Raw genomic sequence first — 144179 nt, 5'->3', positions numbered from 1 at the left:
GGTTTCGAGAAAAACGCATTTCCTCGTGCATTCCACGTTATCATCACTCTCAACAAACATCTTATGTCAATAGAACATTGTTATATAGCAAATCTGCTGTGTCCGACACACCGTTGTGTTGAGACCACACTGTTTTCTGAACATCTGTACAGGTTCAAGGTTAGGTGTGTTCGTCCGGAATGACCAATGCTTCGTTCACTACGCCACGTGCCACCTCATGAACAAAATTTTTCTACCTCTGTTCCTGAGTGCTCGAGTAACAAAAAATTAGCAGTTTTAGTCAAATCCTCCTATTTTCTTTTGCTTATATCTCTGGAAATATTAGGTTTAGGAAGACAATAGTGTCCTGTTTCGAAAGGAAATTGCCCAAAGAATTCGAATTATTTTTCCTAACCGTGGACACCATTTATGACGAGGTGATTCCCTTGGTGATTCCGTTTAGTTGACGCAAATCAGTTTGCTTACAAGCTTGCATGCAAACTGACCAATGAAGTAAACCAAAGGGATGTTCTCTCTGGCGCAATAGACACATTCCAGCGTTACGGGACACCATCTCTTACTCTGCAGATCGGTTCCTGTTTCATTAAATCCCTGGCATTCTAGTGGAAGATAAAGTACTTTTTAAACAGCTTTTTACAAGATATTTGCAAAAAAAAAAATTGCGAAACAAGAGGCGATTCACACGGTAAAAATGGGTGCTAATTGTGTCCCGTAACGCTGGAACGTGTCAATAGTAGTATGTGGCAGAATTTTTCAGTAGATATTACCATTAATCAATACCATTTAATAGGGTAACCAACGTATTTTGGACCCCCATCAGCAGCTGTACATCATTTGGACACTTACACAATAAAATTAAATTGAAGTGTCCAAATTATGTACAGCTGCTGATGGGGTCTAAATTAGGTTGGTTGCCCTAGGTGTGTCATTTTTGATTTCACATAGAACAGTTTTTAGAAAAATTTCTAGGCAAAATATGGAAAAACTCTCGTATTGTAATCTTCAAAATTATACTACACACAACATTACACAGTGTCTATTAAAATGTTTAGGTATAAAAATTTTTTCGATTAATTGAAATGCCTTCTAGTAACAGTTTCAGAATTGAAATTCAAATCAGAAAATCAGTTATGTTGACTTTGCGAATGGAATCGGGGTTTCTGAAATAAACTATTCTCAAACTGCTTTTAACCTGGAAGTTAAATAAAAAGAAAACTTATCCAATTTAATTCTACTATGTATCATACATAGTAGAATTAAATTGAATAAGTTTTCTTTTTATTTAATTTCCAGGTTTCGTATTCCACTAAGACGCTCCAAAAACTTCAGTGCTCTTAAGCTGCAAGTGCAAAGTTAGCAGAACATAAGTTGTACAATACGGTTTAATGATGCTCAATTGGTGCTAATAAATACCGACGAATTTAATGCTCCATTGTTTCATAAGAAAAAACAATGTTCTACTAGCTTAAGATAAAGTTATAAGCGCAATGTCCGGAAATGGTACTTCCGATGCATAAAAAGCTTATGACCAGATTATGAAAATAATTGAATGTTCTATAAATTGTCTACAGAAAACATAGCTTTGATATCTAAAATGGACTTTTCCACGAGAATTTTGAAGAACGACGATTCAAAATGATATCATGATAGACTTGCTAATTTTTAAGAAAGATTTCGATGTCAAAATTATTATGTTGTTGTAAGGCTTCCCCGAATATGCTGAAATGTCATCCTTAACATATCAGAGTTAATTTTGTTTAATTTTAGTAGCATGTTGACCAGAGTACGTAGAATTTATTATAATGTATGTTCTATTGATTCAGTGTCATCGACTTGCAGTCTCGGGTGCATTTTTCAGTGCTTTCCTGTGAATTAAACATATTAGAATATAGACCAAAGCAAAAAATCAAACCGTCACTTACCATGTACTCTGACTGACATATACTTCAACTCTTGGCAGCGGAAATCCATTGAACTGCGAAGCAATAACAATTGAGTATGCACCTGCATTTTCAAACAGGATGAAATCTCCGATGTCTAGCTCTGGCAGTGGAATATCCTTGCAGAACACGTCAAGTCCATCGCACGACGGGCCCCATATCCAGGACTGGAGCTTAGTGCTAGGATTAGGTTTCCAAATAACAGGATAAACCGGTTGCGCTTCGTGACCAGCCGAGTAAAAGGAACCAAAAATACCATCATTAATATAATAGTACATCAATTCTTTTCCTTCTTCATCGCTCAACATTCTTTTTGCCAGTACATGGGTAATGATTGTAACGGCTGAAGCTGCATAGTATCGTCCAGGTTCTGCGATGAACGTCACATGTTCGTCTTGGGAGAAATGTTTGTCGATAGCTCGATTGATGTGTTCTGCGTACGGATCGATCGGCAAATGCTTTGCTCCGGGGAAACCTCCTCCAATGTCTAGCAAGGTAAAATCATACCCAATACACTTGGCTGAATCAAATATTTTCTTTGCAACTTCTATTGCTGCTTCAAAGCAGCAATAGTCCTTGGTACCGGATCCGATATGAAAGCTTAATCCTATCACATTCAATTCAAGCTCTTTTGCGTACCTTAACAAATCCAACGCCTCCGAACCAGGGTCACAACCAAATTTCTTTCCCAACTGCGCGAAGACTTGATCAGAATCATACCGGAAACGTAATACTAGATGCGCCTCCGGATAGTGACTTTTTATTTTGTCCAGCTCATGCTTACCATCGAACGTCATAAGTTTGATTCCATGCTTTTTCGCATGTAGAAGCGCCGCAATCGGTTTCGCCGGTTGCGCGAAGATGATCCTATCTGGACTGACTCCAGCCGCGAGCACCTTATCGATTTCTCCCTTACTGGCGCAGTCAAAGCCAGTTCCAAGCGTTGCCAGTGTTTGAACAAGCGCCGGGTTATCGTTACTTTTGATAGCGTAGAACGGTTTCACCTGAGGAAGCTGCTGCATCCAGTGTCGGTGTTTTTCCACGACATCATCCAAGTATAGCACGTGTATCGGTTCCTCGGTGGGGCCTTCTTCCACGATTCGACCGATGGCATCCTGCAGCGAGATGTTGTCGGCGAGTATGCTGATCTCGGCACTTTCCATCTGGTACAAACGAGTAACTGTTAGTAACAGCACGAGTCGATCTGACGGGCTATTTAAAATGCAGCGTGAGCGGTTATCGACTGTGGAGTGTATTGTGTAGAGGAATATGTGAATGCCCGATGAGTTGGAACGGTGTATTCGAGTGTGTCTGTACCTGTACATTAGGGCACTAGCAAAAATAAGTATTTGGACTTGAAAAAATCCGTAGAAAAAAAGCACATAAAAATTATTTCGCGTGGAAGTTGGGTTTTGTTTTGTGCTCGAAATTGAGCTATCAGGTCTTCAACCATCATAAACTAAATTTCGATTTTTTCAAGGAAGCTACTCACTTTTCAAAACTTAAAAGAAACTTTTTGCATTATACAGTCATTGGCACCCTAGCTACCGTTCAGATTCCGATAGTAATTCGCAATCAATTTCTTTTGCGAGCTGTGACATATTCAAGGCCTAGCGCCTTGTATTTTAAGACGATAAAGAGTTTGTAAGTCCCAAAAAATGTTTTGTCAAATCCTTACTGATTGTCTGTTTTAAAATTAAAACAGATTGCCATTGAAAGCTGCGCTTCATTATTGATTGAAATCTATTTTGGTTTTAATCAGTAACAATAGTCGGCAGTTGACATCTCAAAAAAAAAGTTTGACCTCAATTATTTATGTTCATTAGTTCGCAAACGGTATTATACTGCAGGTCAAGACAGTAATATAGATAGGTTATCTAGCAAAATTATTGTTATCGTTATATACTGCGTGTCAGTTGCACTGTTATCTACGTTGCAATTGTGAATGATTCACAGAGACATTAACTGTGCATGTACTGATCTAACGTCGAGTCGAAATTCGCGAAACTTAAGATAGGCTCTAAAACACGTTTCTCTTTTACTGTACCTACGTCATGTTCAGTAGCCATTATTACTTACAATTGGCCATATCTTGGTTGTTTTGCAACGATTTTCCGTCTATTTTCACCAATCGACTAGAAACGAATTCAGAGCGCGAAAGAAAACGGGACTAAAACTAGACAAACGGTATAGAAACAAGGAAAAACACGAGAGGGAAAAAGAATAAAACCTGGCATGAAAGATGGAAAAACGTGACAGAATGGGAGGAAAAACGGGACATAAAAAAAGAAATAAAAGTGAAAAATAAGAAAACAAAAGGTCAACAATGCAAAAAACGAAGAGGCTTAATAGGCAAAAAAGAGGAACGGAAGAGAAAACTAATAAAAATGAGAAAAAAGAAGCAAAACATAAAGAAAACGAAGAGAATAAAAGGAAATATGAGGATAAACCGGGCATGAAATGAGAAAATAGGGATAGAAAACGATGCAAACAAAAAGAGAAAATACGGGAGCAGGATAACGAAGAAACGAGAAGAGAAAGGAAGTGTTTCACAGTGGACTGTGGGAATCGACAAAAAATTAAATTGTATTATTCTTTTATACACCTTACAGTAAGTACATGTCTTCTCTATTTTTAACTATTAAAACTTACCTTCACTGAATTTAACTTTTCTTACTTTCGTTAACTGATATAAACCTGGGGTAGGCAATTTAATAGTGAATAGAATCTTACTGAACTGTCTCTCCTTTTATACTTTTATGCGTTGTCCCTACTTGCGTATGGAAGATTCCACTCGCATCACGTGATCGATCGCCCACACCAATTCCGTGGGTCTGCTATTTGCTACCTGCGATTGTCGATATTGTTCCTGTTCTCTTTGTCATTGTCGCTGTCAGCTCGAGTAGGAAGAAAGTGCTATAAAAAATGAAAACGGAAAACAAAAAGGATAAAATTACAAAGAAAGCAGAGTATTACCCAATGGAAGAAAAGCAGGACATATTAAGAGGGAGGATGGAGCAGACGAAAACGATAAATGGGATAGATAAGGTAAAAAGCAAAAAAAACTAAAACCGGGATCGAAAAAAAGAATGTATTCGGAACAGGTCACTAAAAGACGAAAAACGAGACAGATGAATAGGGTGAAACAGGGCGCAAGAAAATAAAATAAAAAAGACTGAGAAACAGAAAACAGTGGGCAGAAAAAGGAAAACGAGAGAGAAAGAAACAAGAACAGCAAATGAACAAACACCAAGAGAAACCAAAAGGTAATAGAATAGTCAACCGAAGGAGGCTACGAAGAAAACGGGAGAAAGAGATTAAACGGGATATTAAAGGAAAAATAGTGGAACGGTGAAAGAAAAGAAAACCAGGACAAAAATGGACCAAAGAAAAAGGTAAAATGGAAGAGGAAGAGACTTGAAACGGGAAAACTGAATGGTAAAGGGACAAGTAAGCTAAAAAATGAGAAAACGTGGCAGAAAAGATTGAAAGACAAGGTATCCGAAGATGAAAAACGAGAAGGAGACAAAAGAGTTGGAAAGAGACGAAAAGTGGGAAGCAAAAAAGAGAAAAACAGAAGAAATAGGACGGAAAACGGGGAAGAAAACAACAAAAAACAAATGAAATGTGAAGAAAAACAGGACTGAAAATAAGAAAAAACGGAACAAAAAACGAAGAAACACACAATGAAACAGAGAACACTGAACAGAAAAAAGGAAAACGAGAGAAACAAAGGAAAAATTGAAGCAAAATTAGAAACAAGAGAACGGTACAGCAAAAGCGAATAAACGGAACAAAAAGTAAAGAAATGAGACTGGAAAAGAGAAAAAATGGAACAGAAAAGAAATAAAACTTGTGAGAGAATAAGATGAAAAATGCAAATTTAATTTCCAGTTAATCTTTTTGTTTAATTTCTAGTCCAATTTCAATTTTGATTTCAAATCCAATTGAACCCGAAAGTCTGGTCTGGAATTTTCAACTTTATCGGCCGATATTTTCGTGATAAATAATAAGGCCTATACAAATTTGAAAAAACGTTTATGTCCTGGTCTCAAAATATTGTTGAAGGGGGGTCAAGGAAAAAATAGTAACTCAAAGCTCCAATAGCTATACAAAAGAGAAGAATATTTTTCCATATTATAAATAATCTAATACAAAACTTTTGTTCAGTACTTGAATTTTAGTTCAAAGTAGCACATAAAGTAGGCATTCTGGTAGAAATGAACCAGCTTGAAAATAGTGGAGTGCCGCAGATCACCTGAGAAAGCTACAAACGTATAACTTGACCTTCATTTAAATTTTGCTTTCAACACGCGTGTCACTCGGTTACTTACCTTGTATTTTAAAATAATCCAAATCCGTGGTTTTCATGGCTATTCTAGATTTATATAAGAAAAAAGGCTTTTCTTTTCAGGGGGCTAAAGGAGAAGACCGATAAGAGGGGAGGGACGTCCAAGCAAGGAAAAAATGTTTTATTTGAGTGAGATCGGGTACTCAGCTAGTTTGAACATAATTTCAAAAATTAATAGAATTTTCTCTGAAGTGGTTTTTAGTTAAATTAAAAGTTGTTAAACCTTATCGTATTATCAAAATACTGCGCACGGCATTATGGGAGACCTAAACTTGCTAGACTCTAGGTAGAGAAATATTAACTTAGGAACCGCAATATTTATGGCTGACCTGTGCGTCAAACAGTTCTAGACACAGTATTCTGGGGGGATTTTTATTGTTGCTAACCTAGGAAGTTCCCGCTTTCCTAATTGGCAATACAAGGCGTATGCTTTTTTCGAGGCTTTCAAATTAATTATTTCTATCTAATCTATAAATATTAAGCACCCTAAAAACCCCTGCTGTTATATGCTTTCGATTTACATTTTATTGGAATATGGATGGTTCTGTTGAAACATTGCATCTGAACTGAAATCTGTGTTTTCTCTATACTTGGCTTTGATCATTGGTTTGTCATTTAATTAGGGTAACGACACCAGAAATCGCTACTTTTGCAGACAGCAAACAAGAAAACCGATATTCATTCCCATATAGCTCCATATCGATGAAAATTGTTTAGCCTATATTAATGATTGGTTATTAGATACCCTGATGGAAGCTCAAATGACGTGATGCAAGAAAATTGACCCAACCAGCAATTTGGTAAGTCGAATGTGACGAATGTGAAAGTGACTATAAAATGATTCCGGAATGCGCAGCAAGTACTCAGTCATTCTTCATGGTGCAAATCCGTAAACTCGACCGTCAAGTCGTCACGTCCGATCAGTCACGCGTCCCGAATACCCATGGTCACCTCTGTTCGTCGCTTTACCCTTTTACCACCGCCTCACCGTGGGATTAAATCCAAATCTAGGTGGACAAAAGTAACTACGCTAAAACCGTTAGTCCTAGGTCGATAGTATCTTCGAAGTAATTTTTTTATTTTAACTTCCGCATTTCTTGGTGTACCGTGAATGTACCATATTCTGCGCAGTTAAGACATTTTTATAATTCTTCCACTATTCTAAGTATTCTAGATTTAAATTAACATCGTGGATAGCGCCAACGTGTAGTGCTACGGTCTATAATATTTTGTAAAAAATATTGATATTAAAAGGCGACCAACAATTGAGTATATTTTTGGTTTTGTAAACTTATCCACGGTGCCTAATTCTGCGCACATTCATGCCCATGTTCCTAATTCTGCGCATGTTTGCTCCTAATTCTGCGCACCCAAAAAGTGAAAATAAATACTTCTGCCGTGCTGTTTATGTCTTTATACGCTGAATGGCATGAATATTGTGGCAAATGAATATTGTTATCATTTTGATTGCCTCATCTATACCTATAAAGAAGGATTTCTGTCTGTCTGTCCGTATGTTCCTTATAGAATCGAAAACTACTGAACCAATCGGCATGAAAATATGCATGTAGAGGTTTTTTGGGGCCAGGAAAGGTTTTAGTGATGGTTAGAAACCCCTCCCCCCACTAAGAGGGGGGCTCCCATACAAATGAAACACAAATTTCTGCATAACTCGACAACTAATCAAGCAAATAGAACAAAATTTGGCATGTGGGTGTTTTCGGTGACAAGAATTTATTCCATGGTAAATTGAGACCCCTCCCCTCTTTATAAGGGGAATTATAACTCCTCTCCTCTTTAAAAGGGGGGGCTTCCATACAAATTTCCTCATAACTCGAGAACTAATCAAGCAAATGGAACCAAATTTGGCATGTGAAGGTTTTCGAGGGCAAGAATATTTTCTATAGTAAATTAGCCTCCCCAGTTTAAGAGGGGGGGCTCCTGTAGCAAAGAAACACAATTTTCCTCATAACTCGAGAAGTAATTAAGCAAATGGAACCAAATTTGGCACGTGGGTGTTTTTGGAGACAAAATTTTTATGATGAATTGGGACCCCTCCCCGTTTTAGGAGGGGGGGATCCTATACACATAAAATACAAATTTCCTCATAACTGAAGAACTAATCAAGCAAATGGAACAAAATTTGGCATATGAAAGTTTTCGAGGGCAAGAATATTTTCTATGGTGAATAAGGACCCCTCCCCACTTTAAGAGGGGGGGCTCCTATACAAACGAAATACAAATTTCCTCATAACTCGAGAACTAATCAAGCAAATGGAACAAAATTTGGCACGTGGGTGTTTTTGGAGACAAAATTTTTTTCTATGATGAATTGGGACCCCTCCCCACTTTAGGAAGGGGGGCTCCTATACAAATGAAATGCAAATTTCCTCATAACTCGAGAATTAATCAAGCAAATGGAACCAAATTTGGCATGTGAAAGTTTTCTAGGGCATGAATATTTTCTATGGTGAATTAGAACCCCTCCCCACTCTAAGAGGGGGGGCACCTATACAAACGAAATACAAATTTCCTCATAACTCGAGAATTAATCAAGCAAATGGAACCAAATTTGGCATATGAAAGTTTTCGAGGGCAAGAATATTTTCTATGGTGAATAAGGACCCCTCCTCACTTTAAGAGGGGGGGCTCCTATACAAATGAAATACAAATTTCCTCATAACTCGAGAGCTAATCAAGCAAATGAAACCAAGTTTGGCATGTGAAAGTTTTCGAGGGCAAGAATATTTTCTATGGTGAATTAGAACCCCTCCCAACTTTAAGAGGGGGGGCTCCTATACAAACGAAATACAAATTTCCTCATAACTCGAGAACTAATCAAGCAAATGGAACCAAATTTGGCACGTGGGTGTTTTTGGAGACAAAAATTTTTTCTATGATGAATTGGGACCCCTACCCACTTTAGGAGGGGGGGCTCCTATACAAATGAAATTCAAATTTCCTCATAACTGAAGAACTAATCAAGCAAATGGAACAAAATTTGGCATATGAGAGTTTTCAAGGGCAAGAATATTTTCTATGGTGAATAAGGACCCCTCCCCACTTTAAGAGGGGGGGCTCCTATACAAACGAAATACAAATTTCCTCATAACTCGAGAACTAATCAAGCAAATGGAACAAAATTTGGCACGTGGGTGTTTTTGGAGACAAAATTTTTTTCTATGATGCATTGGGACCCCTCCCCACTTTAGGAAGGGGGGCTCCTATACAAATGAAATGCAAATTTCCTCATAACTCGAGAATTAATCAAGCAAATGGAACCAAATTTGGCATGTGAAAGTTTTCTAGGGCATGAATATTTTCTATGGTGAATTAGAACCCCTCCCCACTTTAAGAGGGGGGGCACCTATACAAACGAAATACAAATTTCCTCATAACTCGAGAACTAATCAAGCAAATGGAACCAAATTTGACACGTGGGTGTTTTTGGAGACAAAAATTTTTTCTATGATGAACTGGGACCCCTCCTCACTTTAAGAGGGGGGGCTCCTATACAAATGAAATACAAATTTCCTCATAACTCGAGAGCTTATCAAGCAAATGAAACCAAATTTGGCATGTGAAAGTTTTCGAGGGCAAGAATATTTTCTATGGTGAATTAGAACCCCTCCCAACTTTAAGAGGGGGGGCTCCTATACAAACGAAATACAAATTTCCTCATAACTCGAGAACTAATCAAGCAAATGGAACCAAATTTGGCACGTGGGTGTTTTTGGAGACAAAAATTTTTTCTATGATGAATTGGGACCCCTACCCACTTTAGGAGGGGGGGGGCTCCTATACAAATGAAATTCAAATTTTCTCATAACTCGAGAACTAATCAAGCAAATAGTACCAAATTTGGCATGTGGGGGTTTTTGGAGGCAACCATTTTTTCTATGATGAATTAGGACCCCTTACCTTTTTAAGAGGGGGGCTCTCATACAAACGAAATACAAATTTCTCCATAACTCTAAAACTAATCAAGCAAATAGAACCAAATTTATCATGTGGGTGTTTTTGTAGGCAAGAATATTTTCTATGGTATATTTTCTATGGATTTCCCCACTTTAAGAGGGGGGGGCTCCTATACAAATGAAAAACAAATTTCTTCATAACTCGAGAACTAATCAAGCAAATGGAACCAAATTTGACATGTAAGTGGTTTTGGACGCAAGATTTTTTTCTATGGTGAATTGAGACTCCTACCCACTTTAGGAGGGGGGGCTCCTATACAAATGAAATTCAAATTTTCTCATAACTCGAGAACTAATCAAGCAAATGGAACCAAATTTTCATGGGTGTTTTTGTAGGCAAGAATATTTTCTATGGTATATTTTCTATGGATTTCCCCACTTTAAGAGGGGGGGGGGGGCTCCTATACAAATGAAAAACAAATTTCTTCATAACTCGAGAACTAATCAAGCAAATGGAACCAAATTTGACATGTAAGTGGTTTTGGACGCAAGATTTTTTTCTATGGTGAATTGAGACTCCTACCCACTTTAGGAGGGGGGGCTCCTATACAAATGAAATTCAAATTTTCTCATAACTCGAGAACTAATCAAGCAAATAGAACCAAATTTGGCATGTGGGGGTTTTTGGAGGCAACCATTTTTTCTATAATGAATTAGGACCCCTTACCTTTTTAAGAGGGGGGGCTCTCATACAAACGAAATTCAAATTTTCTCATAACTCGAGAACTAATCAAGCAAATGGAACCAAATTTATCATGGGTGTTTTTGTAGGCAAGAATATTTTCTATGGTATATTTTCTATGGATTTCCTCACTTTAAGAGGGGGGGGGGCTCCTATACAAATGAAAAACAAATTTCTTCATAACTCGAGAACTAATCAAGCAAATGGAACCAAATTTGACATGTAAGTGGTTTTGGACGCAAGATTTTTTTCTATGGTGAATTGAGACCCCTCTCTTCTTTAGAAACCGAGTTATGGCCCATCTCCCCTTTAAGAGGATGGGCTTCCATACAAATGAAATGCAAATTTCCTCTTATCTCGAAAACTAATCAATCAAATGGAACCAAATTTGGCATGTGGGAGATTTTGGAGTCTTGAATTTATTTTACGATAGTTAGAGACCTCTCACCCCTGTGGTAGGGGGATATGGACTCTCATACAAATCAAACAGAAATTTTTGCGAAACCCAAAAACTAATCGAACTCGAGAAATTCGAGACTCTTCCATAAAACATTAGTCAATACAAGACCACAAAAACTATCTATAGTAACACTAGATCATTCAGGACGAGACGGTCGCGAGTGTTGCCGGTGACCCGCCGTCGGAAGCGCCGCGCACTGGGGGGCTTGCAAAACTCGAGATTGTGACAAAGATCATCCGAGATTCATGATTTATGAACAACACAGGTTAATTTGTGGCAATACGAAGTTGGTCGGGTCAGCTAGTACTTATATAAAGAAAAATGCGCAGAATTAGTAGCGGTCACGGTATATGACATTAAGGTGGCCATCATAGTAAGCGAGTGAAAAATATAAACTCTTTTATGGCTGAAGTTAGCTGAATAAAATGTTCAGCAAAGTTAAAGAACATGTAATTTTAAGTAACTTTGCTAAAGAAATGAAAGTTCTATCTCTTATGGTTGATGGGCTGGAGCTATTTAAAGTTTTTTGGTCGGGGTGGACCTAAAAAATCCGTTTTTTATTTATATCTTTTTTGGTTTTTATTTCTGACAAATCATGCCTTCTGAGCACTTTCACACGCATGGAAAACGCACATTTTGTTTAAAGGAATCAAGTTGCAATCTCCTTCGGTTCCGAAGCTACAGGCATTTTTTCTAAAGAAATATGTTTTTTTCACATGTCAATAACGTAAAAACTGCTCAAAAGCAGCAAATAAAATTTTGTATAGATGTTTAGTAATATATTGGCCTCCGAAATTAATTGAGATCACATCGGTCCAGGTCGGCCCTTTTTTGCTAGACCGTATTAAATAATGAAGTAAAAATTACCGGTTTACTCACCAAAATCACACTTTTTACGTACCGTCATCCGGGGCGAGATTGTGCCAAAAAAGCATATGTTTTTGTTCTTTAGCTCAGCATACACACAATTTATGAACTAAGTTGATTTCAAACCTGTCAATATATACTAAATTGTTCAATTAACAACTACCGTAGAGATAGTTCAGTTAAAATGAAACCTAGTTTTACTAGAAGTGCATGAGCTTTGGCACAATCTCACCCCTTCTAGGAGGTGACATTGTGCCAAAAACATAAAAAATGCAAAAAACCTAAACAGTGAACATTAGCATGTTTATAAACAATACACATAAATATCAGTATAAAGTAGTTCATATGGGGCCGTCCATGACCTAAGTGGACTATTAGGGGCAGGGGATCGGCCAAAAACAACGCATCATACAAAAAGTGTGAACGAAAATAACCCGGGGAGGTCTGAAATTACTAAAAATGAGTTCGTAGTCAATGAACAGCCTTTATATAGCCAGTAGCGTTTCTAGGGTTAACAATGGGGAGATATATGAAGGGGTGTATCCTAAGGGGGCATACCTATTTGATTATTTAACAAAAGTTAAGTAACCATTACTTCGTTAGAGAACCTGCGGCCGCAGAACATGTGGCCTATCCCACCCGCCTCCCTCCTCCTTATAACTGGCAGTTTATGCACGGTATAATATATTCGTCTTATTTTAGAGTGTTTATTCAAAGTATTTGAAATTTCTTGAGAAAAAGTAAAAATTAGTTTAAATTATTTAGCAGACCTATGATGCCGTTTGCTCCAAAATGGATGATGCAATCTAATCTGTCAAAATATTGTGCTCAATAGTATAGAATGTGAGTGTACTGGTGTATACTGACGTATTTTTGTTGTGTATGTGAAATCCACAAATTGGATCGATCAGTATGGCTTGGCACAATCTCATCCCCGTGAAGCTCGAAAAGTACAAAGTTTTGAAAAATATTATTTTCGTAATCAAAACTTATCCAACGCATAATAACCGTTCAATACATTGTAAATGATTAGTTTATATACCTTCAAAATAGCAAGTTGATGCGATTTCTTATTTGGGTTGGTATATGCGGGACATTTTTTACGAGCGTTATTTCCGAGTATATTTGATCGCGAACTTTGAAACCCTGTTTAGGCTAAATAGTTTGCTAATATTATCTGTGTTCCATTCTAAGTTATGAATAAATATGTTATGTTCATCATCATTTTGAATTTGGGTCACAAGTTTCTATAATTTCTATCTATAATAATTTTATGATGGTTTGAGACCCCTCACACCTGTGGTATGGGGATAAGGACTCTCAAACAAATAAAACAGAAATTTTTGCGTAACTCGAAAACTAATTGAACTTGAGAAATTTTAGAATCTTCCATGAAACATTGGTCAATAACAAGACCACCAAAAACTATCTATAGTAACACTAGATGATGCTGGGCGAGACGGCCTCAGGCCGCGAATGTCGACTGGCGATCCGCAGCCCCCTCTGTTTCGGCGAAATCACCTCTGTTTAGCTTTATTTGTTTTCCTATAGGGCTACTGACCTCTATTACTTTCTTTTAGTTGGGTCCGATCGAGCGACAGCGGGTAAAATGGTACATTCCGCGTAAGGAGTTTCACGGAATGGAATTGTATTCGGCGAAATGTTATACAATCATGGCGAATATTTAAATGCTATCCGCTTTATTTTATCTGGCTAGGCAATGGACGGAGTTGTTGCTTACTTTGCTGTGAGGAAAAATTGAATTGAATTGAAAAATTTGTGTATTAAACTATTTATGCTTTCGTGAATCATCTAAGGTTGAACTCCTCAGAAACTTGCAAAACTCAAGATTGTGACAAAGGTCATCCGAGATACACGATTTATGTACAACATAGTTTAATTGATGGCAATACGAAGTTTGTCGGGTCAGCTAGTATTTAATAAATTAGAAGGTTAGTTTAAATAGCATCGTTTGCCGATAACAGCTTGATGAAATAAAATCAAAAAGAAGAATGATATGCTGGTATCTCTCACTTAGTTTACCCCTTCGCTTATAATAAGGTAAAGCAATCAATGATCAGCTTACTTACTTACTTACTTACTTATGTGTCCATGTCCGCCGGTCCGGCAGAACAAAGGGATGAAATCAGAGATCTCCACTGCTGACGGTTACCCGCCATGGCTTTTACCTGTCGCCAGGACAGGTTCTCGTCTACAGCCCGGATGTCGTTGGCTAAGCTCCGTCTCCATGAGCCTCTGGGTCTGCCTCTTCTACGCTGTCCTTGTGGATTCCAGTCGAGTGCTGCTCTGCAAACCTCGTTCGCTCCTTTCCTCAAGGTGTGTCCGATCCACTTCCACCTACGCTCACGAATTTCTGTGGCTATCGGCCGTTGATGACACCGACGATGGAGTTCCTCATTGGATATCCAATTATCAGGCCACCAGGCACGAATAATATATCGCAGGCACCGGTTAATGAATACCTGCAGTTTTTGCGTTGCCTCCGCTGAGACGCACCACGTTTCGCAGGCAAACAGCAGTACGGATTTAACGTTTGAATTAAAGATTCGGGTTTTCGTACGTAGAGTGATCTGGTTTGAGCGCCAAATGTTTCGCAGACCTGCAAAGGCACCCCTGGCCTTCCTGATCCGTGTGGCTATATCAGTCTTGGTACCACCATCGGGCGTTGTTTGGCTACCAAGATATTGAAAGACGGCTACCTGCTCAACTTGTTGTCCCGCTACTGTAAAGTTGGTGGAATTGTCAGTGTTCACTACCATAGACTTAGTTTTCGCTACATTGACTGTGAGACCTGCTGCCTGGGAGCTCTCGGAGAGGTCGTCTAACTTGCTCTGCATATCGTTTCGGCGTTGTGCGAACAAGACAATGTCGTCGGCTAGGTCGAGGTCATTTAGCTGCTCCATCGTTAGAGGATTCCAAGGCAATCCTCGATTTGGTCTACTGTCAATTGCTCCAACTAATATCTCATCCATAACGATGAGAAACAGAAGCGGTGATAAAATGCAGCCCTGTCTCACGCCAGCAGTAACCCTTATGGGGTCGGACAAGACGCCGTCGTGCAAAACCTTGCACGAGAACGCCTCGTACTGAGCCTCGATGAGATGGACTAGCTTATCTGGAACTCCTCTACGCCTAAGTGCGCCCCAGATGTTTTCGTGATTGAGTCGGTCGAACGCCTTTTCGAAGTCAACGAACACCAGCAGAAGAGAGTCCTGGAATTCGTTGATCTGCTCCAATATAATGCGGAGCGTTGTGATATGGTCTACACATGGTCGGCCAGCACGGAATCTAGCTTGGTGATCAATGATCAGCTTAGACTGCTTAAAATAGGTTCCCTACCATAATATTTGTTGTAGGTAATAGATTTTTCGACACGTAAATTTATTTGATGTGAACTGTGTGCGCGTGGTAAACTAATAATTATGTAGGCATTTGAGCTTTTGTATTTTTCAGTTGTAATTCCTGCATTGATATCAGAGAATCGTGAGCGGCGGCGTATCGAAAGGCGTAAATTTTAAAACGTTTATTGCAAGCGACAGCCTCAAAATCTATTGTTTAGCGTGCTTCATCACCTAACAGATCTTTGCGAAATCTTTCAAACATAATCGCTGTATGTTTCAAATGCTCAGTCGCGCTTCGCTACGGCATCACAATTTAGTGATAAGATAAAGAAAGTGATAAGTTACATTCAATCAGCTTCTACTTGCACAGTTTCTGATGAAATCATTCGGATCATTTCAACAACTTTGTCCTAAAAAAGATTGAACATTAAAGATTGAAATATGTATTTCCTTAAATCTACTAGTTTTATTTATCACCATGAAACCACACCTTCACCGTGGATTGGGGATTTTATTCGAAACATTTCCGACCAGCAGACTTACATACCTTCATCCAATCTATTTTTAATGGAAAAATGTGGTTTTACGCGTGACTTCTCTCCATCCATCGTTAACGAATAGAAATATTTAAGTGCAATTGTAATTCACCAATTAGTGCATGTTTATGAAAACGTTAATTGTTGTTCCTCATCATGTGTTGCTGTCCGGTACAAATCTGTAGTCTGCTTCATAATTGCTTAATTACCTGTGCGCTCAATCTGACGATCATGCGTTCAGCTGATTGCCCGTAGAACATATTCTATGAGCAAAAATCACTGTATGCGAAAGGGAGAGTTTGCGGTAGCGTGGGAATTCCTGGACCGTCACTTTTTTACTTCATTTTACCGGTAATGCAGTAGATGCTGTCTATGGATAAGCTGTCAACAAGCTGCTCGGATATTTTCCGAGTGTTATGAAAGCTGTTAACACGGGACGATCATTTCGCAAAGTGTGCATCGTTCATTCATAAGTAGATCGGATTTTTCCCTTAATGGAAAAAATGTGGAGCTGTTTGTTATATAAAGATCTCCGCCTAAGTTCAAGGGCTTAGTTGTTTTGATCGGTTCATCCGCTGTAGAACTCGGTATGCGTAAGATTCGGTACAATTTACTTGAGGACGGTTGGTCTGTGCAGGACGTGATCGATACGGTAGTTGCACGTGGTCCATTCGATGAACCAGTGCACATACTTGATCTTGATGATGTGGTTAGAAAACATCGCAAGTGGCGTCAGCAGTTGCCACGTGTGGAACCATTCTATGCGGTTAAGTGTAACGATGATCCGGCTATTCTCAGGACACTGGAGGCATTGGGTGCAGGTTTCGATTGTGCCTCAAAGGGGGAGATCGAGAAAGTTTTGAAACTAGGAGCTGATCCTGGCAAGATCATCTTTGCTCATACGGCGAAATCGATGGATTCTCTCGCATATGCCAAGCATTGTAATGTGAATCTAATGACGTTTGATGGGGAGATTGAGCTGGAGAAGATCAAACAAATGCATGCAGAATCTTTGTTAGTTTTGCGAATTCGATATGATTCTCCGGATGCTCAAATATCGCTGGGAAAGAAATTCGGTTGTGATCCAGAAAGAGAAGCACCGGAATTGTTGAGATACGCAAAATCGCTTGGATTATATGTAGTTGGCATCAGTTTTCATATTGGCTCCGGAAACAACGATAGTGACTGCTTCTATGGTGCTATAAAGTGTGCTCGAAAACTATTCGATTTCGCTAACAGCATTGGTCAAGAACTTCGTTTGCTGGATATTGGAGGAGGCTTCCCTGGGGAACACGATAAACCCATTGACACATATGCGAAAACAATCAACTTAGCCCTTCAACGCTTTTTTCCTGTTAAGTCAAATGTTCGAGTGATTGCAGAACCGGGCCGATATTACGTAGCATCAGCTGTTACATTGGTTACTAATGTTCAATCGAAAAGGATCATCCGAAACTCTCAGGGCACTATCACGAATTTTATGTATTACCTGAACGATGGAGTATTTGGATCGTTCGATTGGCTGAACCCACGACAGACACCGCCGGTGATCATTCCTGGGAATAAACAGCTTGTCAGGTCACAAATCGATCGCTTTTCTTCGACCCTCTGGGGTCCAACGTGCGATTCGACAGATATTATCTGTTCGGGAATGATGTTGGAGGAACTACAAATAGGAGATTTCCTTGTTTTTGATGACATGGGAGCTTACGGCATGACGCTGGCGACCAACTTCAATGGTTTTGCCAAGCCTCGAGTTTTTGTGTATATCAGCAGGACAACCTGGAAACAGCTGAAACTGGAGAAGCAAACCAGCGGATTGAAACGATGTGCACAATAGCTTTAGCGTAATATTTTTTTATGGATACTAGTTAATGAGTACTCGCGTCCAGTAACTGGAGCGATCGATTGTTCTCGTGTGAAGCTTTTGTTGGTGCAACAGTTAAATATCTGGAGTAACATGTGAAAAGAGCCAATAAACCAAATGCAAACAAAACAAGCGAAAGTTCGTTTTCCTTTGCTAGTCCAGTAAAACAAATACATTTTACTTCGTTTGATTAAATTTGGTTTATTAGCCCTTTTAAAATGTTGATCGACATGTACAGTAGGAACGTTAGGATAAATGTAAATTCATCTTAAATTGAAGCAACCGAGTGATAATTGGCTAATGTGTTCTGTATTACGTAAACAAATAACGTTGCAAACCGACAGTTAAGTGATGATGAATTAAACGAAGATTTTAAACTCAAAAATCAAAATGTTTACTATTTTTGATAGGTTTTCGTGCGCGATGACATGCTAGCCTAGGGTTTATTCCTAATTCCCGTCGTAGTAAAGCCATAGTAAAGTAAAGCCATCTTAATTTTCATCGTTTGTTGGATGGATTTAATGAATACTCCAAAAGTTCTTGTACTGATTTGACTCAAACACACTAACCTTCCGATCCGTGAACTTTGAAATCACTGAAAAGCGATTATTAAAGCATATTATTGAAATTACGCAACTGACTTTATTTCTTAAATTCGTCGTACCGTTTTAAAATTCGTCCATCAAAATTTTTCATCGTCCCAACTAAAAATCATAACAATGTTTACGAAGCTGACGCGCATGTATTTGTGTAGGACGGCATGACAAATGTTATTCTGCAATATTTCTGCAGGTCAGGCAAGTTTTCCTGGCTGTAGAATTACGGCAATGCCTTGCGTGAGTTAGTTGCATTTATGAATGACGGAAATTAAAACGTTTAGTCGGCATTTTCTTCTTCATCGCACGAAAAAACGTAGCAAATTTGGCTGGTAGGTCTTCTTTAATGATAAAAAGCATTTAAATAGATCTCAGCTCACTTTGATTGTTCGCGTATGATAGACAACAAACTAAAATATTACGGAATAACTAGTTTTGCATTGTGTGTCATAGAAATGCTGATATTTTTAATAATTTGTGTTGGATAGGACGGGAATAGGCAATTACGACGAAGCAGCAACATACCCTATTTCTTTTCCGCATCGGATGGTAGCGATATACATGAAATCGCGAACCCTTATTTATTGCTATCCAGCTTTTGACGAGCTAGCATGGCAGACATTGAATGCATACAACCAGAGAGTTTCTCAGCGAAGCTTGTATAGGTGGTTTTTGCAAGCTGCAAATGTGATTGAAAATTTGTTTTGTCACCAATGTACGGATTAATTGCTCCTTCCGCTATCGTGGAATAGGGATGGTTAGATTATTTTGATTCATTTGACAATACCGGCTCGGCTAAGACACCACTGTCAAATGAATCGAGATGATTGAACCATCTCTGATCGTGACTATCAGCACATTCTTAAAGTATCCATTTGACCTGTCCGCTTGGGGTTATAATAATTCTCGGATACTTTTTCAGAAGCACGTATGTAAACAAACCAAGTGATCTCTTCAAGTTAATCTCCTTATTACCACTCGGTTTGTTTACGTTTGCAGATAGGGTAAGGAATGAGTTAAGCAGTGTCACCTGTTTTATTCAGTTGAAAATAAATGAGCCAAAAATGCACTTATTTATTCATATTTTCAAAATCTTTTGATAAGGACATCATCATGAATCACTTAACCATAATTTTAATTTTCACAAACACAATTTATTATGTTGCCGACAGCAAATATGATGAATTAAAAATGGTTGTCCAAAAACGTACATTTTTCAGCTGCTGAATAATAGTTCAGCTCAATAATAGTGTCTTCCAGTAGTAACAGCTTGAAGAACTAAAAGTAGCAAGAAGATTGGTATGCTGATATCCCCCACTTAGTCGATCCATCGCTTGTAATAAGGTAAAACAATCAGTGACCAAACTGCTTAAAACCGGTTCTTTACCCTACGTCCTTTTGAAATAATCGTTCGCAGTTGCAAACTGTTTTTGACCAGATTTTAGCTCTTCTTCAACTTATAATTTGTAAGAATAAGGTATCCAATTTTTTGAAAATAACCAAGGAGTTGATGATTTTATAGTGCTTAGGTATATGGCACTCGGTGCCAAACGGTAAGTCATTGGATTGTTAGATTATGACTTATTATAGTAATTATAGCAATACTATATTATATTAATATTAATTTGAATCTGCACCCCATGAGAGGAGCAACGGGAATGCTTTGTCGCAGATTCACAAAAGAAGGCATTAACGGGGCTTTCGAGCCATGGGCGTTATTCCTAGTACTGGCACTGGTAAGTTCCTATTTGATGACTCGGTGGCTACACAGCGCACAGCTTTTCTGACATAGACTTGGTTTTACTCATCTTAAGCCTGACCAGACGTCCCGGATTGTGCGGGACTGTCCCGGATTTGGATGGCTTGTCCCTGATTACCAAGCGTCCCGCATTGATAATTTTTTTAATCGTGCCAGTTGAATGTTGAAACGATCAGAGGAATGGTTTCCTACTTATGAATTATTGTTGAAACAAGTGCATTCAACTGAAAAATTTATGCATATTTTGTATTAATTTACCTCAAAATAACTTTGTTATACCGTGGACCGCCGTTTATTTGAACGATTGCTCAGCAAACTAACGGAGTTTGTTTTTAATTTGAATAAATGGCGACCTTAAATATGCTGCACTTATATGTATTGCCGGCCCTGTTATCTGATTAACTGTTATTTGATTTGATTGGATAAGTCATTCAATATGTCCTGCCGTCGGTCGTCGTCCTCAGCATAACGTCGAGGTGGTTCGTGCTGTTTTAATATACAATTTGATCTTGAGTCTCTCGTCGCCAGTTTCCCAGGCGTCTTAAAAGTCTCAAACTGCTTTCGACCTGGTCGAGCCTTCTGGCACGTATGTCCACCTGTCGATGTCCCCACGTATGGCATGCTCGTAGAAGACGTGTCCGGCTAATCGTAGCCTACCGACTTTCGTCAAATGTACGAACAATCCTTATCCTTAAGCAATAACTCATCATTTAAAGGCATCCGCCACTCTCCGCTTTCACTTTGTACTCCACCAAATATTGTCCGCAGCACATGCCTCAAACACGGTAAGGGTGCGTATGCGTATGTCCTCCATGAGCAGCATCACAGTTTTAAGTTCATGAAGAACTACTGGTCTAATAAAGGTTTTGTACATTGTCAGCTTCGTACGGCGGCATATGCTTCTTGATCGTAGCTTTTTGCAAAGAGCAAAATAAGCCGGCTTTTCCGCGTGCATGTGGTGCTGGATCTTTTGAATAGTGTTGTTGTCCGCGGTCACAAGTTATCCCAACTATAGGGCTTTTGCTACACACACTCCGAAACTATTCTGAAACTATTTATCCATTCAAAACAATTAATGTTTAAATCAACCAAGAAATGTATCCTGATATACATATTAACATTTAGCAACTAATATTTTAGCGAGTTAGTCTTAAATCGGCGACCCAAAAATACGGCTTTCGGACGCAGGATGCCGCATAGCCCAAGTTCAAAATAACTGAATGTAGCATTGATTTTAGTATAATTTATTGTTTTCTTGTCCGAATGTAATCGCTGGCTATTGATATTTGTTCAGTTTTAACCGGCTAACATAGTTAATAGTTACATTTTTGATCATTTCTACCGCGTTTTAGCTTGTTTGTTGAAAATAGATTTGTTATTTAGTAAACAGATATATTACCTTGCTATACATATAACGCAAACAGTAATTTCTGTTTTAAATTAAGAAATTAAATTATATAAAAAATCTCGCCCTTCCCAGCCCGTATAGTTTATATGGAGCTGTCACTTTTGCCTGCCCAACAGCTCTCCAATACATATGCACTCTGCAAACACCCTATGCGAACTCACTAACTCACTACCACTTCTAGTTCGACGCCATACCGGGCTACCGTCCATGGGAGTCGCGAACTTGTCAGTTTGAGCCTTATCTTTTCATGTATTTGCCCTTCGATGCATTTATTTTTAACCTAAAATCCTTGTTTTCAGTCCAGGGTAGATTGCCTTTGCCGTCCCGCGTTCGTCCAAAAAAAATCTGGTCACTTACTTAAGGTGAAATTAGTCGTCATCGATTCTGCCAATTTCAAAAGTAGTTTTTTTTTTGTTTTAAACAAAAGTTCTGTTCATGAAAATATATTCGCTATGTTCAGATTGGCAAGAAGAATGCAGTATTAACATTTTTATAAACAGAGCCCCGTTTTTGGGACCAAAAACTGCTCCGAAATTGCATACAGAGCATACAGAGATACATACATACAGAGCATACAGAGATAGAACAATCTGCTTCTCACAACGACCAAGACCTTTCGTTTTCTGTTCAAACGTTTGCTCTCCCTCCGAATGATGCTTTATAAAAAATCTCACTGGCAGCCTTCCATGATACAGAGAGAGCTTTTGACAACGCTTCTCGTAGATCAATGCAAGATGCTATGAGAAAACAAGGGATTGATATCAGTACAACAAATTGGATAAAGGAAACGCTGGTAAATCGCGAAATCACTTCCTCGTTAGGAAATACAACTTAATCGATGAAAACAACCATAGGCGGTACTCAAAAAGGAGTTTTTTCTCCGCTATTATGGCCTCTCTCCATCAAGTGATACAGTTAGAAGCAAGAAAACTGCATTTCCATTAAGCAGCAGCGAATCCATGCTGGAGGGGAATTCAACAGGACATCTTTCGATCTCGAACGAACCGCCCAATTAACGAACCGTCCATTAGCGAATCATTGCTGTAGAAGATTGGGTGAGAATGACGCCAAATTTCGATATTCCCTACAAAATCATCAAACCAAAATACAAAATCACGTGGGAGCAGTTGGTTTTATTGGGTCCAGTACTTTTTTGCGTCCCAGCAAGGGTCCTGAAAATGGAATACAAAAAGTGGTAAATCAATGCTACAAAGGAAAATTTGCTTGCCGTACCTGGACTACGTCAATCAAAGAAATTTATTATACCTAGTTCATCAATGCTGATGGTAAGAAAAGTCTGGAGCTGCTTAGCTTAACCCATTAAGTCCCACACTTTTTCTAGCAGAGATAAAAAGCTGAAGCTTTCAGGACAGTTTTGTTTTAGATCAACTAAGAAAAAACCGCAGAGATGTATTTTTAGGTACTTTTGTCCCTATGTCTCACAGCGGTAGGCTAAAAAATGCAAACGCAGTGACTTACAGGGGGTGGGCGGGTGCTATGCAGCTTTTACATGTAGCTTTATCATTCCGGCGAGGTTAGAACATTTGATTAGAGTCCAGAAATACTGTCATTGACGGTTCCGCCTTCACTGATTTTGCCTTTGACATCCGAGGACTAAATTACTAGTTTGAGCTGACTGCAAATTAGCAAGACCTGTTATGTTTACACGGCTGTAATTCTGTTACGTGTAGCATCTAAACTTTGAGGAAAAACAGATCGATTAGATTTTTTCCCAATCTTTCTTTATTTCTTAGGGCTCAAGTTGATATCTTAAGCCTAGTCTTCTGTCCTTCTCTACAACCGAAGAAGAAAATGGGAGAAAATTGGTTAAGCAAAAAAGAACTAAGCATAATGACACGATTACACAGGACGACAAGGGGCGCAGTCACCAAGATGGTTAGACCAGGTGTAGCGAGATCTGGAGAAGAGCACGTGGTGTCCAAAGAATTGGACAGCGGTTGCCCATAACCGAGTAAATTGGAGACACTAGGTTCAGGCTTTGACTTAGGACGGCAAGCTAACTAAGCAAGTAAGTAAACTTACAGGACACTGCCCGAGCAAATCTCGCCTAATTTTTGTATAGGTCATAACTGCAAATGAGATTTTCTTCATGTCTTCTCTCTTACGTTTATCACAGCTGCATACAAGCATTTCAATCCAATTTTTCTTAACGGTTAGCTAGTTTATGACGCCAGCTACCATTTCATGCGAAAAAGATGCGTTCAAATATTTTTGCATCGTAGTGATAGGTATATAAGAGAGGAGTCACAAAGTTATTCGACATAAAACAACTTTCACCTCAAGAAGACAGTTGTTCATGAAAAAAAAATCATTAGAAAAAGGCTTCAACATGACTGATTCGATCTTTGAAGCTGTCTTTAATGCTAATTGGATAGTATAACAAAACACTTCAAGTCTCCATGCGTTTTGAAGCAATCTACAACCGCAATTGAAATTAATGTATGAAAAACGTGAAAAATGTACAACCCTGAGATAGGACAGCTCTGTGGGCTTTGTGCTTATGCCTTTGCCGCCTTCTGCTATCGTTCGATCTTCACGCCCTTTACGCCTGAGGACTCTGCATCGTGGTGGCTGCGTACTGCTACATACAATCTATTACCACATTCAAATACTTTCTCAACCTGCTTGAGATGTCAGATTTCACAGCACGTTTCAGGGGTACCAAACGCGCTGAATTGTTAGCAAAGTGCAGATTTTTAAAATTACTGCTTTGCAATTATCCAGATTTGCTGCACTTATAAATTACGGTAACGGTTTGTTAATTTTGTTCAGATATGCTTTGTTCAAATGTGTGTAAAATTTTACCAGTTGTTTCCCAAGAACGAGACATTACATCTCTTTCGCCACAATAATTTTCGGAGTTGGTTAATAACAGTTCGATAATTTCTGGCATCCCTGGCTCTGTTACCTTCAGTGAAAGTGAGTTGTAAAGGTTGTAAATAAAGTTGCGACATTCTTTTGCGTTTCAGAGAACACTGTAATATATATTAATTTATTTTGTTTTAGAAAAGGCTCGACAATTTGATTACCATGAACATATTGGGAAGGTTTGTTCGCAATGCTGTACAGATCCGACCAACGCTTGTTGGCTCCATAAGTTCCTCCCATTTGCCGGCAAATTATACGCAGTATTCAACTAAGCCACCTCCGACTGGAGCACCAGCTGGAACTACGGGGAAAGCTAAAAAGCCAACATCACCAAAAGTTACCCTTGTCGGTACTGATCAATCTGTGTCGATAGTGTCCCTAGAGGAGGCTGAGAAGCTTTCCAAAAGAAGGGACCTCAAGCTGGTAAAGATGGTGGATTTGGAGCTGAAGACACAGAGACCAGTTTATAAGTATGTTTCGAAATGATTGAACTTGAAGAGGTTTATCATGCTCTTCTTTTAGGCTGATGACTAGTGCAGAATATTTGACAGAGGATCTAAAGCGTCGGGAGGAGAAAAAGCGCAACAAACAAGAAGCGACTATCAAAGGCGATAAATTGCTTTCAATCAGTGGACGTATTTCGGATCACGACTTAAACTCAAAGATTCAGAATGTAATTAAATGGCTCAAAAAAAGTTACGAGGTTCGAATAGTCATCTCGGCGGATGGTGAAAAAGCCAAACAAGAAACGATCGCTGCTCGCATAGAACAGAGTACCAAGGAGGTGGGAAATGTTGCCCAAAAACGTGTAAGGGATAATAGTTTGAGATTTCAAATTCTACCTGCTAGTGTTGCAAACAGCAAAAGCAACGCTGGTAACAGTGACAACAGTGGTAACAACCCTAGCAGCAGTGGCGATAATGCGAGTGAAAAAGATCCTAAAATAAAGCCCGTAAAGTCTTCCCAGAAGCAGGACATGTTGGATGCTACGCAAAATACGCAGTCTGTTAGAGCGTTCCACACGGAGCGGATGTTGGCGTGACAATTAAAACCCCAGAACGATGAACTGCCACATGCGAGCCGCGAGCGGACGAAAGCGTTGAAGCCGGTAGCTTTTATTGGGACTCTTCTGCTGATTAAATATGCTATTTGGTCGTACATTTTGCGGGACTCGTCGCGTAAGAGATGACCGCTTAGGGCTAGTATACCTATTTTGCTTTAAAATGGCTTTGTTGAAATTTTCGTGAGTTTAAAAATGCAAGTCGAATTTTAGTTGATTTATTGATGCAAATAGATATAAACCAATAGTGAATTTATTCCAGTGGTGTATAAGCGTTTCCGTGGTGTAGTGGTTATCACATCCGCCTAACACGCGGAAGGCCCCCGGTTCGATCCCGGGCGGAAACAGCTAGATTTTTTGCTTTTTTTTAAATTCTTGACACGAATTGTTTCGTTGCTCAAGTGTTTTTTAAATAAATTGTAATTAAATTGCTTCGTTTTACAGATTTTACAGTATTGCAATTTAAAATTGCATAAAGATTTTGCTAAAGGTTAAAATTCGAGCAGTTTCAACAATTGGCTGCGTTCTTGACAAAAAATATGGAAAAAGGCTTGTTCCATAAAACAAGCTATTCTCATCACTTTGAAAAACATATATTTTTAGCTAGTTATGTCGTTCATTCGGTCATTAGTTCTGCGACTGTAAATCGAGCGAAATAAAAGTGTCTTTCTACAGTACTAATGACACTAATTCTTAAAATTCAAAAGATTTAGCTTTGTTTCAACTGGGAGTTTTCGCTATTATTGCAAGCAGAAGAGCGGCAGTAGACACGTGATACGGGATGTGACGATGGAGAACTCCAGGAAGATTAATTGCAACTTTATCAAGAGGAAAGAAGATTGAGAGCGGAAATTAAAAGTTTGTTTCTTTCTTCTGATTTGTTTTCGTTCAATGGTCTTTTTGTAAGTTAGGGTGGCTTATTAGAATGAGATACTTTTATTTAACCTGCGAAAAAAAGAGGAAAGTGGTGGAATTTGGCAAATACTGGCGTTTTATTATATGTAGGACTGGTAAATGGAAATCATCAATCGATGTATAGTTAGATGAGTAAAATGCCTAGTTATATTGTGATATGACAGCTGTAAACTTTACAAACTGTTAAAGACCAAAACTTGATGTTAAAATTTTGTAAGATGTAAGCTACAAATCCCAGTGTAGTGAGATTTCGTTTCTCTCTGCTTCAGTCGACTGATTTTTGCTTCAAAAAATGTGAGTTATGTGGGGTTGTGCTATCTGAAAATTGTTCACAATATCGTACTTCAAGCGAAATTTTCGAAATACCTACTATACCGGGTTGAAACTGTCGGTTCTGATTGTTGTGGGTGCATAAAATCATCAAACCCTTACTTGAACCCCGAACAAAAAGCTGCTGCATGCCGAGGCAGTTGTGCTTGTGTTACTTGCACTTTTTTTTATTGTGAATGGGCTCGTACCCGGTACGACGATGAGACGCATTAAAATTCCATGCATGGCAGATTTTTTTCATATATTTTCAACAACCAATTATTCTGTTTGCATAGTCAAATTTTAATGGCAACATACTGCCATAATTGCACGATATCCCATCAGAATATTAAATTAAATATTAAACTATTTCCAGCATTAGGGATGGAAACGTGTGCGTGCATGCAAAACTTTTAATGTTGAAGCATTTATTCATTTTGTATAATATCAATCGAAGTGAATCGAATCGAATGTGGTTGCGAATGCTATTTGTAGCGAGCTTTCAAGCATATTTGATGTGCGTACATTTATCTGGCATCACACAAGCTTGTCGATTGTAATTTTGCGCCAAGTTCTATCCGCAAATAATTGGGGTAAAAAGTTTGCGAGGTATTTTAATATACGATCACGCTCTTGTCCGCGAGAATAGGGAGTTGAGAAAATAACACCACAATTGCTGCGATGCTTGAATGAGCAAATTTTATTATTTTTGCAAATGCAAACACACGTTGTGGAGCAGGCAGTTTGATATCCGCCGTTATTGGTTCGAAAATTATTGCTTTACTACGCTTAATCGGCTGCGAAGCATTTTGTTGTCGTCAGCAGTATAGATATTTATTTTATACGAACCAAACAATTGCAAATTGTGTTGCAAAATTGTTGTTCTAGTAACCAGGAGTTGTTGGAGTGTCAATCAATTCCCAAATCAAACGAGCAATTAGCGTTAGAAATGTATGAAAAAATGAGGAAGTTTTATGATAAAATAAGTTTAATTGCTGGACATAGCGAACAATACTAACGATGCTTATTGCAGTTTTTCAAAGCTTTATAAGTTGAACCATTTTTAAGGAGTTCCGTCTCTAATTCCACCAGTGGGTAAGGTTGATATTGTTCAATGGTATCGCGCCTAAGCCCGTTTAAATGAGTGCAAATTCACGTAAACGTTTACAAGGAAAGTGCGATAGATGACAATTACACGCGTTCGCACGCAAATGAAACGTGTAGATCGAAGTCACGATCATTCCGCTAATAATCCGCTAATTTGATTCCGCTGTCGTAATATAATTATTCAGTTCATACCTACTACAGTACTACTGCATTTCTCCCACACTTCGGATACCTTTCAGTCATCCTCCTTTCACTAAGGATATTAGTTTAGTCAGCTGATGCTAATATAGCTGGTAAATTCCATATTCCATACAGGCTTGCGGCTTGTGCCCAAATTATTCGTGACTAATTTGCACGCATTTGTCATCGTCACTATTGTCACAGCAGAGCGTGCAGCCATATAATCTAAATGTCAACCCGAATCGAGCCTTGCTTTTGTCTCTAGCTACTGTGGTGGACATCTGCAAGCTATCTTCAATATTATATGATAGGATTAAAGCTTAGTTGCTTTGCACTGTGATGCTAGTGAACATTCATATATTAGGCATGTACAAACATGTATTGCAATATCCTTTCCACCTTTCGAACATTACTCTAATAGTTCTAAGTTATGTTGAAAATTACGTTACAAGTGTTCTTCAAACGGTTGTTTGTGGTACGGTATTTGTGTAATTTTGAAGGATTTTTTTGCGATTTTTCTCCAATTCAGTTAACGTCATTGAATGTACGACAAAAAGCAAATCATTCTACCGACTAGGCATGTGGTTAAAATGTAAAACATTAACCTCAAGCTAACTGATCTATCCATTCTTAATGAAAACCAAATCTTCATGGAACTGAACTGAACTGAAGTTACTGAAAAAAGCCGGAATTCCTAGTGGTTGAGATAATTGTAAAGCTATCCGCATGATAAATGTCCTTGTTGTTTCAGCTTGTCCGCACACGCCATTGTTTGCTGGGTGCTTTACCGGACGAAACTAATTAATTGCGTCAATGGAGATGGCTAGAAAGATTAATGAGAAGATTTAACCTGTTTCTCTAGTTTTAAACAGGGGTTGACTATTACGGCAGACAGTTCAAAGTCTTTGCAAAAGGATGTTATATGGATGGGCTCCGTACTAGTTGCGCACCGAGTTAGGAACATAAAAAATATCACCATATATTTGCTTTACTCAAATAAAAAATGATCGTTGATTATTATAGAATAAATTTTGTAATAACCAAAATAAACAACACTAATTTTAAATTTTGCACTTCTTAATTCTTATTTAAAGCTAGTTTATGACCGTACATTAATGCAACTATGCAGAGCATTAACTAGTTTCATACCGTATTCCATGAATGGTAATATAACTTACAGAGACACAATTTGTCCTCTATTAGAATATATTCCCACCACTAGACAAAGCCTGGATTCGGCTTGACATTTCGATTATGTATGCGCACGCTGGTGCGACAATAATGGTTGCCATTGATAAATGCGTGCAAATGAGTCACGAATAATTTGGGGCTCCGGCCACAAGTCTGCGTGGAATATTTCAGCGCAATTTTACCACCCATATTAGCAGCGGCTGATTGGACTAAGATCTCGCTGGTGAAAGGATGATAATTATTCAAACGGCTCCCAGGAGGCAGCTGCTCAGCAGCTGAGAAATGCGGTAGAAAACTGTTGTATGAATTGAATTATAATTCGCTACGAACTATTTGAACTAATTAGTACGGAAGGAAATAATTACAGCTTATGCTACGTAAAGTTTGCTATACCTGATAGCAAAAGTAAACGCGGAATATATTCGCGAGCGTGAATTTCATATCTAGTGTAAACAACACGGTCGTTGAAACCATTTTCTGCTTAAACTATATTCATTAAAAGCCTGATTGGCAGTGCTGTAAATGTATATCGCGAGGACTGCCATTTCCATCCACTTGAGTATGAGCCATTATCCCTGTTCTCTCATGGTATTAGCCGGTATACGAGCAACCACAAATCCAGACGTTTAATCTAGAAGACTTTTTTACTAAAAAACTTGAGTAAATCACCACTCAGTATACTTTGAAGATCGTAGATCACTACCGCCATCTATTGAGTTAGCTTCATTTCGGGAATTTTAGTTATTCTTCAGCATAAAACATAAGCAACTATAATTAACGCGCCGATAGGAACTTGCCTCTCATCGGTTGATTATCAACCTTTATCGATAATTGTTGTTAATTGGTGATAATTGTCGATAATTATCGGTATCATTTTTTATCGTCATTGCCTTCAGTAATTCCAGCTGGAGACTAGTAATTGATGCATCATCTACAATTTATTGCTTATTACTCGCAGAAAAATGGCGCGTATTTATAGACGTAAATCATGCACGTTTGAACGTCTGTAACTGTGGAGCAACCTTAGGGGGCACTTACACCCCCGCGTCCAATGCGTCCAGTATTTTGAATTATTGTGGTATGCCCCGTTTATTTCTTTTACTGTACGCTTCAAGCTTACCTATCACTTATTGAGGAAGTGATAGGTTGGTAGCTGGAGCGAAACAGGTGCCAATCAGGGATGACTTGGTTTATGAACCTTGTTACCCTGATCGGCGATGCAAACCAGATCTCCCTAGGCTCTAGTAGGCCCTTTTTAAGATACTCATCTTTGAAATATCATCTTGTACGAAACCGAGATTCCGAAGATGATACCTACTCGGACAATTCCCTGTCCCAAGACCGGTAAGCGTGCTGAATTCTTTCTTATTGAAACTTTTGAGTAACCCTAATACTCCACGTTATAAATTTTTGCTTCGGTTGTTTGAGCAATGTACGACCATTTAATTGGCCATGACGGTTCGGCTCTCCCATAGTTTCAGCTCACCCTTCAGCACACAGTCAGAGATTCGGCAGAGTGAATCTGGACCCGTGAATGGAGTGTTAGTGCCACATCCTCGTCTGTCGACTCACAACGAGTCGACGTGTTGGGGATAGACGATGAACAGGACTGAACCTCTGTTAGCGCATCGTTCAGGTCCTGTTCCTCCCTTACACTCATCTCCACCTCCTTCGTTTCCTTGTTTTTCGACAGAGAAAGGCTGCTCGGTAAGAAATGGTCCACTGCATTAGTCTGACCGGTTTAATACAGCAAGGCCAAATTACTGTGGAGGGCGCCCTGGTACTCCACAGGCTCCGTTGTGGCTGAGTATTTATAGAACCCCCTCCACCATTCATTCCTCGGCACGGGTCGCGTCACACCTTGGATTAGGGGTTTATCCATTCAGGTCTTTACGTAATAGCCATGGATAACAGCTATTAAAACCATCCTCTTTTTAGGGGTTTTGGACCCTCTGCTTTGGTTCTTAGTAGCCATACCTCCTACATGAACCGTCTTGCAGGCGGAGAGCTTACACTCAGCTTTCACCTGAGTGCCCCCTTCTCTGTCCGCATACGACCCTAGTTTCCACTGGTTGTCCGATTTCCACTAATGAACGTAGCCCGGATGGTACCACGAGGAGGTAGAGATAGGAGTTGCTGATTAAGAGGCTGTGGAACTTCCTGGTAGTTCTGGAGCATATTATTGAACCATTCACCATCCATTGTTCTGTGATACTTTATTAACAGTTGTTTAATTTCTCTATTTCTTTAGTCTAATTAAGTGCTAGTGGAGAAACAGTGCTTTTAATGTTTATCTAATAAAAATCCGCTAAATTTGTGGAATTTTGTGAAAATAGTTATAACATACAGTGGACCCCCGTTCGTTTGAACGATTCCTCATGCAAACTAACGGGGTTAGTTTTTAATTTGAACAACTGGTAACCCTAAATATGTCGGAGCTTGTGTGAACTGGCTGCCCTGCTCTTTGTTATTGTTTTGGTGGTTTGAATCAGTTGGCAGTTGCAAGCAGCGAATATTTCATTTTCCGATCGGATTTCTACCATAATCGTTGGGAAAACGCAATGTGAAACAGATTAAATATGCTAAATTAGTACAAACAAATCGTGTTTATGTGCATTGTCTGCATAAGCAAATGATGTCATATTGAGAATGACATTTGAACCATTTTTAATTTGCACGTCGAGCAAACCAACGGGGTTCAAATTAAAAAGTGTTCAGATTAAAAACGGTCAAACGAACGGGGGTCCACGGTACTAGTTGAGCCCGAATCTCACGATCCGGAAATACAATTCGGACTCGATTATCCGGGGATTCGGTTAACCTGGGATTCGATTATCCGGGTTTTCAGACTCGATTATCCGGATGAAAAAAAAAACTTATTTTTTAATAATTTATTTTGAACAGAAATGTCATAGTTTTCACGTTGGATAATGATTCTAGCATGACGATTCACTTCCCTAAAGGTATAAAATTCATTTTCTATTTATTTTTATCAGCGAGTAATGCATCAGATATGTAATGGTATCAATTTTTAGTTGTTAAATTGTAGAGTGGTATGATTTATAATTCATCATCATCATCACTAGGGTTGCCAAGTGGCCGGTTTTTGGCCGGCCCGACCGGTTTTTCACTTGCAAAGCCGGTGGCCGGTCAATCCGGTTTTCCGACGTATGAAGCTGGATTTGTACTTTTTGCCTGGTTTGTTAAATTTTCTGATAAATTTATTAGCAATCCTGAACATTGACCTAGCTATCGTCAATTATTTTGCATTATTTTGCATTATTTTGCATTTTGGTATTATTTTGCAGTGATAATACCTTGCTTCTGGCGGTAATATACATTAAATTGTCCACCAGCACCAGAAGCAGCTAGTTGTCACTCAAAAACTAGCTATCTTCAATAATTTACACGGGAAACTGTCAACCGACTCCCACTTTCTCTCTATTCCGGTTACATGCTACCGGCGACTGTAAGGCACATTACACATTACAGACAAATCCTCTAAAATGCTGCCACAACCCCCCCCCCATCGCATTTTTTGATGGCAGGACCGACCGGCCGGTTTTTGTAATTTTCAGACCATCATCATTATCAAAAGAATCATCATCATCAACCAAACCATCATCATCATCATCATCATCATCATCAGTGAAAGTTATCAAAAAAATTTCTAACTTTAGGGTAAATTATTCAATAATAGAAAACATTTGTGATACCTAAAAGTAAAAAAAACATGACATCCAAAAAAAATTATAGGGGAACTGTGGCTAAGACGAATAGGGTGGGTAAGACGGACAGGTGGTTGATTCTACCAGTTAAACATTAAAATTCGTAAATATTTTGATGGGCATCCAACCATCTTGCTATCTCATGATGTCTGAACGTTCCCATCATCATTTAGAACTTTTAAATTTTGATAAAGTACAGAAAAACTGAAAATTGGAAGTGATTCTGCATTTGGATGTAATTTTTTTGCCATCGAAAATAAGCTTTTTGAGTGGTTTAATTCTAAAATGTTAACTAATGTTTATTTGAGCGTCTTAGTAGAATACCTAACACGATAAAAAAGAAGAAAAGCAAAAGTTATTTATATTCTTTAATATTATTAAAGCCCGTTTCTAAAATGTTACCCATAACATGAAGTGTCTGCCACTGGTGGGAGGGGGGGGGGGGTACTGCCCCCTTCACTTTTGCACGCTACATCACCATATTTTACGTATTCAGTTTGTTAATGGTCAAAAATAATAATACGTTCTCAGTTGGGGCGATTTAGAATAGCTGTCCATCTTTCCCCCACACATTGTCCGTTTCACCCGTAGCAATAAAAAAGTTCACTTTTTCGGATACTCAAAATACACATTGAAAAACATTTTTTGGGAAATATTACACTAGCCGCTTTTGAAAACAATATATTGAACTGAAGAAAACTGTATTTAGGTTTTATAAAACATAAGCTCTCATCTGTATTATATTAGATGTTCTTTTTAACCTGTTCGTCTTACCCACAGCTCCCCTACCAAAAATAAAATTCATCAGAGAAAAAAATCGTAAGAAAGGAATTGTCTAACTTTAGGGGAGATTAATCAGTACTAGAAATAGATTTAGGACACCTACAAGTCAAAAAACATGACACAAAACCGATTAACCGGGCTGAAAATAAAAGTGAACACTCGGATAATCGAGTCCGAGCTGTATTTGTTTATTTAAAATTTTTCCGTCTGACAATAATGTCTTAATTACCGCTATCCGGGGTGACATTGTGCCACGGGGGTGAGATTGTGCCAAAAACCAAAAATGTTTATTTATGAAAATTCATTATATCTATGGAAACTGGTAACCTAAATTCAAAATGATGATGAACATAACATATTTATTCATAATTTAGAATGGAACACAGATAATATTAGCAAACTATTTAGCCTAAACAGGGTTTCAAATTTCGCGATAAAAAATACTCGGAAATAACGCTTGTAAAAAATATCCCGTATAAAGCAACTCAAACAAGAAATCGCATCAACTTGCTAATTTGAAGGTATATAAAGTAATCATTTACAATGTATTGAAAGGTTATTATGCGTTTGATAAGTTTTGATTACGAAAATCATATTTTTCCAAACTTTGTATTTTTCGAGGTTCACGGGAGAGAGCCAAGCTATAATGATCGATCCAATTTGTGGATTTTACATACACAACAAAAATACGTCGGTATACACCAGTACACTCACATTCTTTACTATTGAGCACAATATTTTGACAGATTAGATTGCATCATCCATTTTGGAGCAAACAGCGTTATAGGTTTGCTAAATTCAAACTAATTTTTATTTTTTCTTTGGAAATTTCAGATGCTTTGAATAATCACTCTAATATAAGACGAATATATTATACCGTGTATAAACTGCCAGTTTTTAGGCGGGGGGAGGGGGCGGGGTAGACCACATGTTCTGCGGCCGCGGGTTCTCGAACGAAGTAATGGTTACTTTTGTTAAATGATCAAATAGGTATGCCCCCTTAGGATACACCCCTTCATATATCTCCCACTTGTTAACCATAGAATCGCTACTGGCTATATAAAGGTTGTTCATCGACTACGAACTTATTTTTAGTTATTTCAGACCTCCCCGGGTTATTTTCGTTCATACTTTTTGTATGATGCGTTGTTTTGGGCCGACCCCCTGCCTGCCTCCAATAGTCCACTTAGTTCATGGACGGCCCCATATGAACTACTTTATACTGATATTTACGTGTATTGTTTATAAACATGCTAAAGTTCACTGTTTAGGTATTTACCTTAACTTTACGTTTTTGGCACAATGTCACCCCCTAGAAGGGGTGAGATTGTGTCAAAGTTCATGCACTTCCAGTAAAATTAGGTTTCATTGTAACTAAACCATCTTTACGGTAGTTGTTAATTGAACAATTTAGTATATATTGATAGGTTTTAAATCAACTTAGTTCCTAAATTGGGTGTATACTGAGTTAAAGAACAAAAACATATGCTTTTTTGGCACAATCTCGCCCCAGATGACGGTAATAAAATTAGCTATTATCACAGAGATCAGACATCCAAGCTAGAACAAATTTATCACGATTTTCTGTGTTTGTGTGTATTTTTTTTTGTTTTGTTTTTTTGTTTTGCGTAAAATTCGAGCAATTTTCAGCGCCGCCTAGCCCATGAATCGCCACACTAAAATGGATAAACTGGCAACCGCATATTCTCGTTGACATTGCTGCTGATACTTACGCCGGCTTTGTGCTAGGAAAAGAGAAAGAGAGCAATGTTTTCGGTTGTGTTTCACCCGTATTTTGATAAGTCATAATGGGATTTCCTGTAAATGCGAGAAGACTTGGAGAAATCTTTTTTTACACCCATCAACACAAATGTGAATACTAGTGGCGCCGCTGGCTAACGAATCGCCAAAACTGCCGAAATCGAGCAGCTATTTGAACGTGAACGAGAAACGGCCATTACAAAAATTTACACAGGTTCAGCACCCTAGCTTGGATGTCAGTTCGTCAGTGCTATTATCTATGACTAATTCCCTATTACTAGCAACCAAATTCTTTTCAAAAAATGCCTAGTCGGGTCATCAAACTCAAAGTATTTTTCAACAGCCGTGAATGCGCGAATGCATGCTGAAATCAGTTCATTGTATCTGGTCGAGCAGTTGAATCAAGCTGTTCAGTCAAGCAGTCCAAATGAGTCTAGCTGTCAAGTCGAGCAGTTAAATCGAGTAGTCTAATCGAGCAGTCGAGTCGAGCATCCGATACGAATAGTCGAATCGAGCAGTTGAGTCGAGTACTCCAGTCGAGCAATTGAATCAACTAGTCTGGTCGAGCAGTTTAGTAAAGTATTCAAGTCAAGAAGCTGAATACACTCAACCCCCGCTAATATGAAAAACACCTCATTCAGATCAGGCGAATTCATTTAATCTGAATATTTGGTAACTCTATTCACTTTCACATACGCGGAAGGCGTGCACCCTATGACCTTGTTGTTTTGATTTGACGAAACCAAACATTTTGAAAACATGTCGAATATGCTCGAATTCCGAACATCCATGGCTCGACAGTATCAACTAAAATAGTCTATTTTGAGTGCTGGAGAGAAATAAGTTGCATATGAACTATATGGCCAAAGCTGCAGAGCAAGAGAAAACGTATTAAGTTTTTCTGCTTTTTTTCAATTTGCCCGGTCAATTTAACCGTCGATTGTGTATGACGCTTAATTAGTTTTTAATGTGAACGCATTCATACCAACGGGGTTCAGATTAAAAATGTTCAGATTAAGGAAGGTCATTCCAGCGAGGATATCACTTACCACTTAATCAGCTCCAGGCCGTGGTTTCCTCTGCTGTACGAAGAAGTCGTCTCCATTCCACTTGGTCCATGGCCGCAATTCGCCAGCCACGTAGTCTACGTAGGGTCCGCAGGTCGCCTTCCACTTGATCGATCCGTCTTGCTCGCTGCGCGCCCCGCCGTCTCGTTCCAGTCGGATCGTTATTGAGAAAGTTTTTAACCGGGCAGTCGTCCGACATCGTCACGACATGCCCAGCCCATCGCAGGCGACCGATTTTTGTGGTGTGAGCGATGGGTGGTTCCCTAAGCAGCTGATGCAATTCATGGTTCATTCGCCTCCTCCACGTTCCGTCTTCCATCAGCACTCCGCCGTAGTTGGTGCGCAACACCTTCCGTTCGAAAACACTAAGGACGCGTTGGTCCTTCACGAGCATAGTACATGTCTCATGGCCGTAAAGGACTACCGGTCTAATCAGCGTCTTGTAGATTGTTAACTTCGTGCGGTGACGAATTTTGTTCCATCGCAGCGTCCTACGGAGTCCAAAGTAGGCACGATTTCCTGCCATAATACGTCTTTGTATTTCTCTGCTGGTGTCGTTGTCTGCGGTAATCAGTGAGCCCAGATACACGAACTCTTCTACCACCTCGATTTCATCACCGTCTAAATGACTCCGGGGAGGGAGGTCAGCATTCACTTCTCTAGAACCTCTTCCTTTCATGTATTTTGTTTTCGATACATTAATGACAAGTCCAATCCGTTTGGCTTCAGCTTTCAGGCCGATATACGTTTCCGCCATCCTCTCAAAGGTAGCGGGGGTACACGGTAGTCGAATCGAGTTTAGTCGGGTAGTTAAGTCTAGTAGTTCAGTCAATTTGTTCGAGCAATCAAGTCGAGCAGTTGAATCTAACAGTTGAGTCGAATAGTCCTGTCGAGCAGTTGAATCGAGTAGTCTAGTCAAGTAGTTGAATCGAGCTGTCCAGTCGAGCAGTCGGGTCGAGTAGTAAATCGAGTAGCTTAATCGAGTTATCTAGTCCAAAAGTTGTATCGAGCAGTAGGGCAGTGCAGTCGAGTCGAGCAGTCAAATCAAGCAGTTGAATCAAACCGTCCAGTTAAGCAGTTGAGTCGATCTGTCAAGTCGAGCAGTCTAACAAAACAGTCCAGTTCAATCGGGCAGTCGGGTGGAGTAGCAAGTCGAGTAGTCGGATCAAGCAGTTAAGTCGAGTAGTCCAGTCAATCGAGCTGTTCAGTCAACCAGTCAAGTCGATCAGTATAATCGAGCAGTCGAATCGAACGCCCAGTCGATCAGTTCAGTTGAGCAATCAAACCGGGTAGTCTAGTCGACCAGTCCACTCGAGCAGTCTAATCGACAATTTGAACAATCGAGCAGTCCAGCAGTCGATTAGTGAGGTGATTGAAAATAGAACCCATTGCTACGAAAGCATGACGTCCTGTCAGGGGCCTGTTTTTAGTTAGCGATAAGCCTCTTACGACATCCTGTCAGAGACCAGATTTTGGCTACAGACAAGCTTCTTATATACAAACTAGTTGAGCCCGAATCTTACGATCCGGAAAATATAAATGTTTGTTCAGAATTCAGAAAACTGCGGATACACTCCATTGGCCAGTGTTTGCGAAGATGTTTGATCTTTGTATTAGTTCTTTGAGTTCTTATATTGCATAATATAGCTCTAAGATGTACATAAAAGAGTCAAAGCTGGAAACTAAAACAAATAGTTTCTATGGTCGTATTGGATTTTATTACTGAATAAAAACTTCTGGTTGTTTGCAACGTTCATGTAGTCTGATTAGAGTAAAATGCTGTTTAGCAAATTCTTGATCCTTTGCTATCATTAATTCATTTTTTAAAATTTTGCTATTTGGTCCGGTCTGATTTAACACCAACTATATGATATCGCGACAAGCAATCGAGTTGACCAGGCGAGTCGAGCAGTCGAATCAAGCAATCGAGTCAAGCACTTGGGTCGAGCAGTCGCATCGAACAGTCAAGTCGAGCAGTCAAAACGAGCAGTCTAGTCGAGCAGTTAAATCAAGCTGTTCAGTCAAGCATTCCGGTCGAGCAGTTGAGGCAAGCAGTCGAGTCGAGCAGTTGAATCGAGTGATTGAATTGAGCAGTCAAGTCGAGCAGGTAAATCGAGCAGTCCAGTCGAGCAGTCCAGTCGAGCAGTTAAGTCGAGTAGCCCAGTCGAGCAGTTGAATCGAGTAGTCTAGTCGTGCACTTGAGTCGAGCAGTCCAATCGAATGGTTAAGTCAATCAGTCGGGTCTAGCGGTTAAGTCAAACAGTTGAGTCGATCAGTTCATTCTAGCAGTCGAGTCGAGCATTCGAGTCGAATAATCCAGTCGAGCAGTTGAGTCGAGCAGTTTAATCGAGCAGTTAGGGCAAGCTGTCGAATCAAACAGAAGTCAAGCAGTTGAGTCGCGCAGTTAAATCAAGCTGTTCAGTCAGTTGCAGTTGCAGAGCAGTTGAGTCGAGCAGTCGAGTTGGGCTATTTAATCAAGCAGTCCACTCTAGCAGTTTAATCGAGCTGTTAAGTCGAGTAGTCCGGTCGAGCAGTTGAATCGAGTAGTCTAGTCGGGCAGTCGGGTCAAGCAGTTAAGTCGAACAGTTGAGTCGAGCAGTTAAGTCGAGTAGTTCAGTCGAGCAGTTGAATTGAGCAGTTAAGACGAGCTGTCGAATCGAACAGTTAAGTCAAGCAGTTGAGTCGAGCAGTGGGGTTGAGTGGCTAAGTCGAGCAGTTAAGTCGAAAAGTCTAATCGAGCAGTTGAATCAAGCTGTCAGTTGAGTCGTGCAATTAAATCGAGTAGTCTAGTCGAGCAGTTGAATCGAGCAATCGAGTTGAGCAGTTAAGTCGAGCAGCCGATTCGAATAGTCCAATCGAGTAGTTGAGTCAAGCAGTTCATTCGAGCAGTCGAGTCAAGCAGTTGAGTCGAGTAGTCCAGCCGAGCAGTTTTGTCGAGCAGTCGTATCGAACAGTTCAGTCGAGCAGTTCAGTCCAGTCGAGCAATCAAATCGAGCAGTCTAATCGACCAGTCCAGTCAAGCAGTTTAGTCAACCAGTTGTGCAATCGAGCAGTCCAGCAGTCAACCAGTGAGGTGACTGAGAATACAACCCATTGCTACGAAAGCATGACGTCCTGTCAGGTATCTGTTTTAGTTACCGATGACGTCGTGTCAGACACCTGGTTTTCGGTACAGACATAAGCCTCTTATATAAATAGATTGTTATTGCTTGATTTTAACTCAATTTTTCAACTCACTCTGTGCACTGCAATCTAAATACTGCTCAAGACAGTCTTGTAGGAAAATAATTCAACTTTACAGAGAAAATCTACGCATAAAAGTCTGCGGGTATGAAAATATGCAAAAAAGTTTCTACTGAATTATCTCGTAACCGAGAATTTTTGCGAGATTTAATGTAACTAAGATGCTTAAAAATAAAATTTCTTAAAATATGTTCTTCTTGTTCCCCAATATTTATCTTTTAGTGGGTAATAATTCACGATAGTATTATTTTTCGTTCCGAGTTATGACCGTAGTAACGAGCAATAACGTAATAGGAGCGATAGTTAGATTTTTGGTCATAACCGAAAACATCGGAAAATTTCCATTTGAGCTAGCCAGGAAAAAATTGTAAAAAGTTTCCAGCGTAACCTGTACGACAATTTAGAAAAATCCCCAAAACTGTCTTTCATCTTTAACATTGTCGGTATGCTTTATGCTATAGGGTCTACAAATTATAATAGCTTATCGCAAAAACACCGAATGATTAAGTTAAAAATCCCGGACATCTGCAGTCACCATGAGATGTTTTGCATTCAATATTTATAGAGAAAGTAAATCCCGTGGCCCGATGTGCCTCACTGTACTTTTGCCGATCGGTGGTTATGATACGATAATTGACGTCGTCGAGCCGAGGAATTTTTTTGAAGACAAGAAGAGAAAGTACTTCCATTGTTTGTCGAACTCAATATTGTCTATTTAGCAGCAATTAATTCCTTTCATCCTATAAGATACGGTGCAGCAGAAGCAGCGATTAAATGCATGCTTCAATAATTGTAATCAATCAACAGACGCTTCCAACATAATCGCATCAACGTGTTCTAACGTAAAGAAATCATGTCTTCGTCTCGATACGAACGGTCTGAAAGCTACTAAATTACGTTTAATCAGCCTATAATGTTCCGCCACTCGTTGTGAATCACGGAAGTGTCGCTTCCGTTAAGAAACGATGGCAGACGGCGGGGGAAAAGTGAGCGGTAATGCTCCGTTGAGATTAGCAGCATTCACCATTCAAGCTGCTTATTCGCGCGCCTCTTTCCATTCCATCTGCCGGGTTGGACTGCACTGCAGTACAAATTGATGTTTTAATTTTCTATGAGCCCCGGCTGGAAACAATATTTTTCCTTTTGTTTTCCGGTCGGTCGACTTTTAGCGCAAGGACATGGACCGGATACGGCACTACGGGCAGAAGCATCTGTTGTCAGTCACTGGCGTTGCATTTTTGCGGACCAGTAGTGGATTGATTGTTTGCTTTCCAGAAGGGACGTTTGCTGAGCTTTTGGGTATTGGGGGATTTATGACGATATCGTGAGTTATTTTATTAACACATTGTTGGGACGATGATTCGGCTTAAATAAAAAACAGACATTTCAACGCTGCGGGCTTATGTTATCTCCGGCAGTTTTATTCAGTGTGAATCAGCTGCCAGCCGCCACGTCAGGTGGGTTAAAAAGACATAAAATCACACGCATTTCAAATTGCTAGTAGAGAAATTGGGCATGCACTAATTGACTTATCATACAACACAATACAACACAAGTATAGATTTGCATTTAAACAATTTGCACTCGCTCCTCGTTAGTGGTACAGTTCTCGCAGAAGACTTCACTATTTAGGAAATATGCCAACCTTATTCTTGTTGCAATCAATAGAGACGCGAGATGTCCACTTGTCGGTCACAGCTTCACTGGAAGATAAGACAAAAAATATCAGTATGTTCCTTGCCCTACCGCTTAGTTCCCGAACTGATTTCGATTTAAAAAACAAAACCCAATTATGATCATCCATCGAGACGAGTGCCACTCTCAGCTTGTTTTGTTCTACAATTGTTAACGGACAGCCGCGGGCGGCCGGTCGGTAAGACGCGCCCTGTCAATCTCTGAATAATGTTATCGAGGTATATAAGTATATAATCAGTTTCTTGTGCCAGTTCAGACCAATTTCATGATCAGTCTACAACAAGCCGTTCAATTACTAACAACATGTGCTCCAATGGTGTGTCAGAGTCGGAGGTGCGTACGCGTACGTTCACTTTACTGGAGGAAACCAGTTCAATAGAGGAGGTAATTGAGGGAATCTTAGCAACACCGGCTGCGGAAAACCCGTTTCACGTGCTCTTTTTGGATGACATTGTGCGGAAACATCTGAATTGGTTGCGACAGCTGCCGCGAGTCAGACCGTTCTACGCGGTGAAGTGCAATGATGATCGAGCAATTTTGGAAACGCTGGCTGCATTGGGGACTGGATTCGATTGTGCCTCCAAGGGGGAAATTGACCGTGTAATGGAAATGGGTGTGAATCCTCGCTCAAGGATTATCTACGCGCATCCGATTAAATCAAAGGAATCTCTTCGGTATGCTAAAGCCAAAGCAGTAAGCATGATGACATTCGACAACGAGTTGGAACTGGTGAAGATTGCGGAGGTCTATCCGGACGCTCGACTGGTTTTGCGAATTCGACACGACTCGGATAAAGCGTTGGTCCCGTTGGGTAAGAAGTTTGGTTGCGATGCCCATTTGGACGGCCCTAAATTGCTTCGGAAAGCAAAAGCATTGAATCTCACGGTGGTTGGAATAAGTTTTCATGTGGGCTGTGGCAGTTTGGATGCAGATAGCTTTTTCAGGGCAATCAGTGCAGCTAAAGTTCTGTTTGATTATGCCAAGACGATTGGGTTCGAATTTACGTTATTGGATCTTGGAGGAGGATTTCCTGGCGACGCAGAAAAACCAATCGATGAGTTTGCCTTAGCAGTGAACAACGCTCTGGATGAGTTTTTCCCAAATTTAGATGAGATCCAAGTGATTGCTGAACCGGGAAGGTATTACGTGGCGTCCGCAGTTCGATTGCTTACGGTTATTCAGGGAATGAAGATAATCAGAGATCCTACGGATGATGACAGGATCTGCCATGTGATGTACTATCTGAATGATGGTGTTTATGGCACGCTTTTCGATTGGGTTAGTTTGCGAGCGATTAATGACCTGCAACGTGTTATGCCTGTTATAACTAAGCAGAAGCGCGATAAGCAATGTTTAAAATCAACGGTTTGGGGGCCGACTTGTGATGCCACCGATATTATCTGTGAGAATGTAGATTTTCCTGAGCATAGCATTGGGGAGTATGTGCTGTTCGAGAATATCGGAGCTTATGGTATGACTTTTGCAACTAATTTTAACGGTTTTCCGACACCTGTTATGAGAGTGTATGCTGGACGGAATATATGGTAAAGAAAGTGTTCCATTATCTTATGTTTTATTACTAAAAACTTATTGTGTCATTTTAGGAATTCTTTGGAAACCATCAAAAGCATCGATTGGAAACAGAAAAACCTAGACTTTTTGCAGAAGTATCTACGATTAATTAAGTAACTTCTTAACGTCGCGAAAAACAGTAACCCACCAATTTAGTCTATGCGCTATATCGCATCCGTATCTATTCGAATTCGGTTTGGTTGTTTATTATGTAATAACTTCAATTACTTCAGCATTTATTCATATATGTAGGAGAAGGGATTAGCAGAAAACATTAAATTATAACATTATGAGCTATGGGTAATACTGTAAAATAAATAATTAGAATGCGTCTGAAGCGAAACAGTTCAGCCTGCGAACCTGTGTCTTAGTCATTAAAAATAAAAGTCAGGTTCAATATGTTTACGATGGTGAATATCTCAAAATCAACTGCCGCGAAAGAAGACTATTAAACCGTCCCAGTGGCTCTTTTAATTTAATTCAAGGTCTTAAACGTTATATTTAGTTATATTTATCTTCTCATATCGGTTCAAGGACTGATAAAAAAATTTACCACTGATGCTGAGTTTCTATAGAGTGACTATATACAGAGTGGCGATAATGTCAAAATTGGAATGATAATTATCTGTCAGTGTCATTCCAATCGAGCAGACGACCTATCCAACGCGTATGCAGGAAAGAGAAAGAAAAACCTTGGATAAACCGCATTGCATACATTTGGGATGACTTGTCGCCACTCTGTATATAGTCACTCTAAGTTTCTAGTGTTTTTTTGGCGATATGTTCTTTATTGGAAAGTTTGTTTCTCTTGGAGAGGTTTATTTTGAAATATATTTTAATTAATATCTCTTTTCTTTTTATTGACTCTATTCTATAGCAGTAAGGTTCAGTTTTCTTTCTTTAAAGAGTAGATTCTTGATGAGAAAAATAAAAAATTGGATAAACTGAAAAATTCTAATATTAGGCTAGAAATTAAGTTAGCGAAAATGGGACTCGAACCCACAACTCTCAATTTCCAGTCATGTGTGTTGTCTATTATTAATTATTTTTGATAGGCTTATAGATTTTATGAACGTTATTCGACCAAACCAGTATAATTATATTTAAAGTCACATTCTATGACTTTTCACTTTTTTTTCTTTAAATAATATTGACTTTTGTAGGAATTTCATTTAAATTGTGTTTGTTTCGTTTATTACTTCAATTTTGTTTTAATTTAGTTTGAGTGTTACTCAATCTTGTTCCATTATTGGCGGTTTTGTTCTAGTTTAAATATAAAATTGTGCAATTAGGGTTTATTTCTAATTCCCGTCGTAGTAAGTAAAGCCACACTAATTTTCATCATTTGTTGGATGGATATAACGAATACTCTAAAAGTTCTTGTGCTGATTTGACTCAAACACTCTTATTCTTCCGATTCACTAAATCACTAACAATTAAATTAAATTATTATTATTATTAAATCGCGATTATTAAATCATTCTATTAAAATTACGCAACTGACTTTATTTCTTAAATTCGTCGTACCGTTTCAAAATCCGTTCATCAAAAATTTTCATCGTCTGAACTAAAAATTTCAACAATGTTTACGAAATTAGCCTGCATGTATTTGTGTACGCCAGCATGACAAACGTTAATCTGTAAAAATTTCTGCTGGTCATGCAAGTTGTCCTGGCTGCAGAACAAGGACAATGTGTTGCGTGAGTTATTTTTATTATATGAATGACGGAAACTGAAACGATCAGTCGACATTTTTTTCTTCGTGCACGAAAAAAACATAAGAAATTCGGCTGCTAGGATTTCTTTAACAAAAAAAATCATTTTAAATCGATCTCAGCTCACTTTGATTGATCGCGTATGATTGTGAACAAACTAAAATATTAGGAAACAACTAATTTGGCATTGGGTGTTACGGGTGGCAACTAAAATTTTGGAATTTTTTTCTCAAGCTGTCAAAAAAGACAAAGATACATAAAGAAGAGGCTCTCCAGTTATTTTTGTACACCAAGGAACTCAAAATCCCGAAGAAATCTTTGATTGGGCGCACTGAGACAGATTTTTCGGGTCGTGGTTTTTGGGCAGACTACTCAGGAACGATTGTGTTTTTTTGGCGTAATGCGATGATGTTCTATCTGGCCAAAACACCATCTGTATGATGTTTTTGTAGAAACGGGATCAAAATTTTCTTTAAACATTCGTCTGGTGCATCTTAGTTGATAGCCAAATCAGAGGGCTTGTTGAAGAAACGGGAAAGAGACTGTCCTTCTGCGTCCATAATTTTGGCTGGTCTTCCACTGCCTTGCTTGCGAATAGTTGTTGTGCAACAGTCGAAGCCGCAACATATTTGCTTTTTAAATGTTGTACCGTATACTTTTTGCCGAGATTTCTGTTGCAGTTCGTAGAAGTATACAACGCGCTCCCGAAATGCTTCTTGTTGCGACACCATTTTTAGCAAAACTGGGCAAGCATAAACAAAACAAAATATATTAACAAAAAGAGGAGAGAGAGAGAACTAACACATTCATACTCTCATTTCTCTCTGAGTTCGTTTGTTGTCGAGCATAAGGGCCGCGAAAAAATTTTAAAATTTTAGTTGCCACCCGTTAGGCAATTACGAAGAAGTAGCAACATACCCTAGATTTCTTTCTGTTAAGTGTGGAGAAGTGTGTTTTCTGTCAAGTTTTGGGTGGAAATCCATTTTTTCTTCATATCTTTCGCCGATTTTACTTCCTTACAATGGTTCCGAAGTATTTGCTTCGGGATGGTCCTGTAATTTTCAATTGGTTGCAGTACCGATGCGTTCCGGGGATTGAGATTCAGTCACAAATGGAGTCCTCCGCTTTCTACACGATCAAATTGCTTGCCAGATCAGTTTTTTTGGCAAAATTGCCTAGCAGTGTTATCAAAAATCATGAATCTGTTGTTGTTGTCAGCACTACTGAGTGCGCTTTTTGTGTTTTTTCATATGTGCAAATCAGTCCAATTCGTCCAATCAGCGGCTGGTCTAAAATGGTCTAAAAGTCTGGTACGAATTGTCACTCCTCGTCTCAAAAAATACCCAAACGATAAATAGTTACAGCCCTTTCAAAATTGTGCATTTTGATTCTGGACACCCTTTATTTTCTAATTTCATTTATACCAAACGTTGTATGCTTTAATATTCTTCTTTAGCCACCTAGTTTTACCTATTACTTCAATGTAAATTAGATTTCTGATCAGGCTGTAACGTTGTGCCGGAAAAAATAAGTTTTTTTTGTTTGATAATTTATTTAAAATTTAAAATATGAGATCGATAGTATTTAGCTATAAACCTAACGGTTCATGTCTTGGCTGAGCATGAGAATGCCACCCAAATGGTTTGAGTCCCGGCTACTCCTAGAGGCGGAAAATATATTCCTATGAGTACTAAAAAATACGTTAAAATCTCGCGATTTAGATCGGTAGATTTAAGTAGCCATATTTAAATTAAAACCCGAAATTCAATTGAGAACAATTGAACGGGAAGTCGTTTAAAAGAAAGGGAGCGAGATGGAAGCGGACATTTTCGCAACGGATCTAACTGCGTAGAGACGCACATTTAAGTTCAATTTTATAGTGAATAGATTCAAAGGAATCGAGCTAGTGCTATTCAATTTTTTTTAAAAAGTTTGGTGGTGCGTAAGCAGAATTTTGACTGGCGTCCGTATTCTTAATACGGTTTATAGCAGAATAAGCGCTCGTCCAACGGGCGTTTTATTCTGGGTTTCTACGTTCGGCCATTTCTTCGTTTGAGTTCGTGTGCTAATAAAAGGTCCGCCCTGAGGGGTAGCCAAACGGAGGCGTTGGTAAGTTCGCTCAATCCGTTGCGAAATTTTCACGGCGGTCGTCAATTGCCGCTCGTGGTTTCCGACCCAACCATTTACGTTACAACCTTTCGTGGGTCGAAGTCCGAGAGTCGGTCCTCGTTTCGTGCGTCGCCAATTGCGCACCGAGGTACCGAGTCCGAAGCAAGGGTTCATTTCATTCGCGGCGGTCGGCAGCGGAATCTTAGTACGCGAGGGCCGTCAGCGAGTACGTTCAGCCCTTGCGGAAGACTGCCCGGGAATCACGCGACAATTGCGTCGTCGTGAACACTCTCGTTGATACAAGTCGATAGCTATCTGTCCAACCACGCCACCCTCCGCAACTTTAGTTCGACCATTTAGCACACGAACAGACCACACGCCCACCGTCTCAAGCAGCGCCGACTGGCAACGTCAAACGCCACTGAAGGTTCGGTGGTCTACCCGGATCGCACCAGGCCGCCGTCGTCGACTACTACAAAACCCTGCGCGCAGGTAGGTGGAAACCCTCCCTGAATAGTGTTGCCTGTGCAAGAGTAATGTGCAATTCGAACGAACAATAAAGCTAGGCTAAAGTTAACTTGAGTTGAAAGTTGTGCACACGAAAATTTGTCTTTTGCTGGTATACCGCCATAATTCCGTTTAGCGGCCATACGAACTATAAATCGCATTCGATAAGTTAACTCTAAACGATAGAATAAACTCACACACCGAAGCTACGTTTTTTTAAATTCAAATAGCGATAAATTCCCTTTGTGCGTTTCCGTTCAGAAATTCGTCCGTTGAGTCTGCAGTTGAGCCGTGCGAGTCGTCCCTGGAGAGTTCTCAAAATAATAGTCGGGCAAACACACGACCGGTGGAGTGGCGCAAAAGCCACCGAGTTAACCATAAAACTTTCTCCCGATCTCGTCTCGTGAAGTGAAACTTCACCATTCAGCACGGCAAGGTTGGGAACTGAGTAGATTGCGTGCCAATTGAAAAAAGTTACGAGCTTCTACAAACAGGTTCCCTAAGCTGATTTTCAAGGGGAATCTGACGTTAGTCTTCAGAACGAATCGTGCGGTGGCGTGCATGCATGTAGTAGAGGACGGGATTTATCGCTTAGGCCCTTGGAGGACCTGAATATCTTGATGAAAATAAATCTTGCTGAATTGGCATCGTAGTGTATTTGCTCTTATCTTGAAAAGGCGCAACATCCTATACGGGGACTGCTAAAGCTCAGTTCGTGTTGCAAAAGGTCCAAAATAACAAATGGTATAGTAAATCTTATGGAATCGAAAATGACCGAAACGCAAATGCCTGAATTAAAAAGGGCCGAAGATAGTTTTCCGCGAGATCCAGCCAAGATTAGGCCTTTCGTGTTTCGGGCTCCTGTGACATTTGTTGAAATTCGGTCATTTGGAGCCACAAAATATTTTTTACGAAATTATGCCAAATGCTTTCCTTCCAGATGGTCCGTTATCCCAAGTAACAATTTGTGTTTTGTTACACTCTTATGATGGATTTAAGACCAAAATTGGTCTTGAAGACCACAATAAGAGCACAATAAAACTCACTTTGCTGCTTGGGATGTTTATGCCAATGTTTTACGGCATAATGCTGCCAAACAGCATTATGCGTAATGTATTTATATTAAATTCGTGGCCCCGGTTCTTATTGTATTGTGAAGTAGCGATGATTGGCTCAAGTGTGGATTCATAGAAAAGCGATGTTTTGTAAATTATGCCTAACGTCCGTGTGCCTAAATTCTGTATGCCTAACGTTCGTGTGTCGATCGCCCGTAGCTGGTTTGCTACAGTTGAGTTCTACAACTACAATTTCTATCAATTTTTATTCTATCGGATGGTCTGCGACGTTGGTCTATTATTGAGACACTGGTGCTTTTCTTGGTGGGAACGACATTAACTGCCTTGGTGACGTCTGCTGTCGTCGCGTTTGTTCAGTTACGTTGTTTCGGCTGGCCGCTGAAACAACAAAGGACAAACGTTCATTTTAGCGTTGCCAAGCCATTTGCTTTGTCCAATTTAACCCAAGAGAAAGCCGTTCTTCCTGAGGCATACTCTTTACACGACCGACTTCCTGGCGCCACTTTCAGATCGAAATGACAAATGTCGATCGTATTCACCACCTCCTGTAATCCGTTTTAAAGTTATCTGTACATAATTAGACGCTGGTCACAAAAATAAGACGCTTGCATAAATTTTAATTTTAAGTGTATTTCGTGTAAAGTATATCCATAACATCTATCTTAAATTAGTCTGATATAAATCTTTTTCTCTTTGCTTTAATTACCAGTTGCAATCGTTGTTGAAAAGCGTAACAGCTGGCTCGAACAATATCCTAAGGCATTTAATCCCAAATCTTCTCCAAACGTTGCTTGAAAGTATCCACAGTCAATCCGTTGGTGCTCCTTAGTTCCATGCATAAAGGTCAAGATGGGTCAAATCAGGCGAAGAGCCAGACACAGTTTCGAAGAAATAAAACCCGGAAAATTGTCCTCACACCAAGTATGTGTAGCTTTCGCCTGGTGAGATGGTGCAGAATCTTGTTGGAAGCAGTATGGTGCATTCTTGTAATATTTTTTGATGATGTGACGCAAATAGTTCTTTAATATATTATAGATGTAATATTTAATGTTGGTTTTAGCATAAGGTTGATCGGGTTCCTCGGTACCTCATAGATCAATTGCTGAAGGTTGGAAAAAAATTGATGCCAGATAGTCAATAGTCGTTTGACCGTCTTGCCTAGTCTCTATTCTAAATGCCTTGGACATAACCGTCTTTTAAGACATTACTCTTCTTTATCGACCGACTTCGCAGTCGGTTAATAGAGTATAGGACAATTATGGGGCTAGTGTAACGATCCTACTGACTCAAAGAAGCACCTCACCGGAGGTTTGTTAGACCAGCATCGCACCTCGAAGTTTCAGATATACAGACCTGCTCTCTCACTTTATTAATCCCCATGTTCGTCCGGATGAGCAATGCTTATTGTCGCCAACGTTGAGCGCGAGAGCATCATGTGCAGAATTATAACCCAGTCCCTGGAAGCTCAGCCAGCTTCGTTCAAGACCGTTGATACCAAGAACCGTAAAGATGAGCTCCTACAACAGGCGATTCGTGCGGTAACACCACGTGGTCTATCAACAAAAGACCACACTTAAGAGTTCTTCCAGTGTCGTTAGTCCCTCTCTATCACGGATGGCTGCTTGACGAACAACGAACGTTTAGTTTTACCTAGTTTTACCTTAGTTTTATTCTCGATTAGAAAAGCTGTTGCAAGCGTGTAACGAATGTTCCAGTGTGACGAAGACGGATCGTAAAACGAATCTTGAGCCATCTCCGGAGAAACCCTGGCCACGACTTTATCTCAACAACACCGCGTCGGCCCCATGGACGGATGCTAATCCCAGCTAACATTTTCATATGTATAAAAAAGATAAAATTCAGCATTACGTACAGATATACCATGCTAGTAAATCGTATTTGAAGCTCAAAATTGCCATATCCGTACTATTTTGGAGAGGATATACGTGATTACGAATAATTTTGAGCCTTGCGACTTTATAAGTATTTATATACGATAATATCCGATCAAGTCGCTCCGTACTACTATACGATTTTGTGCTGAAAATCGTATGTACCTCAGTTATTATCATTATATACGATAGGAAATCAACTTGGTCCCACTTTATCCAGCTTTAGTTACAATTTCGAATTTGTTAGGAGATATTTACGATAATTTTCGTACATTGATATACGAGTTGGTGCTAACTGGGATACTGTTTGATCTTCCACCATCATAAAAAATCGCCATTCTTTACCTCAAACTCTCTCCCTTCCATGCACGGTCGAACGGTCTTGCGGGGCGATTCGTCCTTCAAAAGAAATTTACCCTCAGAGGGGGAATACTGCAAGAAGCAATCAACATTTTCCTACATTGCTACAGACCCACATGATGTCGCAACGCGCCAGAAGGAAAGCCTCGGGCCAAAGTGTTCCGGAAAAACAAGTGGCTCTGAGAAGCAGTAGAAGTGGTCTAGTGCATTGGCAAGGTCATGTGCAACGTCTGGTAGACTGGAACATTGTTCTCCGTAGTTAATTATGTGTTAATTATGTTTCCTGTCATTAATTTTTAAATATTAAATGTTTCTGAAAGTCTGACCAACAGCGAATCATCACTCATAACTGCTCAAAGTTGTTTTTCATTATAACTTCCATTGCTCCAAAATAAAATAAAATTATTTTTAAAGAATTCCCACAAAAGAAACCGAGATGTTTATGAAAATTATTTAGCGGTTTCTTCACTCCTCGTATGTATTCACCGTACGCCATCGGCATCGTACATGGCACATCAAACGGAACAAATTTTCATTCGTATCATGATAACCAGTCTCGTCACGATGTGGCGTCTTCGTAATTAGTGCCGGCATGTTCGAACGAAAAACGAAAAAGAACTGGTGAACTGGTGAATTTTTCAGCATTGGGTACGTAAAAAATCCGTTTTTATTATTTATGCAAATTAAAATCGTATCGTAACACATAATCCCTTTTCCGTACGCTCGAAAAACCAATTCGAATGCCACAAGTTGACAAGTAGGAACTTTTTTGATTGATCAGTGCTTTATTAATGAAGGTAACTGGATCGATTAAAAAAATATGATTATAAATAAATAAATTATTGCCAACATTAATATGCTAAAAAAATCGCAAGATATTCCATTAAAGCAGAACCACTCGTTGAAAGCTAGAGGTGGCAAGCAGTGCAACAAAAAGAGTCCTTCTGCGTCAGAGCAACTTCAGCATGCTTCCCATTTTCTGCACCGAAGCTTTTAATTACACACATTAGGTACCACGGAAGTGCATTTTGCTGTATGCTTTTCCAAACCGCATGTGCAGAATGCAAAAAAAAAAAAAAACAATAACGCGTGGGCACTTAATTGAAAAATAATTGCACTAACTTGTAGCTTCCGGTTACCGTGCGGAAAAAGGTAAAAAAGCACCACCTTATCGCATGACTGCGATAGCAACAGAATTCATATTTTTAGCATCACGTAGCGAGAAGGCTGCCTGATAAGTCTAAGTCAGGTTCAAGAAAAAAGAACGAGTGTCTGCCACTCTGGGAGAAGGAAAAAACTGTCCCTCCTTTTTTAGGTCTGTATACCGCTTTGCTCGGGTGGAAATTCACGCTATAGCTCAGTTCGGTTGAGGAAGAAAGCCTGAACCGGGGCTAGGGTCGTTAAAAAGTTTTCCCAGAATTTGTCTGTACAATTTTTTGATGCGCACCGAACATAAAAAATAGAAAATTGACAACATCATCATGCGTCAGGTGTGCGAATAGCCCGTAACAAATGCTTTCACTAGACTCTTTTATCAAGAGGATGCTGATGCAGATGATAAAAGATGTTTTCCTGTCGAAAGAACTTTTTGTTTGTGTATGTTTTCTAGTAGATGCTTAGTGAAATTTTCAAACCACAGCCATCACAGCCGAGGTGATGGTTTCTGTTGCTAATTTGAATAAATCTGTTACATGATGCAGTTTTCATCTCCCGTAATTGTCAGAGCATGTTTATGGTTTGCACATATTTTTGTGAATGGTTAGGTGCGAAAGTGAATTGTTAACTTCCGGAAGTAAGAAGTACCTACTTCTTCCGCATCATAATTGCTACTTAGAAAAGAAGCTTAACCATCCCGTCTGGAATTGGCAAGCTTGTTGTGAAGAAGGATTGCAAAAGGAGAGCCAAAGTGTTACCGCTTGAAGTTGCACTTGGAGCTTCAAATAACGGACCCAATTAAAATTAATGAGAATGTTGCACATTCCGTTATTCAGCAGCACTAATTACTTTAATAAACAAGTATTTTGACGAAATGTGCCACAAAATAACGTGCTAGAACTAGAGTGGTCTAAAATAAATCAGAATGTTTTTGTGGACGTTGCAGTAAAACGGAATTTTCGGCGATGAAGAATTGAGAAAGGTTTTTGTGTATAATTTACCTCCATTGAAGTTTTATGGTAAAAAATAAAAATATTTTTGATTACCGTAAATATTTTGGCAAGTATTGAACTTTAAAATCACTTGATAGTGAATAACTTGAACGTATTTGTGGCAAATTTGGACCTGTCGCTGCAATAATTGAAAAAGCAGAAACCCAACAGTGCATTACTGAAAGCACCAAACATTTTCATTGCATCCACCTGTGTTTTGAGTAGCTTTGTGGTTGCGGTTTAATTCTAATTTGCAATCGTATGGACGACGACGAATCACCCCGGGGCGTTGTGTCTGAGATTTATGCTAATGTATGTATGGTTGGGCGATGCTTTGTACATCGCGTCCTCCCGTTGCCTTCGAGGGCAAGTAAGAAAAGCTGCAAGTGTTTGGTATTCTTTCCACCGCAGCACAACAGTTGGTGGTGGTTGGTAGGAAATAATCCAACATTCCAGCCTGTTCCAGACATATACCAAGTGTTACTTTAGGCACTCATAGGGTAGAACACCAAAACAGCGTTCCGAACTTGTGGTTTTCTCAACAAGTATTGTTAAACCAACGAAATACATATAATCTTAGTTGTGAAACAATTGTAAATTTACCCTATTTTCTTGTTTATGCACTGCTTCCTGTAATGATGGAAAATGATGCTCCCCGTGTGTGTGGTGAAAGTATGGAAGCAAGTTCGCTCTACAATTGTGGCTGTGAGTAGATTATATTATATTGTACAGTTGCAGCATCGTAACTTGATCGGAGAATTTGGAAACGACGTTCCATCGTTCCGCTAGCTGGCGGGGATGCTCAACGAAGTGGTCCTCGAGCGAATGTATGTTCTCGCAAGCGGGAAATTGCTTCCAGGAAGCATTGCATCGGGTAGTGTGAGTGATGCCTTGAGGAATATCAAATATGTACCGTGAAATTAAGGATTAGTTTAATTGAATTGCAACGTTAATGCAATTGATTCATTGCTGGACCTGTTGATGCGTTTGTCGTCGAAGAATGTGTGGAAAGCACTAGTTTAATATCTGGCTAGATACTACTGGTTACTTAACAGCTAATACTGTCACTTCACAAATGTAAAACAACGTTTATTTAAAATTTTGTTTTAGCATTCAATTTCTAACTTCCATGATATTGAATTTTCTGTATCTGTTAATTACACTAGAAAATTAAATATAACGGGAATTACTAATTTATTCTACTAAAAAGAGACTTTTGATCTTTAACTGTGGCTAGTCTGCAACCAAAAACAACCGAAAAATGCTAATATCCGAAACAGGCAAAGCAAAGTTTGGGCACTTTATTCCAATTTCGAAACCGATCAAACATTTCGAGACATGCGACGACTGGCTTGAAAGTGTTGCACCTCAAGACTAATTGGGAGGGTACGGAAAAGGCACGAAAGCAAGGAGGCAGGAAGGCAAAAAAAACGGAAAAAAGAGGGAAAAGGAAACAAAAAAAGTCAAAGAGAGACAAAAAAAGGGCAAAAGGAAGAAAAAGTGTAAGTAAAAAAGAGGTTAAAAAAGGGTATAAAGCAAAAGGGAGGTGAAGAGAGGCAAAAGGAGGCGAAAAAGGCAAAAAGGAGCATAATAGAAGCAAAAGATAGGATAAAAGACGCCAAAAGGGGATGCAAAGGAGGCAAAATCGAGGTAAGAAGGTGGCAAGAAGGCAAACAGGTGGTAACAAATGAGGTAAACAGAAAGTAAAAAGGAGACAAAATGAGGAAAAAGAGAAAACGTTGGCAAACAGAAGACTGAAAAGGGTATTAAGGAGATAAAAAAGATGGTAAAAATGGAGATAAAACGGAGGCGAGAGAGATGCAAATAGGAGGCAAGATGGTGGCAAAAAAGAATTGAAAAGGAAGCAAAAAGAAAGGTAAAAAGGAGGTACAAAAGGCGGCAAACAGGGACAAAAAGAAGGCAAAAGGCGCAAAGGAGGTAATGAAGTGACAGAATGGAAACAACAAAGAGGCAAAAAGAAGGTAAAACTGAGGTAAGAAGGAGGAATATATGAGGTAAAATGCAAAAAATAGGGGTCATCAAAACATGCAGGAAGCAGGAAGCTAAAAGGAGGCAATCATGGATGCTTTACCGGTTTTACCGGTATTACCGGGCTATTTTCCAATACCGAATTGCCGGTTTTTCCACGATCGAAAACCGGTATTTTCGGTATTTTTTGTATGATCAAATAACAACTCAAGAAACTTGAATCGCTGGTAAAACTTTTAAATTATAGGGCGAACTAAATTTCATGATGGTAGGTTCTAACTAAATTATGCAATTCTTCCAAAGGGAAAGGGCAAAGGGCTCCAAAATACCCCACCGCTATCAGCATCAGCATAGAGCCGGAGTGCTTTGCGCTTTTTAAGCAATCGTCTCCATTCAACTCGGTCCACTCCATGGGCCACTCGTCGCCAACTTCCCAGACGTCTAAGAAGTCACAAGTCGCATTTGATCTGATCGAGCCATCTTGCACGTCGATCCCACCGGGTGCCGGAGGGCTTATTGAGAACCGCTGTTGTCGCACTGTCATTCGGCATCTTTACGATATGTCCGACACACCGTAGCCTATTAACTTTAGCCAGCTTACGATAGCAATCTCTCCAAGAAGTGTATGCAGCTCGGGATTCATAAAACTTTTCCGCCACTCTTCGCTTTCAGTTTGTACTCCGCCAAATATCAACCGCAGCATCTTCTGGTCAAACACGACAAGGGCACATATTTCCACTGTGAGCGATATCACATCTTCAACTCCGTAAAGAACTACGGGTTAAATAAGGGTTTTGTACATTGTCAGCTTAGAACGGCGGCGTATGCTTCTTGATCGTAGCGTTTTGCGAAGGGCAAAGTAGGTCGGATTTCATACTTGAATGCGCCAATTAATTAAGAATATTGCGCAATACAAGAAATGTGCGATATACAGTGAAGCTGTTCAGAAAATCTTCAGTGAAAATTAACGGATTACTCTGGAGAAATGTCTGAACACACCACGGAAGAAGAATTTGTTCGGTTGCTAGTACAAAAAATATAAATCCGGAGTGATTGGCGATTGGGGCGCAACTAGTAAAATGTCAACAAATCGTTTAATCGCCTTAAAAAGACTGATAATATCCATAGCAAGAATCCTTTCTTCTGTTTTAATCGATAGAATTATTTAAAACAAGTTTTTGGTGATAGGCAATAGAAGTGTTTAATCTAAACACAGACAATTTGCAGTTTAGCCCCTTTGCTTGTTATGAAGTAACAGGCTTATTTGTAGATCGTTTTGTAAACAGGCGATAGTAAACAGCGAAACTGCGTTGTTTTCAAAACACAGGCGAACGTAAACAGGCGAAATTAAATGAAACAACCAATACAAGGCGAAACAGGGCTGGGCGAATCTCATTGTCAAAATGCTTTGAGGCTCATTTCAAGGGGTTTAAATAAAAAACTTAAATTATCAGCATGAATGCACAGATTTAATGCAGTATAGTTGGGAAACTATAAGATTGCTTTATTCTACATCAATTTATGTCATTAAACCCGATTTTTGTCACTTTCATTTAAATTACACACTTAACAAAAAGCACCGAATTCGGTAAAATTTTACCGAAATCTAAACAGCTGAACGTTCGGTAACAATTGCGATGGTGCCAATCGGTGTTTACAGATCATTAGTAATGTTTGGTGCAATAAAAAATTTTACCGAACGTTCAGCTGTTTAGATTTCGGTAAAATTTTACCGAATCGTTTAAGTGTGTACGACTTGAAAATGTACTTGCAAAGTATCACAGTGGTATTCCTCATTGTTTACATTTTGCTAGTTGCGCCTTAATCGCGAATCACTCCGGAAATACGAATAAAAATTTGCTTAGTTAGAATAGCCTGTTGGCAGGGCTAAGCCAATGATACGGGCTCTAATCATCGCTTCCAACGTCTCTGTTCGATCTAAGAAACAAGCATACGCTTTACTTAAGCGATGCCTGGATTGTCAGTATTAATTTATCATAAGTGTCAGTATCAAAGCCGCTTATTGAAAGTTCTTGAACAAGGGTTTTCCTACGTCACATGTCAAATTTACCGCTGGGAATTGCACTTCCTTTTTCTGTGGACACCGAATTCTCGAATTTGAATTCGATTTTTTCTTTAAAATTTAAGATGACACTTTAATTCTCTTCGCGTTCTTAAATATTATTTTTTTAATGAACTGATCAATTAGTTATGTCAAAAGTAATTGAGTACCATTGATAATAGAGAGATTTTCTTCAAATCATATAATTTGTAAATGTTGTTTTTAAGTATTAACTTTTACCGGTTTTTTACCGGTTTTACCGGTATTACATTTATCAATACCTTTTCTGTTGGGAAGAATAAATGCTTAATGCGAGAAATGAAGATTCAGGCAAACTGAAAATTCTTGATATTAGGCCAAAAATATAGACTTAGCGAAGGTGAGAGTCGAACTCACAGCTCCCAATCTCTAGTTGAGCGTGTTGTTTAACCAATTACACCACTAAGCCGTCTATACTCTGTGGTCTTATATCAAGGTTTTGTTATGACGCTTGCCTGATTCTATCATTCATTCGCACATTTATCCAGCGCGAATATATTTTTGTTGACTGTATGTGTTGTGACCGCACAGATTGATAGACATATAGCTATTCGGTTTGCGCTTAGCAACGATAGTCGATAACCGTTCGAGCCAGCGGTTACATGTAGTGTGAGGATCCACTACGTATTGTTTCTTTTTTCTCTTTTCAACGACGTATAGCAGTCGGCTTTTTACTTTTCTGTTGGGAAGAATAAATGCTTAATGCGAGAAATGAAGATTCAGGCAAACTGAAAATTCTTGATATTAGGCCAAAAATATAGACTTAGCGAAGGTGAGAGTCGAACTCACAGCTCCCAATCTCTAGTTGAGCGTGTTGTTTAACCAATTACACCACTAAGCCGTCTATACTCTGTGGTCTTATATCAAGGTTTTGTTATGACGCTTGCCTGATTCTATCATTCATTCGCACATTTATCCAGCGCGAATATATTTTTACAGTCAATACATACAGTCAACAAAAATATATTCGCGCTGGATAAATGTGCGAATGAATGATAGAATCAGGCAAGCGTCATAACAAAACCTTGATATAAGACCACAGAGTATAGACGGCTTAGTGGTGTAATTGGTTAAACAACACGCTCAACTAGAGATTGGGAGCTGTGAGTTCGACTCTCACCTTCGCTAAGTCTATATTTTTGGCCTAATATCAAGAATTTTCAGTTTGCCTGAATCTTCATTTCTCGCATTAAGCATTTATTCTTCCCAACAGAAAAGTAAAAAGCCGACTGCTATACGTCGTTGAAAAGAGAAAAAAATTTATCAATACCGAAAAACCGGTTTTCGAAATATCCCCGGTATTGGCATCTCTAGAGGCAATAAATTGGCAAAAAAAATCAAAAAGGAAGGTAATAGGAGGCAAACAGTAGGCAAAAGGTAAGAAAACAGGAGGCAAAAAGGGTACTAGACTAAAACAAAAAGAAGTTAAAAGAAAACAAAGAGGAAGCAACAAATAAGGCATACAGAAAATAAAAAGGAAGTAAAATGAGAAGAAAAATAAGGAAAAAGTTTCAAACAGGAGACAAGAAGAGGGCACAAAGAGATAAAAAAGAATGCAAAATAGAGGCAAAAAGAAGGCAAGAGGGATGGAGAGGGAGAGGGAAACAGGAGGCAAAATAGTGACAAAAAGGAAGGTAAAAAGGAGGCAAAAAGGAGGCAAAAAACTGGCACAAAGGTGGCAAAAGAAGGCTAAAAGTAGAGATACAGGAAGTAAAAAAGGGGCCAGAAGAAAATAAAAAGGAGGTCAGAAGAAAGCAAAAAGCAGCCCAAAAGAAAACAAAAAGGTGTCAAAAATAAGCCGAAAAGGCGGTAAACAGGCGACAAAAAGGGGGCAAAATGTGCTAATAAATTTAGTAAAGTGGTGGAATGAAAACAAAAAGAGACAAAAAGAAAGTAAAACTGAGGTAAAAAAGAGAGGCATAAATGAGACAAATTGCAAAAAAATGGAAAGCAGGAGTCAAGAAGAAGGCGTTAAGGAGAAAAAAATGCAATAAAGCAAAAAGACTAAAGATTTTTCGCCCCAGGAAGAAATAATTTTTCTCTTGTTTTCTCTTGAACTATATGAAACGAGGGTTCTGACATCACTGCTTGTATGTTAGGCGGCACATTTGAGCGGTCGTGTAAATATCTTTAAAAAATCGTTTTTTTAGCGTTTTCATAGTGCAAAAAGTGTGCGAAATGTTAATTCTGGTGCCATTTAACTCAGGAGGGTAAAAGTATATACTTCGGATACTGCCCTGGCAGGAAATGGAGAAAAATTAAATCGAATTCGAAAGCCAACGCTAAGTATACTCTTTTTATATTCGGGGGGTACTCAATAATGTTTCATTACAGTGTAATGGTTGCTGTACGTGTACGGCAATGGCTGTTACCGTTTGCATGAACTACATGCAGTGTTATTTGGATGGTTATCTAGCCAATTAAATCAAAAGAATATATTTATAATTACATAATCATTTAAATATAATTTACAATTTATTAGGCTACGCATATTTGGAAACATTTTTCGCCATTGCCGTACAGTTAATTATTCGCTTGTTACAGATGAAGTAATTGCGCATATGTGCACTCCTAGTAGCCAACAAAAGTTTTCGGTCAACTCGCTTCTCCTTCGTGATCTTGTTTGTATGCATCGTATGCATTTGTTGTATTTGATAAACCAGGGATGGCAGTTGTGTAGGTTCGGACGCGTTTAGCAGTTTTTGAATTTAAATTAAATATTAATCGGTGCCATCGCCTGTACCAAAACTGATCTGGATCGATAAAATAATCACTTAATTTAAAATGAGTACCGCGTATTAGCATTCCCAAACTTCACTCAATTGTGGGCAATGACATAATTCGTTTCTTCTTACTATAGACAAGTGCCTTAACACCGCGTGAGAGATTTTCGGATGATGTATCAGGAATCGGAATGGAGTGGCAATGTGTCTGTTGGTTAGATCGGTTTAATATATTTAGAAAAACAGCCTAGACCTCAAGTCACAGCTAAATCACTGAATTATTACGCGTGATTCTCGGATTTATCTCGAACTGTTACGTCTGTCGTTAGGTACGCGATGTAGAATAGTCCGACGGCTTTTGCAGGTTATATCGCGTTGGTTCGACGAATAGTAGTTTTCGAAGAACTGAGCAAAGTTTGTCCTTTGGTCAGCCTGATGCTTAGAGTAGGGCGGGGCATAAGGGCGATGTTTGAAGTTGTCATAAATTTTCGTGAGATATAAAGAAGGACAACAACATAATATATTTTATAGTGATGCAGTAACTCAATGTCTTCACATTCAACTATAAATCATCTGTGGTAATAGTGTTTTGCAAAATAAATTCTTCTTTCTTCTGAATAAGTGCAGATTCGCACTTTTCCCCACTAGCGGGGCAAAAGTGCGAATACCGCGGGGCAAAAGTTCGAAGCTAGAATCCATGAAATTAGCCCAGCAGTAGCTATCAAAACCATATTATCTTCAATCTGCGTTATATTTCGGTAAGGAATATTCTCAATTTGCACCTTTTCTATTTTGCGCTGGTGTATTGCAGCCTCCGTTAGATCGAAACTTTTCCAAACATTTGTTTTTTGTTTCATCAGCGGAAACACATTGTTTTTCTTCGGCCAACATCTGTAGAGCACACAGTTTTCTGGAGATCTTTCATTTCTAGTATCTGTGATATAGTGCCTAAAGCTGTATATAATTAGCTATACATTTTTGCCTCGTCCATGAATCGCACTTTTGCCCCGTCCGTGAATTGAACTTTTACCCCGCTAGGCGCTTGACGGGGTTAGATTAAATTACGGAAAAGCGAAATATATTTTGTAAATTATTTTCGCCGTATTTTCAAAACAGATATGTGAGTGATGTAAAAGGCTGCTATAAATTTCCAACAAGTAATATCCTCCTGTTGATATCGTATTTGCCGTATAACGAAAAATTACATCAAAACCGCCCTAAAAGAACATTTTCACATAACTCAGCAACTATGCTTCGTAAGCAACCAAAGTTTACGTTAGATTGAAGCTGTCAAAGTAGTCACCCATCCATGCCAATGTAGAAAATTTACTCGGAATCTGCACTGATAAATCATTGAATCGCACTTTTACCCGCATCGCACTTTTACCCCTCCTTACTATATATATCAAACGTGTTTCGGTATCAGGCAATTTATCGTGCGCGATTTTGAACCAATCGAATGAATTAAAAATGCCGATGCGTCAGTCTTTCATTAATTGCCTTGCGATGACTAGATGGTCGTTCTCACACCGTACGCATGTTCGTAATGATCGCACCACATACCTCGGTGGATCCAGATCAATACCTCTTCACTAACACAAACTCCTTCCTGTGACACTTGTGGATGATGCAGAGGATTCCTCGGTCTCTAGTAGCAGCAAGTGCCCGACTAATATTCCTTCCTTTCCTTAATTGACCTGCATGGACGTGGCCAGCTTTGCTATTGATCACTATAAAGACTTGGACCATCAGAAGTTGTACACTGAGAATGATTTGCTATACCCGAGCATCATTTTGATGGTTCTTTGTGCAATTTCAGCTGATCTAGATCAATCGCGGGCAACACACGGGCGGTCAAACTATGCTGCTATGCTATGCTATGTTTTCTCTTGAACTATATGAAACGTTTCATATTTTAATAGAATGTCAACCGGACCATTCCGCCAAAACATGTAGGAAGCATGAAGCAAAAAGGAAGGTAGCTAAAAAAGATGCAAAAGAAAGCAAAACAAAGGTAAAAAAGAGACAAAAAGAAGGCAAAATGGAAGCAAAAAGCATGTAGAAAGTGAAAAGGAGGCATAAATAAGGTCATTACAAATATTTTATAAAGTTTTTGTCTTTTCCGTGTTGGGCCACTGAAGGGAGGGGGGAGTCAAAAAAACCAAATCTATTCTTCCTTTTAACATATACGTAATTATTTCTCATTCAAAAATCTACGAAAAACAGACAAAAACGAAAGAAAATTTTTTTTGCCGATTTTCGGAAATTCCATTGTTTGAATTTCCATTTCCGTTTCGTGCTAGAAGCGTTAACTCGACTCGTACACTCATTTTTTGAGATTTTCAGGCTGTAGAGCCCACAGACAATTGATTTTATAAATAAAACTCAACTCATATCATACAAATTATTTTTTTGCCCCCCGATTTTTCAAGCCAATATCCAAGGGGGGGGTGGGATACAAAAGCTTTAAAAATAATTTGCAATGGCCTAAGGTAAATTGCAAAAAAAGCGAAAATAGAGACAAAACCGAGACAAAGAAGAGACAAAAAGGTGGCAAGAGGGCAAAAAAAAGAAAACAAGGAGGAAAACGGTAGCAAAAAGGGAAACAAAAGGGAAAAATTAACAAAATAGTGGCAATTCAATTAACAAATAGTGCCAAAAAGGAGCCGAGACGGATACCAGCAAGAGGTAAAAATGTGGCCAAAAGGAAGCAAAAGGATGTTAACCGTTAACCGTTAACCGTTAACCGGAGGCAAATAGGGGACATAAAGCAGGCCAAGAAGAAAGTATAAAGGAGGCAAAAATAGGATAAAAAGGAGGCAAAAAGGCGGCACACAGGCAGCTAAAAGGAGGCAAAGGCGCAAAAGAAGTAATAAAGTGGCAGAAAAAAGAGGCAAATCTGAGGCAAATTGCGAAAAAGGGAAAACAGGAGTTAATAAGAATAATAAATAAAGGATATAATAATAATATAATATAATAAGTTAATAAAGGAGCAAAAAGGCAAAAACGCTAAAGGACATTTCTCCCAGCAATCTATAATTTATCTCATATTTTTTCATGAACTATGTAAAACGTATCATATTTTCAACATGCAGGAAGAAGGAAACAAAACCGAAGGTAAAAAGGAAGGTAATAATGAGATAAAAAGGAGACTAAAAAGAAGTAAAGAGTAGGCGAAAGAAGGCAAAAGGTAGGAACGCAGGAGACAAATCAGACGTAAATGAAAAAAGTACCAAAAGAAAACAGAAAGGAGGCAATAAATAGAGAAAAAGAAAGCGAAAAAGTGGCAAACAGGTGGCAAAAAGGAGTCACAAGCCGCAAGGAAGTAATGAAGATAGGCAAAAAGATGGTAAACTGAGGTGAAAACGAGGCATATATGAGGTAAATTGCAAAAAGACGAAAACAAGGCACGTTAAAGGCACAAAGGAAGTAATAAAGTGGCACAATGGACACAAAAAAGAGATAAAAAGAAGCTAAAAATGAGGTGAAAATAAGGCAAAAAGGCAAATTGAAAAACAGGAGCCATAAGCCATAGAAAGCATAAAGGAGGAAAAAGCAAAAAGAATTAAGGACATTTTGCTACAGCAACATATAATTTTTCTCGTAATTTCTCTCAAACTATATGAAACGTTTCACATTTTTATCAGAAAGTCGACCGCCCGTTTCTACCATTTCGTTACCCACTGTCGCAAGGAAACATTCGCTTTCGATTGATAGTTGGTCATATCACCGCACCTCCTACCACCACCCACCACTGGCTGGCTGTGTAATCAAAACAGAGAGGATTTAATCTCACTCTGCCTGCTGGTACAGTCGTCTGCTAAAGTTATGCTCTGCTCTCCTGTCGCTGTCGCTCAGCATCCCTAATGATGCTGTGCGGCTGGCCTGGTTGGCAGAGATCTCGTCTTGCGAGCCTGCGGAATTCGGTAGCAGCAAGATTCGCAATATCAAAATTGGCCACTTGCAGTTCGCATCATTCAGTTTATTTTTGACCGTCGGGCCGTTCGGACGTGAAAGAAAATTCAGAAGAAGTAGGAAAAGTGAAATATAGTAAGTGTTTGGGATACTTTTCACTCTTTTTTTTGTATTGAAACTACGTCGTCGGAAATCCTTCGGTGTGGTGGTTTCGCAGCGGAAGGGTGGCACTTTTGGGCGCAAATTGTTGGAACTGCACTTGCTTTGTGCGTCTTTCAGTGCTATGATATTCCTTAGTGGTGTTAATCGTTTGTTTTGGAGTGGCTAGGGTAATCAGATGAGCCTGAAGGCGTTCAGGAAGTAGCTGTTGTGGATTGGGTGGGACGCGTTAGAATGGTGAAAATCAAAATTAGTGATGAAATAAAGAGAAGAAAAAAATGACCGTGATTTTTTTATTATACCACACGATGTGCTGTGAAACCGCGACAGCGGTTGTGCTAGAAGTAATGAAAATAATTTCATTACGATGTTTATGTGTTTTGTAAACAAGTGTAAATCAGATGTGGCACCGAAAAGCAACGAAAATACGTTATAGATTAATACGAACAGATAGCGTGGAACGGAAATAAATGCCAGAAACATTTTAAATTTGTAATTTTTAATACTTATTTGAAATGTTTTGTTGTCAACTATTATCAGTGGTCTAGAGATGCAAACAGTGAGACTGTTTCGTATCAACATTGCTGAATATAGTAACTAGTTTGATCTCGAAAACATCATGTAAGAGACACCCCAATGGAGGGGTCAAAAACAGTTCACTGGTTTGTCTGTTATACTCACCCATATCTGGAACTGTACTATGATGCTTGTTAGTTAGCTTCACTGATAACCGATGTACTGGGACGCGTTCGGTCAGCGTGAATTGATTGCGGCCTTTTGCGAGCGAGAAGTGATTGGCGAGGTCAGCCGCGAGTCGCCAGTTGCCAGTATCTACGTCAAATTCGTTGGATGTGGCACATTGCAAATATTCTGCTGGTTGAGTGAGTGCACAGGCAACTAACCGGAATCGTCTCCACTTGTCGAAACTGGATTGGTTACACGTGATTCGAATTTATTTGCAGCATCTGAATAGGACCATTAAAAGGCAATGGTCCCCCGGAGTGATGATTTCTGATTGTAGCGCCAATTTAAACATTGTTTAGTCATTCGTAGCGATGACCGAGAAATCATGATGCGCGGAAGTTAGTTGTCCATGCAGTGATGGCTACGGTTTTTATTTTTATTTTACTCTAATAACAATTGAAGTTCATGTGCTTCCAGTCATTTGCGTTTACAGAATATATTGAAATCTATATGACAGCGAATTCTCGAAAATTAAGATTTAAAATTTCCGGTAGAGCTCCCACGCGTACATTATCGCATCAACGCGCACTGTTTGATGAACACGTTCCGGAGATTGAAAGTGTGCAATGTTTCGCCGAGCTGCTTCTGTACTTACTTCATGGAAGTAAGTATTAATTAACATCAGCCAGATGACGAGTGCGAGATTACAAAGAAAAATTTCCAACTTCTTCCATCAGCATTAAACACAATCTGGCGAGGCTTAAACTTTTTCCGGCTCGGGAAAAATCCATCTCGCTTTAATTATGTCAGCCATCAGCAAAAGTTGGTCCATCGTTTTCGTCGGTCGGTGAAAAGCTGACAAAAAAGCACCCGAAATGAGGCCACATGTATGCGTTGCAGCGGCAATTTGCGAGCGAGCTCAGAAATTGGATGAACGAGCGTGCCGGTTCATTGACTGAATGGTTGAATTAATGAGGCTGTCGGGATTGAACTTAAAGTGAGAGACGTTCTACTTACAGTTTATCCTAGGGTGGATGAAGTCAGACTGATCATGCTATGCTTTCCACAGTAGGAAGGAAAATTATAGCGTAAAGAACTATTTAAGTTCTAAAACAATGAAAATGCTTATGTGTTCAAATGTTCCTTTGCGGATTACTTCGAATGAGAAAAATTTGCTTTCGTTTATTTTCATTAATTCCACGGAAATGGAAATATTTTCAATATTTTTGCAATCATAAGAAACTTTGAGCTTCGGCTTTACATTTTTAAAATTTTTATTGACATATCCTTCATTTTAAATTAAAATTGTTTAAATCGATTTCGTGGTTGAAGAGTTTTGAAGTTATGAATTTATTCTAATGCTATTCTGTAGCAGATCGCTCATTTGGTATTTGGTAATTGAACTCTGTTGGGATCAACAACGTAATTCCATTTTTCAATAGAAGAGGATAGCACACGGGAAATTTAATACATTTCAGAAATTTTTTGTAATTAAAACCCCTGTAGACACAGTCTGGCTGATAATTGGAATGTTCCTGAATGTGGTGTTTTGATGAACTTTCCTCTGCCGCCGTGCCGAGCGCGAGCTGCTGCATGCTGCCTGTTTGTGTTAGTCACTATCAACGGGGAACGTGATAGGAAACTGGCTGGCGTCTATACGATTCGGAACATAATCGCTTCGGTTGGGATCCTCCGGCGCGGCGCGGCGTACGACTGGACGCCTGTTATTTAGCTCATCACTGGAACCGCGTAGTGAGCAGCTGTAATCCATCGCACACTTCCAGTTTTTTCAATGTCACTGTTAATCGTACTATTTGATACTTTGCTGAGTATTTTTTTAACAAGTCGTTATGATAAGTACATGTGATTCGCGCTAAGTGCAGGAAACATGCGATGCTGGAAAAATAGAAAAGAAAAAAAAGAATTCTCGCGAGTATTGTTTACAACAAGCGGAACAGAGCAATCAATGTGCCTAATAGAAAACAACATTGATAACGATTGGGTGTGACTGTTATTTTTCAAACAAAACATTCATATCAGGAGGGTTAATGTATGGTGCAGATTCCGGTAATGGCGTTTTCTTAACTGAATAACTCATCTAGCAGTTGCAGGTGATATTGAAAATTCCAATAAATCAGCAAAAATCACTGATCAATTCGAATTTCGCACGCCGAAAGTGTCAATAAGTAGATGGCACTCAACTAGAAAATAACTCCGCCGGTGTAATTAAATCAGCGAGAAAATGGTACGTATCGATCTGTTTGTCGGTTTTGCCTAACCAATGCCGTTTGCTGGCTGACCGAACAAAGAAAACCTTCTTCAAACAGATCGGAAGATGGGATGGTGTTGTTGGGGAAGCAATCTCCAAGCTTTCCAAACTTTGGCTGCCAGAAAAAGTTTCGTTTTCTTTCGCCACGGCTCGCATAACCTGATAGATACCAAACGTTCGAGACATTGATTCAAAAGCAGAAATTTGTACCGTCAAGTTTTTTTCCGGTTCATGAAATACGACTTTTCCGGTTTCTTTCTAAGGGAAGAAAAGCGAGACCACGGATTAGCTATTGACAGCAATCGGTGTTGTGTAGCAAGCAGTCAGTGGAATAAAGTTTATTCCGCCCCGTTGCCGTGGGTTGATGTTCGGTGCGAGGGCGAACCCCGAAATGGATGGCAATTGATGTGGGAATAAACAACAAAAATTCACTTTTTGATGTTGTAAATCAGTTTACCTAGCTATGGAGCGTATAAAGTGTAACTTTTAAAAGTATCTAGAAGCGATGTGTAAAAGTATGCTTTTCAAGTCTAAGTATTTTAAAACATTACAGTTATTTGGTAGGGTTTAATTTTAGAATTCGAAATAAGGGATAGTTTTGTATAGAGTTAAATAGCATAGCATAGCATAGCATAGCATAGTTTGACCGCCCGTGAGTTGCCCGCGATTGATCTAGATCAGCTGAGATTGCACAAAGGACCTTCTGAACGATGCTTGGGAGTAGCAGATCATTCTCAGTGTGCATTTTCTGGTGATCTAATTCTTTGTGATGATCAATAGCAAAGCTGGTCACGCCCATGCAGGTCAATATGGGAGGGAAAGGAATGTTAGTCCGACACTTGCTGCTACTAGAGACCGAGGAATCCTCTGCATCATCCCAAGTATCATAGGAAGGAGTTGTTGTTAGTAGAAAGGAATTGATCTGGATCCACCGAGGGAGGTGGTGCGATCACTGTCATTCGAGCTCGCGTACGATTTGAGGACGTTTTTGATGACGTGGCCATTGCGAAACAGGTTGTGGAGATCCGACATACCGATATAGGAAAAAACTATGAGAAATCATCAGTTTACCGCACCGAAAGTTATGTGCTATCAACATATTCGATTCGTTCGAAATCGCGCGCGGTCAGTTATTAAATACCGATCGACATTTGTTGCTATGCACGAAAGCTGTCCCGAGCCAAACGGGTTTATTTTGGCAATTAAATCGAAAACATTGACTGCGCGAGATACCTTTTGGCATCCTTCGATCATAGAACTTGCTTAAAAACTCTGACTACTTAATTAGGGAGCTGTATAAAAGCTATTAAGCTTTTGATATTTGATATTTGATATTCATATGATAGAAATAACGCGCGATGTTCCTAAGTAACCGATTTTACGATTAAAATACACGTTTATAAGATTTCAAAAAAAGTTCCGGTGGGTGAACGCACCATTGCTAAGTGTGCTCAAATGAATTCAAAATGGCGTTCTAAAACAACCGCTGTCGGAAAAATGCAACGAGCGAGACACGAAAGCAAACGATGCTAAACTACCATACGAAAAGATTCTCAGTATGTAAGTACCGGTTGTCTGAGACTAACCTGGATATTCGGAAATTTTCGTGTAAAGCCAGTAGTTAAAAAAATTAAGATAAAAAATACAACTGTTTTATAAATGAAATATAATGGTAATGGTACCACATAATGAACCAAAGTTTGAAAATTTATATCGAGAAATATTATACACATGCGAGATTTACGGTGGCTTGAAAACCTCGTGACAAATTTAAATTTATTATAGCTGAAATTAAAAATCAGGCACAATGAAGTGTACCAATCTAGTCCCTAAGTTGATAAGCATTTTCTCCTATCAACACTAATATGCAGAGATATAGCGCCCTGCACGCGTAGATAGTTTTGTATAGAGTTAAATATAAGAGTTATTCCACACGAAGTATTTGGGACCTGTATAATCGACTCCTGGTCCTCCTGATCGATGTAGCTATTTAAATCTTGGTACTACTGTCTAGCATTGTTTGGCTGAATCCAGAACTGAAGTCCAAGTTTGCGTTTCGATTCGATTCAATTTGAAATTCGATGAACATAACATATCTATACCACAGATCCGTAAAAGTAAACTTGAACTGAATTTTTTAAAATTAATTTGATATATTTACTAGCTTACCCGGAAACTTTGTATTGCCACAAATTAAACTGTGCTATACATAAATCTCGAATGACCTTTGTTATGATATCGAGTTTTACAAGTTTCTGAGGAGTTCCACCTTAGACGATTCATTTTGGCAGTTACGTAACTATGAAACCAAGTCCAGCTTGATATATAAATTTTCAATTTTTCCTCACAGTAAAGTAGGAAACAATTCCCATCATTAATACGCCAGATAAAATAAAGCTAGTATAGTTTTTAAATATTCGCCGTGATTAGGTAAATAACATTTCGCTGAATTCGCGGAAAATCAATTCTCAGTTGACTGTAACACGGAATATAGTGTTTCGCGAAAAGTACTATTTCGCGGGTGTGATCCTCTCATTACTCGCTGTCGCTAAAGGAAAGACATAGAGGTCAGTAGACTTAGGAAAACAAATAAACCTAGACAGAGGTGATTTCTGCTGGGAGGCCTCCGCAGTGGCCGACGCTACCGACGGCGGGTTGCCGGCAACACTTGCGACCTGCGGCCGTCTCGCCCTGAATTATCTGGTCTTACTATAGGTAGTTTTTGGAGGTCTTGTCTAATGTTTTATGGAAGAGTCTAAAATTTGTCGAGTTTGATTAGTTTTTGAGTTATGCATGGTGACCATCATAGTAAGCGAGTGCAAAATATATACTTTTTTAAGGCTTAAGTTAGCTGAATAAAATGTTCAGCAAAGTTAAAGAACATTAAATTTTAAGTAACTTTGCTAAAGAAATGAAAGCTCTATCTCTTATAGTTGATGGGCTGGAGCTACTTAAAGTTGTTTGGTCGGGGTGGACCTAAAAAATCCGTTTTTTCTTTATATCTTCTTTCGTGTTTATTTCTCACAAATCATGCCTTCTGAGCACTTTCACACGCATGGAAAACCCACATTTGGTTTGAAGGAAGTTGCTATCTCCTTCTGTTCCGAAGCGTTTTTTCTAAAAAATATGATTTTTTTAAATGTCAATAACGTAAAAACTGCTCAAAAGCAGCAAATCAAATTTTGTATAGATGTTTAGTAATATATTGACCTCCGAAATTAATTGAGATCACATCGGTCCAGGTCGGTCCTTTTTTGCTAGATCGTATGGAATGTTGAAGTAAAAATTACCGTTTTACTTACCAATATCAAAATTTTTACAATTTAATCACAATTTTAAATAGAATGGATTAAAAAAGCGAAATTAATAATTAATAATGGTATAACTTGTCAGGGCGATTTGAGTTTCTTGAAAACTGGAATACCTCTAATGTTTGCTATTAACAAATCTAAATACTGTAGCATCATACTCACTAAATCAATAGTTGTTATCTCTCGAAAACTTTCGTGTATGTCTTTCTCTAACTTGCCTATATATCTCGGTAATTGCTTCCTGTGCCTCTTCCCAATCGGTAATATCAGAGAATCAGCCTTGGAATCAGCTCCAGTGGTGCCATGCATCAAAATTTTGAGTCTTGACGACCGAAGGGTCCACTGTTTCGAGGTACTTAAAGTGTAATTCTCATTTTTTTACAATTTTCAATATTTGAAGACCACGTGTCAATAGTAGCCCGGTTTCAACGAGAATTACTGTTATATTTCCGGCGACCATGGTCAATTAATGTTACAGCATTCACATCCCCTAAGATAAAAAGTTTTTCAGCTCGAAAAAAACCAGAATCACTTTCATAAACTGGATACAGATAAAAACAAGCATTTAGACTTATTTTCGTTTTTTTATCCATTTTTACCTTTGTTATACTATATAACAAAGGTTTAGAAATTGGTCGAAAAACGCGAAATAGAACCAAGGCCCGGAGGGCCAAGTGTCATATACCAATCGATAGGGTTCGACGAATTGAGCAATGTCTGTATGTTCTGGCAGCACGGACGACGGCGATGAGACGCTTGACCTACAGAATCCAGTCCAAGTACGCGGTGACAGCACCCAGAACAATGACCATTGTATTAACCATTAAACAGAGAAAAGTGTGACTGGCGATTTTGTAGGCTATAATTCTATTCGTTTAGTTCAACCAAATTGGCATTCGGAAGTAAATTCCATTTATAATTTAACTTATTTGTAAGTGACCTCGACAGGTTTATCGCGATTGATTAGATAATTATGTTATGAATTTCGACTAATTTAGTTGGTCTAATCTAGATTTCGCTGGAAAGGAAATAACGTGTTCTCCTACCGATATCCAGTGCATCTAAAGTGCGGTTAGGTATGCGTAGTTTATCTAAGCCGAATTAATTTTCTATCGATTTCTAAATTAGAATATTAAACTTACATAGGTGATTGAAACGGTTTCTCAGTAGTGCACATTCGAAGAACCTTGGCAGGGTTAGGTAAAACTATATGTAGGTATGCACCACATGCACATTCGGCCATCGTTAAATAAATTTTCTTTTAGCTTTGAGCTGCAAACACCAAACGCTGCTGATTGATTTTTTACTCGCCCCAACATCCTCAAAGATATATTGCAAGGATGCATAAGAATGATGCTCACGACTGTGGAGCCTGCGATCGTCCGAACTCCGCCGATGTTGGAATGGTAGCGTGCGACGCGTGCTGTGTATGGTATCACTACTCATGCGCGAGAGTGTCTCCAGGAGTAGAAAACCGTGAATGGAGATGCAGTCCGTGTCTCTCCGTAGCCGATACTGCGACGAAGAAGCCTGCGAAAAGTTCAATGACCTCCTTAAACGTCCCTGACGCTGTCCCGAATGAAAGTTCGAGAGCCCTTGGTGCTGTTCCTAAGAAGAATAAGGAGAAAAACCCGAGTGCCCGCAGTGTGGCGCCAAGCGAGAAGTCGAGAAGAAGTAATGTTACCCCGAAAAAGAATCCGGAGGTGCCTGCTGTAACGGCTCCAACCCACGGCGAAAAGAAATCTACTAAAGCCTGCAGTGCCACTGCGAGGGGTCGAGCACAGCTAGCATTACAACGTTTGGAAAACGAGCGATTACTGGAAGAGCTGAAGTTGCAGGGAGAACGAGAACGGTTGAAGGAAGAACGAATCCGACTAGAAAAGGAGAAGCAGCTCAAAGAGCAAGAGCACGCGATTAAGGCCAAAGAGCTTGCGATGCGAGAAAAATATCTGCGAGAAAAACTCCAGTTGGAAGAACAAATAGCCGATGACGACGACCGGAGTGAATCGAATGCCTCCGGTGGCATCGATAGAACTAAAGAATGGGTAGAAAGTCAGCGACATCAGAATGAGTGCGACGTGGGTGAAAATGGATCAAAACCTGCGGTCCAGAATCAAGAGACTGTTCATAAAGACATTCAGAGTATATTGTGTCCAAGCTTGCCTAAAGGTTTACATGGTGCGGGACTCAGTGCCAATCAATTAGCGGCAAGGCAAATTTGGCCTAAAAATCTTCCCACGTTTTCCGGTGACCCAGAAGAGTGGCCGATATTCGTCCACAGTTACGAGACTGCCAACACCGCTTGCGGGTTCACTGATGTGGAGAATATTATTCGACTTCGAGAGTGCCTCAGAGGCCCTGCGCGAAACGCTGTTGCCACGAAACTTATGTTTCCGCAAAGCGTAAATGCAATCATAAGTACATTGAAACGATTATATGGCAGACCGGAGATACTAGTCAAAAACCTGCTCGACAAGGTTCGTCGAGTGGAAGCACCAAAATCGGAACGACTAGAAACTTTAATCAATTTCGGTTTGACGGTGGGACAGCTTTGCGACCACCTGGAAGCTGCGAACCTCCAGGGGCATCTGTCCAATCCAACACTACTTGGCGAGTTGGTGGAGAAACTGCCCGCGTCTATCAAACTTGAGTGGGCTAGGTTTAAGCGACTTCATGCTGATCCTACGCTGAAACACTTTGGCTCGTTTATGGAGGGGTTGGTGAATGATGCTAGCGAAGTTTCATCCCCGGTTTATTTGAAGACGACCACTGCAAAGGGGGATAAAGATAAACCTCGAGAAAAGGGACATATTTATACTCACGAAGAAGTATCAGAGGTGCAGATCCAAAACGAAAAACGTCAGCCATGCCCTATATGCGAGAAAACTGACCACCGGGTGCGCAACTGCCAGCGTTTCCAGCAAATGGATGTGGCAGCCCGATGGGAAGCCGTCAAACGTTGGAACCTTTGCGAAGTGTGCCTTTATGACCACAGTCAATGGAGATGTCGGTCCAGATTTCGATGCAATGTTCCTAATTGTAGAGTCCGCCACCATACGTTGCTTCATGGCCCAGGAACAGAACAACCACGAGACCATCAGCAACACGTGCAAGCTTCGGAGTGTAACGCTCACGAACAGACGCCAAGATCAGTGCTTTTTAGGATTATTCCTGTAACATTGTTCGGTGAAAACCGCAAATGCGAAACTTTCGCATTCTTAGATGAAGGTTCCTCTTTGACACTAATCGAAGAAAATTTAGCCTCTCAAATTGGAATAAGAGGCGTTCCGGAGCCATTGGAACTAAAGTGGACATCGAGCGTGATGAGGAAAGAGAATTTCTCAGAGCGAGTGAACTTCGAAATTGCCGGTAGAGGTATGCCGCAACGATACAAGTTGAAAAACGCTCATACTATAAGGGAACTTAACTTACCGAAGCAGAGCTTACCAATCGAGGAACTATCTCGGCGGTTTACACATCTTCAAAATCTTCCAATTTCATCTTATAATGAGGCCGTACCGAAAATCCTGCTCGGATTAGACAACCTAAATCTCTTCACACCTTTAGACCGCTGTGTTGGTGGACCAGGAGAACCCATCGCTGTTAAATCATTATTAGGGTGGTCTGTTTACGGGCCAGATGGAAGTGAACGTACGAAGCACGTGGTTGTGAATGTTCACGACTGCGCTTGCGGAGCCGATAGAGAATTAAACGAGTTGGTCCGACAGCAGTTTGTCTTAGAAGATATAGCAATTGGGGCAACGATGCAGCACGAGTCAGTCGATGAGAAGCGTGCTCGTGAAATTTTGGAAAGCACTACCAGATTTGTAGACGGAAAATATGAAACCGCTCTCCTGTTTAAGCGCGATGACGTGCAACTACCAAACAGTTTTCCCATGGCGATGAAGCGGTTGAAAAGCTTCGAGAATCAGCTCGCGAAAGACAGCAACCTGAGAGACAGCGTCAACCAGCAGATTATCGATTATACGCGAAAGGGGTACATTCACAAAGCAACTAAAGAGGAGCTAGCGGAAATAAGCGGAAGGACAGCTTGGTACCTTCCATTGGGCTTAGTGACGCACCCGAAAAAGCAGAAAAAGCGGCTAGTTTGGGATGGCAAGGCTGAGGTGGAGGGGATTTCGCTCAACTCACAACTTTTGAAAGGCCCCGACTTACTAGTTGCACTTCCATCAGTTATATGCAAGTTTCGAGAAAAGCGTGTAGGATTCGGAGGTGACATCCGAGAGATGTTCTTACAATTGCGGATGCGAACGTCTGACAAATATTTTCAATGTTTCCTCTTTCGCTTTGATACTCGCCACCCTCCAGAAATCTATATCGCTGACGTCGTGATGTTCGGAGCCGCATGTTCACCTTGTGTAGCGCAGCATGTATTGAGAGTAAACGCAGATAAGTGGGCGCACGAATTTCCTTCGGCCGCAGCAGCGATCATAGAAAAAACTTATATGGACGACTATTACGACAGCGCCGATAGCCCCGCTGAAGCATCCGAGCTGGCCATACAAGTGAGAACGATTCACGCTCGTGGGGGGTTTGAAATGAGGAACTGGGTAAGCAACAGCCTCGAAGTTGTGGAAACGCTTGGTGAAGGTACTGTCTTCAAGGAACCGCGTGTTCTGCAGTCATCTCCGGAGGATAGATGGGAACGTGTCTTAGGAATGCTATGGCACCCAGAATCGGATAATTTAATGTTCTCTATGGAATTAGGAAATCAGCTTCAACCGTATGTATCTGGGGGCCAACGTCCGACAAAGCGTATCGCCCTGAAAATTATTATGAGCCTTTTTGACCCTCTCGGGTTGCTGGCGCCGTACCTTATTCACGGCCGGACGTTAATACAGGATGTTTGGAGAAGTGGAGTGCAGTGGGATGAAGAAATGAGAGACGAAGAGAGCGAAAAATGGAATCGCTGGGTGAAACTTCTGCCTGACATTGCGAAACTGCAAATCCCACGTTGCTATTTCGGAATGGCGAATCCCCACTCGTATAGCACATTGCAATGTCACGTTTTCACCGATGCTAGCGAAAATGGCTACGGCTGCGCAGTTTACTTTCGTATTGTAGACAACTCGAAAGTTAAATGCTCGTTGGTCATGGCGAAAAGTAAGGTGGCCCCTCTAAAACACATCTCCATCCCACGATTAGAATTGGAGGCCGCTATGTTGGGAGCTAGAATGCTGAAAACGGTTCTCACAAACCATTCGTTAACACCTCGCGAAATTTACCTCTGGACAGATTCATCAACCGTGCTTTCGTGGATTCGATCGGATCACAAAAAATATAAGCAGTTTGTCGCCCATCGTATCGGCGAGATTTTGTCGCTATCCCAGGCGGAATACTGGCATTGGGTTCCATCTAAGGATAATGTCGCCGACTGCTTGACGAAATGGGTACGAGATACGGAACCAGAGTCGAATAGTAGGTGGTTCAAGGGTCCCGCATTTTTGTATCTCAACGAGGAAGAATGGCCAAAACAGAAGGTCAACGCCAATACCGTAGAGGAGCTACGTTCGTGCTATTTGCTGACTCACATCTCGCTACCTGCAAGTATAGTCGACGTGTCGCGGTTTTCTAAGTGGACGATACTGCTTCGGACGATGGTTTGTGTTTTTCGCTTTATTAGTAACTGCCGTTTACGACTCGCAGGCCGACCAATAGAAACCATTCCCGTGACAAAAAATCAAGTAAAACTATTGAAATGTTCAGTCGTGGCTCAGAAAGTGCCATTAAAGCAGGAAGAATTTCAAAACGCGGAGCGATTTCTATGGAAAATGGTGCAAAGCGAATACTATCCCGACGAAGTTCGAATTCTGGTGAAAAATCGTGAACGGCCAATTGAGGAATGGACGTCCATTGAAAGGTCCAGCTCCTTGTACAGATTATCCCCTTTTATAGACGAATGGGGAATCGTTCGAATGGATGGAAGAACTGCTAACGCCGTCTACGCTAATTTCGACGCGAGATTTCCGATAATTCTGCCAAAAGACAGTCCGATTACACGACTACTACTACATCATTACCATTGTCGTTATGGCCATGCGAATAAAGAAACGATAGTGAACGAAATTCGACAACGGTTTGAAATTTCCTGTCTCCGCTCGGCAGTAGACAAAGCGGCAAAAAACTGCCAAAACTGCAAGATCAAGAAGTGCAAACCCTTACCTCCCCGGATGGCGCCATTACCCGAGCAACGGTTGACGCCACACGTCAGACCCTTCGTTTACGTCGGCATTGACTACATGGGTCCATTGGAAGTAGCGGTTGGCCGACGCAGAGAGAAGAGATACGTCGTCGTCTTCACGTGTCTAGTAGTGCGAGCTGTTCACTTAGAAGTTTCCTATGATTTGTCCACCGAGTCGTGTATTATGGCGATCCGGAGGTTTACACGAAGGAGAGGATCCCCATTGCATATATTTACCGACAATGGCACTAACTTCGTCGGTGCCAGCCGCGAGTTGAAAAGACAAATCGAAAAGATCGATTCAGACTGCGCGGGAACTTTCACCGACGCCCAGACAAAGTGGTCATTTAATCCCCCCTCCGCACCTCACATGGGCGGAGTGTGGGAGAGAATGGTCCGTAGTGTTAAAGAGGCGATGGAATCGTTGGATGACGGACGGAAATTAACCGACGAGATTCTGTGGACTACGCTCATCGAAACGGAGTGGCTGATAAATGCACGACCACTCACTTACATGCCTCAGGAGCCGACCAACCCCGAGGCATTGACACCTAACCACTTTATACTTAACGGTTCTTCCGGTGCTCACGAACCGCTGGAACCCTCGGCAGATTTGGGAAAGGTGCTCCGAGGTAGCTTTCAACGCTCACAACAACTAGCAGATGCTGCCTGGGATCGTTGGTCGAAAGAGTACTTCCCGACAATCAACAGAAGGACGAAATGGCTTAGCGACGCGAGATCTCTGAAAGTCGGAGACCTCGTATATATAACGGAAGGCAGACGAAGGGCGTGGATAAGAGGCATCGTAGACGAAGTCATTCGTGGTAAGCACGGCAGAATTCGGCAAGCGATCGTGACGACTGCGACCGGTAAACTAAAGCGTCCTGCCGTGAAGCTAGCTGTGATGGAAGTCGGTGGATCGTCGGATCCTCCCCTTGATCCACGGGGCGGGGGATGTTCTGGCAGCACGGACGACGGCGATGAGACGCTTGACCTACAGAATCCAGTCCAAGTACGCGGTGACAGCACCCAGAACAATGACCATTGTATTAACCATTAAACAGAGAAAAGTGTGACTGGCGATTTTGTAGGCTATAATTCTATTCGTTTAGTTCAACCAAATTGGCATTCGGAAGTAAATTCCATTTATAATTTAACTTATTTGTAAGTGACCTCGACAGGTTTATCGCGATTGATTAGATAATTATGTTATGAATTTCGACTAATTTAGTTGGTCTAATCTAGATTTCGCTGGAAAGGAAATAACGTGTTCTCCTACCGATATCCAGTGCATCTAAAGTGCGGTTAGGTATGCGTAGTTTATCTAAGCCGAATTAATTTTCTATCGATTTCTAAATTAGAATATTAAACTTACATAGGTGATTGAAACGGTTTCTCAGTAGTGCACATTCGAAGAACCTTGGCAGGGTTAGGTAAAACTATATGTAGGTATGCACCACATGCACATTCGGCCATCGTTAAATAAATTTTCTTTTAGCTTTGAGCTGCAAACACCAAACGCTGCTGATTGATTTTTTACTCGCCCCAACACTGTATGTGTGTGTGTGTGTGTATGTATGTGTGTGCAGCTCATTTTCTATCGCCTGTTTCTCGGAGATGGCTGAACCGATTCATCCGCTATTACTTTTGTTTGAAAGGTATTTATGCCTAGTATATCACCATTCAGTTGTTTCGTGATACGACGTTTCGTTTAAAAGTTATAAGCAAAAATGTGAAAACTACGTGACACGGTTTTTTCCGGAACTACACAACCAATCTTAATGACCTTAGTACCAAATAAAAGCTCTTGCTATGGCTAAACTTTCTACCAAGTTTCATCGAAAACAAATATGCAGTTTAAAAGTTACGCTTAAAAAACCAGTTTTGACAAGGTCCAAATGATCGCCTGTTTCTCAGAGATGGCCAAACCGATTTTTGCGCTATTAGTTTCATTTGAAAGGTAATAAAGCCGGATAGATCACTATTGAATTGTTTTTTGATTGGACGTTTAGTTTGAAAGTTATGAGCAACCGTATACACCACACCAAAATTAACTATAATTTATAATGTTTTTAACCAAGTTAATTTGCCTAATTTCAATTATTTTAATGTCAAACGAGAGGTTTTGATACTACAAATATATATGCAAAATTTCATAAGAATTGGTTTTTCCGGTCAAAAGATATTAACCCTCGAACACTCGCGCTAACTTTTGTAACATAGTTACTCGCGCACACAATAGCCCAAAACCAAAGAAAACGTGCGCGCTAGATTTTTGAGTAGGAAAACTTGGTTTTAAGTTTATCAAACCTTTGGCAGAGTTTTTTGAAATTGAATGCTCTATCGTCTGGTAGCATTTAAATTTTGACTAATCACCCTAGAAGTAAAATAATAAAAATATTTTTCTTCAGTTTCAATATAACACATTGATGTGTTCTGCAAAGTTTTAGAGCATATTATTACAAGAAATTTTGCTGAAGACAGTAACCTTCTATCTCTTCAGCGAAGATAGAGAAATCTTATTTATTGTAAATGCACTTGTAAAATCAATTTTTCTACTTCGGCTCTTTTTGTAATTGTTGTATGACTTTTTCATGTATTACAAAGTTGTACACAAATACTCACAACTTTACTGAATGTAGTATACCTCTATGTCTGCTTGTTTAGGATCTGTAGAACTTTGATTATAAAAAACACCCTAATTTTGACTCCGAATTATTCGACTACCAACAGACGGCTACATTTTAAACATTTTACATTTTACATTTGCTGATAATTTTGCTGCATACCGACACCATTTTTCTATATGAAGAAACGGAATAAAATGCCAGTTAGGGCCAATTGCGGTACACCTCACAAGCTGCTTGCTTCGTTTCTGTGATTTTCTGTCGGTTTATGCTGATCAGTTTTCCTAACAATTTAAAGTATTAATACATCGAATACTTCTGATATGTTGCTCATAACAAGTTTATTGAAGAATATACGTTAGTTAAACGATGATTTATAACTATATAACAATATGGCATTCAAAAACCTACACATGTTGTAAAAAATACAGCAGCTTGAGTAACCGAAGGTTAATAAAAATTGATGAAATTTATTCAAGAAAACCTTATTGATGTGAACCAAATAGAATGGCATTACAGGAAATTATGCATAGTTCAAAAACCTATAAACTAGGCCTTTACTACGCAATGTATATGTTAAAGAATAATATTTCTTCTTACAACTTAATTTTACTTGCACTTACCCACATTAGTAACAACTTACTTAGCAATTTCATGAGAAAAGGAACTATCAAAATTTATAAGTGCTGCCAATAGATGAATTATTTTCTGAAGACGTGTCGATTTCTATCTCAAATAGCAAGTAAGACCGTATAACAAAGGTTCCTTTCAGCACTAGGTGGATTAAATCAGGTTTTTTTACGTAAAAATTGTAATTTTGGTAAGAAAACCGGTAACTTTTACTTCATTATTCAATACGGTCTAGCAAAAAAGGGCCGAGCTGGACCGATGTGATCTCAATCAATTTCGGAGACCAATATATTACTAAACATTTATACATAATTTGATTTGCTGCTTTTGCGCGCCGGTCGGTTGAGTAGTTTCCAAGTCTATAAGGAACATACAGAGAGATCGACCGAAATTCATTTTTATAGATATAGATATTCACTAAACACAGAAATCTGTAACAGGACCGGATTTTTTTAATATAATTTTATACAAGTTTTAATACGCAGCTGTATCTTATAGCAGCAATAACCATTGGCGTAGCAACGAACTTTCCCTGGAGGGGGCCTAGGGGGTGCCTTCCAAAAAAAATTTTGAATATGATCTTGTTACTCTGGCTGTCACCGATAGCACATGGTTTTGTAGGGAAATACCAGCCGTGCTTGATGAGGGTCCGCGCAATTACCAGATATGTCGGGAGTACAATCTGTCCGCGCATCACATGTTTATTGATTTTAAAGCAACGTACGATACAGTCGATCGCGACCAGCTATGGCAGATAATGCACGAACACGGTTTTCCGAATAAACTGATGCAACTGAGCTTTGCTACATTGGAGAGAGTGTTGTGTTTCGTGTGCATCTCGGGGATACTTTCGAGTTACTTTGAGACGCGGTGAATGTTGGGACAAGGTGACGACTTATTTTGCATGCTATTCAATATCGCACTTGAAGGGGTGATCCGACGAAATCGGAATCTAGGACGAGGGTTCTAAACATAAATGCGGCCAAGACCAAATACTCGAAGGAAACAAACGCGTGCCTCTCGCGGATGGTAACTGTTGATGGCGACGAACTAGAAGTGGCAGATGGGTTCGTATATTTGGGATTGCTGGTGTACGCGGACAACAACACTAGTAAGAAGATCTTGTTGCGCATTTAAGCGGGATATTAGGCTTCCTTAGCCCTTCGCAAACGCTATTTTCGACCGGAAGGTACTGCGGACGATATTTGGCGGAGTACAAACTGAAAGCTGAGAGTAACGGAGACGTATGAATCATGAGCTACAAGCACTGTTTGGAGAGATTGCCATCGTCATCTGGCGAAAGTCAGTAGGCTACAGTGCGACGAAAATAGTTCTCTTAACAACAGCACCAGCATCAGGAACAGGGAGGCTCAACGTGATGGCTCAACCAGGTCAAAAGTGATTTGCGACTTCTGTGAGTGGGAAATTTGTGACGAGTGGCCCATGATGTAGTTGAATGGAGACGAACGCTTGAAATAACATGAGCCGGGGTGGCTACTAAGCTACTGACGACAACGACAACTACGCTTTTGCGATGACTAGTGAAAAAGAAAATATCTACACAGCGGGAATATATACACTAAGTTTTTTCCCGGTTTCCAATTCCAATGAGGAAAATTTCTGGAGGGGGCCTGCAGAATTCTGGAGGGGGCCTGGTACCCCAGGCACCCCCTCTAGCTACGCCAATGGCAATAACCCCGATAGGTCGGGTTCTACAAGACGCCGTCGTGCAGCACTTTGCGCAAGAACGCCTCATACTGAGCGTCGTTAAGATGGACCAGTTTGTCTGATGCTGGCAACCTGCTTACCGACAAAGCACTTCTAGACGCTGTTAAATGGAGTGGTAAATACGAAGATGAGCAGGAACAGGATAAAAATTGTGATCGATGGCCAAGCTGTAAAGTCACCAATACAGGTGAGCTGAAAAACGGTAAGGAAGGACGGTCGGTATCCCGGCTGAACTTCTAAAATGATGATGATGATGATGGAGCCCACCTCATTCCCCTACAAAGGTTTGAGGTAGTCGATTTATCTAATAGATAATTGTGAATATACATTTGAACCAGGTAAGCAAACAAAACGATCTGGTTTTTGACACAGATATAAATTCCTACGATAGTATTCAAATACAAGTTACAACTATTAAAAATATATGATTTTTCAAGTTATTGCCAAACCAAGAATCTCCAGTATCAATTTGCAACCTACTGCCAGTTACCAAGATGTTCATATCATTTTGGTCAAGCCGATACCCAGTTTAGCCCGCTACTAAGTCGACGCAGTCCCGACGAGGCCATTCCCGCTGTAATCAGCAAGCAAAGCAAAGTCCAACCTTCAACTTAGCATGAGACTTATAAGGGCATCCCCACCCAGGGAAGTCAAAAAAATTTCCAACCCGAAAAAATCCTTGACTGGCTAGGAAAATATACATCTAATAACAAGCAGAGGCATCCAGCAAAGCAAGAAGCGAGTGGCTACAAGAAGCAAATCACCGAATCATGTTAGGATTTGAGCGAAAGAACAAAGCCGGGTGGTGGTGTGAGTGGTTGGTCTTATTTGCTCTATTTTTAGAGAAGAACATCGACACGAGCATAGAATGGCATAGTATAGTTTGACCGTCCGTGAGTTGCCTGCGATTGATTTAGATCATTAGAATAGAAAACCATTATTAGTACGCAACTTTAGGTGATTCAATTCTTTCTGGATGGTGATCAACAGCAAAACTGGCTACGTCCATGGAGGTCAATTAAGGAAAGGTAGGAATATTAATCAGGCACTTGTTGCTGCTAGAGGCCGAGGAATCATCTGCATCATCCACAAGTGTCATAAGAAGGAATTGATGTCAGTGGAATGGTATTGATCTGGATCCACCGAGGTACGTGATACGATCGTTATCGCGTGGATGATGTTAGCAGGGCTTGGTTGATGAAGTTGATGAAGGATTAAAATATTGGTGTTCAACGAGAAATTACTGACCAAGTTTGCCGATAACGTAGATTTATATGCTATTAATCTGTTTGATCCGTTCAGAATTCCGCATGAGAGGTCGCTTGATAGCGAAGCACAATTCATAATCGTAATCTGTTTGTGGACTTCAAGGTGGCGTACGATTCAATTACACAATGCTAGAACATGGATCCGATGAACCTAGTTGAGCTAGTGCTTGATTAGTGCGATGCTGGATGGGTCCAAATCATGCGTCAGAATGGCGCTTAAAATCTCGTACACTCTCGTGACGTTGGATGAACTGAAGTATGAGGATGCACTGTTTAACCTACTAGTCAACATTGTCTTGGAAGGTGCAATACGCAGTGCAGGCAATGGGCCTACCACAACGGAATCTCACATGCTTGTTGGTTTTACGGATGAGGTCGATATCATCAGAATCAACCGTCAAGCAGTGGAAATTGGGAGCAAGCAAGCTACGAGATTGAGACTTACGTGGGAGTCCAAATGGTGTTGATGCCGAGGTGGATGTGGAGTAGTAACAAGGATGTAAACAGCGAAGTATAATGACGAATTACAGCCGCGAATAGGATTTTCTGCATAACCAGCTAAAGTCCAGAAGTTTGCAAATTCGAACAAAACTGCTAATCTTACTTATTTTTAGTAGCATAGAGTCGGGGCGGCACGTGCTGTATCAAGAATTCTTCTCCATTGTACTTGGTCCTGGGCTACTCGTTGTCAATTCGTTGAGCGTCTCGACACACGCAGGCAGGCTTTAACCTGGTCGAGCCATCTAGCACGTTGAGCCCCTCTGTACCTGGTGTCGGCGAGATTCTTGAAGAGAATAGTTCACAGCACAGTCATCCAGAACCCTTGCGACATTCCCGGCCCACTGTAGTTTCCCAAATTTTGCCAGGTGTACGATGGATATCTCTACAATGAAACATAAGCCTGCGCCACTCTCCGCTTTCAGTTTGTACTCCGCCGAAACTAGTCCACAACACCTTTCGTTCAAATACGACAAGTGAAGTCTTCAGTAAGCAAAGTTACAACTTTAAGTCCATCGAGCAATACCGGTCTGATTAGCGTTTTGTACATCGTCAGCATAGTACGGGGCGTATGCTACTTGATCGAAGCGTCTTGTGGAGGGAAAAGTAAGCCCGACTTCCAACTTTAATGCGTCGCTGAATCTTCTTACTCGTATTATTGTCGGCGGTGACCAGAGATCCCACATATATGAACTCATCGAACACTTTCAGTCCAATACCGTCAATACTCGCTGTTCGTGAGAGGGGAACGTTGTTTTCTCTGGAGCCTCTTTAAAGCATATATTTGGTTTTCGACGCATTGATTTGTAATCCAATTCTTCTAGCTTTCGTTTTTATTCTGACGTAGATTGTGTTCGGCGTCTCAAGGTTTCTAGTAATGATCACAAAGTCGTCTGTGAAGGCTAGGAGTTGGCTACTTTTGCCGGAGATTGTTGTTAATAACGATGTAGAATAACATACAGGAAAGACTTCCTCCTGTGCGAAGGGACACGAGAGTGCCCCCGAAACACGCACGTAGCACATCATTTGCTCCCGGGTAGCTTTGACCAGCTGCGTGAGTTTGTCCGAGCTCTACTGTATCGTATGCTGCCTTGAAATCTATGAAAATACGATGCGTGGGCACGTTGTACTTATGAAATTTCTGGAGGATTTACCGGAGAGTGAAAATTTTATCCGTAGTGGTACAGGCCTCCATAAAGCCCGCTTGATAACGCCCTTCTGACCATTGGGGATAGACGACATAACAAAATCTGGGAGATCACCTTGTAAGCGGCGTAATTACAGCAATCGAGCCGATCGCCCTTTTTGTCGATGGAATAAACCACACCTTCCCTCCATTACTCCGGTAGTTTCTTCTCTTCCCAAATCTTGAAATTATCTAGTGAGGTCCCATTGCTAGTGGTTCCTTATCACTTTTGTAGAGTTCTTCCGATAGTCGGCTCATTCCGCCGGCTCTATTACTCTTCAACTGTTTGATTTCTTGCCGGTATTCTGATGGCTCTTTACGGGCCTGAATCATGGACGTTGAAAGAAGCTGATCGGCGAGTGCGTGTGATTTTTGTAAGAAAGCTGTAATAAAAGCAGTGCCAAACAAAGTCTCTCTCTCTGCCGTTTATCTGTCATTATTAAACCAGAACCTCGCTTTGATTATAGGGATTGAAACAAAACAGTCATCAGAATTTGGTTTAATGATGCCAGGTACTCCTGTCCAGTCCTGCCCGCTTCTGTGATTCATAGGTGCACGGATACCAACGAGCCACATGCACTGGCGGGTGTTGTGGGTTCAAATCCGGTTATTATCTCAGATTATAGCTTGGTTCGACCCATGCACCTTCCAGCATTGGACAAAACGGAGTCACAACGACAACTTGTTAAGCGTAGCTACCTATTACCCCCACCCTTTCTTTCCAATCTTTCCCCTCCATTCCCAAAAAATCCTTCTTCATTACTTTCCCTTACCGTCCCTTCATCAATTGTAGAACCATCGTTTCAAAAAATATTAGGTACTCCTAAGTTATTGAGTTTCGTGGGCATTCTTTTATTATAGCTTCTTAAGGGTTTTCAGTTCTGCTATCATTACTTGGTGGCAAAGTGGAAAATGGAGTGCTGCGCAGACACATTAACTATGAGCAATTTTAAGTATACAAATATGCTGGTATCGTGAAGGTAGTACAATGTGGCAGGCTGCGATGGGCTGGGCACGTGGCCAGAATGCCCGATGAAAGAGTAGCTAAAACTGTCTGCAGCAGAGTACCAGAAAGAGACCGCAGTCTTCGGGTCAATGTTCGAAAAATTCGATTTTCCTGAACATTTCCTCGGTAATGCAAGACAGATATCATTTGGATATTATTGTTTTATGGAAAATAAAAATTTCTCGGAAACACTATGTTCCACTTTTTACAAAAATTTTCAAAATATATTTATCTTGTTCATCAATCAAAGGTAAAAGTTTTGCGTTAGCGTTATTTTTTTCTTGGAAAACTAACGGTTGGTCATGTACCTTCGTTGATTGGCGGAGTTTAACATACAATATTCACTGACTTTAAAAACTGGACAAAATATTGAGATGGCTACTGGGTATGAATGAAAAGGGTTACTAATACAGAGTGCTTGAATGGAGCAGAATGTTTTGAACTGTATCTATTTTGCAATCTCCGTGTGCACATGTTTGAATGATTACACTCAATGCTTGAATTGTTTAGTATCGTGCTTGCGTACTACCTTGTATACAGAGAAGAGCTAAGGCCGGACTTATTGTAAAGTAAAGTCTTTCCATTTTATATCGCTGGGGTTAGATCTAAACGAACCCCCCGCGAATGAAAATTAACCCTCTAACGGGCACATTGTATAAACGACGCATTGACTAGCACTAGGTAAGGGATTTTTTCTTATTTTGTGCTCTTCGCTGTTACTTTTTCAAATCAAATCAAAATTCCATCATTTTGCACTCCAAATTCTCGTAAAATATTTTTTTTACTATTTATTTTTATTTTTGTGTTTGAAAAATGATAACTCTCCAACGCATGGTTAGAATTTTATCTACAGAAGTTCTGACCCGTTAGAGGGTTAATGAATCTACCCACGTGCAATTAATGCCGATATTGTCCGCCTGATATTGAAAGGAATTCCACTCACTCATTTCCGGGTCTCGTTAAGTCCAGTCCGTAAAGTACAAGAATATACTCTAATTACTAACATCGGCAACATTAAAACGTCTTGCTTAAAAAGGCTTCCGCTTCCGAGACAGCTTAAGCGTTGAGATTTTTCTATACTGCGACTCCCACCAGTATCGCACTCTTGCTGTGCAATTATTTTAAAGAACAGTCTTTTAGAAAGTGTTCCATCCTATAAAAAGGCAAAAGACTTTGGAAACAAAAAAACGAGCAAAGTCAATTGATAACTAGAGAAAAGAAATCAGGTTGTAAGGGTAACCGAATTTCATCATAATGCTGCCAAATTGATTCCATTGAACATTAGAAACAGTAACATAACCATAAAATAAAGACCTATCATAAAAAGACACGAACCAACTGATGATGGGGTGATGCTACCTGCTGCTTTTCCCAAAACCAAAAAACAAAAAAAAATACCACACCGATAGGATGATAAAGTTGAAATATTTGTGCTGCGGAAAAATAAAACCCAGATTGGTATTCTCTACGAAAAGTTATCCATAGATCGCACGATAGGTAACGGTGCTCAAAAAAGAGTGAGATAAACAAAAGGGTAATAAAAACATTGTATCGCGAAGATAAAGTGGGGGTTAACATTTCGATACCGCTGTGACAAAGTGCAAAAGCATATTCCGTACCGTACCGAGTGAAGTGAAAAGGTAGTGAAGCAAAAGCAGTTTTACCTCTATACCTGTGTGCTGTGTGTATATACATAGAAGCACCTCTAAAGCTGAAGGAGATTGGATTACTCGGCGGGATATCGAGGCGCCGGGAGTGACACACAGACACAGAGCGGAAGCTGTTCAGGAAGCTATCAACTTGATCTGGCAGAAGCAGTGGGTCCCGTCAAGCGGAAAATATAGACTGCAGAACAGACTACAGGTACGTTCGGTATTTGTGCTTTTGTTGAGCAGCTATCGCTAGCTGCCATGAATGAACGGGTTGCGATATTTATCATAACAGAGATTGATGCTTTTTTTTTCCTTTGTGTGTATTATACAAGACGAGGGGCTCTGTAGCCGCAAGGTTACCAAGTCTGCTTTGACAAGCGAATGGTCATGGGTTCGAATCTTAGTAGAATCAGGCCATTCGATGTCAAAGTGACTTTAGCATGGGTTTATTCTCAGGCCCCTCATCGCCCTTCCTTCATGCTGAGTTCTATATTATCCCGATATGGCCTATTGACAGTGCAAAAATGAGACCCTTATAGTAAAAATGCACTGGTTTGCTACGCCAGGGATGACTATAATTGGGGACTGTGCGCTGTCATGTGGAACGAGGTGGGTAAAGTAGAGTAAAGTATTGAAAGAAGGGTACCCAATTACACACAAGCACGCATAAAAAAAAAATTCAATAAGCATATCGCTCACTCAATAGCGACTATAGCCAAAATAAATGCAGTGCGGGTTATACAACAAACACCCGGGCGATATCACAATAGATCTAACATAATGGTCGCAGTGATGAGTCCATACAGGAAAAAAAAAAAAAAAAAAAAAAAAAAAAAAAAAAAATTATACAAGATAGAAACCGTACGAGAGTGTTTCCTATGACGATAATCAAATAGGTGAACTTCATTTACCGAGAACTAAGCTCAAGTATGCTTTGTTGTATTCTTTCAGTGGATGGTTATTCAATCTGTTCAATTTTGCTGAGAGTAGAAAATGGATTCCCCCAGGTAATCATCTCACAAGGTTCATTACCAGGCGCCTCCATTGCAGCAGATACATAAATTATTAAACTTCATACTTGTGTTTTGTTGAATTATAACTTAAAGAGTACATCAGTTTGAAACTGTTGAAAAATACATAACTTTCCAATGCCATAATTTACGTTTGACGTAAACAAGAAACGGTACCGAAGATTTTAACTTGTTTACAACCAAGCATCACCTCGCATATATTTTGTCCTTAAATGGAGTTTTTGCGGCCGTGTTTGGTTCTCCACGCACGCATTGATTCTGCTGGTAGCACGTCGGTACAAATCGGAACAAAGAATCGCATGGTTAGGTCAAACCATTTTGCAATAAATTTTCACGGTGCCACGGCTATGGAAACCGAGCGAGTTGCGATAGACGACGAGACCGTCGTTGTTGCAGCCCCTATCAGCTTTCGTTCAACCGATCCCGAGTGGGGATTATGGAGCACGCTAAATTGTGTAATCCTCGGCCCACGGAGAAATTTCAATTAAATACCATATCCTACTCCGCTTGACCGCATCAGTCGCATTCTCTCGTGTCCTACATGTTTGTTAATACTATGGAAAGGGGAAAACAAATACGACATGTATTACTATTCCGGCAGAGAATTGAATCACATTTATAAATTCTTGGAATTCAGCATGTACCTATGCAACTTTCTTCTACGAACGATAAGAGTTCGTGCATTGTTTAGCTGATTGTGGCTGACCTACAGAGATTATCAATTTATCGTTAGGATCTGTTAGTACTAGTACTTTTCAGAATATTTCAAATCGTAATCGACCAAACAGAGGATTGTATTTTCATTAGAAGTCACAATTTGGCAGAAAAAAATATAATTATTTGACATCCAAATGGCAGTATTTTGCAAAGAAGCAACCCCAATCGATATATCCAATCTGGTTTCCAGCAGGCAATAAATCACCGATTCGAGAATCCTCTTTTCATGCGATGTTGTTTCCATCATCCTGCTAGAGCTAGACAGTCAAGCTCGAGTCGAGACCGAGGCGAGTGTTTATTCTATCGCTACAAAATTGCCATCATGTGAGAGCCTCAAACCGATATGAGATTGTACTCACGGTGGTGTGGAGGGGAAACAAAATAAAATGTATAAGAAAATAAAAAAAATACGAAAGATCAAATAAACAAGAACGCTCCGGAAAAGCATTCACCCGAACCCAAACATGTTGAAATGTCATGGTTCCGGTTGGTATGTTTGTCTTTGCTTTCCGTCTGTTGGACACGTGTATTACGTTGTGCGTTTTGCGAAAACATCCGTAATGTTTTATATTGCCTTTTCAGGAGAAATGAAGCGTCTAATTTTGCTTTAAAAATGAACGTACCTACAAAATAATGCAAAACAAGTTACAAAATATATGAGAGCTTTGCCAAAAAATATTTGTACAACAAATTTTCAACCTATAAAATTAAGAGGCTAATCAGGCTGAAAGATAATAATTGAGATTCAAACCGATTTCGATTGTTGTAATTAGAAAACTAATCTTCTGAATTAGAAAGATTTCTAGAATTTTTTAGAAAACTAGTTGACCCGGCAAAATTTGTACAACCTGTAATTGAACTGAATATTAGAGTTAAATTAAAAATTTCATGTGAACTGAGAGAAATGCTGCTTGTTAGAACTAGGAATGTACTTAAAATATCAGTTGAATGTTGGTACCTTTTGGGGTTGTTCTGTGTTTGATGGAGTTAATAGATTCACAGAATTTCATAGTCATACTGTAATTTGATCCATTTCGAAGAACTTGCGATGGCTTGTTGTATGTCTGAAGTCGGCATCTAGCTGATGCTGGTAAGCACCTACCCAGCAAACAATTTGGTTTGTATATCACGGTTGTAATTGAGAGAAACGAAATCATATTGCTAATTTGCCACCCTTTCGTACGCGATGAATTATAACAAATCGGCAAATCGGTGAATATCGTTTATTTTATCAAGTAAATCAATAGCTTAAGTGCTAGACAAGCAAAATATATACTTATAACTTACATACAGCCAAGCAGATTCTTTTTACGGTAATTTCAAGCTGTCAAAAAAGTAAGCAGTGCGTTTTGTTACCAAAGAAACGGGCACTATCTGCACGAAAAACTGATATTTCACACCACATAAGAACATATAAGTATCAAAGTGGAGGCAATATACGTACAAAAATTATAACAACCATTTGTGATTCTACCTTGCATTCAATACAACAGTTTTTTGGAAAACGCAATTTAATACTCCTCAATATACGATTGAAATGATATAATTAAATGTTGCAATCATCTATACTGCCTCTACTAGCATAACCGTCCCATTTTCTATGAAGTTTCCTATATAAATGGGACTATTATGCGAGTAGCGACAGTATATTGCTTTATAATTCATAGCCATTAGTTATATATGACGACACGCATGACTGCAAAACAACTTATTGTACACTTCGTTTGACATACTGTAATCAGTATGCAATTCCATGTAAAATTGACATGCATATGACTTAATGACATAAGCAAGATGTGGGGCAGCCGATTTTTCAGAAGAATATTTTGGAGTAATTGTAGGATGACGAATCAATTTTATTACTTATTGCAAAAATAACGGCCGATCAGGTTCAAAAATCCGGTATTTCGGGAACAATTAGATTTAAAATCAAAGCTGAAACTGAACTAGTATTCAGAGTTAAAACTAGACTTGAAATCAGACTTGGCATAGGTAATTGAATTATACTTAAAATTGAAGTCATTTGGATTTGATGTTTTAGCCTCCCAGTTGACCTCGAGGTATGATGCTGGCCTAACAAGCCAGTCGTCTTATGTTCGAATCTCGGCTTGGAGAGGCAATCCAATTATCCTGTACTCTAACAGCTGGTTGCAAAGTCTGCCGTTTGAATAACGGAATGTAGCACCTAGGCTTTGCTTTGTTTTGCTTCCTATTAAACTGGTAATAGGAGCTAAAATTACAAACAAAACTATACGTAAATTTAGGGTAATTGGAATTAGAAGTTTTACTTGAAATTTGACGTGAAATCAAACTTAAAACAATTTTTTTTGTGAATTGAAAATTGAAAAATTGAAATTTTTATTTTAATTAAATTAATATTGGAATTGGATTTGAATTAAAATTGAAATTAAATTAAGACTTAAATGGAACATGCAATTGACATTGACATTAAACCTAATGAATTTGGACTAAGTGAACTTGCAGTTTTTCTTTTCTTGAGCTTCTGCTTTTTCTCTTTTTCCTTCGTTTTCCATTTTTTCTGTTCCGTGTTTCCCGTTACATTGTTGCATTTTTTTCGTATCCTATCCCATTGTTCCTTGTTTTCAGTACTTTTTAAACTCGTTTTTTATTATTTTCTCTCCTATTTTCTGTCTTCGTTTTTTCCTTTTTTCTCGTTTTCAGTTTTTATCTTTTTCTAATTCTTTTAATCTCCTTTCAATCTCGTTTTGCGTCTTCGTCTTTGTTTTTCCTCTTTTTTTGTCTTTTCTGTCACTTTTATTCAGTTTTTGCTCCCTTGTTTCTTTTTCGTCTCCGGGTTTCCTTTTTTATATTCCGTTTTTCGTTCATTTCTCTTCCGTGTTACCTTTTTCTTTAGTCCGTTTGTCATGTTTTTATTTTCTTTTTTCCTTCTTATGTCCTTTTATATTCCGTTTGATCTCTTCTGTTTTCTCCTTTTACTTCCCGTTTTCCTCGTTTCTTCCATAGATCTTCTTTTTTCTCTTTCGCTATGCTTCTTTTTTCTTCTGATTTCTCTTGTTTTCTGTTCCGTTTCCTCTCTTGTTATGTTTTCCCCCTTTTTATTTTTCTTTTTTTGTCCGCTATTTTTTTCCGGTATGGTCTCATCACTGCGACCAGTATCGTTTGATCTATTGTGATATCGCCCGGGTGTTTGCTGTATAACCCGCACTGCATTTATTTTTGCTATAATCGCTATTGAGTGAGCGATATGCTTATTGAATTTTATGCGTGCTTGTGCGTAATTGAGTACCCTTCCTTCAATGCTTTTCTCTACTTTACCCACCTCGTTCCACATGACAGCGCTGTCCCCAATTAAAGTCCTGGCGCAAATAAGGGTCTTATTTTTGCACTATCAATAGGCCGTACCGGGATAACATAGAATTCAGCATGAAGGAAGGGTGGTGAGGATCCTGAGAATAAACCCATGCTAAAGTCACTTTGACATCGAATGGCCTGATTCTACTAAGATTTGAACCCATGACCATTCGCTTGTCAAAGCAGACTCGGTAACCTTGCCCGCTATTTGCTTTCTGTTTGCTTTTCGCTTTTCTGTCCCGTTTGCGCCCTTTTCCTGAGGCCTTATTTTCCTCTGTTCCGTTTTTCGTCTTTTTTCCTCCGTTTTTATTCTTTATCTGTTTCGTTTTTTATCAATTTCTGTCCGACTTTCGATTTTATTCTTTTATTTCATTTCTCTCTACATTTTTTTCTTTTTCTATCCCGTTTTTCTTCTCCTTTTTGTTCTCGATGCTCCTGTATTTTCTTTGTATCTCTTCCTCCTTTTCTAACCCATTTTTTCCCGTTCTTTTTCCATCTTTTTATCCCGTTTTTTTTTCAAATAATGAATGCCCGAAAAGCGGTAAAAAGTGTTCTTTAGATTTTGTCTCTCTTTCGGTAGGTTTGGTAGAATATTTTCGGGTTTCACAATTAAACTTTATGTGAAAACGCTTTTTTTCGCTTGTCTAAAAACTCTTTTTGTTTTTTTTGCCCCTTCCTTCAGCGACACAACATCGGTTCCTTACCTTTCTTGCATTTTCCCCCTTTTTTATCCATTTTGTCTAGTTTTTGTCTCGTTTTCTCAAGTGTTCTTTTCCTTTTTTATTTCTTCTGTCTCATTTACCTATTTTTGCCATCTTTTTCTGGAGAGCAGCAGAAGACGGACTACATCTAAATCCATCGGAACTAGCGTGCCCAGACCTAAACAGAAGGTGGGGAATCGACTTTACAAAAACAAGTTTTGGACAGAAAATTACCAACTAATCGGAGGATAGCGGATCTGTTTTACGAAATCAATTTAGTTATTTACTCTAAAGTTCGGAGTTCCACTATTAGGACTTTTTATCTTAAATTTTATAGGTAAGACGGGATGTAGGAAATTTAAATTACATTTGAAATCATAGTTAAAATTGAACTTTGGATTTGACATTAGATTTGCAATTGAATTCGGACTTGACGTTTTGTTTAAAATTGGATCAAAATTGAACTAAAAATTGTTGAATTCCAAACTGGATCTGAATTGAAAAAAAAACACAAGTTAAAATTGGCTTTAAATTAGGCGTAAATTTTGACTTGAAATCGGATACTACATTGAGTTTAAAATTAGACTTAAATTGTACTTGATATCGGAGGTGTAATTGAAATTAAATTAGACTCTGAATTTATCACGGACAAACAATTTATCATTGGACAGGGAATTTATCATTGGTCATGAAATCGCACTTAAATTGGACTTTGAAATTGAATTGAAATTTGATTGGAAGTTAGGCTTGCAATTGAAAATTAAATTGGACCTCAATGGGGCTTGAAAAAGCACTTGAAATTGAACTTGAGATCGTTGGTGAAATAGAAATTCGAACAGACTAGAAATTGGAATTAAAATGGGTTATTGAAATTAATTAGATTAATTAGAAATTAGAATTGTATTCGATCTCGGACATTAAATTTACTTGAAATTGGATCTGAAATCGGAGATGAAGTTGGAACTAAATTAGACTAGGTATTGAACTTAAAATAGGACATTAAATTGGACATGAAATCAGGCCTAAATTGGACTTTGAAATTCAACTTGAAATTTGATTTGGAATTAGACCGGGAATTGGACATAAAATTGGGTTTAAAATAGAACTTGAACTAGACTAGAAATTGGTATTAAAATGGGACTTCAAATTGAACTTGTGATTGGACATGAAAATTGACTTGAATATAAACTCCAAATCGTACTTGAAAATTGACTTAGCGTACCGGAGGGTAATTTCATCCTGCTGCTAAGTTCATCCTACATTTCTTTTCTTTTGCTGCGCTTTTCCAAATAAAAACTTCGCCACTATATAACTATGCTGAAAATAATGTAGCACTCATAAGCTTTAACGTGTTATAACTATTTTCACAAAAATGTAAGTAATTTGCTGATTTTTATTCAATAAACATCAAAACCACTGTTTCTCCACTTACACATAAGGCCGAAAAAATAATTTCATACGTGTATACGCTCTCGATGATGATTTGGAAAACACACCATTACGTTCACCTTGACTTATTTTATAAATTAAACAGTTGTTGATACAGTATCACAGAACAGTTCTATTTCTTTTTATCAAAGTGGAACACATAAATTCCCCTATGATAGGAAAATATAAATCGATTTTCATTCATTAGCTAAAAATTCATCTTGTGGCTAATTCCAGCTCAAACAAGGTAAGGTATATCATCTACTTTACTACAAATGTTCGAGGCAGTGGCGTCAAGAACGCTTATAGCATATTGAGTATAATCCATACTAAATCAATTTTATTACCGGTATGTTGGCAGCACTTGAAAAACACCAACACGTAAACTATCTGTCTGCCTTTTAGTCTGCCGTTGAAGTACAGTAATCCACCGAATTAGCCCTTGGGTGCTGCTGTTTGCTCATCGCAATTTCTCAGGTTACTTCAAACAGATATTGCTGATTTTTGGAAGGCGATAAACCTTTGATGAGCCCCAACAATGTGCCAACTTAGAAATTAGGGTGGGTGCACGCGCAGTATCACCCATTCAGTTATTCGGGGAGTTGCGATTGAACTGTTATGGTTTGCACCATACAGGCGCGTAGCGCGTTCGGCCTGGTGGATATTCAAACCGCGCAGACACCACAATCAAAAAATAGGGCTAAAATAATCACAGCAACCTTATCATTTCTCGTGACTATAATTGAAATTTAATAGCGTTTTATTAAGACCAAAATGCGCTCAAATATTTAGTAAATGTATTCCAACCAATTGGAATGAAAATCTTGTCTCGAATAAATGTAGTTTCAACGTAATTCATGAATATTGTCCAGGTTACCGCTTAATAGGCTGAAGATACCCACATGAACCCTGAATTGGATTTGAAGCAGAATCTGTTTTGACGCAATTAATATAATGGGTTCAAAAATTTAATAAATTAATGGAAGTAATAAGCTTTGATGTTTGGTTTTGTCTTGGTTTTCCTGGGAAAACACACCATATCGAAACCTTTCCTGAAAATTATAGTTAAACTTGCATACTTTCCAACCATACGTTAATTTTATCCGTTGAAAATCCGTCGTTACACTTTTTCCGAAATAATATTTATCCAGCGCAGCCATGCCGAACCGGACGTTCCACTGGATAGCTCACCTAGAGCGTGAAACATTTAATAGCCAAACGAGACGCCAACGCAAAACGCAAACCACCACCGATCCACACATTAATCCCGGTACCATCAATGTAATACCGGTTGATGGATGACGGTGATGATGATGACGGTGTTGATTATAATGCCAGACTGACAGCAAAATTCCACCATGTCACAGCACAGCAAACCAAAGGGGTATGTTGCTCTCTTGCTGCAGAGCACACGTCTCTCGGAGGATGTGCTGCCGTGTTGAATGAAATATGCATCTGCTACACACTATCTGCATTTTATCCGTTTGGGAGTGAATTTTGTTCAGTGATACTATTATCAACAAATTGAAAGAATTACTATATCTGACACCAATCGAAAGTTTCAAAATATTAACTTTGTACTACATTGAAAGTAAAACAAATCGTGTTACGAAAGATGAAACTCATCAGTTCAACATGCACGACCCAGCACAGATAAAAACAGTGCTACAACCGAGACCACTGAGCTGACTGTGTGGTCCTTCCTGTGTTTAGCTGTTGTTTCATCCGACGAAAAGGGAAACCGGCCGAGATCGGTTGTAAAAGTATCGCTAGTACCAGGTCGGGACCATGGTGACATACGGAAGATGGATATACAAAGAATACGTGCACACCAAGCTAATATGTAGCTATATGCATAACGGGATGAAAGCTCATCCCGGGGTAGGTACTAAGCTTACCACACTGTGACTGACTGGTTGACACAGGTTGGAAAGATTGTCTGTCTCTGAGCTCTTTCAACATCGCATAGCGATAAGTAAAATGGCTCTAAAATACCGGAATATTTTGATAATGTTCTACACAAGAGTACTAAGCACATGGGAATTACCTGTGACACGAGACACATCTAAATCTTTTATAGGGGTTTTATTTGTGTACCGTTTTCGCTTGGTTTCTGGAAATTCTACGAATCCGGTTAGTAAAGAACTACCAATTTTTTATTTTTTTTCTCTTGGGAATAGCGTTGGTACGATAGTTACATGCAAACGGCATTATGCACGGTTTTTTGCTTGTTCTTTATGCAGGTTATTTTATGCTCTTTTTACGTAGCACGTATCCTCGTACCTACGTAAAAAAGAGGACGTGCATTTTGTACCAAATTGAAAAGAAACATTGATGCTTTTCTCAGCATGGTAGTTGATTTCTAAGAACTGGTATTTTCTGGTTGCAACGAAAGGATAGGTTCTCGAAATAAACCTGCGGTAAAAAGATAATCAACAGCAAATTAACTTTTAGTTCATATTTGTAGTTAAACTACTTCGTACAACTAATATTAATTAAAATAGTGAAGTATTAAAATTTGTGGTGGTAGCTCTTTTCTGTCTTTGCATGGACAATGCAAAGTAAATTTGTACATTTTCTGCTTTCTGTTTACCAACTTTCCCAACATCTAACTAAACAAACGCATCCATCTTCTGTCCAGTTGTGCACAGATGCGCTACATGCGAAAAAATAACACCTAATGCTATTAGTCAACACTTGGTTTGTGGGTCGACAAACAGGAGACATGAGTCGAATGATGTAGCTTTCAGACAAACGATACGAGAGTCGTCTGTTAATTGCAGAGTAGAACTGAAAAAAGATGACAGCAAAAGGACATACAAAGAGGATTAGTGCACACTCATCGTAGCATTAATTTGATTCTTGTTTGCTCATGTCATTAGTAAAGCAAAATATTTTTTTTCCTTCACACACTTCTCCAACGTAGCGTCCAAAGATATTTTCATCAATTTCACCCACCCTAAAGTTCGACTGATGATTAGTTTTTCAAAGAACCGACTGGTCTATTGAAACTTAAGCTGCTCTATATTTTTTAGAGAAATCCACCAGTTTTAGAATCATGTCCTGCTCCTGCTTGTATCAACTAATCTGTTAACATAAAATTGCATTATCATAAACTTAGGCAAATAGTTTGTTAGTTTGCTTGTCAAAGCAGACTCGGTAACAAATCCTTTCAAGTAGTTAGAATGCAGCAATTGATCAGCGGTGACGGAGTGGACGCTACTCTTCTACACATCATTACTCTCTCTCTATAACGTAACATTATGAACCGTGAAGACTGAATTCTTGTGCCACAAACTTCAGAAAAATAATGAAAATAACATTAAGAGGGAAAAAGCGACAGAAATTCAACAACAAATACCTACTACACCCACATAACGAAAAGTACAATAAGGTCACTCAAATCTCAAACTTAGGATTCCCATTATACTAGTTTTGGCTACGGTTACATAAATCTTCTGTCTAAAGCTCTTATCTCTTTCATCCACGTCAACTTTTTTGGCACCAATCATCGCATCTGCGTGCAGGGGAACTCTAATCTGGCATGACGCCAAATTGAACGTAAACAATAACTACCTATCATCTGTCCATTCGAATTCGGGCGTTCTTTCAGAGCTGTTCCAGAATCTAGAGTTGATTGTTTACTCAGCCATTACCTATCAGCACTGACGGACGTGCCCAGACTCGGAAAGAAGCAGGAACGCCAAAACTTTTACAGCGCTCAAGCATACCGGAGCTTGTGTAATATGTTGTATTGTTTGAAATTAGATTTAACTTTGATTTAATCCTGCTTTTCATTCACAGAAGTTTTACCTTTGTTATACTCCACGGTGGATACACCAGTAATAGTGGTAGAATAATGTCTGTCATTGTTTTCGAATATTTTGAAATTATTTACTAACATCAGATATTTCATAATTACTCTCTAGAAACACATCTACGATTTGGTTAACTCCAGGTACTTCTAGAACTCATAATAACATTTTTTTTATTGGTTTAGTGAGACTCATAGTTAGCAAAGCCTAGGTGCTACATTCCGTTATCGAAACTTGACCTTCTGTTTCTATACGACAGACTTCGCAGCCAGCTGTTAGAGTACAGGATAATTGCAGGGCCAGTTGCTACGATCCTACTGACTCTAACAGCCTCTCCCAGCCGAGATACGAACATACGACGACTGGCTCATTAGGATTATACCATTATACCATTATTACCATTATAGTATTATAGCATTATACCACGAAGCCAACTGGGAGGCAGACTCATAGTTACACTCCACTATATGAACAATTTTAATATCCATTAATACTGGTAACGCGTGGTTTTTTAACAAAATAATTAGGCCATTGCAAATCATATTTAAAGTTTTTGTCACCCCCCCCCCTTGGAAATTGGTCTGAAAAATCGGGGGGGGGCGCAAAAAAATAATTTGTAGGATATGAGTCAAATTTCTTTTTACAAAATCAATTGTCTGTGGGCTCTACAGTCTGAAAACCTCGAAAAATCTCCGAGTTGAATTAACGCTTCTAGCACGAAACAGAAATGGAAATTCGAACAATGGAATTTCCGAAAATCGTCCAAAAAAATTTTCCTTCGTTTTTGTCTTTTTTCGTATATTTTTGCATAGAAAATAATAACGTATATATTATAAGCAAGAATAGATTCGGTTTTCACGTTTAAACCTTAAATAAAAATTCTTAAAATCCATGTTTTTTTTGCTCGATTAAAAAATTCACTTTGTTTTTTTTGACGTAGGACTACGTCTTACGGCAAGTTTTGAGATAGGGTGTCATTCCAAAAAATCGAAAAATGCGAGCGTCACGAAAAATGAAAGGTTTTGAGCGCTAATAGCTCAGCGGTTTTCCGATCGATTTTCAATATTCTTACACCAATCGATCGGAAAATCTTCTAAGAATTGACCCAAACGAAGAAAAGTATGGATTCTTGATGTTGAACTATTGAAACATTGAAAATAATGAATCTATGTTTTACCAGAATTCTCGCTTCGTGATTGGTTGGAAGATTCTTTACGATGTCTAAACCTATACCAATTTGATATCTGTGCTTGGGAAGTAAGCCAAAACAAGTGACAAAGTTTCCTCATTTCAACAAGATTTCTTAACACCGCGATTAAACCTAGACCATTTTGATGTCCTTGCTTGGGAAGTACGCCAGAAAGAGTGACAAAGCCCTCTCGTGCCAACAGATTTCTTACGAACGCGATTAAACCTAGTTCAATTTGATGTCTGTGTTAGGGAAGTGTGCCAGAAAAAATGACAGAAGTTCATACTCCCAACAGATCGCAAATTCTTTACTGCGGGACGAATAAACCTCGGCGAATTTGATATCTGTGTTGGAAAAATGTGCTACAACTGTAGTGTTCGGTTATAATACGACTCTGTATGAATACGCATGCTTGCCGTTTCATCAGAAGTGTAGTGAAAAGCTGTGCTGTTAATAAAATAGGATTGAATTGGTGAAATCCCTTCAACGTGGGGAACCATGGGTAATAAAAACAATCTTTAATTTCAGTAAGGTAGCAGGAAAGCAATAGTTTGTGTTCTTGATTTTGTTAAATTGTTTTCAAATGCACAATCTTTTGAGAATTGAACGTATGCAATGTTACTACTTTGTTCAATGTTACATACAACGCATGTAGCATGTATATATGTTGCATATAGCACGTATATATGAAGAATCGAATGATTACAAGCATGAATACATGCTACTATCGCTGCAAAGAGACTTTTGTAGTCCTGCGTCACCTACATATGCGGTCGTGTCTTGTACACAACCCCTCTGATTTTTGGTACAAAATTATCGGTAGAAACACAGATTTAAATAATTTACAGATTATTTATAACTTAATTGGTTATAAATTTACCATAATTTGATGTTCTATAGGCAATCTTGTTCAAAAATCAAACACTTTTTTGCAGAACAACAAAATGTAAGCATATTCCATTCCCAGTATTATGGGCCACTTTTAAACCTGGTCAGAATTATGGGTCAATGTTCCCAGTATTATGGGACAGTAAGGGGGGCTCCGTAGCCGCAAGGTTATCGAGTCTGCTTTGACAAGCGAGTGGTCGCGGGTTCGAATCTTAGTAGAATCAAGCCATTCGATGTTAAGTCAGGTGGGTTTATTCTCAGGCCCCTCCATTTACCCTTCCTTCATACTGAATTCTATATTTACCCTCTGAAGCCTCTTGACAGTGCAAATGTCCCTCCTATAGTTAAGTGTACTGGTCAGAGGTACGAATGAATCCTCGTCAGGGACGGCAATAATATGGGATAGTACTGGCAGCTAGGAATAAGGGGGTAAAGTAGATCAAGCTTCGAGGGAAGGGTAAGCCCTAATACACACAAGCACGCATAAAATTTAATAAGCAAATCGCTCATTCAATATCGATTATGGCAAAAAAATGCAGTGCGGGTATACAGCAAACACCCGGGTGATATCACAATAGATCAACTATACTGGTCGCAGTGAGGAGTCCTCACAAAAAAATTATGGGTCAGTACTACAAAACTCTGAGAAATAACTAACTTTAACGCTCAATGTTTTCTCTCACTGCTTGCAAAAAACTACAATGTATACAGCGCTAAGGGTTGTACGAAAGGGTGACGTATAGGGTTGGGGTCCCGGTAGTACCGGAACCGGTAATACCGGTACTATCGACCGATTTTCCGGTACCGAAATACCGGTACTGACATGCGAGAATATCGGTATTTTCGGTTCCAGCCGCTGATGCTGAAATTCATATCCGTTGCAGCAGAAATAAAACTGATAATCATTCCTGATAACTTTGTAATATACAACGAAGTTTTTTGTTTCGATAATAGTCACTCTTGATATCTACAGGGTTGGGATTTGAATCCAGGTCCTCGGCGTAAACGCTAAGCACTACACCTAGATTGCCTTCTACGAAGTTTATTGACCGACTACACAACAAAAGAATCAGCCCAGTAGTTTGGATTATCAACGAAATTCCATTCCATAATGTTCATCTTTATTAACATTGATTATCATAAACAGAAACCATTCATTAGTAAAGAGACGAAGAGTAATAAATAGATCAAATCCACTACTTAAGGGCAGTTCCAGCTTCAACGAATTCGATTACGCCAAGATACTAAAGAAATTTGTGAAACAAATCGGTTTCTTTCAATTTGCCCTTGACAGGCAAAACTTTGGTTATGTTTTTCGATGCCTCGAATACCTTTCACGTGAAGTCGGTAGATTCCAAGAGGGCCTGGCAATTATAATACTAAGATTCGCTTTGGCATGGAAGAGAATGCATTGAATGTCCCGCGCATCCTTCTCCTTCTCATCTAGCGGGTTCTCATCTAGCCAGGGTGGCTCATGCTATAGCAAGAATTTGTCTCTATTGCACTCGGTTCTGGGTACCTGAGCTATTGGTCGCTAATTCGTTGAACGTATCGACAAATTCTCAAGTCGGTTTCAACCTAGTCGAGCCATTTGGCCATTGGGTCTAGCGCGTTGGGCCCCCCTATTCCTGGTGCCAGGGGAATTCCGTAGCTTTCTGATATTAGTCAGGAATTGGAAAGCTCTCTAAGTAATGCCTGCAGCACTTGTTAGAGCTTACGCCACTTTCTGTTTTCCGGTTATAATTGTCCGGAATACCTTTTATTCAGATGAGGCAAGTGCTCGTTTATCTGCCATAAGAAAAGTACCCTCAAATTTGTAATGGATTCTGTGCATCTTAAAGTCGAATCTCGAAGAAGAAAAAAAGCAAAGTTTTGGGCTTAAACTTGGCCCTTCTTTATCGATATACTTCACAGCCGGCTGTTAGAGTACAGGACAACTACGGGGCTAGTGCAACGATCCTACTGCCTCTATCTAGTAGCACGAAAACAAATCAGTGTTAAAATAAATAAATGAGTTTTTTTGGTTCTTGCTATAAATAAAATTTATAATTCTTCAACACATATGGGTACCGGTACTGATGCTCCCAGTACCGAAATACATGTTCTCAAAAATAGTGTCGGTACTCCCAACACTAGTGACGTAGGACTATATCAGATCATTAGATCAAAGATTGTGAGTGCCATTGTTTAAGTGAATGTTTAAAAGAGAAGAGTTAAATATTCAGATTCAATGCTTCATTGAATGCAAGGGTGGCTTTGAAAATACTTGAAGGTTTTACTAGTTTACTTTCACAGCTTGTTACATAGCCGAAAATATGGCACCTAGTATTGGGCAAAACTCCCGAAAGTATCGATAATTGAATATCAATATCAAATCCGCCGCTTTATCGATACCGTGGATATATCGTTCGTGAAGATCGATATTAGATTTATCGATACTATTTAAGGCGGCATTCTGGGATTAGGAAATGATACACAAAAAAAGGAATTCATAAAAATTAATCAATAAAAAATATGTTGAGCAAAGAGAGTGCCCCCAAAACACGCACGCAACACATTACTCGTTCCAGTGCAGTTCTATTTCGGACACGTCGCTTTGTACGGAAAACCGCATCACCTACCACAGCTATTCGCGTCCGACTGAATTGTATGCTGCCCCGGAATCCACAAAAATTTGATGGGTTGTACTCCCGACACATCTAGATGATACGCCGAAGAGTAAAAATTTGATCCGTAGTAGCACGGGCCTCCATAAAGCCCATTTGGTACTACCCAACGAACTCCCCAACAAACATTTTTGTTTAAGAGTAGCTTGTTTAACTATTGTATAGCTAAAACCAATGGAACAGGTGCTTGATAAGCTGCTATACAACAAAAATGTTCCTTGGGCCACCGGGGATAGACGTCGCAACAAAATCTGTTGGTGGCTTTGACCAGCATTGTGCTGCGATTATTACAGAAATCATTCCGATCGCCCTTTCTGTAGATGGGACAAACCACACCCTCAATCCACTCGTCCAGCAGCCCTCTCCCAAACCCCTGAAACCATCCAGTGATGTGTCATTGTTGGCGGTTCTTGGCCATTTTTGCAGTGTTCCGCCGGGAGTTGCTCCTTTCCGGTTCTAGCTCTGCTCGATCTCTGTCCCACCTCTGCCACTTCCACCTCTATTATGGCGCGTAAAAAGCTGGAAAGTCTTTGTTAATGCCGTCAACGCCCAATACTACTCTCTGTGCTCTCTGGCCAGTTCTGAATTGCTGAAAATCGCATATCGTATGCACTTACTGTTCAATAAGCGTTAAACATGTAAGTGACATTGTTCAAGGTTTTGCATAACAGTCAATTCCATTAAAGTAAATTTGAGAATTAAGCTTATTATCTACCTGAAAAGAAAACAGCGTATTTCCTTGAGTATTTCCTGGCCTAATTTTAGCCTATATTTTATCAGCTGCATATTTCGCTTTATCAAAACAGTATCAGGATGAAACTATCGATTGAGCATAACATCGACGTCGTAAGTATCGATGAAATATATTGAAATATCGATATCGCGGGTATCGATACGGTATCGCCCAATCCTAACGCAAAAAAATCTGTTTTATTTGTTTGAGAGTTTCTATCCTTCTACCACAGGGATGAGGGGTCTCAAACCATCATAAAATAAATTCATGCCTCCAAAAACCCCCACATGACAAATTTGGTTCCATTTGCTTGATTAGTTCTCGAGTTATGAGGAAATTTGTATACTATTTGTATGAGAGCCCCCTCCTAAAGAGTGGAGGGGTCATAATTCACCATAGAAAAAATTCTTGCCTTTAGGAACCCTCACATCACATGCCAAATTTGGTTTCATTTGATAAATTAGTTCTCGAGTTGCGTGTTGTATATTGCCCCCTCCCTCTCTTATGCCTTCCTCAAAATTGCTTTCTTACCCCATACATAGAATTACTGGTCATTTTATCTATCCAACGACATATAAATTGTTCAGTTTCGTTCAGTAATTTAGTAGTTATTATAATTTGAAATCTTTCATTCAAACGTTACATTTCTATTTTCGTTTTCACAACGTGCTACCCAGTCCCAGTATAGTAAACAAAGACGTAGTCCTACGACAAAAAAAACCATGGTGCTAATCTACTATCTATTAATGTTACTTCCTTAATGGCCAGAAAATCCCTCCAACTCACTTATTCCATGGGTCTCAGTCACGTGAACACTTTTCTAGATAGTTTCCAAACATTCTTGACGATTCATGAAAAATTGCTATTGCGATTGCCATTGCAAATTATTTTTAAGATTTTTGCACCCATTCCCATGAAAAATCGAGTGGCAAAAAAATTCAATTTTTTTTATGAAATCAAGTTTGAAGGCTCTACAGCCAAAAGAACTCATGAAATGGATTTATGGAGTATTAACGCTTAATGAAAAATGAAAACGGTAATGAAAAATCAAACAAAAAATAACCTGCCCGAAGACCGCAACTCGCTAGATAGTCAGCGCCAGCGGCGCGAGATTTATCGAAACCGCCTTATTCGGTGGACTACTGTAAATTGTTTGATGGAATTCGAATGAAACCCTCACTGGTTTCGGTTGGCCAGATCGATCGAATTCCCATTACGCAAGAGAAACAAAGCTTTTGACGTAAGACTACGTCTTTCTGGAAGGTAGCTGGGATAGGGGGTTAAAAAAATATATTTTGAAAAGTGGTCAGATTTTGAACGCTACTAACTTTGCACCAATCGGTCGGAAAATCTTCTACACGCCGACCCAAATGAAGAAAAATATTGATTCTTGAGGATGTACTATTGAAAAATTTAAAATAATGAAGCATTGTCCAACTGGAAATTTCGTGATTAGTTCGACAGGGTGTCTAATCAGTTTCGAAAAAAGAAATCCCTGAGTTTTTCAGGTTTTTTCCATGATTGGAGGAAAAAATCCAGGTTCCTCAAGCAGCATGCCGTAAGAAAAACCCAAAACTAACCACTAGAATAAGTAAGTTATGCAAAGTAAGGGCATCTAAATGAAACTAAACGACGTTTCTCCTAATCAATGTGTTCTCGGAAGGTGTAAGTCCCCGAATGTGCTCATTTCCCTGATATCGGTTCGCGATTTAGCCCCTGGCAGGTTAGTGTAGCAGGCCTAGGGGATACTGCAATGGCCGATGGTTGGATGGATGGTATCCACCGGAGGAATCGGCCGAACGGACAATGAACCGACGTTAGATTCGACGGCATTTCGTCCGTATGTTTTTAGTGAGACGTTTGATGGATCTGCCCTGAGGTATTCTAGCCGGACCCGGACTGATCTCTAGGCACGCTCCTTTACGACGATACACATTGCTTGGCACTTAAGTGAAGGTTGTCACTGCTTCTTGCACGAAAACCCATCCCACCCCGTTACAAATTCTAAAACTAGGAACATAGGTAAGCTAGAAAACTTCAATTCTATTAATTCTTAATTTGGATTTTATTTTTGATTCAGCCTCTTGAGTCATATCAATCAAAGGTGTATTTTTGAGACTATACTTCAGAGGATTTTCTGAAGCTCTAGCTAAACGAGAAATAACTACGAATCCTGTTGAACGTAGGCAAAAATGTGCGCTTATAAATGATATAATCGCTTGTAAACGTCTTTGAGAAAACTTCGTAAAACATCGGCATACCAGGGGTTGACAATTTTATGCATGCAGAGTTTTAGAAATTCATTAATACTACTAAAGCGTATAGCAAAAAAATATTAAGCGGCCTGTAATTTTAGAATGTTTGCTTTTTTAATTTGTCATGTTCGTTAAATCGACGAAGGTTAGCTTTTTTTTTGTTTTTTAGTCGGGGAGCCTCCCAGATGGCCTCGAAGTAAGGACACTGGTCTAACAAGACGGTCGGCATATGTTCGAATCTCGATTGGACGTTGCTACTAGAGTCAATAGAATCGTAGGACTAGCCCCGCAATTATCTTGTACTTTAACAACTGGCTGCAAAGTCTATAGGATAAAAACAGAATGTCAAGTTTGCAAAACGGAATGTTGAAACTAGGCTTTGCTTTGCTTTGCTTTAGGTGTAGGAACTTATCTCAGACAGATTTCAGATTGCAGGGGAAATGTTAAGACAGCCCATATTTATATTTTATATTCATAAATGTGCGTTCTTTGATACTGAAGAGCAGCCCGAAGCTACCCTACGACCAAATGACTAATGCTCAAAGTTTGGGGAACGGCCGCCAATTTCTCCGTCCGGCTGGAATTGTCAACACAATATTTTTTCTATACAGCGGGACTTAACATACGCTACGAAACGGGGAAATTTCCCCACCTACTCTGTTTCCCTAGGCGAGTTCTCTATGCGAGAATCGTTTTATTATATTCTGCCGGCCGGCAAATTACACTCCGCGTGGTAGTTATATGTTATATTTTCGTTCTCCGAGCCACAAGGCATGTGAAATAATGTAAAAAAAATCACGCGTGAGTTTTTCTGTTTTCATAGAAAGAAGCTCAAAACTCATACATATTTCTTCCCGCTTGATCAAATTCTGCTTTGCTTCAACTGCTACCTGGAGCTATGCACATATACATACAAATTCCTTGTTGAACAGCATAGGCATTCTCTCGTGCGATACGTAGCTGTGGGTGAATCTCTATGAAAATCGCAAATTTAAACTAAAACGCACATTTAAATTACATGTTTATCTAATTCTTATTAGGCTTGTTACTCTCTAGTTAAGAAAATGTCGATTTTCGCGAAGGAAAAATATAAATTCCGCCAATATGTTTGCCATCTTAATTCATGAATGCATGTTTCGCAGCTGATGTTTTCTCTGACGGTAAATTCTTATTTGGTCTCTGGTTCGTTGTATGAAATGCCAGCTGTGGAAGAATTAAGTAAAATGCTCACAGCTGAATTTGGTTCACATCGCATGGCAACTGAGACATCGCGTATAATAGCGAGAGAAATTCCTATGTGAGTTTTACGCTTGTGATCAAGTTTGAAATTTCATTTGCTTGAAATCTCATTGAGTTTTTTGCTGCTATGAATTTTTCAACACTGACTCAAAACAAAAAAAAAATGTTCACGTAAATTTATCATTGTGTTCTCTACGTCTGTCAGAACATAACGATAAATTTTCGTTAACATATTTTTTATTTTGGGCATAAAAACTGCTTCTCAAATCTCAGAAATCGAAGACGCGTGTTTGAACTTTAAAACGGTACGACATATTTAGGAAATAAAGTCAGTTGCGTAATTTCAATAAAATGCTTATAATAATCGCTTTAGGCATCCTAAGCGCCGAATGAAAAAAATGTGGCTCTAAGATTTGTGAAAAGGCATAAGTATTCAAACGTCTTCTTTTATGGAATTGCTGACAAAAAACATAAACTGTTACAATATGGACTGATGGAACTTGCTTCTAACTTTCATCTTGTCAATCCCTTTTATAATCACTCTTAGAACTCGCCTAATAAAAGCTGTATATAATCACATCTGCTATTCAAACCTCTGAAGTAATGTCGCTGCATTCTTTTAATAAGTATACCATATACTTATCGTATGTATCCTTTCATCGTCTTCCATTATAAAATGTTGAGAATATTGGTACGCGGCTCCTCCCACCGCTCACTGTCACTGTATCGAATGATACCGTCGGCGGCGTCGTCGCCGTTCTGTGAATACGGACGATATTTTCATGACAGCCAGCGGCGCAGAAAGCGCGCCAAGCCCTCGAATTAGAGCATGACGACTCGCAGTGATGGTGCTACTGCATGGTTCATATATTCCGGAAAGTTGTGCGCTTCTCCGCTTGGAGCTTTCATTTTACGACTCACTTCCCACGTTCGTCAGTCGGTAGCGTCGACAGGATTGAGGATCACTCCTCGACGGACGGTCGTCAAGCCTCGTAACAAGAAACCACTGCAATTTATTCCGACCTCAGACGTTCATCCAGCATAAAGTGGCATAAAGGTTGCACAACTGTGTTGTGGTTTCGTGGAGGAAATTTCTTTTTCGAGTCTTCCCAAGGAGAACTTCGAACTAGATCGTTTGAGAGCGAACAACTGCTGCACGAGAAGCGGCACTTGTAGTGCAGCCAAGCGTTCACGCTCGGCACGGCATTTGCAAATTTGCATTCTTCTTCCTTCCGTGTCTGTTCTGAGAACGAATCACTTTTTTAACAAGCTGCAACAATTTGAGAAAAAAAGCGGTGGCAGGATTTCTTGTGGGACGACCTAGCATCATCACAGCACGTAAGCAAAAGGACTGATTTGATTTGCCTGGATACCGTCACGTTGGGGGTCTTTTGACAACTTATTTTCGTATTATGTCGAATAAAAGAAAAATGAATATATTAAAAAATATAAAGCTGCCTATTCTTCAAAGTTCAAATTGCGAAAAATCGCATTATTTCCGCTTCGTAAACCGGAACGTACAAAGTAGCTCCTTGAATCAGAAGAAGTTTCACCTGAGAATGAAAAAAATCGTAGTATATACCTACCAGTTTAGGAAAACGCAATGTTCTGAAGGTGATAATTTTGTCACTCCTTATATTCTTCGAAGTGGATTATGTAGAAAGAAAAACGAAAACGCAAAAAAGCGCGGAAGCATCAGCAGACATTTCTGCAACTAAGGATCGTTATATAGAATGCTAACCTAAGCATTGAGTGGGATTAGATTTTTTATTTTCTCATGACCTGACATTCTAGGGATGAAGCTGCTTATCTATCTGTTTTATGATATTTCTTCTATTCGTACAGTGATATGATTTATTGAATTAACAAAAGTTATTCTCTTCGTTGCAAATGTTTACCATGACCGGCCGCACTTCGTCGTAGGAGAAGAATAATTTTACCTAAGAAAATACACCTTTCAAAATTCTGTGCAGCACGAAATAATTTCGGTTTTGTGGTTTAGCTGCTCTATCTTAACCATAATATTTTTGAAGCAAGATAAATAGATGTTTTAGATTTTTTCAATTGATTCGAAAAACGTTTGACAATTATCTGCTGATAGCCATGCGTCTCCATAAGATTACACCTAATGGAGACGCTTTGTATTTCAATCTCAAAGAAACGAAGACAAACAGAAACGTTCGTATTTTTTCTACTCGTGGGTATTCCCCGCCCCTCACTCTCGTTTTGAGTTCCGTGGATGGATTTTCTCTCCATTGGGGTTAAATTGCGCCCAGGAAATCATTAATATTGCAACCTGGAAACGATAGAGTCATGCAGCTAACTAGAGCTTCAACAACATATAAAAGGCGAACTTTTGCATTGTCCCGAATAGTGATTTCGTGCTGCTAAATTTCCCATTTATCTTGGTAACACGACAACCGCATCTCGCTCGAGACGGAACGACAAGAGTCTAAGTACTGCATATGAATAGGAATCTTGCGTCTTTTGTGCTGTCGACTGAGTAAAAGCTTTCGGGATAACATCTTTCCATCCACGATAGAGACGCTCGTGCGATACGGTGCACTACAATGGCACACGATGCTATAGAAATAGCTAAACGAGGAATGAAGTGGAGCAAGTGATGATATCTTTCAATCTTCTTACAATACACAGACATGACAAGTGATCGTTGCCATCAATCGAGCAGTAAACTTCACTTTGTAGCTATTTTACACTCGATTGCTACCTTCATAACAAACATATTATTTATGGGTCATCTTTTTCTTCTTACTTTCTAGTTCATCTATCCAACGGGTTCGGAATTGCAGCACCGGAATCAAATTCAAGCAGGACAACATCGCACAACCGCTGTGCAGCGTCCCGAGGCGAATGTAGTTCACGCGTACGGTGTCACTTGTCGTAGGTACAATGAATCCACACACAACATCGACAGCGAGCGTTCGGAAATCTTTCCGGACGTCGCTGGTTTTCGGGTTGCTCCTTCTGCTTGTCGGATTGGTCGGTCAACATGTGACGGATGCTGTCCGATGTGACCGGACACCGGAGGGTGCCGGAGCTAGCAAATCTCCCGCCGATGGTCGTTTCCGGCTGCGCATCTCCGGCAACCCGGAGAAGTACGTTCCGGGCGAGTCGTACACAAGTGAGTATAGAAAGACGATTTTCGACAAAGGTTAAATTCTGAAACGGACTGCAAGTGATTGCTTGCTTTACGCCAGTGCACGTAATTTTGAGCAATCGACATAAGATTTTTTAAATTGGTCAGTGTTGTAAAATTAGAGGAAAGATATATGCTTGATGTTCTTCACGGTTATTATTACGTTTATTATCATAAGGCAATTTTTAATTTTTTAAACAAATGATTTAAAAGACATAACATTAAAAGAAATAATGAAGTTATGTTAGCAACAAATCATGGAAGAAGTGATAATATGTACCATTGTAAAATTATAGTTTCTTTTCTTATGATGCATTTAAAGTATAATGTTCAAACGAAATCCAAAATCGAAAGACAAGAAAACACATACCGATAAACTTAAAATCGCTTACAAACGTTGCTAAAGGTCAGAAACGGCCAGAAAGGACAAATGAAACTGGACTAAAGTTAAAATTATTGACGAGGGGTTTTAATGTGCAGAAACGCTAAAAAATTAACTTAAATTATGCTCAAAATCACTGAAAAAACTTTTTAAGGCCAGAATGAACCGACGAAGAAAAAGATCTGGAGTTTAACATAAAATCACTAAAGAAATGTGAAGAGAAACCCATTTACGCACATCCTTGAGCCTACTTGTTTTAATCAGCGTTTTCCTCCACTTGCGATAAGTTAATAAGTTATCAGTTATAAATGTTCAAAAAAAATCCGAGAGGTTGTGTACAAGACACGACCGCAACATTTATAAAGTAGTAACATTGTATACATTCAATTCTCAATAGATTTGAGAGTTATTTCTATTAATAGATTGGATCTGTTTTGTAAGTGGATAGCGACAGTGGCGAACCTAGTAGGGCTGGGGTACTAGTTGTTAAGCCTGTTTTTGGCACTACAACCTCTAAATATGTAGAATCGTGACAGCTGATCACGCGCAATTGATTTACTATGCTTTGTTAAGGGAAATTGTGATCATATCCCAAATATTTACAAATCTTCATCAATCAATTTTATCTTCATTTCTATGTTTGGCCTTGAAAAGGGCCGGTTGTTAGGCGGTTATAGAAAGCCTGACGGAACCCATTCACTTAGTGCTGGTATATTTGTTGACTGTTTTGGTACCTTCCGAGAATGTGCGTGTGGCCAACTCACCCGACAGCAACAAGCGAACAGAAGTTTGAACTTCGCGAGAGGTGACCGGTAAAAGATTGTTGGAACGAGCCAACCGAAAAGTCTCAGCAGCTACACGTTCAAAAAGATGAAAAATTCAGCTTTAACCTCGCTGCCTGAGAGTTATTTTGGTATTAACTGAGCAAGAAAGTATTATAAAATCTTCATTCGTTATGTGTGGGCCCTTAAAAGGACCGTTTCTTTGATTATCATAACTCCAACTTGCAACATTTATTTACTACAAGCGTGTTTTGACAGCCTCATAAACTGCGTGCTCAGCAAATTCATCTGGCATCAACAGACGCACGTACAGCTGTACGTACCTTCTTCTTCTACTCTTTTTTGGTAATATGCTTTGCGAAACCTCTTGGTAGTATTCGGCACCTTCGCGTCTGCTTGCTTAACAGCAACTGATAACCTTGCCAAACAGCAGGCCGTGTTTTGTTCGAGCAAAATATATCTTTGAAGGCCAACCATTTTTTCAAATTCTACCATTCCATAACTTCTATTTCGTTGATCTTGAACTAACAAAGAGAAAGCCGCAAATCGGATTGATTATTTTATATTTGTGATTAAAACACCGATGATTATGACCGATTTATGTGAGAAACTAATATTTTAATTGGAAAATAAGAAAACAGCGACCGCACAGTGCACAATTATTAGCAGACTACCCTAATGAGTCTCATTGATTAAACAATCAAAAGTAGCAATAATATTACCCAATACTAGTAAATAGTAATTTAGTAGGAATAGGACTCAATATACATTTTAAAAATTTCATATCGGTATCAACAAAACCGCCGAGTCGAGAGACCGCATGAATATACCATGCCAGCACTTAATTTATTAAATACTAGCTGAGTGCCCGATCTTACTCGGGGAGCCTTTATCTCTCAGCCACTTGATCATCGGTTATTGTAACCGAAATGCTTATAATGCAAAAATACTACGCTTGTTTCTCTTTCGGCCGTTCCTCCCCATTTGTCAGCTCCCCCTCTTTTGTCTACCCGGCCACCTACATACCTGTTTTCTTTACGGAAATCCCTATAAAAGCCTATAAAGAAAGAAAAACAAGGCCATCTTTTCTATTTACACCTTCCGCTTTGAACAATGGCCACCCCACCCACAGGAAATGAGTAGTTTTGTTATTGTACTTTTCTAAACACAGCTTTTTATTTATTTATTACTTTAGTATTACATGCTATCCTAATAAAAAAAAAGTAGAAGGTGCAACAGTGTTTCTTCCATGGATACAACAAACCTGTCATTCCTTTCATCTCACACAAAACGTGTTTGTAAACAATGTTTTTAGTGTCATCACCAGGAGCAAGTATGCACAAATTATTGGCTGAGCCCACTCTGCAGCATGCCACATAAAGTTTACCAAGGGAAAAACATGGTGTTCTCAGATGAACTCCACGCCCCTGGGACTCAAACAGAGTTGGCCAACAACAATTAGCACTAATGATCGTACACTTTTTATGCAGGTCACTTTGATTCGGTGCATAATTACACTTGACAAATCTACAGCTGCGAGCATTGCAGTTTAGTGTTTCTTATTTTGATTTTTTCTGTTGTACGGATAAATTGTTACAGTCATGTGGGCGTTACTCCCCCTTCTAGTCAGCAACCTCCGGTCATCAGCTCCTCCTTTTGTCCTGTCCTTATGGGAGAACCGTCTAAACATTTCGGTCCCCCTGTTGGCAACCCCGTCAGTGCTGATTCTCTTATGTCAAGGAACATGTGAGCCAAGTTTGATGAAGAACGGTCAAGCTGTTTCGGAGTTATGGCCTCCCTCTATTAGGGACCCTCCCCCACCTATTAAGGGACCTCTCACCCTCCATTTTTGATGAACCCTCAGTTCTGATTCCCTTATGTCAAGGAACAAGTGTGCCAGGTTAGATGAAAAACGGTCAAGGCGTTTCAGAGTTAAGGGCTCCCCCCCTACTGAGCATCTTGTACAGGATGTAAGATTATGCGGGTGATATATGAGAAGCAACGAATTCTACAACTCTTAAAAATGGTCTCAAATTTGCAAATGTTGACCGATTTGGCTGAAATTTTGGCCAAAGTGTTAGGATTGAATATAAAACAAGTAATGTTGAGCTCAGGAATGTGGGTCATTTTTAAGGTCACTTTAAGGTATGGTAGGACCCCTAAAGTGAGAAAAATTTCATTTTTGTAGTTAAATTTCATATTTAATTGAAAAAATCTCGTCTAACTTTTGTAGAACCATAGTGAATGTTTATATAATTTGAAAGCTTGTCCTCTAAGCTTTCCAAAAATGTATAAAACACTTAAAATTGCTCGAAAAATTATTGAGTTGTTCATGATAGTATGTGTACACCTTGCCAAAAAACGTTTTTTTGCAATAACTTAAAGTTTTGGGGGTGGAAAGAAGATTTCAAATGTGTTTTTATGATGTACTAGGTGTGACTAACAACGTACACTAGGTCATTTGAGAAGTATTTTTTTCCGTGTAACACCGTGTTATGGTTTGATAAAAGAAATTTGTGCTGTTATTTGAAATAATTCAAATTCATTTATATAATTGGCCTTGAAAATGGTCAATTGTTAGATGGTTATAGAAAGCAAATAAGCGAACGGAAGCTTGAAATTCGCGAGGGATGATCGGTAAAAGTTTGTTGTAATCGAGAAGTCTCAGGAACAACGCGTTCAAATAGTACAACATTACATCATCACTCACATGCGGTCAGATTTTCACGATAGTATTAACATTGGAAGACAACTTAAGTATAACTTCCACCATTAAACCTTTTCCATGTATTAAGAGTTTTTGTGGACTTAAACTTCCATGAAATACTATCTACAAATTACACTAGAAGGGGAGAGCAAAGAAAAAATCTTTAAACTTCATATCAGAATGTTGTCGTCCTTAAAAGGGCGGTTTCTGGTAATTAAAGAAATTGTTATGAATTTAGGTTTCGGTTTTCGTTGCCAAGAGATAGGCTTGAATGTTTCATAATACATCACTTTGCGACAAACTTGCACTAACGCATTAAGCGTGATTTTCTTTTCGGTACTTTTAGGTACGATATGTAGCGAGGCAACCGGGAAACCTCAGCATCTATGCGTTCCAAAATATCGTCAAAGCCGTTAGGGACGCTTATGGGTCAGGATGAAATAGCAGTGCGGGTGGGTTTGATACCGCGTAGTTTTCCTTTCTTTTTGCCGTGTTTTCTTCTTTTCACCTTTGTAGCACACGGATGGTTTATGTTCGCTTGCTTCGCAGCAACTGATAGCGCTGCGGAGAGCTACCCTTTGTTTTATTCCAACACATTTCAGGTACAATTTTAGTCCTTCCCATTTTTCATGATCTGTTATTCCGTTACTACGTTGAAGAGTCCTTTTCCTCTGGCAAGGGGAAAATCGGTAGACGGCACGAGCAAGTTTGATGCTTTTTGAGTAATTATTTATTTATTTATTTACAAGTCTTCGAATTAATCGTATAGACTGTTCCTACTACTTAATCTACGCTTAAAAATTGTTTTACTTATGTTAAAGTCATAGCACTCAGATCCATTGTCGAAATTTCTGTAACACATATCCAATGGACTGTTTCGGCCATATGTAGTACGGTAAACTGGAAGCCTCAGGAAGTTAGTCCGCCGGGTAAACCTTGGGGACACATTGAAACGAACTCGGCTGTGCAACTCGGGATAATCAATATTATCGCGTCGGCAAGCGAAGAAGCGTGCATCTGTTTTCGTAAGGAGGTAGACGGATTGGATCAGGCCAGGGCAACAATCGTAGGGTGTATCGAATAAAGTGGCGTTGGATTCATTCGATGCGATTGTTTTGCAGAACCTGGTGGCCCACACTAATACACCATACTCGAGTACGCTGCGAACAAGTGCACAATACGATGACTTTAAGCAGTAAGCATCTTCGAATTGCTTTGTGTTTTTTTATGAATCCTAAAACAGTAAAAGCTTTTGCGGTACAAGCTGCAATGTGTTAAGTAAAGCTCAATTTAGTGCCCAATAGAATACCTAAATCTTTCACCGTATTCACTCGACTGATGCTTACTGTTGACATTTTATAATCGAACAAAGTGACGTGTCTTTTTCTACAGAAAGAAATAGTATTGCATTTCTGCACGTTCACCTGCATCCCGTTCAACAAGCACCAATCCATTAATGAATTAATGTCTGCCTGAATTGCACTGCAGTCAGCTGCTGACTTTACAACACGGAAGAATTTAAGATCATCTCCAAACATGCATTTGGGAGATTGTATGGTAGAGCACAAATCGTTCATAAATAGAATAAACAGTAGTGGGCCAAGGTGGCTTCCTTGAGGCACACCTGATACTATCTTGAAAGGTGTCGAATTTGTTCCATTTATGCGTACATACGCAGTACGTTGAGTGAGGTATGAAAATAACCATCGTGTTAGTCACACAGGAATCCCATGTTTTCCAATTTAGCTACTAATAAAACGTGCGGAACTGTATCGAAAGCTTTCGCAAAATCGATATAAACGGCAGCGATTTGCTGTCGTTTATCAAGAGCAGTTATCAGCGATGAAACATAAGCCATCATCAATTTTTCAATTGCAGTTCGGACAAAGGAAGCAAAGTTAAAGTCCCGTTCAATATGTGCTCGTGTCGCTTGTTTCCAGTGAGTCGTTCACGGTTCTGCCAAAGAGAAATTACGTTACTGTCGTTACTGAAGCTATACCCGTTTATTTAGCATTTGTGATAGGACTGAACCACTAAAGTGTTGGTACTGGCAGGAACGGTAAACAATTGATGAATGGGGTTACTATTGCCAAAGGTGGTGTACTGCCGAACAGTCAAGCCGTTCTGTTCTGTTGCCAAAGAAACCCGATAAGAAAAGTTACTAAATTTCTAACAGTTTCATAAATTACCGAAAACCGTTCTTTTAAGAACGAACAGATTCTTATATGAAGATGTAAAAGATATCAATAAAACAATTTATTTTTATTTTTTAATGCGACCAATTGGTTATTCACCATAAAACAATTTAATTTTAATAAAATTATCGTTTTCAATGAATTTTTGCGGAGAAAATCCCATTTAATTATACTGTAAGTTAGTTATAGTAGAATTAAATGAAATTTTCCATCAACTTTCAAGCTGATTCCTGAATTGTACTACGACTGGTTCGAAAATAATTAAAAACTATTCAACCAATCTCGAAGCGAGAATTACTAGTTACCCAACGCATCATTCTTTTCCAATTTTTCAATAGTACGCATCTCCAAATTAAAAGTTCTCTTCATTGGTGTCTATGCGTGGAAGATTTTCCGATCGACTAGGGCAAATATTTTTGAATTCGATTGAGAATTGACTGAAATGTAAGCGTGTAAAACATTATCACTATGATAAAGTCTTTTTCAGCAAAGCGAGAATTCTGATTGAACAATGCTTCTGTTTTTTTAATTTTTCAATAATCCGCGCCTAAGAGTCAATAGTGTTCTTCATTTGGGTCAACCCGTAGAAGATTTTCCGATTTTTCGGTGCTGTATACTATGATGGGCCGGCCACGTCGCTAGGATTCCGGACGACTGTGGCTGTTTTTTTACGGTGAAAACTCATGGTAATGCATTTGGAGATGCTTAATGTCATATAATTGTGGCGGCACCAATCAGCCAACAAATTATTTAAAGCTTGAATTCTGGAGCAATCATTGCAAGTTTTGAATAAGCTGATAGATTTGTATGTCATCGGTATACAATATTATAGTTACTATATATATAGTTCGGCGGATAGAAAATCGGGAGCCAAATAAACGTCAAAAGCGGAGCCAAACGCTTTTCAAAATACAAAATGCAGGAGTAATGTTAAAAAAACACACTTTATTTTCATAGAACTAGTCATTTTCAACACCCGCCAGTGATTATTTTTCGTAAAAACCTGCACATTTCACCATAATTTCAAATTTAATTTCATAAATCAGGGATGCCAATTCGCCTGGTTTTCTATCCGCCGAACTATATATATAGTAACTATATACAATATACATAGGAACATAGCGCATACATATTTCGGCACATTTCCAATGTTCCATCATTCTACGGTGCCGAAAACAATTGTTTCATTTGGAAATGTCATGGATAAGCATCTTCTTCCGGGAGGCGCGAAAAGGCATCTATTAGTGCTCCACTTTTTTTCGGCTGTGGGTCAGTTGATTCGTTATCGCTGCCCGAGCTCACATTGGTCAAGCAAAAATAACGCAGTGTAACAAGGCCGCTATCGAATTAGCTGCATAAATTATAGTTTTAGATCGAAAGTTCGTTACACAGCTTTGTACAGAAATGCCCGACAAACAACATTTCGTACACAAATTTATGGTAGATACTTCATGCACTAACTTTTTGCACCCGTCGAAAATGTACGGAAACAAAGTTCGTTTGCAAATGTGTCAGTTATTTATCATCCCTTATTCTGATTGTTACGAATCTGAGCACAAAGTTAACAACATTTCCATAGCTCGTATAATGTTCATAATTTATCCTTTCACAATGAACTTTCAGACTGGAAATATAGAAAGTACCGCATAAACGAAGCTACGAATTCGTTCGTTTTAACAACCGAATGGATTCCATTAAATTTATTTCCATTATTGGAGCCTATGGGGTGGAATCTGCAATTCTATGCCGTGGTTTCGAACAGACAAACGTACCGTCAAAGATTCCCGTTTAGGAAAAGTGAGGAGATGCCACCCAGCTCAGTTCTCCGTTTGGTGGACTCCATCGAATCAGTTGAATCCATTTTCCATCCCATGCGTTCGGCCGGAGCTACGAAACTCGTATACGGGGGAACAAAGTGAAATACCACGCATAACCATTATCATAATAGCTTTCTGATCATTGCCAGCGACTGAACCATGTAAGGGTAAACGGGGTAACAACGCCCGCCGGGGTAAAACCGCCCACCATGGTTTTACAGGGCCTTGCTCAAATTGGTGTTAAATGTTGATGACAGTCATATTACTGAATGCGTACGCAATATTTTACAATACCTTGTACAGCAATATCGTATAAACTATCGGAGAAATAAATAAAAATAGATTTTTCGTTATAATCGTTTCGTTTTTTATAACTTTGTTCCCGCAGAACTTAGGGTTTATTTTCTTCAAAACGTTAAAACTTTCAGTAAATCCAACCCACATCGCTTCTCTGATCCTGTCTTCATCCGACAGTACCTAAATTAGGTAACTGTTCATGCAGTTTTGTTGAAATAAATAGTGAAATGTGCAAATCGGTCATTTGGGGGTAAAACCGCCCACAACGAACGGCGCAAGACCGTCGTGTATAGTGCTAGTGCGGTAAGGAGATTTTTAAAATAATTGCATAGTTTGGACCAAAGGATCTCAGATTTACATAAAACAATTTAAATGTGCTTAGTTTATAGCTGGTGGACTGTTTAGAAAAATCTAAATCGCCAATTTTCTCTGCGGGCGCTATGGACATTATCTTGTTTTCTAGGATATAGCTTTTTTTAATAATTCCTCCCTCTTGGAACCAATAACATGGAATAAACATATTTTTTATGAAAATATAGCAAATTATCTTAGCAATGGAAAAGTAATATGTATCTGCTTTATCAATCAGAACAATTTGAAAGGTCAAAAAATGACCTGCCGGATCAATTCCAGTAACTTTAATACCCATATTGTTATATTTTATCTTAGATCCCCTCTAGTCCTTAAAGATTGACTCCAGGATGCCTAACCCGATCCATCTTGTTGTCTAAGGAAACTACACGGTATCAATTTCAAGACTGTTGGTACCTATATTACTGATATTCTTCCAATACGAGTGGTTGCCGGACACTCTTTCGAACTTGCGAATCTCGGGGAACTATGTATTGTTTGATAGCAAACTGATTCAATTTGTTTAAATTAGATAAATTCATGAATCCAATGCCACCAGTTTCATTCAAATCGGTTGAATATTGTTAAAGTTATACGCTATGGCGGTTTTACCCCGTTAGTGGGCGTGTTTCACCCCGCTTGGAAAAAATACTCTATTTTTTGGACGTGTTTCCAAATCGCAATAAAAAATAGAAAATCATTACAGATATTTATGTTTTTATTTTTTATATGTAGGTAATAGATCAATTGTTCATTTAAAGCAGATAAATTAGAAATTGAGCTACAACTTTTTTTTATACATGTGGTTTTGCTTAGGCGGGCGGTCTTGCCCCGCTTACCCTTACGTTCATTTGTGCTACAAATCCGCATCATCCAGTGAGCCTTATTTGGTGTTCACACCACTGTCGGTCAGTGTTACCAGCGAAGTGGTTGCTTTGCTAGTACTATGGAAACAAAATAATGTTTTGCTATCTTGGCCACTCTGAACTTCCGTTGCTATGTGTTTTGCTGTGTTTACCGAAATGAGATTACGTAGCAAACTTTCAGCCGCATCCAACCGAACGTAAATTGTATGCCGTTTTTTTTCGCAGACAGAACAAAGTTGAAAATACATTTTTTCGACATTGAAAAGCTTTCTGTTAAACATTCACTAACATGCATACGGCTGAGGCTCTGTGTTTCATCGAATGGAAAAGCTATGTTAGCAGTTACTGGTACTGATTATTACCAGTCAAAACATCGTTCATAAACAGTGTTGAAAATTGAATCATGTACCAATGTTACAAATAGCACTTAAAAAAAGTTAAAATAAATAAAGTTTACAGGTTAGCGCAACAAAAGAAAATGCCCGCAAAAATAGTTCTTGCGCATATGCTGTGCTAAGCTTGCGAAATTTATTTTGATCCAAACGTCCCAATTCCTGTGCACACATTCTATAAAACACAATCTAAACTGCTAACCAATATTTACACTTCCGATTTATAAAGTGAGCAAACACATGCCTGTGTTTTCCGCTGGCCGCAAAAATCCGGAAGGGACAACAAAAACAGATGATCCTCTTACCAAAATGAACGCAGGAGGGTAGCAGCTGTTTCGGTTCGCTTTTTTTTTAGGGAATTTGCGAACATTGTCGGTATCCAGCATCCCGCTGAATGTTGATTTAATGTTTGCAGTAAAAATAGATATGTCCGTCCACGTCTACAATTCAATAGTATGTATCTGGAAAACTGAAATGATTTTAAATTTCATTCAAAATGATTTGCTCTTTTTGTCTTGTCTGCTCTTTTAAAGTAGAAACGCTTTAAAAGAGCAGAAAAGACAGATTCTGAGATGCGATTCTAAGAGTAATTTGGAATTTTCTGCCCTTTTGACTTTTTATATTTTTTAAAAGTCATTTCTATTGTCTACTTATGTTTTTTGTTACTTTTTCTAGCGTTCTGAAGCGTTTTCAGCAATTTTAAGCTTAGTTAGGGATGATTTTCTACATTTCACCTTTTTGTGACCTTTCAAAGTTTAGTCCATCAAGAGGGTGTGCAAGATCAATTGTTCTCAATCGTTTAGAAATCCAAACTATCACGTATTGGAACTTTCAGCACTAAAATACGAATGCTATCAAAATAAACTGCTGTCAACACTACTAGCGTGTCTAGCAATAAACAAAAGGTGGGACACCCGACTTTTCAAAAGAACTTTAGCTTGTACCAAATCGTACATCGATGTACGAAAATTATCGTAATCACTCTTAACAACTCCGGAATTGTAAGTAAAATTTAATAAAGTGCGCTGAGGTTGATATTAAATCGTATAATGATAATAACTAACACACATACGATTTTCAGTACAGAATTGTATAGCAGTACGGAACAAGTCGAGCTTAATTGCGCTTAATCGGATATTATACTATATAAATACTTATATAGATGAAACGCGTATAATTATTTCCTATCACGTATATCGCCTCTAAAATAGTACGGATAAAAAATCGCGTAAATTCCGAAATTCTCGTAAAAATAGTCGCGTAAAAAACGAACCGCGTAAAAAGCGACTTCAGTGTACATGTAAAAAATGCCAGCTAGGACGTTTTGGCCTGGAAAATCGAGTGATCGTGGGATGGCGAATCTAGCAAATCTATCATTACTTATCATAAATACCGGCCGCTTTTCCAGGCTACAAACTACTTTCCGGACCCTTGGGTGCAGTTGGATTTGACATAAAAGTTGAAATTAGACTAGAAATCAGACGTGAAACTGGACTAAAAATTAATGCTGAAATTAAACTTGACATAGGGCATCAAAAAAGACTTGAACTTGGACTAATTTGAGTTTGTAGCTTTACTTCAAATTAAACTCAACCTGGAAATTGGACTAGAATAGGATTTGAAATTGGACTTATATTGAGAGTAATTTGGACTGAAAGTTTTACTTTGAATTAGACATGAAATCGGACTTAAGACAGAGTTTAAAATTTTTATTTGAAATTGGATTTAAAATTTTACTTGGAACTGGAATTGAATTTGAACTTAAATTGAAGTTGAAGTTAATGATGGAATTGAAATTTGACGTAAATTGAATTCTAATTGGACTTGAGATTAGACTTGGGACTGCATTTGAAATTAGCGCTGGAATTGTTATTCAATTTATACTAGAAATTGGACTTGAAATCAGAGTTTAAATCTGATACAAAATTGGGAATAAATTAGACTTGAAATTTGACATGGCTCCGAAATTAAATACGAAGTTTAACTAGAAATTAGGATAAGCATTTTTCGTTCCATTCTCTCACACGTTTCGGCACTTTTCTGTTCCGTTTTTTCTTCTGTTCTGTATTGTTTTTTCTTCCTTTCTGTATCGTTTATTTTTTGTTTTTTGCTCGCACTTTTCTTTCCTTCTTTAACCTTCCGTTTTTTTCTTTTTCTTTAGTTTATCCTTTTGCGTTTTCATTGCGGTCCCTTTTTCCTCTTTTAGATGCCTTGTTTTCCCTTCGTTTTCGTCACGTTTATTTGTTTCCCTTTTTCCCTTTGTTGTCTGGTTTTTCATTTTTATCTCTCTTGTTTTTCCTGATTTTCCGTTTTACCTTTTTATTTGGAATTTTATATGGAAAATTACTGTTTTTCTTCTGTTCTATTTTCCCGTTCTTTGTCCCATCTTTCTCTTTTTGTATCTCGTTTGACCCCGTTTTCTTCTAATTGAAACTAAAGAAGACTTTTTCACAGTTAAATTCCACTCTTAATTTTATTTACGACTAGATGACCCGGCGCGCATTGCAACGTCATTCTAAAAAGGAGGTAGATGCATAATGCTGAAGATTACTTAATTGTAATCTTGCAGCCAAGAGCTTTCTTTTTGACAAACCTAAACTAACCAGATATTGCAAAATCATACCGCAAATTTTTAATCTCACGTGACAATTTGGGTTGTGGGTTGTGTATGGTGGCAAAATCGCAATAAAATATCAGTGCAGTTCGTTTGAATTCAGTAAACTGGTCAAAAACCATAGACTTAGAGAAATCTCTACATTATTTTTCTTTATCTTTTTATTTCAACAATGTATTTTCTCTTTAATTTTGTTTTTAAAATAAGCATTGTATGTTCTTACTTTTATTTAATTTGACTCAATAGGTATCTAGGCTTCATCGATTTATTATTAACAATTTTGTTCCAAATTTATTTTATATTTGAGTATGGACGGCAACACTCGCAGTGTTACTATAGGTAGTTTTTGGTGGTATTGTTATTTACTAAAGTTTTATGATAGAATCTAAAATTTCTCCAGTTCGATTACTTTTTGAATTAGTAAAAAAATTCTGTTTAATTTGTATGAGGGCCCCACAATCTACCATAAAAAAAACTTGCCTCCACTAACCCTCACATGCCACATTTTTTGCCATTTGCTTGATTAGTTCTCTAGTTATGCAGAAATTTGCAGAAATTTCATTTATATAGGAGCCGCTTCTTCCAGATGAGAGAGGGATCTCAGTGCACCATAGAAAAAAAAATCTGCTTGCAGTAACTCCCACATGCCAAATTTGGTTTCATTTTCTTGATTAAAAGTCGGGGTATGAGTAAATTTGTGTTTTATTTGTATGGGACCCCCCCTTTTAGACGAAGGAGGGGTCTCAATCCACCAGAGAAAAAATTTCTGCCTCCAAAAACTTTCAGATGCCAAATTTGGTTCCATTTGCTTGATTAGTACTCGAGTTATGCAGAAATTTGTTTTTTATTTGTATGGGAGCCCCCCTTTTTAGAGTTGGGAGGGGTCTCAAACCTTCATATAAAAAAATCTTGTCTCTAGAAACCCCTAAATGCCAAATTTGGTTCCATTTGCTTGATATATAGTCGAGTTATGAGGAAATTTTTGCTTTATTTGTTTGAGAGCCCCCCCCCTCTTAAAGGACAGAAAGGTCTCAATCTACCTTAGAAAAAATGTCTGCCTCCAAAAACCTTCAGATGCCAAATTTGTTTCCATTTGCTTGATTAGTACTCGAGTTATGAAGAAATTTGTGTTTCATTTTTATGGCGGTCCCCCCTTCTAGAAGGGGGAGGGGTCTCAAACTATGCTAACAACATTCCTCACATCATACGCCACTTGTATGCCAAGTTTCATCATAATCCGTCGAGCGGTTTGCGAGTCTATACCGGACACACGAACAGCATTTCATTTTTATATATTTACGTTAGATACGTATTTCAATCTTCAGGCTTGGTTGAAAATTTAATTAATGAATTAATGAAACTGAAGATTCTTTTGCGTAACGTTTCAGCCTACTTACTCTTCAGCTATCGTCTGACGCATTTTTATACTATTTACGCCACAGTCACATAGTAATTATTGTTAGCCTTCACCAGTAGGTCGGTTTTCGTTCCACCTTCTGGCTTGTTATAATTATTGACTTTCATCAATACACCGAAAATTTTCAACCAAGCCTGAAGATAGTGAGCTTGTAGTAACCTAAAATTAAAGAAGATACGTATTTCGCAGCCTTCATTAGTGTCTGTTTTCGACTCACTAAAACGCTCAAAAAACTTCCTGTTTTCCTGGTTTCCTCAGTCGGGTTATTTTTCTCTCTCTTTATTCTTTTTCTTTTGACGTAGGACTACGTCTTTGTTTACTATACTGGGACTGGATACCACTTAGTGAAAACGAAAATAGAAGTGTAACGTTTGGATGAAAGATTTCAAATGGTAATAACTATTAAACTACTGAACGGAACTGAACAATTTATATGTCGTTGGATAGATAAAAAGACCAGCAATTTATGGAGGGGGTAAGAGAGCAATTTCAGGGAAGGCATAAGAGGTGGGGCTCCTATATAAATGGAACCCAAATTTCTTCAAAACTCGAGAACTAATCAAGCAAATGGAACCGAATTTGGCATGTGGGGGTTTCAGAAGGCAAGATTTTTTTCTATGATGAATTGAGACCCCTTCCCTCTTTAAGAGGGAGGGCTCCCATACAAACGAAATACAAATTTCCTCATAACTCGAGAACTAATCAAGCAAAAGGGACCAAATCTGGTATGTGAGGGTTTTTGGAGGTAATAATTTTTGCTATGGTGTACTGAGACCCCTTTCCTTTCTAAGAAGGGGGCTTCCATACAAATGAATTAAAAATTTCTTCACAAACTCTAGAACTAAACAAGCAAATGGAACCAAATTTGGCATGCGGGGGTTTTTGGAGGCGTGAATTTGTTTTATGATGATTTGAGACCCCTCACCCCTGTGGTAGGAGGATAAGGACAATATGCTATGTTACAAGCAGGGCGTAAAATGTACTGGTTGTGACTAAAATCTGAAGACATTTGACATTATTTCTTGCGACCAGTCATGCGGCAGATTTCTAGTACACACGTACCGAGAAGAAATACCAGAATAGTGATAACATCGCTTGCTCGTCGTGTCGCACACACTTCGGAGCGGCAGAGACACGCTTCAACATGCTAGCACCATGCATGACAAAAGGTGTGCTAGTTTTTGGGTTCTCGTTTGCTGCTTCATTCGTATGCCTACAACTTTTCCCCAAATAATGCGGATTCAAAGAACGTTTCCAAAATTGAAAACGAAATCTACTGCATCTATTCTTATAATATCTTTAAAGTTATGATCAACCACAAAATCGTGCAAAAATTCAACAATTTTCATTACATAAATTTCAGGTGGAAAACGCATAAAAAATTACACCTTGTTCTCTATCGCTTGCCCATACTATTCCAGCTAGAACTGTAAGCAAAAAGCGGCGAATGCCTGTCACTTCTATACTGTGACATTTTTCTCGACTGGTCACAGTGAAATAAGAATGTTTGCTTGTTATCATGTACGTATTTCAGCTAGTTTCAACACATCAAGAGATAGGCTCTCTCGATACAGAATCAATACGACGCGACGGTATTGGCTGAGATTCTTACATGGCACTGCATACTGGTAAATGTATAGGAAAAATGTAACCGTTTCGGTCCCTGATTACAAGCGGTAAACTGTGAAAGTAAACTAGTAAAACCTTCTCGGAGGAAGATACAGTGAATCGACGCCGCTAACGCCGCTAGCAAAGATTAAATCTGAATATTTCGCTCTTCTCTTTTAAACATTCACTTAAACAATGGCACTCACAGATTTTTATAAACATACATACGCTAGAAATTCAGTTTACATTAGTCTTTGATCTAATGATTTGATATAGTCCTACGCCACCCTTTCGTACAACCCTTAGGGCTGTATACCTTGTAGTTTTTTCTTTTGATTTCACTTAATTTCATTATCTCTTTTTTCCACTCCCGTTTTCCCAACTTTTCTGTTACATTTTTTTCTTCTTTTTTACCGTCTTTTCATCTGTTTATTTTCCTCCTTTTTCTCTTGTCTTTCCTTTTTTCTGTCCGCTGTTTCCTCTTTCTCTTATTTTTCCATCAATTTTACATTCGTTTTTTCCCCTTTTTTATTCTCTCTAATTCAGTCTTTTTTCCTTTTTAAATTCCATTTCTATTTTTTCTTTGTCTTCTGCTTCGTTATTCCCTTTATTATATCATCCTTTTTTATCATGTCTTGTTTTTCTTTTCTGTTCTCTTTTGTATTCCGTTTATATTTTTTATCAATTTTCTTTATTTCTGTTCTCGTTTCTCCTGCTCCCGTTATTTTTCTTTTTCTTCTTTTTTATTCAGTTTTATTCCGTTTTTTCTCCTGTTGTGTCCATTTTCTTCTTATTTTCATCGTTTCCTTCATCATTTTTCTTTATACTCTCTCACTTTTCTTCCCTTTTTTCTGTCCAGTATCCTCTTTTTAGCATATTCTTCCCTCTTTTTTCTCCCACTTACTTTTTTCCACTTTTTTTCATGCTACGTTTTTCCTCCCTTTCTGTCGAGTTTTTTCTTTCGATTATCCAGTTTTTATCTTTTCTTTAGAGAGCAACGCAAAGAAAATTTACTTACATTTGCATAAGAAACTGTTTTTTCTACGTTGTTTGATTGAAGAGATATGAATTTTTGGAAATTTCAAACTGCACTTGGAATTGTATTTGGAATTTTATTTGAAACTAGACTTTATATTGGGCTTAAAATCAGTGTTGAAATTAGGCAAGAAATTGGAATTGAATTTGGACTTGTAATTAGGCTCAAATTAGGCATGAAATTAAACTTGAGATTCATTTTATAACTGGACTTAAAATTGGACTTGAAACAATGTAGCAGGAAATATGGGACAGGAAAAAGGATAAACGATAGAAAGAGAGGAAAAACGGAAGGAAAAAAATGAAAAGTGAGCGCAAAAACCAGAACAAAAAACGATACAGAAAAGGAAGAAAACGAAAATATTTTACACTAATTATTTACTTATCACCAAAAAAAGCGGTAGATTAAATAACAAACTGCGAAATTCTGGATTACAGAAATTATTTTGTTTTATATTATACTTTTGCTCGTCTTGAATGCAAGCTGGTATAATTGGTTTGAGTCTTTGCTTAATGTGGGCGATTCTTACCATGAAGCTATGGCACCCTATCAGAGGCCTGGTTTTGGTTGCAGATAAGGTTTTTATATGTATACAGATTTTAAATATAAGGTGGGGCACGCGCTCCAGTGTGCCGCACCCTGGAACGCCAGTGGTCAATATTTTCGAAAGTTAACAACTAGAGGCGCTGCTATAGAATGAACTCTATTTTCGGATTCTGGACCACTCTAGTTTAGGATTCTGGTTTTAAAGTGTTCATCATTATTTCGAGATCTGTTTCATCTTTATGTTTCTAACCTTTAGAAACGCTTTTGAGCTTAATTTGGAATTAGATTTCCTTCCTTTATCTTTTCTTATATCTAGCACTGGCTCTAAAGCAACATTTTACAATACTTCGAAAGAACTGGAAACTTAAAACATGCTTTCAATAGAATAATTCATGCCAAATAATTATTTTTATTTTTAATAATTTAACCTTCCAGTAAGCCTCGTTGGGATCCGCTCGATGCAGGTTCCGCACAAATTCTCCGGATTTTTCCTGGCAGCCGAAAAGGAACTGTCGCTGATTCGGCCGGATCAGCCCATCAACGGCGATCTGCACACGGTGGGAACGTTCCACCTACTTGGAGACGCACAGACTAAGTTCAGTGAGCGTTGTCCGAATGCCGTCACCCAGACCAGCTCGATTCCGAAGAGTGAGATCCAGGTGAACTGGATTGCTCCTCCGGCGAAGAGCGGTTGCATAGCGATTCGGGCGACTGTGGTCGAACATCGGGATGTCTGGTACATGGACGATGGGCCGTTGAGTAAGGTGCTCTGCGAAGATGAAGCCGATTCGGTGGACACGCAACCGGCCGTTCTGAAGGAATGCTGCGCTTGCGATGAAGCAAAATATGAACTAACCTTTGAGGGATTGTGGTCTAGACATACGCATCCGAAGGATTTTCCCTCTAATGGATGGCTAACGAGGTTCAGTGATGTTATCGGTGCTTCGCACACGGTCGACTATCGCTTTTGGGAGTACGGTCAGGTCGCGAGCGATGGTCTGAAGCAGGTTGCCGAACATGGATCTACACGGACGTTGGAAAGCGAGCTGAAAAATGAGGTTAGGACTTTAAATAGGCGTTTCTTGTTATTCAATAAACTTTGTTGTTTTCTCAGAGTGACAAAATCCGCACCATCATCAAAGCCCGTGGTATATCATATCCAAACGTAACAGGAAAAACCTTTGCAGTGTTTCGGGTAGATTCTATTCACCATCTGGTTTCGATAGTGTCAATGCTTGATCCATCACCCGATTGGATCGTTGGAGTTTCTGGGTTGGAACTGTGTCTATCGAACTGTACCTGGATTGAGAATAAGATTCTCAATCTCTACCCGTGGGATGCTGGGACGGACAGCGGACCCACTTACATTTCGCCGGATCAACCGACCAATCCACCGGATGTGATTCGAAGGATAAAGGCGAACTACCCGAACGATCCTCGATCGCCATTCTACGATCCCACAGGGGCAGAGATGAAACCGTTGGCCAGAATCTATCTCTCCAGACAGAGATTGTACGAAAAGAACTGCGATACCGACACTGAGGAGGAGGAAAATGAAAGCAAACAAGCTTGTGAAACGGAACCATGGGGTGATTGGACCGACTGCAGTTCGCGTTGTAGTAAGGGCAAACAGATTCGACGTCGATTTTACAAAAATCCAATCACAGCGAAGCTGGCCAACTGCAAGAAGAAGCTTTCCGATCGACGACCTTGCGTTGGAAATAAACGGGACTGTGACTATCCAGCCAGTCAGCAGGTGGATGATAACTACCCGAGTGACTCGGAATGCGAAGTTACCGAGTGGGGTCCATGGAGCGAGTGTAGTACTCCTTGCGGAAAAGGTAACAAAACTCGATCGCGGAAGTACAAGAAAAAAGGAGCTCGCAAAAAGTGCGAACGACTGCCGAATCCTCCGGTACTGCAGCAAACTACACCTTGCAGTAAGGAGTGCGCCGGGGATATTTCTCAGCCGGTGATTAGTGCTGACGTAAGGAGTGAGTTCTTGTATAATTGATCAAGGTTAAGAGTTTTTTTTTTCGTTTTTTTACAGATTAATCCCAAATGCAAGATGACACAGTGGTCAGAATGGGGACCTTGCAGTGTAACGTGCGGTCTCGGTAGAATGATGCGAACGAGAATGCCGATCCGACAGTCGCTGAATACAAGACTGCATCACAAACGATTTGTAAATTACTATTTAACGAAACGACGTCCCGTTGCTGACGATGAAGACGAAGAGGAGGAGGAAGAGGATGAGGCTGATAATAGCATGCAAATTACCGATCCGAACGATCCGTGCTTCGGAGTAGACACGGTCGAGGAGGTCATTTGTGGTCATGATCTTCCACCCTGCGATGGCTTGTATGGTGTTCCAGGTAAAGAAATATTTGATTGCATTTAGAAGTTGAAAGTTAGAAAATTTCATTTGACATTTTTTTTAAAAGAATTGTGCTACTTGGAGCCGAAACCGGGTAACTGTCGTGATTCGCAGCCTCGTTGGTACTTTGACAGTGAGAAGAATGACTGTGCGATACTTATCTTTACCGGATGCAATGGCAATAATAACAACTTTATGTCTCGGGAGGATTGTCTGGATACTTGCAGTAAAGGTATTTTTGTTTGCAATTCACTAGTTAAGCATAGAGTTTAATAAATTTAACTAACTGTTTCAGATCGTAAGTTTACCAATATACCTATTCGTGACCAGATCAGCACCAATTCGGATCCGGACTTTAAGCAAGATTGTAAAACCTCTCACTGGAAGCTGGGGCCTTGCAATGCTACTTGCGGCGAAGGAAGTCGTGTGAAGAGTCGAACCATTTTAGTGAGTGACTTTTGAATTACATTTAAACAAATCCATTACTTTAATCTTTTTGCCTTACAGTCTCAGCCCATCAACGGTGGCAAACGGTGCCCGCGCAAGCTGCGCAAAGTGGAACGTTGCTTTGTACATTGCGATTCCTCCCGGCACGATACGAACCCATCGTGGGGTCCCAGCACCCGCTACTCACCCGAACCGATCGAGTGCGAGTACTCGGCCTGGTCGGCGTGGTCACCGTGCAGCAAAACCTGCGGCGACTTCGCCGTCCAGCAGCGCACTCGCTACGTACTGAATCCGGAAAATGCCCGGTACTGTCCGCACCGACTGGAAGAGCGGAAGTGTGATATAATGCCTTGCTTGCTAGCCAAGTGAGCGACCGGATTGCGCGGGTTTGCGTTGTTATATTTTGACTTTCGATCAACATGATAATCGTTTAACAGATGTATTAACTTACACCTCTATTTTTGTTTAACGTTTTTTGCATGCAATCAATGTATAGTGAAATTGGTTGCAAGATTCTAGTTTAGTTCAGTTGACTTTTTATGCCATCAGTTTGTGTAGCAGAAACGCACTGTAATCAGGAGTGTTTTAATGAAAATAAGTTACGCAGCTTTTTATAATGAACCGATCTTAACCACTAAATGACACTTAATTAGCGAGGTTCAGCTGAATGTTACGGTGTGAAGAAAAGTTGGCAATAACACTGAAAAGGAAAAAAAAAAGAATTTTAATCTGACAGGTAACTTGTCGGAGAATCATAAGTGAAACAATGATATCAACAACAATAATGAGTGGAAATAATGCTGTGTTAATAAAAATAAATACACATTTGATCACGTCTCCAAATAATATGCTGATATTATGATTGAAGAATAAACCCCTCATAATTTGAAATTAAAACACAATTTTTAAGCTGATGGACTTCAGTTGCGGTTTGCTTATTCTCCTAGATCTCAATGGTACAGCCTAAAATTTTGTCCCAGGACGTTTGACAACTTTATATTAAAGTGGTTGGACAGAGTAAATTTTACTAGAAAGTCAAATACCGTAAAAAGGTAATTTTCAAATTTTCAGAAACAATTGTACCACCATCGATAAACTACATGGGCCTAAGACTTATTGTCTTTGCCACTTCCAAGAACGGGGCCGTACGTAGTACCTTCTTCCAGCACTGATTCCTACACATATACATCTGGGGATCATCAAATCAGACAGAATCACAGATCGACCACGTTTTGATCGACTGTCGGTACTTCTCCGATATTATCGACGTCAAATCCTATCGAAGCGTTAACGTACGTTGACTCGGACTACTACCTAGAGATGGTTAAGATGCATCCAAACCTCTCGAAGCTGCGCTGCCGGAAGAGGGTAAACTGGACGAAGCCCCTTTCGAGGATTGTTGGAACATCATCGAAACAGCCATTAGTAGTGTAGCGGAGAGGCATGTGGCACGGAATCAGCGGAACGATTGGGATTGGAAACGAATGTAGGAGGGTGATGGATGAGGAGAACGCTGCGCAGACGGACATGATACGCAGAGCCAACGTCGGAACATGGAAAGACACAAATAGAAGAAGATACAGCTCTACCAGAAGCTGAACGGATCCCGCAAAGGCTTTGTGCCGCGAGCCAAAATGTGACGGGATAACAATGGCAGTATTTTGACGAACGATCCTGAGATGATGGAAAGGTGGAAGCGGCACTTCGATGAATACCTAAATGGCACCCAGGTGGAGGACCATGGCGGTGGGGAAATCAATTTCGATGGTACAACAAACGGGGAAGAGATGCCAGCCCGGCGAAGTAAAGGAGGCCATCATGCAGCTTACTTTACTTTACTTTAATGAACGACAATCCATGTGAGCAGATCCTAGCCGTATGTATTAGAGATTGCGGTTTGGGCTGCAGTCACCCTACACACCTGCTGTGCGTGCTTCTTCCTCGATCGCACACACCCAATGAGTGCGTGACCTACCTCAAAGCCGACGACCTCGCCCAGGTTCTCTGCTGAACACAATTTTCGCTGACCTTACTTCTGCCATTCGGGCTACATGTCCAGCCCACAGTAGTCGCCGTCGCCTGAACAGCTTCACAATGTCATCATATTTATACACCTCGTAAAACTCGTGGTTCATGCGTCTACGCCATTTTTCCATCTTGCCGCCAAGTATTGACCGCAAAATTTTTCGTTCAAATACATCAAGTATACGCTGATCTGCTTCTCCTAACGTCCATGACTCATGACCGTAGAGGGCCACCGGCAATATTAATGTTTTGTACATAGCTAATTATGTATTGTCAATTGCAAGGAAAATTGTACCATCCAAAGTGCGATATCGCTCATAAAAGTGCTATTTTGCATTAAATCGTTTCGGTATCTTCGGCGCACTTTTTCGTTATCTTCCAAGCAATAAGTGTGCCGAAGAGACCGAAACGATTTAAGCTAAAATAGCACTTTTATGAGCGATTGCGCACTTATTGATTGGTCAATTTTCCTTGCAATTGACAATACGCTTCCGCAAACTTCGTGACTTTAGCTGGCAGCGGTGTGCGTACAAAACCCTATTTGCAGCAGCAATACGTCTCTTCACATCTCTAGTGACGTCATTGTCGTATGTTACAAGAGTTCCCAGATATGTGAATTCGTCGACAATCTCGTACCGTTCCCCATTTATTTCCACCTCAGATCCCACATCCCAAGCAACAATGTGAGTTTTATTGTACGCTTAGTGTGGTCTTCAATACTAATTTTGGTCTAAAATGCTATCATAAGAGTGTGATAAACGCTCTCTCATTCCACGCTCTCTGACAGCAACCGTGTACTTCGTTTTGGCAGTGTTCATGATCAGTCCGATTCTCGCAGATTCTCTTTTGAACGGCACAAATCCCTCTACAATAGCTCTACGATCAATATCAACAATGTCAATGTCATCCGCAAAGCCTAGAAGCATGCGCGATTTAGTGATGATGGTTCCATTCCTTTGCACGCCTGCTCTTCGTATCGCCCTTTCTAGTACTATATTAAACAGTAGGTTAAAGAGGACATTGCCATGTTTCAATCCGTCTAACGTCACGAATGGATCTGATATTTCACCATTCTGAGGCTTGATTTTGATTTGTCTAGCGTTATACGACACAGTTTTATTAGCTTGGTCGGAAATCCGTATTCGAGAATTATCGGCCATAATTCATTTCTTTTCACTAAATCACACACTGCCTTAAAATCTACAAACAGATGGTGAGTCCGCAAGTTGTATTCCCGAGATTTGTCAAAGATTTGACGCAAGATGAACATTTGATCCGTAGTCGATATTCCTTCTCGAAAACCACACTGGTAATCGCCGACAAAGGATTCTGATAACAGTCTCAATCTGTTGAATAGGATACGGGAGCGTACCTTATAGGCGGAATTTAGAAGTGTTATGCCCTGATAGTTACTACGATAGAGTCGCTATCCCTGTATATCGGGAAAATGGGACCATCAAGCCAGTCTGAAGGCATTTCTTCTTCCCTCTAGATTTTTTCGATCGTGGCATGGATTATGCTTTGTGCAGTTTCTCACTCTCCACTTTCAAAAGTTCGGCCGAAATTTCGTTTTTTCCAGCAGCCTTGCTCTTTTATCACCTTTTTAACTTCAACTAGCGTGGGTGGCTCCACAGCTTGACCAGTTAGTATTCTGTGTCGAACGCAGTCTCCTTTACGTGCAGGTTGAGAGTAATTTTATTTCCGGTCCATGAAATTTCATCAGAATGTTTTAATTGTATGTGTTATACATCATTGGTTGAGACATTTTTCGTTTTTACAAAAATAAAAACAAAATCCATATTATTTGTACATATGGTATTTCTCGAACATGAAGCATCAAATTTAGACCAAATTTTGTCGAAATAATAAGTAAGACAAGACACTAGCGACCGGTAAGGACGCCAATGTTTATTTGACCGTCAACCCCGTATAAAGCATAAAAATGCACAACGCATATTGCAAAAATCTTTAACTTACTTATATAGTAGTTTAAAATCATAAAAAATTGATGAATCGTGTTCCTAGTACTCACACTTACGACGCCGATGGGTTGTTTTCTGAGCTGCTCGTAACTCTTTATATCGTTCCCTGTTTTGACGGGAAGCCACAGGTAGCATGCGACTCCTAGCCACGTTCTTCTCATATGTCGCTTTTTGGCACTCCTCATCAAACCAGTTTCTAGGTCGGCTTGTTCCGGTACCCAGTACCTCAGTGGCTGTGTTTTTTTAATACATCATGGACCCGCCACCTGGCATCCAAAGTGTCTTCACTCATTTGTTGTTCAATTCTCTTATCAAGCTTCTGGGCATATTCTGTGGTCACTCCCTGAGCCGATAGTCGCTAGATGTTCAGCCGCATAGTTCTCAGACTTTTGGAACTTGTTACGCTTGACAGCCTAGCGCGCATATCTTACATACCTCTAGGTAATGATCAGAATCGATATTGGACCCGCTGAAGGACCTTGCATCTATAACATCAGAAAAATTTCGATTTGGTCGATGCTCGATTTGGGAGCACGTTTCACCATTAGGGTGTCTCCGGATGTACTTTTGAATATTTCGGCATGCAAAGTAGGTGCTACAGACTGCCATACCTGATATGATTTTGACGTCATGTTTTAGGCACTCTCCATATGTTTTATCAAGGAGTTCATAAAACGATTCATAAAACGATTCCTTCATCGGGTTTATCGTTCATTGGAGCGTATGTACTGATCAAGCTATAGTTAAAGAACTTGTTATGAAATGGGGAAAGGCAAATGAGGAGCGTCCAATATAGCTCTAGCCATCCCAAGCCCCCACCTAGCGACTCCACGTGGCCATACCTGGTAATGCTCTTTTGAGTAGCCAAGCTAGGAGGTGCGATGCTGGGTGGTTCCCGGCTGCCTGATCTCAAAACCGCGGTTTTGGGCAGACGGCGGAGCCACAAGGCCTTGCTAATAGGTAAGCCTAATATAAGGTAGTTTAATTAGTTTTTTCGTTTTAGCTTATGAAGCATCTCCTGGTATATAGTAAAAACGTTGTCCAAAACGAGTTTTAATACTGCACATGGATGAATGAAAAAATTAAATTAATTATTAGAAGCACTTATGGAACCTCAAAGGATACAACTCTACGAAGGACTTCTGGTGAGATTGTTTTTTTGCCCATATATACCACATTTCATGTTAATATCACATTATTAATAGTATTATTATTGGTATCATAAATGTGGAAGGCTGGATGATGGAGTGGATTGCCAACCTGAATCCTTAAGGTCTGAAGCAAATATAGCACTTCTCAATTCAAAACAAACAAATCATCACATGGGTTAAAGTTGGTACAGCGAAATTGATTATTACATGGAAGGATCCTAATGCTGGAAGGCGACTCTTATAACCCCGGAATGCGCACAAGTGCCTCTGCTTGTGGGTCCGCCCAATCCCTTTTGGCAATTCATTTGATAATCAAATTACTACTACTACTACTACTACTACTACTACTACTACTACTACTACTACTACTACTACTACTACTACTACTACTACTACTACTACTACTACTACTACTACTACTACTACTACTACTACTACTACTACTACTACTACTACTACTACTACTACTACTACTACTACTACTACTACTACTACTACTACTACTACTACTACTACTACTACTACTACTACTACTACTACTACTACTACTACTACTACTACTACTACTACTACTACTACTACTACTACTACTACTACTACTACTACTACTACTACTACTACTACTACTACTACTACTACTACTATTACTACTACTACTATTAAGCTATAGTTGAAGAACTTGCCCTTGATCCTCAGCAGGCAGATACGGTCACTCAACGGTTTCCATCGAATGACTGAATGAATTAATGAGGCTTCAGCTATTGGACCAGATACCCGGAATTCCCGTTCTCCTCAGCCTCGCCATCTTACTTCTTGGATGGCTGCCACCTCAACGTTGACATTGTGCAGCTCTCGAGCAAGTAGGCCAGCTCGTGCAGGTTCCAACAAGGTTCTGACGTTCCAAGTACCGAGTTTCCAATCAGAGTCCATTAAACATTGCCGTGTCTTATGCCGATTGTCCAATCCTGTTTCACTAATTTCATTTTTCTGGGTTGTTTGGTGATTGTTCAGTAGGCCTTATCAGGACTGCTCTACCTAGCCTTGCAGACGGGGTTACCATCTTAGGTGTAGCTGGCGAGACACAGCATTTCGAAAATCAGCCGCTCCTCTGGCGTACAGATGCTGTTTGGGCCGTTCCTCCTGGAGAACAAACGTACCGGTGGCTTAGGCGCTTATGGCGGCGCCTAGTCGCCTTCAAGAAGCCGTGAGGGGAGACTTGTACAACCCATTACTCATCTCCCGGTGCTTGCTGTGTATATTCGCACTTAACCTTCATACGGCTGCTTTCCAGTGACCTCAGTCTCCTTACTTTTTCAGCCCATCGTTTGTTGAAGGAAGATCATCTACGAATGCTTCCCCATTTAACGCAAAAGCCATTACAGCGTCGTCTGTCGTTTGGTAACCTCCAGTTGAACCTGCGAGACACGAGTATTCGTTTCAAAGCCAGTGATGTAATCGATAAACTTACCGGGGAGTCTGCGCTCCTGTCCAGTTGTTCACTTCTGGTTGTGGAGGGATCGCGCCGGCTGCTTCGTCTCATTCTGTATCATCAGAATCAATATTTTCAATATTCAAGTCAATATTCAAGTTCTGCTGGTTTAGTCGGCGCGAAGAAACCTGCCTCCTTCAGATCGCACAGTGGTCCCATTGGTATCAAAACACGCGTTTTTTAATTACGCCAAAATGGTTGATTATACTGGTTAAGTATGTTTTTTGGAAAGATTATTATTAAGAACTTTGCCAAAGAAAGTAACCTTCTAGCTAACCTTCTATAACTCCTAAACATGCAAATACATTCAAGCCATTTATTACCAATGTGAAAGTACAAGAAAAATACTACAAAATGCAAAACAAATTAGCTTGACCCTCTACTAAAACACTCGCATTGAAAATTGTTACTCGGTTGAATTTAATATGACGTAGTGTAAGAACCGTGTTACCCCGATCAAGTAAGTGTACAAAATAATTAATGCAAATGTGTAATCCAAGCAGCATGGATTATTTGTAAAGATTCAGAAAAAGATTTTCAAAATTCGTTTTCGCATGAAATTTAATTGGCTGGCAAAGGGTGAACATGTGCATTCCATAACCTCTGTTCATTAACTCCTATTCCTACCTCCACGAGGTGCCGGCTGGGGTACGCAACTTCGGTTGTCGTATGCTAACAGGAAAGGGGGCATAGTGGCTCCCGCCCCCATTAAGATGGCAGCCCCATCAGCGGGATATGGACCTTAGGTTAACAGCCTACTGTACCAGAACACACAAAAAGTTAACGAAAATGAAAGAAGAAATCTCTCCGGATTATTGGTAACGACCTTTAGCATGAAAACACGGACACGAATCGGAACATGGAATATACTGACCCTTGCCCAGCAGGGCAAGCTGGCTCAACTTGCAAGGGAAGCTAGCCGCCTGAAGCTTGAAATCCTGGGGCTGAGCGAGGTCCGCTGGCCGGGTACTGGCGAACACAGGACATCAACCGGGCAAGTCTTGCTCTACTCTGGCATACGAGGTGAAAATGCTACTCGAGAAAGAGGAGTTGGATTCCTACTGAGCCCAGGGGCACATGCGGCCCTGATGAAGTGGGAACCAATAAATGAGCGAATAATCGTTGCCAGATTTAGAACACGGGTTAGGAACCTTACGGCAATCCAGTGCTATGCGCCAACAGATGCTGCCGACCTGCAGGAGAAAGAGAGCTTTTACAGCCAGCTGAACAGCGTGGTTGAGAAAATCCCGAAGGGGGACATCCAAATTCACATGGGCGACTTCAACGCGAAGATTGGCTCAAACAACGCGGATCTTGAACGCGTCATGGGACGCCATGGCCTAGGAGAGATGAGCGAAAACGGGAAGCTGTTTACAGAATTCTGTGGTAATAACGACATGGTCATTGGTGGATCGCTCTTCCCCCATAGACCAGTACATAAAGTCACGTGGGTTTCCCGCGACGGCCGAACAGAAAACCAAATCGACCACATCTGCATCAGCCGGAAATGGAGAAGGAGCCTTCTTGATGTACGCAACAAACGCAGCGCTGACATTGCATCCGACCATCATCTTGTTATCGCTGAGATACGTCTGCGCGTCGCACATGTCCAACGACGGGAGGAGAAAGTTGGGTGCCGCTACGACGTCCGCCGATTGGAGAATCCTGAGGTGAAAAGGGCCTTTGTTGAACAACTTGAATCTCGAGCCTCGGAGTTGCCATCCCCTCGGCAAAGCGCGCAGTGGGCGGAGGGAGTGGATTTCGGATGAAACTTGGAGGAAGATCGACGAGCGGAGAGAGGCGAAAGCCGGCATTGAGCGAGCGCGGACCAGATCGGCTAAGACAGCTGCCCGTCAACGATATGCCGAACTGGAGAGGGCTGTTAAACGTGCTTGTAGGCGGAACAAGAGAGCCTGGACTAACTCCCTAGCCGAACAAGGAGAAACCGCCGCCGCCAATGGTGATATCCGTTTGTTGTACGATATTTCTCGCCGCCTTAGTGGTGCCAGGATGAATACAAAGATGCCGCTAAGGGACAGAGCTGTCAGCTATTGACTGACCGTACAGAACAGCTTAAGCGATGGACTGAACATTTTGAACAACTCTTCCGAGTTTCAAGTGTCAGAGACCAACAAAACCAGCAGCGTACGACGCCTACAGTTCGTCGAATAAATCGCGTGAACTCGGAGGCGCCATCGCTGGATGAAATTGTAGCAGCCATCAAGAGTATGAAATCCAATAGAGCGCCAGGGATAGATCGTATTTCAGCCGAAATGCTCAAAGCTGACCCATCTTTGTCAGCCCAGATGATGCATCAGCTTTTCAGCAATATTTGGGAAACCGCAACTTTTTCGGTGGACTGGATGCAGGGCATATTGGTCAAAGTCCCTAAGAAAGGAGACCTAACGGAATGCGGTAACTGGCGTGGCATCACGTTGCTCTGTATTACTCTCAAAGTACTCTGTAAGGTAATCCTCAACCGGATTCAGGAGAAGATCGACGCTACTCTCCGGCGGCAGCAAGCTGGATTCCGTGCTGGCCGATCATGTGTAGACCATATCACAACGCTCCGCATTATATTGGAGCAGATCAACGAATTCCAGGACTCTCTTCTGCTGGTGTTCGTTGACTTCGAAAAGGCGTTCGACCGACTCAATCACGAAAACATCTGGGGCGCACTTAGGCGTAGAGGAGTTCCAGATAAGCTAGTCCATCTCATCGAGGCTCAGTACGAGGCGTTCTCGTGCAAGGTTTTGCACGACGGCGTCTTGTCCGACCACGTAAGGGTTACTGCTGGCGTGAGACAGGGCTGCATTTTATCACCGCTTCTGTTTCTCATCGTTATGGATGAGATATTAGTTGGAGCAATTGACAGTAGACCAAATCGAGGATTGCCTTGGAATCCTCTAACGATGGAGCAGCTAAATGACCTCGACCTAGCCGACGACATTGTCTTGCTCGCACAACGCCGAAACGATATGCAGAGCAAGTTAGACGACCTCTCCGAGAGCTCCCAAGCAGCAGGTCTCACAGTCAATGTAGCGAAAACTAAGTCTATGGTAGTGAACACTGACAATTCCACCAATTTTACAGTAGCGGGACAACAAGTTGAGCAGGTAGCCGTCTTTCAATATCTTGGTAGCCAAACAACGCCCGATGGTGGTACCAAGACTGATATAGCCACACGGATCAGGAAGGCCAGGGGTGCCTTTGCAGGTCTGCGAAACATTTGGCGCTCAAACCAGATCACTCTACGTACGAAAACCCGAATCTTTAATTCAAACGTTAAATCCGCACTGCTGTATGCCTGCGAAACGTGGTGCGTCTCAGCGGAGACAACGCAAAAACTGAAGGTATTCATTAACCGGTGCCTGCGATACATTATTCGTGCCTGGTGGCCTGATAATTGGATATCCAATGAGGAACTCCATCGTCGGTGTCATCAACGGCCGATTGCCACAGAAATTCGTGAGCGTAGGTGGAAGTGGATCGGACACACCTTGAGGAAAGGAGCGAACGAGGTTTGCAGAGCAGCACTCGACTGGAATCCACAAGGACAGCGTAGAAGAGGCAGACCCAGAGGCTCATGAAGACGGAGCTTAGCCAACGACATCCGGGCTGTAGACGAGAACCTGTCCTGGCGACAGGTAAAAGCCATGGCGGGTAACCGTCAGCAGTGGAGATCTCTGATTTCATCCCTTTGTTCTGCCGGACCGGCGGACATGGACACGTAAGTAAGTAATGAAATTTAATTACTGCAGATAGAGGTGTACAAATTTCGAAGTGTATTTGAAGATTCTTCATTCTCACTATCGCCGTTGCTGTAGACATCAGACCTCGTCAAGGATTATCAGCTCGAAAGCTGCATCACTAAGCACGTTTTCTTATGAAGAACTGAAGACTAACTCTTTTCGTAAAGTACGGTTGCGATGGAAGTTGTATCATGGAACCGCAGATCTTAGCGAGTATAACCAAACATTCATTGATGATGATGGCACGAAGTTTGACTCAAGCCTTTGTGTCACATCAATTGTTCCCATGAAACCAGTAACAAATGGAAAGAATACATTCCCTAAAGCCACATCCATTTTCGACCAGATATGTTTCTTTGAATTAGCCTAATTAGATCGTCTTCGACCAGGTATTGCCGGTCGTTGCATCTCCAGTTTGCAAAGGACTGCACTAACGCTGCAAGAAAAAATTAACATAGACCAGCAAATTGCAAAAATTCATCCTACACCCATTGAATGTGAAGGTAGAACGGTAGTGGTTACGAGCTGTTGATGACAATGGTGGACAAGGACATAGAACAGTTCCAAACTCATCAGACAAGAAAGATTTTCAGAGTGGCTACAAATACGGATCTTCTGCCGTCTCTTAGAATCTCCTGATCCGCTAATTTTTGGCATGAGAGAACTACCAAATAACTAAAATGCCATGTCCTCCGAAGATGTACTGCAACTGTTGGTCAGTACATATGATTTCTCGCGTAACTTTTCAAAAGGACCTAAGTGTCAATGAGAGATTCTCTTCGAGTCTTTACTCTTCCGCTTATCTCGGCGATGTAAACGCATTTTAACATATCAGCTTTGCATGAATCGGTTGCTGACGTTACAAACTAGTTATTAATTAAGAAAACTTTGTTTGAAATGCATTTCTGTCACCGCAACAATCGGAAGAGGGACGCCGAAGAGAGTCTCTCAATGATACTTAGGTTCTTTTGAATAGTTTCGCGAGATATGCACAGTAATAGCGATAGTGAGGATGAAGAATCTTCAAATACACTTCGAAATTTGTACACCTCTATCTGCAGTAATTAAATTTCATGCGAAAACGAATTTTGAAAATCTTTTTCTGAATTTCTACAAATAATCCATGCTACTTAAACTTCACATTTTCATTAATTAATTTGCACACTTACTTGATCGGGGTAACACGGTTCTTACACTACGCCATATTAAATTCAATCGAGTAACAATTTTCAATGCGAGTTTTTTGGTAGAGGGATAGCCATTAATCAAATAATCGTTTATGCCATATGAAAGAGCTTTTAACGCTGAGAAATTTCTCTGAACATACTTAACCAGTATAATCAACCATTTCGGCGCAATTAAAAAAACGCATGTTTTGCTACCAAAGGGACCATCGATGCATCGGCGCGGCACCGCCGCGTAGAGAGGCCCAAAGTGGTAAATGGCTCGACCAGGTTGAAGCCGACTTGCGTGTGTCGATACGTTCAACGAATTGACGACGAGTAGCCCAGGACCGAGTGCAATGGATACTGGATCTTGATACGGCAAGAGCCACTCCGTCTCTCGGCTGGTAAAGACGACGACTCGTAGACAATGGCGTATTTTCAAAATATACCAATTCTTGTATCATGTTTTCACATAAAAATACACAGCATAGCTTGTTCTTATACTGATTTTATAGAGCTTTGTTTAAAACTTATTAGTTGCTGGTATGTCAAAACTAAAAACCTTCGTGTTATTTAGAAATACAGAAGAAACAGTCTACCGTTCAACGAACATTATAATGTTTTATCAGTGATTAAAATTATCACTCACATGTAGGATAAACGTTTTTCGCTCATCCATTATTCTCATGTGACAACTAGATTCTGTGCTTATCTGTTTGTTCAAACGAACGAAAAACATTTTCCGCTGCAGAATGAGAGTTGATAATATCTCATTGCATTTTTCCCTGAAAAACATTTATCCTCTCACTCAGTGAACCATGAAAAATATAAATCGCAGGTGGAATTGGCGCGAAACTCTTATACATTACTAGGTATATAATGAAACCCATGGTGATACCCAAATACATAAATTCGGTTGTTTTATATGTCTCTCTCTTGTTGGCTGGTTGCTTGGTAAATTCAATAGTAACCTGTGTATTTCGTCTCTGAAAAACGGCTGATATTGCTTTATCCTCTCGCAACAAAGAGAGGATAAACTCGTGTTACGAAAAATTAAAAATAAACAAATCATGATGGCATGTTTCTAGGGATAAAGGAAAATATGGATAACCTGCGCTCACGAGCGACAATACATATGTATAAAACATTCTCGTTTCTCTTTTGCTAGGTTATAAGTCGTAGTAGGCAAAATTCATTGAATATCGCGCATGTGAAACGATAAATTGAATGCCTGTGTTTTATACAAACGTTATAAAATTTGTTTTTAAATTCCGTTTTAAATTTACGACACGAAAGTAAACGCTCTCTTTTCCATGTAGATCAATAAAATACCTCTGAATAAAAATATATTTTAAGATATCCCATCACTTTACCGAATCTAGTAAAGTCGATCAAAACCAGAACGGAACACACCATCAAGCAATCAAAGTTAATTGCTTGGTACGGTTTTCCAAAGTCATCTCGATTCAATTATCATGCAGTACATTGGAAAAACGAGATTGCTTTCCACATTTTTTTTCTCATCTCAACATACTCAGTACTCACACACACGGTCACACAAAATACCGCAGCTTTCGCAGCTTTCCACGCCCAACCCATTTGTTTATAGACTCCGGCGGCGACCAGCATGTGAAATTTAAGCCGACGCTTTGTCAAATCAATTATGTTCCGATGGGTTATCTTCTCCGAACCATGTACTACACGTTCAATTTAGTACCACTCGGAGTTAATTTGTCGGCGGAAGTGGAATTTATTCAAGTTCAGAAATACAACCAGCAGACAAAAAAATTTGTTTGTATCTTGAATCATTTTATTTTAGAAATTTTACTACTGAGAAAACAAACAGAAGCTGAATTAGAAATATAGAATTTTATTGTACAATATAAAACTCAGCCACTAAGTAAAATTTAAGCCAGTCATGGTATGGTTTTCAGAAGTGTTTGTTGTTCGATGTTAAAAGTGATAAATCCAACTTCTGTTATTAGAAAAATGTTAATGGTTCAAAGAAAAACAAAATGGTTCAAATTGTGGTTATCAGAGTTTTTTCCATCAACCTAACTAGTAAATTATTTCTTAGTTCTTCTTTTCCAACGCCGCCAATCAATCTCTCTATCTATAGATCAAAAGTTTCCCAAAACCCCGTGAATAGCATACTGAATAATTCAGCTCTACCAAATGAAGAGTGAAACTTTTCCAGCGACCGGCAAGCTTACAAGCAAGTAAAATGAATACGAATAATATATATTTCATTAGCAGTTTTTCGTTTACGTTCCGTTTTGGCCTGATTTATTGATTTCATTCGCCTACAGAGGGGAACCAAGCTGGAAATCTGAATCAGGATAAGACCAGATCGAAGTTTGTTAGCTGAGTAAATTCAAAACACCTACTCAATTATACTTATCGAGAAAATTTATAATTTAGTTCTAGCATTAGGACAAATTTATGGAATAAATAAGAGTAAATTTTAAAAATAAACTTTTCCATTAATTAGACATGTGCTCCCATTAGCGACAATATAATGGAGGCGCTTTGTTATTTGTAGATTGCAACAGGATACCAATTCATCTTA

At 39.5% G+C, this 144179-nt stretch overlaps 6 protein-coding genes and 1 non-coding gene across 8 annotated transcripts; 6 read left to right on the top strand and 1 right to left on the bottom strand.

Moving 5' to 3' along the window:
- Positions 1 to 1825: 1825 nt before the first annotated feature.
- On the bottom strand, positions 1826 to 3103 carry LOC128735402 (ornithine decarboxylase 1-like). Its single transcript, XM_053829887.1, has 2 exons — positions 1923 to 3103; positions 1826 to 1865 (listed from the first exon to the last, which is right to left on the bottom strand). The coding sequence occupies exons 1-2, from the start codon at positions 3101 to 3103 to the stop codon at positions 1826 to 1828; spliced, it is 1221 nt and encodes a 406-aa protein (XP_053685862.1).
- Positions 3104 to 14815: 11712 nt separating this feature from the next.
- On the top strand, positions 14816 to 18015 carry LOC128735401 (ornithine decarboxylase 1-like; the record flags this gene model as incomplete). Its single annotated transcript, XM_053829886.1, has 3 exons — positions 14816 to 14829; positions 15878 to 15908; positions 16795 to 18015. Coding segments are annotated over 3 exons (1266 nt in total), but the record flags the coding sequence as incomplete, so codon positions are not given.
- Positions 18016 to 24822: 6807 nt separating this feature from the next.
- Positions 24823 to 25990, top strand: LOC128737402 (translation initiation factor IF-3). Its single transcript, XM_053832032.1, has 2 exons — positions 24823 to 25164; positions 25217 to 25990. Exons 1-2 carry the CDS (start codon positions 24857 to 24859, stop codon positions 25734 to 25736), a joined length of 828 nt encoding a protein of 275 aa, XP_053688007.1. The 5' UTR covers positions 24823 to 24856; the 3' UTR covers positions 25737 to 25990.
- A 38-nt stretch (positions 25991 to 26028) lies between these two features.
- Positions 26029 to 26101, top strand: Trnav-aac (transfer RNA valine (anticodon AAC)). Its single transcript has one exon. It is a non-coding gene; the product is annotated as a tRNA-Val (tRNA).
- Positions 26102 to 42036: 15935 nt separating this feature from the next.
- LOC128735400 (ornithine decarboxylase-like) lies at positions 42037 to 43422 on the top strand. Its single transcript, XM_053829885.1, has 2 exons — positions 42037 to 43277; positions 43338 to 43422. Exons 1-2 carry the CDS (start codon positions 42037 to 42039, stop codon positions 43420 to 43422), a joined length of 1326 nt encoding a protein of 441 aa, XP_053685860.1.
- A 20496-nt stretch (positions 43423 to 63918) lies between these two features.
- On the top strand, positions 63919 to 130844 carry LOC128733893 (spondin-1-like). Of its 2 annotated transcripts, none has more exons than XM_053827746.1 (9): positions 63919 to 63974; positions 86883 to 87270; positions 109835 to 110196; positions 127657 to 128279; positions 128336 to 129208; positions 129272 to 129596; positions 129666 to 129830; positions 129894 to 130045; positions 130106 to 130844. In XM_053827746.1, exons 3-9 carry the CDS (start codon positions 109965 to 109967, stop codon positions 130412 to 130414), a joined length of 2679 nt encoding a protein of 892 aa, XP_053683721.1. In that variant the 5' UTR covers positions 63919 to 63974; positions 86883 to 87270; positions 109835 to 109964; the 3' UTR covers positions 130415 to 130844. The 2 variants fall into 2 exon arrangements, with proteins under 2 accessions (XP_053683721.1, XP_053683722.1); XM_053827747.1 differs by having other exon boundaries at positions 63923 to 63974; positions 86893 to 87270.
- LOC128735399 (uncharacterized) lies at positions 71603 to 77524 on the top strand. Its single transcript, XM_053829884.1, has one exon. It carries the CDS (start codon positions 71603 to 71605, stop codon positions 77522 to 77524), a length of 5922 nt encoding a protein of 1973 aa, XP_053685859.1.
- Positions 130845 to 144179: the final 13335 nt, after the last annotated feature.

The sequence above is a fragment of the Sabethes cyaneus genome, chromosome 2 (assembly GCF_943734655.1).
Source record: "Sabethes cyaneus chromosome 2, idSabCyanKW18_F2, whole genome shotgun sequence".
In the NCBI taxonomy this organism is placed as follows: Eukaryota; Metazoa; Arthropoda; class Insecta; order Diptera; family Culicidae; genus Sabethes; species Sabethes cyaneus.
Note: the sequence above shows the minus strand (reverse complement) of the source record. Positions and strands in the feature narration are given on the sequence as shown.

Excerpts from the sequence above, each read along its gene's own strand:
- LOC128735400 (XM_053829885.1), top strand. The coding sequence starts at position 42,037 with ATGTGCTCCAATGGTGTGTCAGAGTCGGAGGTGCGTACGCGTACGTTC. Across the intron at positions 43,278-43,337 it reads TATGCTGGACGGAATATATG|GAATTCTTTGGAAACCATCA; the intron begins GTAAAGAAAGTG and ends GTGTCATTTTAG.
- LOC128735399 (XM_053829884.1), top strand. The coding sequence starts at position 71,603 with ATGCATAAGAATGATGCTCACGACTGTGGAGCCTGCGATCGTCCGAAC.
- LOC128735402 (XM_053829887.1), bottom strand. The coding sequence starts at position 3,103 with ATGGAAAGTGCCGAGATCAGCATACTCGCCGACAACATCTCGCTGCAG. Across the intron at positions 1,866-1,922 it reads TATGTCAGTCAGAGTACATG|GAAAGCACTGAAAAATGCAC; the intron begins GTAAGTGACGGT and ends TTTAATTCACAG.
- LOC128733893 (XM_053827746.1), top strand. The coding sequence starts at position 109,965 with ATGAATCCACACACAACATCGACAGCGAGCGTTCGGAAATCTTTCCGG. Across the intron at positions 110,197-127,656 it reads TCCGGGCGAGTCGTACACAA|TAAGCCTCGTTGGGATCCGC; the intron begins GTGAGTATAGAA and ends TTAACCTTCCAG. Across the intron at positions 128,280-128,335 it reads AAAGCGAGCTGAAAAATGAG|AGTGACAAAATCCGCACCAT; the intron begins GTTAGGACTTTA and ends TTGTTTTCTCAG.
- LOC128737402 (XM_053832032.1), top strand. The coding sequence starts at position 24,857 with ATGAACATATTGGGAAGGTTTGTTCGCAATGCTGTACAGATCCGACCA. Across the intron at positions 25,165-25,216 it reads ACACAGAGACCAGTTTATAA|GCTGATGACTAGTGCAGAAT; the intron begins GTATGTTTCGAA and ends CTCTTCTTTTAG.